We start from the raw sequence: 109,228 nt of genomic DNA, 5'->3' as shown, positions 1-109,228 counted from the left end.
TCAATGAATTGGAGAAGGCTTGTCTGGTCTCCTTGCCATATCAACATAATGTCGTCGATATATCTTACCCAAGTGACAATTTTGCTAGTGTAGGGTTCGTTGTCTTCTGAAAAGACGTGTTCCCTCTCCCACCATCCGAGGAACAGATTGGCGTAAGTGGGCGCACACGCCGCGCCCATTGCTGTCCCTCGGATTTGCAGGTAGTATTTATCGTTGAAAGTAAAACAGTTCCTCTCGAGGACAAATTGCAGTAATGTTAGTAGAAATTCACCAAAGTCATCAATACCTTCCATGGTGAGGAAGAATCTAATTGCTGTGAGTCCTAGGTTGTGAGCTATGCTGGTATATAAGGACTCAACGTCCAGGGTCACCAGCAGTTGGTCCTCCTCAAGGTAGATATCCATGAATTCTGGCCAGAATGTCCCTTGTGTCTTGTACATATGATGGTAAGGTTAAGACATGGTGTCTGAGATGTTTATCAAGAAATATACTGGCTTGTCTGATAAGCCATCTATCCCAGAGACTATTGGCCTTCCAGGTGGATTTGATAAATTCTTGTGCACTTTGGGTAACATGTAGAAAGTTGCAGTTTTGGGGTGCTCCACAGATAGAAAAGAGTGTTCACTTTGAGAATTGTGCCTTTTTTGTAGGCCTCATTAATCATACGGTCATACAGGATCTTATAATTGTTGGTAGGGTTAAACATCATCTGTTTATAGCAGTTGGTATCCAAAAGTTGTCGGTGGGCTTCTTGTATATAGAGGTCTTTAGGCCATAAGACAATATTGCCTCCTTTGTCTGAAGGTTTGACAATAACATCCTCCCACGATGATTATTTCCTTTAGAATATGTTGTTCTTCCGGAGTTACATTGGAGTTTTTATTCGGCCTTCTTTGTGTTGTCAGTTGATTCATATCCCTAGAGACAAGGTCAAGGAAGATTTTGATTCTTCAGGGCTAAGGTTGTCCTGGGGCATAAATGTTACTTTTCTTTTTGTAGATGGTTCGACTTGTTCTCCCTTCTTCATTTGTGGTTGGTTTTGTAAATCCTCCAGATTTCGATCATTTCTAGATCTTGTTGTGTAAGATCTTGTTCTGATGGTGTATTGGGGGGTCCATTGCTGTTTAAACTGGCTTGTTCTTTACTTGCAAAGTATTTTTTAAGCAGTAATTTCCGGCCATATAAACGTAGATCTTTTTCCCACATGAAGCGGTTCATTGATGTGTTGGGGAGAAAGATAAACCTTTACTGAGAATTTTGGTGTGTTGCGATGTGAGGCATCGATCTGTTAAGTTGATTACTGTTAATTTGCCTTCCCATGCTCACTGTACTTTCCTGATCCTCGGACTGACGTTCGGGTTGTTGAAAATCCCAAGTTCTCCAGTCCCTTCTTTTTCTTCTGCCCTCTCCGGATCTTCTCTTCCTTGGTTCCGTTGATGTCCTCTGCCCGATGGGCCTACCTCTAAAAAAGGAGCATTAGGTCTTTGAGATGTGGATGGTGGTTCGTCATTCTCTGAGAATTCTGTTTCAGATGAACTATAGTTGTAATTATAAGTGAATTTGCGGTTTTGGTTGCTATTGGTGTTTGTCCATTTAAAAATGTTTCCGTTGGAGAAGTCCTTTTTATCTCTCAAGAACTTGCCTTTCTTCCTTTCAATAATGTTGTCTTCATATTTTTTAAGGTCATCCTTTTGTTGCTCAAATTTCCTCTGGAAATTGAGATCTTTTTCAAAAGTCTCAAGTTTGGTTCCAAAATCTTGTATCGCTTTCTCACAGTCGCTTAGTGTGAGCATATTATGTTTAGTTAGTATTCCCATTAGTTCCATTGAACATTTTAGGAGACACGTTTCCATTCTGTTTTTAAAGCTTCCGTGGCTAGGTCGAAAGTGGGAAAGATCCGTGGTCTTAGTCCCCTTGGTACAATTTTCTGCTTGATATAGTTATTGAGGGTAGTGACTTCCCAGTTGATGCGTATTTGTTTTTGCATGGAGTTTTTTAGTAAACGTAGGTCATCCTCCCATGGGTTGCCTTCAGTGGATCCAGAGATATTTGTAGGGAAGATGTCATCCATGTTCTCGTTGATATTCCATTTGGATGCCAGCTCTTTCCTTAGGTTGAAGGCCATTTTTATGTAATTTTAGTTGCAGATTTGAGATCCCCAGGAGGTCTCTAATTATTGTTTGAGGGGAATTGAGGCACCAAGACTGTGAGCTATTATTTACGGTTACCGTGCTACTAGTATGAATAGACTGGGAAAACCCAGTGAGGTCAAGGTCTATTATAAAGGGAAAAGGGAAGGGGGATAGACCAGTGCACAAGTATGGTTGGTTTAGAGCAGTGAAGAAAATATGTATGGATCCACAATATGTTGAATATAAATACAAGTAAAAAGGACTTGTTTGTAATAATAGGTGTGGAGGTGCTCCCTAGAGAGTAATAATGGGTTATTTGGAAAAAAGAAGGAAAGACTCTCTTTTTGTCGGGGCACTCTTTGTCAAAATAGTATTTGTAAAACGTATGTCAAGTATAGATCAGATATATTAAGGGGGGACTTGATGGGTTTCTCAAATATGCATGATATGAACAATTGTAGTAAGACGTGTTAAGAAGAGTCAAGGGAATAATCCCTGATATGACAAATGATATCACTAAAATTAATCTTTATTATAATATTTTAAAATTAGTACTAGACATGGACACACAGAAAAACAGAAAACATATAAAGAAAGATACGTGTACCCAATAATAAACAGAGGCTACAGCCTGTACTGGTTTGTACCAAGAGGCTACAGTGTATACCATATGTATGAAACAAAACTAATTTCCTGTTTAGATAATTGTATCAAAAGTTGCAATTGGTCTCTCTATGAAAGGTATAGTTAAACTGTAAAGTATCCTTTAGGATAGTAGCATGCAGTAACAGGCTAGTAGCAGTCAAGAGTCACAAATCATCAGCAAAAGAGTATAGGTATAGGTAGTATCTTTCAGGTTAATAAATTATCACAGTGAATATCTCGTATGTAGCTTCAAGCGAAAATATAGGTAGTAGATATAGAAGTGGAGATTTAAACAACAAGGAAATTATGGTTTAATAAAAGGTCCCCTCCTTAAGTTTGCAGGAGTAAGAAAAAAGGGAAAGAAATGAGCGAAGAAAAGAAAAAAAAGAAAAAAAGAAAAAAGACCCCACAAGTTTCCCTGGTGTCAGTGCGCCAACTTTATATACCTATAGTGTGGCAATGAGTGCAGCTATTCACAGCCAGGTCTCCCTAGTCGTTACCAGCCACACTCCGCCACACCAGCTTCCACTAAGTGTAATTAGTGGGCTTTTACAGGTATTGTGGGACGTCGACCTTGATCCCTATTATCCTTGAGGTGGCTGCTGCCCAGCTCTGTATACCTATGACAAGGTTAGGGGTTCAAAGGTTTCCTTCAGTGGGGTCACCCCCTCTGTGTACTCAGGAGGCCCTGGTTTTGTCAGCTTCCGTCAGCATAAAGATATGCTGAGGGGCTTTTGTAGGTATTGCGGGTGAGCGGACCTCAAATCGCCTAGGATAAAATTGGAGATGGAAAGAGTGGTGGTTGCTGTCCAATATATTTATACCTATGACAGGGTTATGGGTGCCATTGGTTTCCTACCAGAGGGGTCACCCCCGCTGTGTACTAAGATGGCCCAAATTTATGTCGGCTTCCGTCAGTGTCTTCTAACACTGAGGGGCTTTAAAGGTATAATGGGCAAGCACACCCCCTAACTTGTGGGTATGAGGTCAGAATAGTTCATACACAAGGTTTGAAGGTAAGAGAGTAACAGTGTTCTAAATAAGAGTACTGACATATGCTTTAGGGCATATGGTGAGCAGAAACAAATTTAAGCTTATATATCAGTATGGAGCTCTGCTGTTATACCAAAAATAGGGGAGAGAGGCGACAAGAGGGAAGAGAGAGGGAGAGTCAGAAAAAAGTAAGAAAAAAGAGAAAAGAAGAAGGAGGAAAATAAGACAAAGGGAAGAAAATAGGGAAGAAGATGACAGGAGGGAGGAGACCGTGAATACCTCCTTGTTCACCCCGGGGGTCAGATCCAGGACCTCGCCCGAGTATGCGCCGCTGTCAGGCTGGAGGATCAGCGTCTGATGCGCTGGCCGTTTAGCAGGGGATTACACCGGCTGGGACCTGTTGTGCCTCCTGTATGTCTCTGCTCACGCTGGAGGGTAAGCAGATGATGCACCGGCCGCTCACGGAAGGTTGAGACGGCTGGGACCTATGGTGCCTCCGTGTGTCTCGAGCTTGATTGCCGCGTGTGCTACAGGAGCTGTCAGCCGGTAACCGCGAGCACTCTCTCCCGCCCGCTGTCTGATGCTGGAAGGGGAGGGGAGTGTGAGCCACGGGCTAGAGGTGTCCTGGCGTAGCGGCGCTGCTAAGCAGCGTAAGATGTAAAAGGTTTAGCAGCGTATATTGCTGTCTGCTTCCAGTGATGTCAGCGGTATGGGATCTGACCGGGGGATATCAAAGGGGACGTCCTTGGCAATCCAGGTGTCCCAGAGCGCTGCTGTCAGCGTATAGGGTGACCACAGGTGACCACATATCAAAGGGGACGTCCTTGGCAATCCAGGTGTCCCAGAGCGCTGCTGTCAGCGTATAGGGTGACCACAGGTGACCACAGACGATCGTTTCGCCGATAGGCTTTCTCAATGTGTGTGGAGGGTAGTTCTATAAGGTGCTCTTAAATAGCATGTGGTTTTGAACATCTAGTACTGATTGGTTGGTAGGTGAGGGGGGAGTGTAATACTCTCACCTCCACCTGAGTAATGGGAGAAAAAGATTGGGGCCAAAAAATCCCCAGGTGTGTGCGCTCTCAAAGGAGAAATCATAATAAATAGTCTCTAAATAGAGTGAAATAATTTACTGAAATTGTTAGGGAATACATGTAATGCCTAAGAAGTGATATATCATTTAATAAGAATAAACAAGAATACTATATATATGCTTTATTTGTATTGGGTCTACAGATAGGCAAGTATCTGCTATGTGACTGTTTCACCTAATTAATGAGAGAAAGAGATTGGGGCCAGAAATCCCCAGATGTGTACGCTCTCAAAGAGGAAATAATGGTAAATTGTCTCTAAATAGAGTGAAATAAATTACTGAGATTATTAGGGAATACATATAATGCATAGAAGTGATATATCATTTAATCAGAATAAATATGTGCTTTTATATGTATTTAGTCTACAGATAGGCAAATATCTGCTCTGCGACTGTTACACCTAATTAATGAGGGAAAAAGATTGGGGCCAAAAATCCCCAGATGTGTACGTTCTCAAAGAAAATTTATAGGTAAATTGTCTCTCAAGCAGAAAACTGAAACTAAGACTCCTAGAACATGTGGGCAATATTCGGAATGCCGAGTCAGATACACATAAAATGAAGAAACTGACATCGGTAGCCAGACACTTCCTGACCAATCATGGAGGGTCTCCTCAAGGATTGAAAATCTTCGGCTTGGAGAGTGTAAGACTCGGTATCAGAGGAGGGGACATCACTAAGGAACTCCTCAGGAAAGAATGTAGATGGATCTTTGAACTGAACACCACTAATCCTTGGGGACTAAATGAAAACAATACCTTTGGATGCTTCCTCTGATAACAAAACCCAATAAATCCTCACTAACTTCTTTGCTCACATACAACCTTCTATACAACCTCCTAAAATAATGACAATCCTATCAAAAATCCTCACCCATTATTGTACTAATAAAAGCCATTGCAGTATGGAGTTTCTACATACAGGCCATCTGAGCAAATCACTCAGGATTTAATACCTTATTATTATGTATATTTTACAATATATCTATCTTCTTTTCCCTCTACATATCAGAGGTTCCTCCGTCCATTTTCCTGCAAACAGTCGCAGAGCAGCTTTTTGCTTTTCTGAAGACTCAATACAAATATAAACACATACATATTGGGTAAACATATTTTTGTTTATTCAAAAAGATGATATATCACTTCTCATGTACTTAGTGTACTCCCTAACAATTTAAGTTATTTATTTTACTCGTTTGAGAGACAATTTACCTATAAATTTTCTTTGAGAACGTACACATCTGGGGATTTTTGGCCCCAATCTTTTTCCCTCATTAATTAGGTGTAACAGTCGCAGAGCAGATATTTGCCTATCTGTAGACTAAATACATATAAAAGCACATATTTATTCTGATTAAATGATATATCACTTCTATGCATTATATGTATTCCCTAATAATCTCAGTAATTTATTTCACTCTATTTAGAGACAATTTACCATTATTTCCTCTTTGAGAGCGTACACATCTGGGGATTTCTGGCCCCAATCTCTTTCTCTCATTAATTAGGTGAAACAGTCGCATAGCAGATACTTGCCTATCTGTAGACCCAATACAAATAAAGCATATATATAGTATTCTTGTTTATTCTTATTAAATGATATATCACTTCTTAGGCATTACATGTATTCCCTAACAATTTCAGTAAATTATTTCACTCTATTTAGAGACTATTTATTATGATTTCTCCTTTGAGAGCGCACACACCTGGGGATTTTTTGGCCCCAATCTTTTTCTCCCATTACTCAGGTGGAGGTGAGAGTATTACACTCCCCCCTCACCTACCAACCAATCAGTACTAGATGTTCAAAACCACATGCTATTTAAGAGCACCTTATAGAACTACCCTCCACACACATTGAGAAAGCCTATCGGCGAAACGATCGTCTGTGGTCACCTGTGGTCACCCTATACGCTGACAGCAGCGCTCTGGGACACCTGGATTGCCAAGGACGTCCCCTTTGATATGTGGTCACCTGTGGTCACCCTATACGCTGACAGCAGCGCTCTGGGACACCTGGATTGCCAAGGACGTCCCCTTTGATATCCCCCGGTCAGATCCCATACCGCTGACATCACTGGAAGCAGACAGCAATATACGCTGCTAAACCTTTTACATCTTACGCTGCTTAGCAGCGCCGCTACGCCAGGACACCTCTAGCCCGTGGCTCACACTCCCCTCCCCTTCCAGCATCAGACAGCGGGCGGGAGAGAGTGCTCGCGGTTACCGGCTGACAGCTCCTGTAGCACACGCGGCAATCAAGCTCGAGACACACGGAGGCACCATAGGTCCCAGCCGTCTCAACCTTCCGTGAGCGGCCGGTGCATCATCTGCTTACCCTCCAGCGTGAGCAGAGACATACAGGAGGCACAACAGGTCCCAGCCGGTGTAATCCCCTGCTAAACGGCCAGCGCATCAGACGCTGATCCTCCAGCCTGACAGCGGCGCATACTCGGGCGAGGTCCTGGATCTGACCCCCGGGGTGAACAAGGAGGTATTCACGGTCTCCTCCCTCCTGTCATCTTCTTCCCTATTTTCTTCCCTTTGTCTTATTTTCCTCCTTCTTCTTTTCTCTTTTTTCTTACTTTTTTCTGACTCTCCCTCTCTCTTCCCTCTTGTCGCCTCTCTCCCCTATTTTTGGTATAACAGCAGAGCTCCATACTGATATATAAGCTTAAATTTGTTTCTGCTCACCATATGCCCTAAAGCATATGTCAGTACTCTTATTTAGAACACTGTTACTCTCTTACCTTCAAACCTTGTGTATGAACTATTCTGACCTCATACCCACAAGTTAGGGGGTGTGCTTGCCCATTATACCTTTAAAGCCCCTCAGTGTTAGAAGACACTGACGGAAGCCGACATAAATTTGGGCCATCTTAGTACACAGCGGGGGTGACCCCTCTGGTAGGAAACCAATGGCACCCATAACCCTGTCATAGGTATAAATATATTGGACAGCAACCACCACTCTTTCCATCTCCAATTTTATCCTAGGCGATTTGAGGTCCGCTCACCCGCAATACCTACAAAAGCCCCTCAGCATATCTTTATGCTGACGGAAGCTGACAAAACCAGGGCCTCCTGAGTACACAGAGGGGGTGACCCCACTGAAGGAAACCTTTGAACCCCTAACCTTGTCATAGGTATACAGAGCTGGGCAGCAGCCACCTCAAGGATAATAGGGATCAAGGTCGACGTCCCACAATACCTGTAAAAGCCCACTAATTACACTTAGTGGAAGCTGGTGTGGCGGAGTGTGGCTGGTAACGACTAGGGAGACCTGGCTGTGAATAGCTGCACTCATTGCCACACTATAGGTATATAAAGTTGGCGCACTGACACCAGGGAAACTTGTGGGGTCTTTTTTCTTTTTTTCTTTTTTTTTTCTTTTCTTCGCTCATTTCTTTCCCTTTTTTCTTACTCCTGCAAACTTAAGGAGGGGACCTTTTATTAAACCATAATTTCCTTGTTGTTTAAATCTCCACTTCTATATCTACTACCTATATTTTCGCTTGAAGCTACATACGAGATATTCACTGTGATAATTTATTAACCTGAAAGATACTACCTATACCTATACTCTTTTGCTGATGATTTGTGACTCTTGACTGCTACTAGCCTGTTACTGCATGCTACTATCCTAAAGGATACTTTACAGTTTAACTATACCTTTCATAGAGAGACCAATTGCAACTTTTGATACAATTATCTAAACAGGAAATTAGTTTTGTTTCATACATATGGTATACACTGTAGCCTCTTGGTACAAACCAGTACAGGCTGTAGCCTCTGTTTATTATTGGGTACACGTATCTTTCTTTATATGTTTTCTGTTTTTCTGTGTGTCCATGTCTAGTACTAATTTTAAAATATTATAATAAAGATTAATTTTAGTGATATCATTTGTCATATCAGGGATTATTCCCTTGACTCTTCTTAACACGTCTTACTACAATTGTTCATATCATGCATATTTGAGAAACCCATCAAGTCCCCCCTTAATATATCTGATCTATACTTGACATACGTTTTACAAATACTATTTTGACAAAGAGTGCCCCGACAAAAAGAGAGTCTTTCCTTCTTTTTTCCAAATAACCCATTATTACTCTCTAGGGAGCACCTCCACACCTATTATTACAAACAAGTCCTTTTTACTTGTATTTATATTCAACATATTGTGGATCCATACATATTTTCTTCACTGCTCTAAACCAACCATACTTGTGCACTGGTCTATCCCCCTTCCCTTTTCCCTTTATAATAGACCTTGACCTCACTGGGTTTTCCCAGTCTATTCATACTAGTAGCACGGTAACCGTAAATAATAGCTCACAGTCTTGGTGCCTCAATTCCCCTCAAACAATAATTAGAGACCTCCTGGGGATCTCAAATCTGCAACTAAAATTACATAAAAATGGCCTTCAACCTAAGGAAAGAGCTGGCATCCAAATGGAATATCAACGAGAACATGGATGACATCTTCCCTACAAATATCTCTGGATCCACTGAAGGCAACCCATGGGAGGATGACCTACGTTTACTAAAAAACTCCATGCAAAAACAAATACGCATCAACTGGGAAGTCACTACCCTCAATAACTATATCAAGCAGAAAATTGTACCAAGGGGACTAAGACCACGGATCTTTCCCACTTTCGACCTAGCCACGGAAGCTTTAAAAACAGAATGGGAAACGTGTCTCCTAAAATGTTCAATGGAACTAATGGGAATACTAACTAAACATAATATGCTCACACTAAGCGACTGTGAGAAAGCGATACAAGATTTTGGAACCAAACTTGAGACTTTTGAAAAAGATCTCAATTTCCAGAGGAAATTTGAGCAACAAAAGGATGACCTTAAAAAATATGAAGACAACATTATTGAAAGGAAGAAAGGCAAGTTCTTGAGAGATAAAAAGGACTTCTCCAACGGAAACATTTTTAAATGGACAAACACCAATAGCAACCAAAACCGCAAATTCACTTATAATTACAACTATAGTTCATCTGAAACAGAATTCTCAGAGAATGACGAACCACCATCCACATCTCAAAGACCTAATGCTCCTTTTTTAGAGGTAGGCCCATCGGGCAGAGGACATCAACGGAACCAAGGAAGAGGAAGATCCGGAGAGGGCAGAAGAAAAAGAAGGGACTGGAGAACTTGGGATTTTCAACAACCCGAACGTCAGTCCCAGAGGATCAGGAAAGTACAGTGAGCATGGAAGGCAAATTAACAGTAATCAACTTAACAGATCGATGCCTCACATCGCAACACACCAAAATTCTCAGTAAAGGTTTATCTTTCTCCCCCAACACATCAATGAACCGCTTCATGTGGGAAAAAGATCTACGTTTATATGGCCGGAAATTACTGCTTAAAAAATACTTTGCAAGTAAAGAACAAGCCAGTTTAAACAGCAATGGACCCCCCAATACACCATCAGAACAAGATCTTACACAACAAGATCTAGAAATGATCGAAATTCTGGAGGATTTACAAAACCAACCCACAAATGAAGAAGGGAGAACAAGTCGAACCATCTACAAAAAGAAAAGTACATTTATGCCCCAGGACAACCTTAGCCCTGAGATCAAAATCTTCCTTGACCTTGTCTCTAGGGATATGAATCAACTGACAACACAAAGAAGGCCGAATAAAAACTCCAATGTAACTCCGGAAGAACAACATATTCTAAAGGAAATATCATCGTGGGAGGATGTTATTGTCAAACCTTCAGACAAAGGAGGCAATATTGTCTTATGGCCTAAAGACCTCTATATACAAGAAGCCCACCGACAACTTTTGGATACCAACTGCTATAAACAGATGATGTTTAACCCTACCAACAATTATAAGATCCTGTATGACCGTATGATTAATGAGGCCTACAAAAAAGGCACAATTCTCAAAAGTGAACACTCTTTTCTATCTGTGGAGCACCCCAAAACTGCAACTTTCTACATGTTACCCAAAGTGCACAAGAATTTATCAAATCCACCTGGAAGGCCAATAGTCTCTGGGATAGATGGCTTATCAGAACAAGCCAGTATATTTCTTGATAAACATCTCAGACACCATGTCTTAACCTTACCATCATATGTACAAGACACAAGGGACATTCTGGCCAGAATTCATGATATCTACCTTGAGGAGGACCAACTGCTGGTGACCCTGGACGTTGAGTCCTTATATACCAGCATAGCTCACAACCTAGGACTCACAGCAATTAGATTCTTCCTCACCATGGAAGGTATTGATGACTTTGGTGAATTTCTACTAACATTACTGCAATTTGTCCTCGAGAGGAACTGTTTTACTTTCAACGATAAATACTACCTGCAAATCCGAGGGACAGCAATGGGCGCGGCGTGTGCGCCCACTTACGCCAATCTGTTCCTCGGATGGTGGGAGAGGGAACACGTCTTTTCAGAAGACAACGAACCCTACACTAGCAAAATTGTCACTTGGGTAAGATATATCGACGACATTATGTTGATATGGCAAGGAGACCAGACAAGCCTTCTCCAATTCATTGACAGACTGAACAACAATACCCTCAACCTCAAACTCACCCACTGCATCAGTAGAAATCAGATTACTTACTTGGATCTCACCATTTACCGTTCGGATAACAATCAACTCCTGACAAAACTGTATAGAAAAGAAACAGCTACCAATAGCCTTCTTTTCAAAGACAGTGCCCATTTCCCACCGACAATCAAGAACATACCTAAGGGAGAATTTCTAAGGCTAAGGAGGAATTGTTCAACCAAGGAGATCTTTTTGGACCAAAGTATAGAACTGTCCAACAGATTGGTTGAACGAGGTTACAGCAAGAGATCGGTTAAATGGGCAAAACATCTGGCCTCCAAACAAGAAAGGGAAGGCCTTATTTTCCCAACAAACAAAAAAGAGGACAAGGAATCAGCAACCAGATTCATCACAAATTTCTGTGATGAATGGAAGGAGCTGCAAAATATTATCAAACAACACTGGCCTATCTTACAAATGGACCCAGACCTAGATACCATCACTATCAAAGGCCCTCAATTCAGTTGGAGGAGGGCAAAGAATTTGAGGGACAGACTTGTACAAAGCCATTTTCAAAGAACCCCGAAATTTAAACCCAAAGTAACTGGAACCTTCCCATGTGGCAAGTGTAAGGGATGTAGTTACATCACCAAGAAAAACACAGTAATCAATCGTTTTGGAAAAACCCTGAGGGTTGAGAGTTTCATGAGCTGTGAAACACTGGGGGTAGTGTATTGCCTGGTCTGTCCATGCGGAATGAAATATGTCGGCATGACAAGCAGAAAACTGAAACTAAGACTCCTAGAACATGTGGGCAATATTCGGAATGCCGAGTCAGATACACATAAAATGAAGAAACTGACATCGGTAGCCAGACACTTCCTGACCAATCATGGAGGGTCTCCTCAAGGATTGAAAATCTTCGGCTTGGAGAGTGTAAGACTCGGTATCAGAGGAGGGGACATCACTAAGGAACTCCTCAGGAAAGAATGTAGATGGATCTTTGAACTGAACACCACTAATCCTTGGGGACTAAATGAAAACAATACCTTTGGATGCTTCCTCTGATAACAAAACCCAATAAATCCTCACTAACTTCTTTGCTCACATACAACCTTCTATACAACCTCCTAAAATAATGACAATCCTATCAAAAATCCTCACCCATTATTGTACTAATAAAAGCCATTGCAGTTTGGAGTTTCTACATACAGGCCATCTGAGCAAATCACTCAGGATTTAATACCTTATTATTATGTATATTTTACAATATATCTATCTTCTTTTCCCTCTACATATCAGAGGTTCCTCCGTCCATTTTCCTGCAAACAGTCGCAGAGCAGCTTTTTGCTTTTCTGAAGACTCAATACAAATATAAACACATACATATTGGGTAAACATATTTTTGTTTATTCAAAAAGATGATATATCACTTCTCATGTACTTAGTGTACTCCCTAACAATTTAAGTTATTTATTTTACTCGTTTGAGAGACAATTTACCTATAAATTTTCTTTGAGAACGTACACATCTGGGGATTTTTGGCCCCAATCTTTTTCCCTCATTAATTAGGTGTAACAGTCGCAGAGCAGATATTTGCCTATCTGTAGACTAAATACATATAAAAGCACATATTTATTCTGATTAAATGATATATCACTTCTATGCATTATATGTATTCCCTAATAATCTCAGTAATTTATTTCACTCTATTTAGAGACAATTTACCATTATTTCCTCTTTGAGAGCGTACACATCTGGGGATTTCTGGCCCCAATCTCTTTCTCTCATTAATTAGGTGAAACAGTCGCATAGCAGATACTTGCCTATCTGTAGACCCAATACAAATAAAGCATATATATAGTATTCTTGTTTATTCTTATTAAATGATATATCACTTCTTAGGCATTACATGTATTCCCTAACAATTTCAGTAAATTATTTCACTCTATTTAGAGACTATTTATTATGATTTCTCCTTTGAGAGCGCACACACCTGGGGATTTTTTGGCCCCAATCTTTTTCTCCCATTACTCAGGTGGAGGTGAGAGTATTACACTCCCCCCTCACCTACCAACCAATCAGTACTAGATGTTCAAAACCACATGCTATTTAAGAGCACCTTATAGAACTACCCTCCACACACATTGAGAAAGCCTATCGGCGAAACGATCGTCTGTGGTCACCTGTGGTCACCCTATACGCTGACAGCAGCGCTCTGGGACACCTGGATTGCCAAGGACGTCCCCTTTGATATGTGGTCACCTGTGGTCACCCTATACGCTGACAGCAGCGCTCTGGGACACCTGGATTGCCAAGGACGTCCCCTTTGATATCCCCCGGTCAGATCCCATACCGCTGACATCACTGGAAGCAGACAGCAATATACGCTGCTAAACCTTTTACATCTTACGCTGCTTAGCAGCGCCGCTACGCCAGGACACCTCTAGCCCGTGGCTCACACTCCCCTCCCCTTCCAGCATCAGACAGCGGGCGGGAGAGAGTGCTCGCGGTTACCGGCTGACAGCTCCTGTAGCACACGCGGCAATCAAGCTCGAGACACACGGAGGCACCATAGGTCCCAGCCGTCTCAACCTTCCGTGAGCGGCCGGTGCATCATCTGCTTACCCTCCAGCGTGAGCAGAGACATACAGGAGGCACAACAGGTCCCAGCCGGTGTAATCCCCTGCTAAACGGCCAGCGCATCAGACGCTGATCCTCCAGCCTGACAGCGGCGCATACTCGGGCGAGGTCCTGGATCTGACCCCCGGGGTGAACAAGGAGGTATTCACGGTCTCCTCCCTCCTGTCATCTTCTTCCCTATTTTCTTCCCTTTGTCTTATTTTCCTCCTTCTTCTTTTCTCTTTTTTCTTACTTTTTTCTGACTCTCCCTCTCTCTTCCCTCTTGTCGCCTCTCTCCCCTATTTTTGGTATAACAGCAGAGCTCCATACTGATATATAAGCTTAAATTTGTTTCTGCTCACCATATGCCCTAAAGCATATGTCAGTACTCTTATTTAGAACACTGTTACTCTCTTACCTTCAAACCTTGTGTATGAACTATTCTGACCTCATACCCACAAGTTAGGGGGTGTGCTTGCCCATTATACCTTTAAAGCCCCTCAGTGTTAGAAGACACTGACGGAAGCCGACATAAATTTGGGCCATCTTAGTACACAGCGGGGGTGACCCCTCTGGTAGGAAACCAATGGCACCCATAACCCTGTCATAGGTATAAATATATTGGACAGCAACCACCACTCTTTCCATCTCCAATTTTATCCTAGGCGATTTGAGGTCCGCTCACCCGCAATACCTACAAAAGCCCCTCAGCATATCTTTATGCTGACGGAAGCTGACAAAACCAGGGCCTCCTGAGTACACAGAGGGGGTGACCCCACTGAAGGAAACCTTTGAACCCCTAACCTTGTCATAGGTATACAGAGCTGGGCAGCAGCCACCTCAAGGATAATAGGGATCAAGGTCGACGTCCCACAATACCTGTAAAAGCCCACTAATTACACTTAGTGGAAGCTGGTGTGGCGGAGTGTGGCTGGTAACGACTAGGGAGACCTGGCTGTGAATAGCTGCACTCATTGCCACACTATAGGTATATAAAGTTGGCGCACTGACACCAGGGAAACTTGTGGGGTCTTTTTTCTTTTTTTCTTTTTTTTTTCTTTTCTTCGCTCATTTCTTTCCCTTTTTTCTTACTCCTGCAAACTTAAGGAGGGGACCTTTTATTAAACCATAATTTCCTTGTTGTTTAAATCTCCACTTCTATATCTACTACCTATATTTTCGCTTGAAGCTACATACGAGATATTCACTGTGATAATTTATTAACCTGAAAGATACTACCTATACCTATACTCTTTTGCTGATGATTTGTGACTCTTGACTGCTACTAGCCTGTTACTGCATGCTACTATCCTAAAGGATACTTTACAGTTTAACTATACCTTTCATAGAGAGACCAATTGCAACTTTTGATACAATTATCTAAACAGGAAATTAGTTTTGTTTCATACATATGGTATACACTGTAGCCTCTTGGTACAAACCAGTACAGGCTGTAGCCTCTGTTTATTATTGGGTACACGTATCTTTCTTTATATGTTTTCTGTTTTTCTGTGTGTCCATGTCTAGTACTAATTTTAAAATATTATAATAAAGATTAATTTTAGTGATATCATTTGTCATATCAGGGATTATTCCCTTGACTCTTCTTAACACGTCTTACTACAATTGTTCATATCATGCATATTTGAGAAACCCATCAAGTCCCCCCTTAATATATCTGATCTATACTTGACATACGTTTTACAAATACTATTTTGACAAAGAGTGCCCCGACAAAAAGAGAGTCTTTCCTTCTTTTTTCCAAATGATATCACTGTTCCTCAGCCTGTAGGTGGTGGTCTATACCAGGGTGATATCACTGTTCCTCAGCCAGTAGGTGGTGGTCTATACCAGGGTGATATCACTGTTCCTCAGCCTGTAGGTGGTGGTCTATATCAGGGTGATATCACAGTATATCTGCCCCTGGGCCGGTGATTTATATCAGGGTAATATCACTGTTCCTCAGCCAGTAGGTGGTGGTCTATGCCAGGGTAGTATCACTGTATATCAGCCAGTAGGTGGCGGTCTATACCAGAGTAATATCACTGTTCAGACACTGGGGATTTGTTTGTCAGGAAAAAGAGACTGACAAAAAAAGGAAAGAAAAAACGCTTTTTGGGCGCACTCTTTTGTAAATGATTAAATTAGATAATTAATACATAACTTTTATTAGACTTAGTTTAAAATAAGGTGGCACAAAGAATTAATTTAAATTGGAGATATTAAAATGTAGTGTGATCCTTGTACTGGTTTAGTTCAAGGAATATTCGCAGATTGGTCACACCTTCAATATGTCATTTAAGCACTGTTTTTATCAGAGGTACAATTACCAGTGATAGTAGGCAGTGAAAATGATTCAGTTCTCCTCAAATGCACAACAATTAATGCTTAATAGCGTCAAGTAATGTACCTAAATTGGTAGTATGAGGAGAAAAAAAAAGTTACACAACCTCGGTATAGAATTATGTTTTTTTAATAAACACTCACTCTGGCAGTCATTGTTGCAGGTATTTATTTGATACAGCGGCTCTTACCCCTAGTTTTGATGCCACCCCCACTATCAACGCCAACCCGAAGCGTAGCAAGCGCAGCGAGCCTGCGAGGGGCTGCGGTACACATCCTCCGACCTTTTCATACCACCACTATCCACGTCGGCGTGGAGTTAATTTTATATAGTGTGGCGAGCGCACGCGTAATACATGTAAAGTATTACTCGTCCCCTCGCTGCGCTCGCCACGCTTCGGGTTGGCGTTGATAGTGGGGGTGGCGTGGAGGTGCATTTAACATTGTAAGCACCCATTAGGGTGCTTATACAATTAAAAATCTTATAGGGGGGCCAATTGACCTTGAAAGCACCCATTAGAGTACATCTAGTATATATATCAGTACTGTTACTGGCTACCTAGCTGGCTGTGCAATCACCATGTGGCGCCGCTGATTGGCTGACTGGGTGCTGCACAGCTCAGTAATTATATGGTCCCCATGTCTGTGCTCCTCATTAGAGTACATCTAGTTTATATATATATCAGTACTGTTACTGGCTGTGCAATCACCATGTGGCGCCGCTGATTGGCTGCCTGGGTGCTGCACAGCTCAGTAATGATATGTTCCCCATGTCTGTGACCCTCATTAGAGTACATCTAGTATATATATCAGTACTGTTACTGGCTACCTAGCTGGCTGTGCAATCACCATGTGGCGCCGCTGATTGGCTGACTGGGTGCTGCACAGCTCAGTAATTATATGGTCCCCATGTCTGTGCTCCTCATTAGAGTACATCTAGTTTATATATATCAGTACTGTTACTGGCTGTGCAATCACCATGTGGCACCGCTGAATGGCTGCCTGGGTACTGCACAGCTCGGTAAATATGTTCCCCATGTCCGTGTCCCTTATTAGAATGCATCTTGTGCATATCTGTATGTGTGATGTACATTTGTACTGCCATTGTTGCCTGTTCCTTGTACTGATAACCCTTTGTATTGCAGTATGTGCATTGTTATTTGTATTGTCTGTAAAGCGCCTTGAGTCCTGTTGGAGAAAGTGCGCTATATAAATAAAACTTACTTACTTACTTACTTACATTAGTGTGTTTATACAATTTAAAATCTCATCTCATCGTATGCCATTGTATGCCATATACAATGGTATACAATTTTAAATTGTATAAGATCCCATAAGATGGAAATCGTGGGACCCGGGATAATACACAAGTACCTAGGTGTGTTGCTGCTGGAATTTATATGGCAGTTGTCCCGGTGTTAAAATCTACATTAAGCCCTCCTGGTGTCAATGTCTTCAAATGGAAAATCCAGTAAAGTTCTCGTCTGTTTAGGGCAGGGGTGTCCAAACTTTTTGCGACGAGGTGAAGTGTAAATGTGTGGGGGCCGACCATTCAGCCTGACCTCCTTCAGAATGGTCCCCCAGCCTGCCCCCATTCCCTGGGCAGTATTCAATGAGGATAATTTGCCCTGTTTCATGGCGAATTTGTGCTATTTTCGCATTGGAAGGTGATTTTCTGGGTCAGAAAGTGGATCACCCTATTTAATGTGCACTTCTCGCCGTCTTTCTAAGTGATTTTCGCCATGTGTCGCCGTGTAGCAAATCGCCATCTTTTCATGGTGAAGTGGAAAGTGAACTTTAAAAAAAAATTGTTGTTGTTTTACATTTGGTGTCAAAAAATCAGGAATTTTATTCTGAGGAGGGGCATGCTATTTTTATTCATGTGCTTATAGCACATGAATATATATTTAATTTAAAAAAAATATATTTTTTTTTACACATAGCAGCCAGCAGGGGGCCGGGAGCCGAGAGCCGCTCATTAGATATTCATATATTCACTGCTCCCGATCATTACATATGCACGATCAGGTGCAGTGAATACCCGGTCCCCTGCTGGCTCTCCCGGGGGCAGCCTGTGCTGCCTGGCTCCCGGGGAGCCCACCTTCCCCCCACATACGTTCTGGGGCAGGCAGGGAGACTTCCATCTCCCTGCCTGCCGCCGTCCTCAGGCTCCCTGCGGCGTCTGCCGCAGGGGTTCACATTCGCGGTCAGGGGCAGCAAGCCCCTGCCTCATTGAATACTGTCAGCGAGGGCTGGCAGCGAGGGCTCCAGCCCTCCAGAACATGGCGAATGTGCAGCGAATCCTAAACAGGATTCGCTGCACATCGCGATTAGGGACATTGAATACTGCCCACTGTATTTCCCCCAGCCTGCCCCTTCACTGTATTTCCCCCAGCCTGCCCTCATTCACTGTATGTCCCCCAGCCTGCCCCTGCTCCCCCTTCTCTGAATGGCCATCACTGCATGTCCCCCACTCTGCCCCCTCCCTTCTCTGTATGTTTCCCAGCCCCTTGTGTGAGCCAGAGGAAGGAGAGGCAAAGCAGGCACTGCAAGGACAGGAGATGCTTGGGCCCCCGCTGCTGCCCTCCTCCACTCTGCATGTTACCGGAGCAAGCTTCCCCCTTGCTGCACCCCCTCCCCACACACTGCTGTCACTGTGATTGTGGAGTAGGGTGATATATACGATTGCAGCAGCAGGGGCAGGAAGCCAAATACATCTGACTGTGGCGGCCAGCACCTCCTCACTGCAGCAGCCAGCAAGGTAAAGGCGCGCTCGCCGGGGCCCCACCTTTAGTGTCCTGTGCTGTGCTTCCCACATCTGATGCTCTGCCCGCTTCCAGCTGGAGGCTGCAGGCCACTTGAAATGACAGCATGGGCCGCAATTGGCCCCCGGGCCTGACTTTGGGCATGCCTGGTTTAGGCAGTTGCCTATTCTGCAGGAGACTCCTTGAAATAGCAGCAACCTCCCTCTCTCCCTCATTAGTCTACCAATCTCCCTCATGTCACCTAGCCCACATTACACAGTTACATTTTTGGGGAAACAAGGAACAAGAGACAGATACATTTACATTGAATCATCAGCACCATTTCCCAGCACTTTACCAAGTACAGTATCTCTTACTTACTGCTTTGGGGCTCATCTACATTTGGATATAAGTCATATTAAAAGATTCCTTTCAGATGTAGCAGTACACACCCATGCTTCTAGGTGCCACATTCACAATCTCTTTTCACATTCTCACCATATATGGAACTAGACACGCCCTTTGTGTGGAGCATGACACCCCCCCTCAATGGGGCGCTGTGCAAAATTATTTTACCAACTATAATCTCCCTGAAACCAGTTTTCAAAAGTAGGCAAGTATGGGTTTAGGGTGTCAATGTGGTTGCCACCTCTCCAATTTTTATCTGGGGGCTCTATTGCCATAAAGACCAGACCTTTAGGGTCGGATCCATGTTTTTCTTTAAAATGAAGTGACACATTGGCCCTTATTCTGGTTGGTGCGGTAATATCCGCGTGCGTTCGTGCCGCCAATGTTTTGTGTCTGCGCATGTGCAGAGGTGTCTGCGCATGTGCGAGCGGGGCGTACGGCCAAATCCCGCATGAAATGTGAACACTCCGAACAGGGGGTGGAGAGGGGCGTGAAGGGCTATTTGGGCTCATTACCATATGCATACGCCCCGCGTTTCATGGGCGTTCCCATGCAAATGCTGGGCGTACGTATGGTAATGCGGCCGTGACGCACGTGTAGGGGGCGGACATATGACATCGCCGGATGTCAGCTGCCCGCCCAGATCCCTGCTTTTGCACGGAAAAATGTCCGTGTGGTCAGAGGTTGCGGGACCTGGTGGACCACTCTGTCCTGCATTCGATGGTCTGCGACCATCGAATGATGGGGGAGGTTCCCTGAGATGGAGGCGGCGTATTCCATGAAAAATACACGTGCGGTCCATTCGGCCAGCTTCTTACCGCGTACGGACGGAGTTGGCGATCCATATGGAAGGCGGGGTTTCGCACGCACGGTCCTGGCCGCATATTCGGATCCGGCCGCAGCGATCAGAATAAGGCCCATTATGTTGCTCATATCCTAGGGGATGCAGTGTAAATCCCGGCACGCACGGTCCTGGCCGCATATTCGGATCGGGCCGCACCGATCAGAATAAGGCCCATTATGTTGCTCATATCCTAGGGGATGCAGTGTAAATCCCGGCGGTCGGGATCCCGGCGTTCAGAATCCCGATCGCCGAAATCCCGACACTTTCTCCCTCCGGGGGTGTCCACGACACCCCCGGAGGGAGAATAAATTAGTGTGCCGAGCGTAGCGAGGCACCGGGCCCGCTGCATGATGAGCGCAGCGAGCCCGCAAGGGGGGGCGATCCACGTCCCCCCCCCCCCTGTCGGGATTTCGGCGGTCAGGATTCTGAACGCCGGGATTTAATACTGAATCCTATCCTAGACGAATGTTTCTAATGTGCCCGTAGATGCATGATTTTAGAGGTCGTGTGGTCCTACCGATGTACTCTTTGCCACACGGGCATCTTAGGATGTAAATGACCCCCTGGGTGTTGCAAGTCAGGGTTTGTTGTATACTGAAGGAGTCTCCAGTAGTGTTAGATGATACCTCCCTGGCTTATTCCTGTGAGTCAACCAGGACGAACATTTAATACATTTATATTTATTTTTATTATCACAATCTTAGTCATTTTACATTGCTAATTAAACTAATATTAACAGTTTCTTTCACATACTACTGCACTACTCATTTAAGGTGAGCGCTTGGTATTATACCTGAAACACATAATATCTCTGTATCTCAGCCAGTAGGTGCCGGCCTATACCAGGAGGATATCACTGTACCTCAGCCGGTAGGTGCCGGCCTATACCAGGAGGATATCACTGTACCTCAGCCGGTAGGTGCCGGCCTATACCAGGGTGATATCACTGTTCCTCAGCCAGTAGGTGGTGGTCTATAGCAAAAAAAATGGAAGATGAGGTTCAATGTAGATACTGTAAATGTAAGGTTATGCACCTTGGGAGACATAATCAGTGTGATAATTATAAACTAAATGGGGAGGAATTGGGTAATTCAGTGCTTGAAAAGAATCTAGGAGTCCAAATAGACAACACATTGAGCACTACACCCCAGTTTAATATAGCAACTAAAAAGGCCAACAAAATTCTGGCATGTATTAAAAAGGGGCATGGAAACTAGGGACTCAAAAGTAATTATGCCACTATACAAAGCATTGGTTAGACCTCACCTCGAATGCGCAGTGCAGTTCTGGGCCACACACTATAAAAAGGACATCATAGAATTAGAAAAAATCCAAAGAAGAGCAACAAAGCTTATTAGGGGAATGGAGAATTTAAGCTATGAGGAGAGCTTTAAGCAAGCTGGGACTATTTACACTAGAGAAGAGACGTTTAAGGGGGGACATGCTCAACATGTACAAATATATTAGGGGCCAATATAAGGAACTGTCAATCACCCTTTTTTCTGCTAGACAGGAATCTAGGACATGAGTTTAGATTAGAAGAAAAAAGATTTTGTTCAATAAGAAGGAAAAATTTCTTTACCGTCAGAGCAGTCAAACTGTGGAACTCTCTTCCTGGAGAAGTGGTGTCGGCAGACACTATAAATACGTTTAAAATAAGGCTGGATAAACATTTATTGGATAAAAACATCCACGGGTACAATTAAGAAACATAATCCTTCTCTAAAATACCAGAGCATTCTATACAACAAGGGACAAGCCATTATAAATCCAGGCTAGATGGAGGCAAGTCTTTATTCAGCCCTACCTACTATGTAACTATGTAATAGCAGGGTAATATCACTGTATATCAGCCAGTAGGTGGTGGTCTATACCAGGGTTATATCACTATATATCAGCCGTTAGGTGGTCTGTACCAGGCTAATATCACTGTTCCTCAACCAGTAGGTGGTGGTGTATAGCAGGGTAATATTCCTGTTCCTCAGCCAGTAGGTGGTGGTCTATGCCAGGGTGATATCACTGTATATCAGTCAGTAGGTGGTGGTCTATACCAGAGTAGTATCCCTACTCCTCAGTCAGTAGGTGGTATCTGTACCAGGCTAATATCACTGTTCCTCAGCCAGTAGGTGGTGGTCTATGCCAGGGTGATATCACTGTATATCAGCCAGTAGGTGGTGGTCTATACCAGAGTAGTATCCCTACTCCTCAGTCAGTAGGTGGTATCTGTACCAGGCTAATATCACTGTTCCTCAGCCATTAGGTGGTGGTCTACACCAGGCTAATTTCACTGTTCCTCAGCCAGTAGGTGGTGGTCTGTACCAGGGTGATATCACTGTTCCTTAGCCAGTAGGTGGCGGTCTATACCAGGGTGATATCACTGTTCCTAAGCCAGTAGGTGGCGGTCTATACCAGGGTGATATCACTGTTCCTTAGCCAGTAGGGGGCAGTCTATATCATGTAATGCCACTAGCTTCCACTCTCTGACCATATTTATCTTCTCTTCCAGGATCTAGGATGAAGCTGGAGACCAGTTCCAGGTTGGCCTGTTCATCCCCTGAGAAAGAAGGCTATCTGCTGAAGAAAGGCAGCCGCCATGCTTCCTACCATCGGCGCTGGTTCTTGTTGTGTGGAAACTTGCTTTTGTACTGGGAACGACAGGGAGACCCACAGCCACTTGGCCTCATTCTTCTAGAGGGGAGCACGGTCACATTGAGGACATCCAAACTGGAATATGCTTTCTCTCTGTGCTCTGTATCCCGTGTGTACAAAATGGCGGCTGAGAGCCAGCGGGAACTGGAGCTGTGGGTCAGGGCATTACTGAGCGCCAACCTTGGCTACACAAAGGCCCTTCTTGGGGAGTTACGCAGCCAATATCTGGGCCTCACACAAGGGCACGTTGCCATGTCTGCCAGGGATCCTCCAGAATGTGCTCCTCCAGAGAATCAGTGGGGGGCAGAATTTGGAGCCTTGCACCGTTGGCTTGGAGAGGAGATTGTTCCACTTCAGGACATGAAGCTCATAGACTTATTGTGAAGCAGGCATTATGTAAGACTCCTGAACACTATAAATAAACCAATGACTGGCACGTTGTCCTAGTGTACATACTACATGCCTAATGCACACACCCTTATCTGCTCGGAGACTTGTTATCTAGAGGGACACAAGTTACCTCTGTGGGGGCTTCTTACCTGTTCTCACACTGAAGAGACAAGCATGGAAGAGAAGGGTAATGGAGACTAGTAATATCCCCTAGTACACTGCAGAGGACCAGCACTGACATATCAGTACTACATGATAAAAGCGATATCCAGATCTGTATCTGTGTATACGTGATTGAGGCATCTCTATACCCAGGGCCGACCCTACCATTAGGCAGCTGCCTAGGGAGCCGGGATCTGGGGGGGGGGGGGAGGGCGCCACTGTCTGCCTATCAAAAAATCATGGCTGTATCTGGACAGTGGCAGACACGGTGGAGATGGTGGCTCAGACCTGGGCAGCTATCACTATAGTGGTTTAGACCTGGGCAGCTATCACTAAACTCTGCAGGAGGGTGCAGCCATAGTGGAGATGGTGGCTCAGACCAGGGCAGCTATCACTATACTCTCCAGGATGGTGCCGCCATTGTGGAGATGGTGGCTCAAAGCTGGGCAGCTATCACTATACTCTGCAGGACGATGCAGCCATGGTGAAGATGGTGGCTTAGAGCTTAGCAGCTGTCACTATTCTCTCCTGGACAGTGGCAGCCATGGAGAAGATGGTGGCTCAGACCTAGACAGCCATCACTATACTCTCCTGGACAGTGGCAGCCATGGTGGAGATGGTGGCTCAGACCTGGGCAGCTATCACTATACTCTGCAGGAGGGTGCAGCCATGGTGGAGATGGTGGCTCAGACCTGGGCAGCTATCACTATACTCTGCAGGAGGGTGCAGCCCTGGTGGAGATGGTGGCTCAGACCTGGGCAGCTATCACTATACTCTGCAGGAGGGTGCAGCCATGGTGGAGATGGTGGCTCAGAGCTTAGCAGCTGTCACTATTCTCTCCTGGACAGTGGCAGCCATGGAGGAGGTGGAGGCTCAGAGCTGGACAGCTACCACTATACTCTCCAGGATGGTGCAGCCATGGAGGAGATGGTTGCTCAGACCTAGACAGCCATCACTATACTCTCCTGGACAGTGGCAGCCATGGTGGCTCAGACCTGGGCAGCTATCATTATACACTCCAGGACGGTGCAGCCATGGAGGAGATGGTGGCTCAGAAATGGGCATCTGTCACTATACTCTCCAGGACAGTGCACCCATGGAGGAGATATTAGATCAGAGCTGGGTGGCTGTCACTTTTCTTTCCCGGACAGTGCCAGCCATGGAGGAGATGGTGGCTCAGAGCTGGGGAGCATAACTATACTCTCCAAGATGGTGCAGCCATAGTGAAGATGGTGGCTCAGACCTAGACAGCTGTCGCTATACTCTCCTGGACAGTGGCAGCCATGGTGGAGATGGTGGCTCAGACCTGGGCAGCTATCACTATACTCTCCAGGATGGTGCAGCCATGGAGGAGATGGTGGCTCAGAGTTGGGCATCGGTCACTATACTCTCCAGGACAGTGCACCCATGGAGGAGATTTTAGATCAGAACTGGGTGGCTGTCACTATACTCTCCTGGACAGTGGCAGCCATGGAGATGGTGGCTCAGAGCTGGGCAGCTGTAGTTGAGATAGTAGCTCAGAACTGGGCAGCTGTCACTATACTCTCCTGGAGGGTGCAGCCATGGAGATGGTAGCTCAGAGCTGGCCAGCTGTCGCTATACTCTTAAGGACAGGGCAGCCATGATGGAGATGGTGGCTCAGATGGGCAGCTATCACTATACTCTGCAGGATGGTGCAGCCATGGTGGAGATGGTAGCTCAGAACTGGGCAGCTATCACTATACTCTCCCGGTCAGTAGCAGTCATGGAGGAGATGGTGGCTCAGACCTGGGCAGCTATCACTTTACTCTCCAGGACGGTGCAGCCATGGTGGAGATGGTGTTTCAGAGCTGGGCAGCTGTCACTATACTCTCCCATTTGGTGACATCCATAGTTGAGATGGTAGCTCAGAACTGGGCAGCTGTCACTATACTCTCCTGGAGGGTGCAGCCATGGAGGAGATGGTAGCTCAGAGCTGGGCAGCTCTCACTACACTCTCCCGTTTGGTGGCATCCATAGTTGAGATGGTAGCTCAGAACTGGGCTGCTGTCACTATACTCTCCTGGAAGGTGCAGCCATGGTGGAGATGGTAGCTCAGAGCTGGCCAGCTGTCGCTATACTCTTAAGGACTGGGAAGCCATGGTGGAGATGGTAGCTCAGAACTGGGCAGCTATCACTATACTCTCCAGTTTGGTGGCATCCATAGTTGAGATGGTGGCTCAGAACTGGGCAGCTGTCACTATACTCTCCTGGAAGGTGCAGCCATGGTGGAGATGGTAGCTCAGAACTGGGCAGCTATCACTATACTCTCCCGGTCAGTAGCAGCCGTGAAGGAGATGGTGGCTCAGACCTGGGCAGCTATCACTATACTCTCCAGGACGGTGCAGCCATGGTGGAGATGGTGTTTCAGAGCTGGGCAGCTGTCACTATACTCTCCAGTTTGGTGGCATCCATAGTTGAGATGGTGGCTCAGAACTGGGCAGCTGTCACTATACTCTCCTGGAAGGTGCAGCCATGGAGGAGATGGTAGCTCAGAGCTGGCCAGCTGTCGCGGTACTCTTTACCTAGCACGGCGCCCACGATGTCCATCGCGGTCATCGGGTGTAAAAAATCGCGGGCATCGCATGCACTACAGTAACGGGTGCGACGCGACCGACGCGATGCCCGCGATTTGCCATAGGGATCAATGTTACATTTTTCAATGGACGCGATTTTTCAGTTCAATGCCTCAATGCCCGCGATTTTGCCATAGGAAACAATGTTAAATGGGTCACAGAGCCCAAATAGGCACCCTTAGCAGTGAAATGTCCCCCACAATTGTTAACGACACCCCACGATCCACGCGAACCCGAAGCGCTCGCCACGCTTCGGGTTCGCCTGGATCGTGGGGTGTCGTTAACAATTGTGGGGGACATTTCACTGCTAAGGGTGCCTATTTGGGCTCTGTGGCCCATTTAACATTGTTTCCTATGGCAAAATCGCGGGCATTGAACTGAAAAATCGGGTCCATTGAAAAATTTAACATTGATCCCTATGGGAAATCGCGGGCATCGCGTCGGTCGCGTCGCTATACTCTTAAGGACTGGGAAGCCATGGTGGAGATGGTGGCTCAGACCTGGGCAGCTGTCACTATACTCACCAGGACGGTGCAGCCATGGTGGAGATGGTAGCTCAGAGGTGGGCAGCTGTCACTATACTCTCCCGTTTGGTGGCATCCATAGTTGAGATGGTAGCTCAGAACTGGGCTGCTGTCACTATACTCTCCTGGAAGGTGCAGCCATGGTGGAGATGGTAGCTCAGAGCTGGCCAGCTGTCGCTATACTCTTAAAGACAGGGCAGCCATGGTGGAGATGGTAGCTCAGAGCCAGGCAGTTGCCTGATGAACGATTATTACATTTACACTTGTTTGGATCACATATGACACTCAGTTTAAGGGTACATTTATGTAATGCTGTAGTAGCGGATGAGAAGCAACAGTAGTACAGATCATTTAACCCAAATCCTCCCTTACAAATCTGTCATATTAAATATATTCCAATTCCAGTCTTCAGTGCAGGATAAGCTGCCAAACAGACATAATATAATTTATCATGCAGGTCACAGAACAATACAGGCAAAGGGCTGCTTGGAGGTCCATAACGGATCAATCTGTCTATGGGGTGGGGCAGAGCAGTATGAGGGGCAGGCAGTATGGGGAGATCAGTGTAAGGAGTGGGGCAGTGTGGGGAGATCAGTGTAAGGAGTGGGGCAGTGTGGGGAGATCAGGACAAGGGGTGTGACAGAGAGGAGCTCAGTATAAGGGGCAGGGCAGTGAGGGGAGGAAGGGGCGAGGAAGGGAAGGGAGATAAGCGTAAGGGTCGGAGCAGGGAGAGATCAGTGTAAGCGTTGGAGCAGGGGGAGATCAGTGTAAGGGGCAGGGATAGATCAGTGTAAGGGTCGGAGTAGGGGGAGATTAGTGTAAGAGGCAGGGATAGATCAGTGTAAGGGGCAGGAAAGTGTGGGGAGATCAGTGTATGGGGCAGGGAGATCTGTACAAGGGGCGGGGCAGTGCAGGGAGATCTGTACAAGGGGCGGGGCAGTGCAGGGAGATCTGTACAAGGGGCGAGGCAGTGAGGGGAAATCAGTGTAACGGGAGGGCATAGAGAGGAGCGCAGTGTAATGGGCGGGCAGTGAGGGGAGATTTGGGCGGGCAGTGAGGGGAGATTTGGGCGGGGCAGGGAGATCAGTGTAAGGGGCAGGGAGATCAGTGTAAGGGGCAGGCAGTGTGGGGAGATCAGTGTAAGGGACGGGGCAATGCGGGGAGATCAGTGTATGGAGCAGGGAGAGATCAGTGTAATCGGAGGGGCAGGGAGAGGAGACCAGCGAAACGGGCGGGGCAGGGAGAGGAGACCAGCGAAACGGGCGGGGCAGGGAGAGGAGGCCAGCGAAACGGGCGGGGCAGGGAGAGGAGGCCAGCGAAACGGGCGGGGCAGGGAGAGGAGGCCAGCGAAACGGGCGGGGCAGGGAGAGGAGGCCAGCGAAACGGGCGGGGCAGGGAGAGGAGGCCAGCGAAACGGGCGGGGCAGGGAGAGGAGGCCAGCGAAACGGGCGGGGCAGGGAGAGGAGGCCAGCGAAACGGGCGGGGCAGGGAGAGGAGGCCAGCGAAACGGGCGGGGCAGGGAGAGGAGGCCAGCGAAACGGGCGGGGCAGGGAGAGGAGGCCAGCGAAACGGGCGGGGCAGGGAGAGGAGGCCAGCGAATCGGGCGGGGCAGGGAGAGGAGGCCAGCGAAACGGGCGGGGCAGGGAGAGGAGGCCAGCGAAACGGGCGGGGCAGGGAGAGGAGACCAGCGAAACGGGCGGGGCAGGGAAGAGGAGACCAGCGAAACGGGCGGGGCAGGGAAGAGGAGACCAGCGAAACGGGCGGGGCAGGGAAGAGGAGACCAGCGAAACGGGCGGGGCAGGGAAGAGGAGACCAGCGAAACGGGCGGGGCAGGGAAGAGGAGACCAGCGAAACGGGCGGGGCAGGGAAGAGGAGACCAGCGAAACGGGCGGGGCAGGCAGAGGAGACCAGCGAAACGGGCGGGGCAGGGAAGAGGAGACCAGCGAAACGGGCGGGGCAGGGAAGAGGAGACCAGCGAAACGGGCGGGGCAGGGAGAGGAGACCAGCGAAACGGGCGGGGCAGGGAGAGGGGACCAGCGAAACGGGCGGGGCAGGGAGAGGGGATCAGCGAAACGGGTGGGGCAGGGAGAGATCAGTGAAACGGGCGGGGCAGGGAGAGGTTGATCAGTGAAACGGGCGGGGCAGGGAAGAGGAGATCAGTGAAACGGGCGCGGGGCAGGGAGAGATCAGTGAAACGGGCGGGACAGGGAGAGGAGATCAGTGAAACGGGCGGGGCACGGAAGAGGAGATCAGTGAAACGGGCGGGACACGGAAGAGGAGATCTGTGAAACGGGCGGGGCAGGGAGAGGAGATCAGTGAAACGGGCGGGACAGGGAGAGGAGATCAGTGAAACGGGCAGGGCAGGGAAGATCAGTGAAACGGGCAGGGCAGGGAAGATCAGTGAAACGGGCAGGGCAGGGAAGATCAGTGAAACGGACGGGACAGGGAAGAGGAGATCAGTGAAATGGGCGAGGCAGGGAGAGATCAGTGAAACGGGCGGGGCAGGGAGAGGAGATCAGTGAAAAGGATGTGGCAGGGAGAGGAGACCAGTGTAATGGGCGGGGCAGGGAGAGGAGATAATTTTAATGGGCGGGGCAGATCAGTGTAACGGGCGGGACAGGAGATCAATGTAACGGGCGGGGCAGGGAGAGGAGATCATTGTAATGGGCGGGGCAGGGAGAGATCATTGTAACGGGCGGGGCAGGGAGAGGAGATCAGTGTAACGGGCGTGGCAGGGAGAGGAGATCAGTGTAACGGGCGGGGCAGGGAGAGGAGATCAGTGTAACGGGCGGGGCAGGGAGAGGAGATCAGTGTAACGGGCGGGGCAGGGAGAGGAGATCATTGTAACGGGCGGGGAAGCTAGAGGAGACCAGTGAGGGGAGATCAGTGCAAGGGGTGGGGCACGGAGAGACCAGTGTAAAGGCCGGAGCAGGGATCACATCAGTGTAGGGGGTGAGGCAGATCAGTGCAAGAGGTGGGGCGGGCAGGCAGGGGAGGTCAGTGTAAGGGGTGGGGCAGTGAGGGTGATCAGTGCAAGGGTTGGGGCAGTGAAGGGATATCAGTGTAAGGGTTGGAGCAGTGAGAGAAGATCACTGTAAGGGTTGGAGCAGTGAGGGGAGATCAGTGTAAGGAGTGTGGCAGGGAGATCAGTGTAAGGAGTGTGGCAGGGAGGGGAGAGCAGTGTAAGGGGTGTGGCAGAAAGGGGAGAGCAGTGTAAGGGGTGGGGCAGGAAGGGGAGATCAGTGTAAAGGGTGTTGCAACTGTACACAAATGTGAAAGCAGTACAAGTTCAGTCTCTGGGCACACAGCACATATTTCTCCTCATAGACAGACATTTGTATGTACATATGTATATAAGTTCCTTAATTTCCTATGCCCCGCAGAGCACCCAACATGCCGATGCTCTGCAGTGTTCTGCAGTCATGCTGTTTCCAGGTAGTCACGTCTCTTATGAATACAGCACAATCACAGATTATTACTTAAAAACAGAAAGTGATGCGACCAAAATATATACAGATAAAATAGAATACCTGAAATGCATAGCGGGAACATGCGCAGAGGGGAACAGACGGCGCAGAGGGGAACAGACGGCGCAGAGCGAGGGGAACAGAAAATGCAGTGCAATGTGGGGATATGCGCAGTGAGGGGAACAGACAACGCAGTGCAATGTGGAATATGCGCTGAGCGAGGGGAACAGACAGCGCAGAACGAGGGGCACAGACAGCGCGGGGAACAGACAACAGTGCAATACAGAGATATGCACGGAGCGAGGGGAACAGACGGCGTAGTGCAATGCGGGTATATGTGCATATTGAGGGAACAGACAATGGAGTGCAATGTGGGGATATGCACGGAGCGAGGGGAACAGACGGCACAGTGCAATGAGGGTATATGTGCAGAGCGAGGGGGACAGACAATGCAGTGCAATGCGGAGATATGCGCAGAGCCAGCCAGGGGAACAGACAGCGCGGTGCAATGCGGGGACATGCGGAGAGCGAGGGGAACAGACAGTGCAATGCGGGCATATACTGCGAGCGAGGGGTACAGACGGCGCAGGGCAATGCAGGAATATGCGGCGAGCGAGGAGAACAGACAGCACAGGGCAATGCGGGGACATGCGGCGAGCGAGGGGAACAGTCGGCACAGGGAAATGCGGGGACATGCGGCGAGCGAGGGGAACAGACGGCGCAGGGCAATGCGAGGATATGCGCAGAGCCAGGGGAACAACCAGCGCAGCGCAATGCTTTTAGGGGATGTAAACAGTTTGTTCCCACGTGTAGTGCACGATGGGGGTCTTCACCGCCCACTGCACGTGTGTGACTGGCGAGGGAATGGATGAGTGTGATGTACGCCACAAGGGGGGCACATTCGGGGGAGGAAGCGCAATCAGCGACTGGGGAGGAACTGTCTGGGGAGATCCTGGGAGGGGGTAAAAGTGCATTGGAGTGAGGGGGCTTCCAGTTCTAGTTCTCGCTTCCTATGAGTCTATGGAGAGGTTGTTCTTACCGCTGGCACCTTAGGCATGGGAGAGCCCCTTGCAGGCCAGAATGTCAGAATATCCCAATGTAAGCACAACTGAGCAGGTCAGCGGTACAGCCGATACCCATGTGCCCCATGTGGGTTAACACTGATCCAGATTATAGACAGGTCCTTTCTGGCATAAGACTATACAGTGACTGTCCACCAGGGGATCCACTCTGCCCCCTCAGGAGGAGGTGTGGTGGGCTGCTGCCCCGGCATCGGTCTTCCGTGGAGGGTCTGCGGCAGGGGAAGACACGTCTTTACGCCTGAAGGAAAATTTCCTCTCTCTCTTCTGTTTGTCCTTCTGGGCTCGTTTCTCCTCCTTCTCTCTCTGCTTCTCTCGCTCTCTCTCCCGCTTCTGCTCACGTTCCCGCTCCTCTCTCTCCTCCTTCTCTCTCTTCTTCTCCCGCTCACGTTCCTCCTTCTCCCTCTTCTTCTCTTTCTCTCTTGGCTTCTCCTTCCCCTTCTTGGCTGCCTCCTGAGGTGGTCCCAGGGGGGCATTATTGGAGGTGGGGGAAGGCAGCGCAGGGTGCAGACCCTCAGAGACCACCACAGACTCTGGCTGGGCGGCAACAGTAGGCATGGGGGGCGGGGATGGGCGCCGGAGGCTGGATAGACTGAGCCGGCTGCCGCTTAGGGTGGGATTTAGGCGCAGTTTCTCTTCATAGATCTGGCGGGCTCCATGCAAGCGGCGCGAGGGGCGATACTGTAACTCCCCGCGGTTCTCTCGCCACTTGCGCAGTTGTGTGTTGCTTTCTCTCTCTATCAGAGTGTCAGTGACAGGAAGCGAGCTCACCTGCAGGGAACAGATACACAGGAGTGAGAAGAGAGACCAGAGTAAAGGATTCTGGGAATGGCAGGTCTGACACTCACCTCAGGTAGCAGAACCTCCTCCTGCATACAATGTACTGGAAGGCTACGCAACTTCTCCATGGTCTCGTACATCCCCTGACAGCTTCTCAACTTGTCCACCGAACCCAGAGTGTGTCGCAGTAACACCAAACCCACGCGGAAAATAATTTTCACCCCTACAACAAGAGATCAGTCAGTGACCATAGCCTACCCTGCTCTGGAGATCCAAGCATTCCCTGCACTGCATGTACACATCACTGCCACCAACTTTCCCTGCACTGCATACACTGGAAACCCCAGCCTCCCCTGCACTGTGTGTACACATCGCTGCCACCAACCTCCCCTGCACTGTGTGTACACATCACTGCCACCAACCTCCCCTGCACTGCATACACTGGAAACCCCAGCCTCCCCTGCACTGCGTGTACACATCACTGCCACCAACCTCCCCTGCACTGTGTGTACACATCACTGCCACCAACCTCCCCTGCACTGCATACACTAGAGATCCCAGCATTCCCTGCACTGCGTGTACACATCACTGCCACCAACCTCCCCTGCACTGTGTGTACACATCACTGCCACCAACCTCCCCTGCACTGCATACACTGGAAACCCCAGCCTCCCCTGCACTGCGTGTACACATCGCTGCCACCAACCTCCCCTGCACTGTGTGTACACATCACTGCCACCAACCTCCCCTGCACGGCATACACTGAAAACCCCAGCCTCCCCTGCACTGCGTGTACACATCGCTGCCACCAACCTCCCCTGCACTGCATACACTGGAAACCCCAGCCTCCCCTGCACTGCGTGTACACATCGCTGCCACCAACCTCCCCTGCACTGTGTGTACACATCACTGCCACCAACCTCCCCTGCACTGCATACACTGGAAACCCCAGCCTCCCCTGCACTGCGTGTACACATCGCTGCCACCAACCTCCCCTGTACTGTGTGTACACATCACTGCCACCAACCTCCCCTGCACTGCATACACTGGAGATCCCAGCATTCCCTGCACTGCGTGTACACATCACTGCCACCAACCTCCCCTGCACTGCATACACTGGAAACCCCAGCCTCCCCTGCACTGCGTGTACACATCGCTGCCACCAACCTCCCCTGCACTGTGTGTACATATCACTGCCACCAACCTCCCCTGCACTGCATACACTGGAGATCCCAGCATTCCCTGCACTGCGTGTACACATCACTGCCACCAACCCCCCCTGCACTGTGTGTACACATCACTGCCACCAACCTCCCCTGCACTGCATACACTGGAGATCCCAGCATTCCTTGCACTGCGTGTACACATCACTGCCACCAACCTCCCCTGCACTGCATACACTGGAAACCCCAGCCTCCCCTGCACTGCGTGTACACATCGCTGCCACCAACCTCCCCTGCACTGTGTGTACACATCACTGCCACCAACCTCCCCTGCACTGCATACACTAGAGATCCCAGTATTCCCTGCACTGCGTGTACACATCACTGCCACCAACCTCCCCTGCACTGCATACACTGGAGATCCCAGCATTCCCTGCACTGCATGTACACATTGCTGCCCCCAGCCTCCCCTCCCCTGCACGTACACATCATTGCCACCAACATCCCCTACATTGCATACACTGGAGAACTCAGCCTCCCGTGCACTGCGTGTACACATCACTGCCACCAACCTCCCCTGCACTGTGTGTACACATCACTGCCACCAACCTCCCCTGCACGGCATACACTGAAAACCCCAGCCTCCCCTGCACTGCGTGTACACATCGCTGCCACCAACCTCCCCTGCACTGTGTGTACACATCACTGCCACCAACCTCCCCTGCACTGCATACACTGGAGATTCCAGCATTCCCTGCACTGCGTGTACACATCACTGCCACCAACCTCCCCTGCACTGCATACACTGGAGATCCCAGCATTCCCTGCACTGCATGTACACATTGCTGCCCCCAGCCTCCCCTCCCCTGCACGTACACATCATTGCCACCAACTTCCCCTACATTGCATACACTGGAGAACTCAGCCTCCCGTGCACTGCATGTACACATCACTGCCACCAACCGCCCATGCACTGCATACACTGTACATCTAAGGAACACATACCCTCACAGAAGAACATGTCCCATACTCGCAGGACAGAAGCCCAGGGTAATGTGCGGGAGAAGACACACATGAACCATTCCGTCATATAAAGGATTGGATCAATCTTGAACTTCTTCAAATGCCTGTAAGCCATGGGGCAAACCCTGCGTAACAGGGCAAAGAAAATCTCTCCATCCAGTTGTATGGCTTCCTAAAAGGAGAAATGGTGGACACAGCAAGGTGTGAATGACAAGTCATCATGGGGAGGGGACGAGGGCATGACAAAGAGGAGGGTGGGAGGGACAGAGAACAGGACAAGAGAGAAGGGGCAGAAAACAGAATAGAGGTGGGGAGAGGGACAGAGGTGGGGGGAGAGGGACAGAGAACAGGACAGAGAGGGGAAGAGAGAGCAGGACAGAAAAGGGTTAAGCTAGGACAGAGGTGGGAGGGGTAGAGAGAAAGAGAACAGGACAGAGGTGGTGGGGGACTGGACACAGAACAGGACAGAGGTGGGGGGGGGGGATAGGGACAGAGAACAGGACAGAGGTGGGGGGGGGGTAGGGAGAGAGAACAGGACAGAGGTGGTGGGGGACTGGACACAGAACAGGACAGAGGTGGAGGGGGGGGGGGGGATAGGGACAGAGAACAGGACAGAGGTGGGGGGGGGGGTAGGGACAGAGAACAGGACAGAGGTGTGGGGGGGGGGATAGGGACAGAGAACAGGACAGAGGTGTGGGGGGGGGGATAGGGACAGAGAACAGGACAGAGGTGTGTGGGGGGGGGGGGAATAGGGACAGAGAACAGGACAGAGGTGGGGGGGGGGGATAGGGACAGAGAACAGGACAGAGGTGGGGGGGGGGGTAGGGACAGAGAACAGGACAGAGGTGTGGGGGGGGGATAGGGACAGAGAACAGGACAGAGGTGTGGGGGGGGGGATAGGGACAGAGAACAGGACAGAGGTGTGTGGGGGGGAATAGGGACAGAGAACAGGACAGAGGTGGGGGGGGGGGATAGGGACAGAGAACAGGACAGAGGTGGGGGGGGGGGGATAGGGACAGAGAACAGGACAGAGGTGGGGGGGGGGATAGGGACAGAGAACAGGACAGAGGTGGGAGGGGTAGAGAGAAAGAGAACAGGACAGAGGTGGGGGGGGGGGGATAGGGACAGAGAACAGGACAGAGGTGGGGGGGGGGGATAGGGACAGAGAACAGGACAGAGGTGGGGGGGGGATAGGGACAGAGAACAGGACAGAGGTGGGGGGGGGGTTTAGGGACAGAGAACAGGACAGAGGTGTGGGGGGGGGATAGGGACAGAGAACAGGACAGAGGTGGGGGGGGTTTAGGGACAGAGAACAGGACAGAGGTGGGGGTGGGGAGGGATAGGGACAGAGAACAGGACAGAGGTGGGGGGGATAGGGACAGAACAGGACAGAGGTGGGGGGAGAGGGACAGAGAACAGGACAGAGAGGGAAGAGAGAGCAGGACAGAAAAGGGTTAAGCTAGGACAGAGGTGGGAGGGGTAGAGAGAAAGAGAACAGGACAGAGGTGGTGGGGGGGGGATAGGGACAGAGAACAGGACAGAGGTGGGGGGGGGGGTTTAGGGACAGAGAACAGGACAGAGGTGTGGGGGGGGGGGGGATAGGGACAGAGAACAGGACAGAGGTGGGGGGGGGGTTTAGGGACAGAGAACAGGACAGAGGTGTGGGGGGGGATAGGGACAGAACAGGACAGAGGTGGGGGGAGAGGGACAGAGACAGAACAGGACAGAGGTGGGGGGAGAGGGACAGAGAACAGGACAGAGAGGGGAAGAGAGAGCAGGACAGAAAAGGGTTAAGCTAGGACAGAGGTGGGAGGGGTAGAGAGAAAGAGAACAGGACAGAGGTGGTGGGGGGGGGGGGATAGGGACAGAGAACAGGACAGAGGTGGGGGGAGAGGGACAGAGAACAGGATAGAAGTGGGGAGAGGGACAGAGAACAGGACAGAGGTGGGGGAGAGGGACAGAACAGGACAGAGGTGGGGGGATAGGGACAGAGAACAGGACAGAGGTGGGGGGATAGGGACAGAGAACAGGACAGAGGTGGGGGGATAGGGACAGAGAACAGGATAGAAGTGGGGAGAGGGACAGAGAAAAGGACAGAGGTGGGGGGAGAGGTACAGAGAACAGGACAGATGGAGGAGGGGGGAGAGGCACAGAGAACAGGACAGATGGAGGAGGGGGGAGAGGGACAGAGAACAGGACAGATGGAGGAGGGGGGAGAGGGACAGAGAACAGGATAGAGGCGGGGGGAGAGGGACAGAGAACAGAACAGAGGTGGGGAGAGGGACAGAGAACAGGACAGAGGTGGGCAGAGGGACAGAGAACAGGACAGAGGTGGGGGGAGAGGGACAGAGGTGGGGGGAGAGGGACAGAGGTGGGGGGAGAGGGACAGAGGTGGGGGAGGGACAGAGAACATGACAGAGGTGGGGAGAGGGACTGAGAAAAGGACAGAGGTGGGGAGAGGGACAGAGAAAAGGACAGAAGTGGGGGGGAGAGGGACAGAGAAAAGGACAGAGGTGGGGGAGAGGGGCAGAGAAAAGGACAGAGGTGGGGGGAGAGGGACAGAGAACAGGACAGAGGTGGTAGGAGAGGGACAATGAACAGGACAGAGGTGGGGGGAGAGGGACAGAGAACAGGACAGAGGTAGGGGGAGAGGGACAGAGAACAGGACAGAGGTGGGGGGAGAGGGACAGAGGTGGGGGGAGAGGGACAGAGGTGGGGGGAGAGGGAAAGAGGTGGGGGAGGGACAGAGAACATGACAGAGGTGGGGAGAGGGACAGAGAAAAGGACAGAGGTGGGGAGAGGGACAGAGAAAAGGACAGAAGTGGGGGGAGAGGGACAGAGAAAAGGACAGAGGTGGGGGGAGAGGGACAGAGAAAAGGACAGAGGTGGGGGAGAGGGACAGAGAAAAGGACAGAGGTGGAGGGAGAGGGACAGAGAACAGGGCAGAGGTGGGGGGATAGGGACAGAGAACAGGACAGAGGTGGTAGGAGAGGGACAATGAACAGGACAGAGGTGGGGGGAGAGGGACAGAGAACAGGAAAGAGGTAGGGGGAGAGGGACAGAGGTGGGGGGAGAGGGACAGAGATGGGGGGGATAGGGACAGAGAACAGGACAGAGGTGGTAGGAGAGGGACAGAGAACAGGACAGAGGTGGGGGGATAGGGACAGAGAACAGGACAGAGGTGGGGGGATAGGGACAGAGAACAGGACAGAGGTGGGGGGATAGGGACAGAGAACAGGACAGAGGTGGTAGGAGAGGGACAGAGAACAGGGCAGAAGTGGGAGGAGAGGGACAGAGAACAGGATAGAGGTGGGGAGAGGGACAGAGAACAGGATAGAGGGGGGGGGGAGAGGGACAGAGAACAGGACAGAGGTGGTAGGAGAGGGACAGAGAACAGGACAGAGGTGGTAGGAGAGGGACAGAGAACAGGACAGAGGTGGGGGGGGGTAGGGACAGAGAACAGGACAGAGGTGGTAGGAGAGGGACAGAGAACAGGACAGAGGTGGGGGGATAGGGACAGAGAACAGGACAGAGGTGGTAGGAGAGGGACAGAGAACAGGACAGAGGTGGGGGGAGAGGGACAGAGAACAGGACAGAGGTGGGGGGAGAGGGACAGAGAACAGGACAGAGGTGGGGGGAGAGGGACAGAGAACAGGACAGAGGTGGGGGGAGAGGGACAGAGAACAGGACAAAGGTAGGGGGAGAGGGACAGAGAACAGGACAGAGGTAGGGGGAGAGGGACAGAGAACAGGACAGAGGTGGTAGGAGAGGGACAGAGAACAGGACAGAGGTGGGGGGATAGGGACAGAGAACAGGACAGAGGTGGGGGGATAGGGACAGAGAACAGGACAGAGGTGGTAGGAGAGGGACAGAGAACAGGGCAGAGGTGAAAGGAGAGGGACAGAGAACAGGGCAGAGGTGAAAGGAGAGGGACAGAGAACAGGATAGAAGTGGGGAGAGGGACAGAGAACAGGATAGAGGTGGGGAGAGGGACAGAGAACAGGACAGGCTGCAGGCAGGTAGCTTACCAGGCCAGCGCTGTAATACCCCGGTAGATACTTGTCACAGATCTGGACCAGGCACCAGAAGGCTTGCTATTGGATTACACAGAAATATACATTTAGCAGTGATAAGGAAGTCTGACATCTAACCTATAGGGGACAGTCAGTGGGATCCAGGCTGGACACAGGACACACAAGGGGTGATTCAATACACCCCCGTACCTGACATAGCAATACAATTGTTCCTCTGTTCAGGTGCAATTATCATGAGCCCCAAATATTTCTGAATGGCCCAAAATCAGGTCCTAAATGTGAAATGCAACGGGTGTCTATTGCGGGAACATATCCTCATTGTAAGTGACGGCAGAGGTAGCGCTTAAGCCAGTGGTTCACTATTACACGCCTCCAGGTGTGATATACGTGTATAATACCCAATAGTCACTATTACACGCATCTAGGTGTGATATACGTGTACGATACCTAATAGTCACTATTACACGCATCCAGGTGTGATATACGTGTACGATACCCAATAGTCACTATTACACGCATCCAGGTGTGATATACGTGTACGATACCCAATAGTCACTATTACACGCATCTAGGTGTGACATATACGTGTATGATACCCAATAGTCACTATTACACGCATCCAGGTGTGATATACGTGTATGATACCCAATAGTCACTATTACACGCATCCAGGTGTTATATACGTGTATGATACCTAATAGTCACTATTACACGCATTCAGGTGTGATATACGTGTATGATACCCAATAGTCACTATTACACGCATCCAGGTGTGATATACGTGTATGATACCCAATAGTCACTAATACACGCATCTAGGTGTGATATACGTGTATGATACCCAATAGTCACTATTACACGCATCTAGGTGTGATATACGTGTATGATACCCAATAGTCACTAATACACGCATCCAGGTGTGATATACGTGTATGATACCCAATAGTCACTAATACACGCATCCAGGTGTGATATACGTGTATGATACCCAATAGTCACTATTACACGCATCCAGGTGTGATATACGTGTACGATACCCAATAGTCCCTATTACACGCATCCAGGTGTGATATACGTGTACGATACCCAATAGTCACTATTACACGCATCCAGGTGTGATATACGTGTACGATACCCAATAGTCACTAATACACGCATCTAGGTGTGATATACGTGTACGATACCCAATAGTCACTAATACACGCATCTAGGTGTGATATACGTGTACGATACCCATTAGTCACTATTACACGCATCTAGGTGTGATATACGTGTACGATACCCAATAGTCACTATTACACGCATCTAGGTGTGATATACGTGTACGATACCCAATAATTACTATTACACGCATCTAGGTGTGATATACGTGTACGATACCCAATAATTACTATTACACGCATCTAGGTGTGATATACGTGTACGATACCCAATAATCACTATTACACGCATCTAGGTGTGATATACGTGTACGATACCCAATAGTCACTATTACACGCATCTAGGTGTGATATACGTGTACGATACCCAATAGCCACTATTACACGCATCTAGGTGTGATATACGTGTACGATACCCAATAGTCACTATTACACGCATCTAGGTGTGATATACGTGTACGATACCCAATAGTTACTATTACACGCATCTAGGTGTGATATACGTGTACGATACCCAATAGTTACTATTACACGCATCTAGGTGTGATATACGTGTACGATACCCAATAGTTACTATTACACGCATCTAGGTGTGATATACGTGTATGATACCCAATAGTCACTAATACACGCATCCAGGTGTGATATACGTGTATGATACCCAATAGTCACTAATACACGCATCCAGGTGTGATATACGTGTATGATACCCAATAGTCACTATTACACGCATCCAGGTGTGATATACGTGTATGATACCCAATAGTCACTATTACACGCATCCAGGTGTGATATACGTGTATGATACCCAATAGATACTATTACACGCATCCAGGTGTGATATACGTGTATGATACCCAATAGTCACTATTACACGCATCCAGGTGTGATATACGTGTATGATACCCAATAGTCACTATTACACGCATCCAGGTGTGATATACGTGTATGATACCCAATAGTCACTATTACACGCATCCAGGTGTGATATACGTGTATGATACCCAATAGTCACTAATACACGCATCCAGGTGTGATATACGTGTATGATACCCAATAGTCACTATTACACGCATCCAGGTGTGATATACGTGTATGATACCGTATAGTCACTAATACACGCATCCAGGTGTGATATACGTGTATGATACCTAATAGTCACTATTACACGCATCCAGGTGTGATATACGTGTATGATACCTAATAGTCACTATTACACGCATCCAGGTGTGATATACGGGTATGATACCCAATAGTCACTATTACACGCATCCAGGTGTGATATACGTGTATGATACCCAATAGTCACTATTACACGCATCCAGGTGCGATATAAGTGTATGATACCCAATAGTCACTATTACACGCCTCCAGGTGTGATATACGTGTATGATACCCAATAGTCACTATCACACCTCCAGGTGTGATATACGTGTATGATACCTAATAGTCACTATTACACGCATCCAGGTGTGATATACGTGTACGATACCCAATAGTCACTATTACACGCATCCAGGTGTGATATACGTGTACGATACCCAATAGTCACTATTACACGCATCCAGGTGTGATATACGGGTACGATACCCAATAGTCACTATTACACGCATCCAGGTGTGATATACGTGTATGATACCCAATAGTCACTAATACACGCATCCAGGTGTGATATACGTGTATGATACCCAATAGTCACTATTATACGCATCCAGGTGTGATATACGTGTATGATACCCAATAGTCACTAATACACGCATCCAGGTGTGATATACGTGTATGATACCCAAGAGCCACTATTACACGCATCCAGGTGTGATATACGTGTATGATACCCAATAGTCACTATTACACGCATCTAGGTGTGATATACGTGTATGATACCCAATAGTCACTATTACACGCATCCAGGTGTGATATACGTGTATGATACCCAATAGTCACTAATACACGCATCTAGGTGTGATATACGTGTACGATACCTAATAGTCTCAGATAGGTTGAAGTCGATGGAGTAACATCTTTTTTAAGCCTTACTGTATTGTTACATATATAGTATGTTACTATGACACGCATGTAGGTATGATATATGTATGTTACTATGACACGCATGTAGGTATGATATATGTATGTTACTATGACACGCATGAAGGGGTGATATATGTATGTTACTATGACACGCATGTAGGTGTGATATATGTATGTTACTATGACACGCATGTAGGTATGATATATGTATGTTACTATGACACGCATGTAGGTATGATATATGTATGTTACTATGACACGCATGTAGGTATGATATATGTATGTTACTATGACACGCATGAAGGGGTGATATATGTATGTTACCATACCTCCCAACATGACCCTCTCCAGGAGGGACACAATGCTCTGCTCCTGGACTTTCTTCTTAATGTATGATTACCTTCATCTGTGTTAAACAGGTAAATTGCTAAGAAAAGTGTTCCACCACAGGTGCTGGCAATTATACAATAAGAGGGAAGTGCAGGAGCAGAGCAATGTGTCCCTCCTGGAAAGGGTCATGTTGGGAGGTATGTGTTACTATGACACGCATGTAGGTGTGATATATGTATGTTACTATGACACGCATGTAGGTGTGATATATGTATGTTACTATGACACGCATGTAGATATGATATATGTGTGTGCCAATAACGGACTACTAGAACTCTGAGCACTAAATCACTTACTAGTTTGGTAATAATACATGATCAAGCTCTTTGGGGGGGATGAACACTGCGCTAATAATTGAAAACAGATTGGTATTTTCCCAAATTAAACAATAATATATATATTAGGGCGGAGTGAAAAAACTGAAATTGAGAAATTCAAAATCGGCTAGTGTGGGAAAGTTGTGACTTGACCTGAATAAGAAACGTGCAAAAGCTTTTTGATCTGAGTCAACATCTTCTGTTCTGGCAAGAGGACTGAAGTTTCACTTTTTTGGTGAAAATGATGAAACCTACTGTATGAAGATGCTCCGATCTAGTTAAAATTATGTCAGGATGTCTCAGAGTGGTTCATTAATATACTTTAGCATAGTAAAAGAGAGTACGAGATTGTCCTAGTGCAAAGTGACTGACTTTGGTGGGAGAAAAAAATCCCTAATAATTGACCCATTTTCATGGTCACAATTGTGAATATTGTGTGTTTTCTCCTGAACGTGTTTATAATAGAAGAAGCACAAATACTCTAAATGGAATTTCAGTGACACTGGGGGAAATATAACACTGCATAATAGCCCTTAATCAGACCTGATCGCAGTACAAATTTGTTCTCAAAATGGGCAAAACAAATGCTGCATTGCAGGTGGGGCAGATGTAACGTGCTGAGAGAGTTAAATTTGGGTGGGGTGTGTTGAAACTGAAATCTAAATTACAGTGTAAAAATAATGCAGCCGGTATTAACTTGCACAGAAACAAAATAACTCCCACAAATCTAAAGGTGGCCATACATCTACAGATCGATTGTCAGATTGGGCCAGTTGGAACAAACAGCTGGTAATATCTGAATGACAGTTTTTCAGCATTTCAAAGCAAATGGTCAACTTGTCATTTGCTCTCATCTTTTACCAGGATTTTGTTCCAACCAGACAGATCGGACAATAAATCTGTAGATGTATGGCCACCTTAACTCTCTCTGCACATGTTACATCTGCCCCACCTGCAGTCCAGCATTTTTTTGCCCATTTTGAGAACAAATTTGTACTGCGATCAGGTCTGATTAAGGGCCATTATGCAGTGTTATATTTCACACAGTGGGGCAGAACTACATGAAATTGGATTTATGCTGCTCTCTTTGCAGTGCATATACAAAGATAGACAATCCTGTGTATATAAATAAGAAATAACTGTTGCAGTCTGTTATTGAAAAACAGTAACAGTTACAATAAGTGTTACAAGTTATACCCCTTTTACACCGCCGAAAAATCCGGGTCAGCGGCGGGTCAGACCCGGATCTTCGGCGGTGTAAATCCCTAACGCCGTGTCCCTTTACACGGGACTTCTACCCAGGTCCTGACCTGGGTAGAACACGGCTAGGACCTGGGTAAAGGGCGGTGTAAATGGGAACGCCGGGTCGGATGACCCGGCTCCCATTTACATGAATGGGGAACGTCCAACCTGCGGACCGCAGCGTCCGCAGGTTGGACGGGTTGTCAGCCTGACACTGACAGCCGGCGCTGCTGTCTGCTAAACCCTGCAGACAGCAGCGGCGGCGGGGGAGGGAGGTGAAGGGATGCCTGTGTGCGGCATCCATTCACCTCCTGTCCAATGGCGGGGGGGTGCACGTGGGGACTGGGGGCAGCCTAGCAGCTTACCTTAGTGCTGGGCTGCCCCCAGCAGCATTCCGGGTACAGCGGCGTTGATCGGCGCTTGAAGATGACATCGCGCTGTCATCTTCAAGCGCCGGGAAGGGGCGGGAGGGGGGGTGCGGGCGTTTAAGCTCGTCCGGTGTAAATGCCCCTAAACTCCGGGTCGCACCCGGCTTCAACCAGGGTCCAAAAAGCCGGGTGCCACCCGGCGTTTTGGTCTAAAAGGGGTATAACAAGTGACAGAAAAACAGTGTTGCATCCCCTATACTGGGAACATGATTGGGCTGCATTACAGCATATAATTATGCCAAAGATAAGCCAATATATTAACAGTTAAATATGTTGAAGTCTATTATGATGTAATAATTTGTAAGCTTGCAGCAGGGCCCTCTAACCTCCAAGTCTGTCTGTTGTTACCCGGTTTGTTTTATCACTGTCTACTATTGTAAAGCGCAACGGAATCTGCTGCGCTATATAAGACACTGTAACGGAATCTGCTGCGCTATATTAGTAACTGTAAATAAATAAATAAATAAACAAATACATCTAATGTTTAGAAGAAAAAAAACAAGAACATTGATTCAAAAAATAACAGGTTAATCATTCTATGAGTGGTGTCCAGCAGTACATATATGCCAATCACTGTGTTCATTTCTAGGCAGGATTGATCAGTAATACTTATTACAGCATAATGCACTTTAACGTATTTAACTATTAATATATTGGCTTATCTTTGACATAATTATATGCTGTAATGCAGCGGCATGTGGGGCAGATGTAACATGTGCAGAGAGAGTTAAGGTGGCCATACATCTACAGATTTATTGTCCGATCTGTCTGGTTGGAACAAAATCCTTTTTTCAATTTGCTTTGAAATGCTGGAATTCTGCCAAACTGTCATTCAGATATTACCAGGTTTTTGTTCCAACTGGCCCAATCTTACAATCGATCTGTAGATGTATGGCCACCTTTAGATTTGTGTGAGTTATTTTGTTTCTATGCAAGGTAAATACCGGCTGCATTATTTTTACACTGCAATTTAGATTTCAGTTTCAACACACCCCACCCAAACTTAACTCTCTCAGCACGTTACATCTGCCCCACCTGCAATGCAGCATTTGTCTTGCCCATTTTGAGAACAAATTTGTACTGGGATCAGGTCTGATTAAGGGCTATTATGCAGTGTTATATTTCCCCCAGTGTCACTGAAATTCCATTTAGAGTATTTGTGCTTCTTATATTATAAACACGTTCAGGAGAAAACACACAATATTCACAATTGTGACCATGAAAATGGGTCAATTATTAGGGATTTTTTTCTCCCACCAAAGTCATTCACTTTGCACTAGGACAATCTCGTACTCTCTTTTACTATGCTAAAGTATATTAATGAACCACTCTAAGACATCCTGACATAATTATAACTAGATCGGAGCATCTTCATAGGTTTCGTTATCTTTACCTAAAAAGTGAAACTTCAGGCCTCTTGCCAGAACAGAAGATGTTGACTCAGAGCAAAAGGCTTTTGCACGTTTCTTATTCAGGTCAAGTCACAACTTTTCCACACTAGCCGATTTTGAATTTCTCAATTTCAGTTTTTTCACTCCGCCCTAATATATATATATATAGTTTCATGTGAAGACCGCACTCGCACTTTAGAATTTAGATAACGCGGGGTGCCAGATAAAGGAGATGCGTATAGAACGAATATCCAATTATAGTCCGGGGTGTGTCCACACCTATGCAGGTGTCGAGTATCCGGCACTCTCCTATTTACAAGTCCAAACAAATTTTGTAAAATCCAAAAGTATGATTTTTAATTTTTCACACGTAGTCACATTGGATCAGTATACAGGTATATATAGAGAATATGCCCCGACGTTTCGATCTTTCGATCTTTCTCAAGAGGCTAAAGTTCCTGTGGTTCAACAAAATCAACGGTGGAGCAGCTGCTCCGGTCACCCAGGGCTTTCCTTTCTGCTCCACCGTTGATTTTGTTGAACCACAGGAACTTTAGCCTCTTGAGAAAGATCGAAACGTCGGGGCATATTCTCTATATATACCTGTATACTGATCCAATGTGACTACGTGTGAAAAATTAAAAATCATACTTTTGGATTTTACAAAATTTGTTTGGACTTGTAAATAGGAGAGTGCCGGATACTCGACACCTGCATAGGTGTGGACACACCCCGGACTATAATTGGATATTCGTTCTATACGCATCTCCTTTATCTGGCACCCCGCGTTATCTAAATTCTAAAGTGCGAGTGCGGTCTTCACATGAAACTATATATATATATATATATATATATATACGGATGGGGGGTGTCCAGAGTGCGCTCAAGTGATACCACTTATACCCCTTTTACACCGCCGAAAAATCCGGGTCAGCGGCGGGTCAGACCCGGATCCTCGGCGGTGTAAATGGGGGGTATCCGTGTCCATTTACACGGGTCCTCTACCCAGGTCCTGACCTGGGTAGAACACGGATGGGACCCGTGTAAATGGCGGTGTAAATGGTCCCGCTGCGGGTCCACAGCGTGCAGCGCTGGGGAAGCTGTCCCCAGGTGCTGCGGGAGGAGGGGGGTCCCTGCGGCTACTGAGTGGAGATGGGGTACCTGTCAGCGGCCAGCCTGACACGGCGCTGCCACTGCTGTATCTCCCCCGCTGCTGTATCTCTTGCGGCGGATGGCGGTGTCGGCGGTCCCTCGGCGGTCAGTGTCGGCGGTCCCTCGGCGGTCAGTGTCGGCGGTCCCTCGGCGGTCAGTGTCGGCGGTCCCTCTGGCGCAGGGGAAAAGACCCTATGATTGCCGGCGCTGCCGCTGCTGTATCTCCCCCCGGCGGCCGGTCCTTGCGGCGGATGAACAGTCAGTGTCGGCGGTCCCTCTGGCGCAGGGGAAATAGTACTATTTCCCCTGCGCCAGAGGAACCGCCGACACTGACTGTCCATCCGCCGCAAGGACCGGCCGCCGGGGGGAGATACAGCAGCGCCGGCAATCATAGGGTCTTTTCCCCTGCGCCAGAGGGACCGCCGACACTGACCGCCGACACTGACCGCCGAGGGACCGCCGCAAGAGATACAGCAGCGGGGGGGATACAGCAGTGGCAGCGCCGTGTCAGGCTGGCCGCTGACAGGTACCCCATCTCCACTCAGTAGCCGCAGGGACCCCCCTCCTCCCGCAGCACCCGGGGACAGCTTCCCCCCTCTACCCCCACAGCACCCGGGGACAGCTTCCCCCCTCTACCCCCACAGCACCCGGGGACAGCTTCCCCCCTCTACCCCCTCCAAGCTATATAGATAGATCTATATAGATATATAGATATATATATATCTATATAGATATGTATATCTATATAGATATATATATATATATATATCTATATATCTAGATATCTATAGATATCTATATATATCTATATCTATATATATATATATATATATCTATATCTATATATATCTATATATATCTATATATATCTATATATATATATATATATATATAATATATATATATATATATATATATCAACAAGGAAAGGCAGGGCTGACCCAGGTTCAGTGTAAATGGTGCAGACCCAGGTCCGACCCAGGTCGAAGTGCTGTGTAAATGCAGTATAAAGCAGGGTCAGACCCTTGAAACTCCAGCGTTCAAAGACCAGGGTCGGACCAGGGTTTTTGGTGTAAAAGGGGTATTTGCCACAAACTAAAAGTCCCAAATAGATGTGATCCTGGAGTCACTTTTAATCAGACGGAGTATTCGTAAACTTCAGAAATGAAACCGAAGACCTCGAATGTAAAAAGCAATTCTTTATTGGAAGCCCAACGCGTTTCGTCTACACGACTTCATCAGGGGCATGGCATGGCCTGGCCTAATATGGGCCAGAAATCCAGAAAACAATGGCAGTAATGGACAATTTTCCTTTACACGTACAGTCAGTTAAAATCAGAGTGGGTAGGGACGAAGAATAAAGCCAAGGATAAAAATCCAAGGTTAGATATCCAGAGACAATTCCTTCAAAGGTGGACAAGAAGGTGTATATAGCCCAGGGGATGAGATCCAAAAATGTGGATATAACCTACAGGCTTGGAGGTAGGGACTTCCTTTCTCACACTCAGTAAAAAATAGTAGTAAAATCCTGGTATATACTGGGTCACCTAAGTGTCCATCTCTGTGCTTTGCTCCGCCCCTCTGGAACCCCCTTCTGAAAATTCTGCGTTTGCCCCTGTGAGATTAGTGTAGGAAATTTGCTTTACATTACAGGTGAAATGTAAATAAAACAAACAGATACTACACTTAGTACACTCAAACCATAAATAGTCTTTTTTTTTTTTTCCAAAATGAGTCGAGGACCCGTCTAGAGATCCGGATCTTTTCACGGATTGATCACACGGTCCCAGCTCTTTTCATTGACCCGTTTTGCCCATCTCCACTTCCCGCCAGTGCCCGAATATCTGCAGTGCATGCCCTCCTGAAGATTTTTGGAGTTGAGCCACCACGCCAGGGAGGCGCGAGCTTCTGGGGAGAGGGAAACTCGCTGGTGTAGAAAAAGATGTGACAAAATGGCCGTATTGTACTGACTTGAATGTGGACACCATCCTACTAGGAAAGTAGGCGTGTGATAAGAAGAACCGACACCCTTCGGTGTTGCAGCACCACCCGAACGGACACCTGTAGGGACTGTATCGAGGGTCATTCCCAGAAATAACAACCTCTGAGAGGGTGTGAGCTGAGATTTCGGGAGATTGAGCATCCACCCATGGGACACTAGTGTTTCCTGAGTCCAGTGGATGTTGTGTAGGAGAACCTCTCTGGACGATGCCTTTAACAATAAGGAATAATAGTTACCCTCTGCGCTCTCAGGATTTCCATCATGGCTGCCATGACTTTGGTAAAGACTCGGGCGCCGATGAAAGGCCAAAAGGTAAGGCCCAGAATTGAAGATGCCAATGCCTTATTGCAAACCTCAGGTAGGACTGATGGGGAGGCCAAATGGGTATGTGCAGGTAGGCATCTTTTATATCGATGGATACCAGAAACTTCCCTGACTGATTGCAACGATTCCATTTTGAATCGGGAGAACCTCAGGTATGGAATGAGGTGTGTGAGGTTTAGTATTGGCCTGACTGAGCCATCTGGCTTGGGGACAAGGAAGAGGCTGGAATAGAATCCTTTCATTCTCTCTGCCTTGGGGACTGGTATCACTACCCCCATGTCCTGGAGTCTGGTGATGGCCATCCGCAAGGACCTGCTTTTTTCTAGAGAAGCTGGCAAACCTGTAGGAAAGAACCTTACAGGGGGTGGCAACAGAAAATCCATCTTGTACCCAAAAGCAATCAAGTCCCTTACCCAAGAGTCTCGACAGGATATGGACCAAATCTGTTGGAAAAGCAACAAGCCCACCCTGACGTCCCCTGAGTTGGGTTTGAAGGAGTCATGCAGAAGGCTTGGAAGAAGCTGTTGCATCGAGGAGGGCTGCAGAGGAAGTACCTCTACCCCCTTCCCCGAAATCCAGAGAGCTGACTGCAACTCCTCGGGATTTGTCTCTAAACTTTGTAGTTGGGCGACAGGATCGAAAGGACTGGCCACCCGCCCCGCTTCAAAATCTCCTGCGTGGAGGAGGAGGAGCTGCTGTGGGAAGGAAGGGATTTACCTCCGGAGGCTTGTGATATTATTTTGTCCAATTCTGGACCAAGTAGGGTGTCTCCTGAGAAGGGTAACGCTTCCACCGACCGCTTAGAGTCTGCATGCCACTGCGGTAACCGGAGCATGCGGCAAGCTCAAACAGAAAGAGCAGATATGCGAGCAGCTAGAAGACAGACATCTGAAGAGGCTTCTACCAGGTAACGTGCGGCCTCTCGAATCTGTTCTAATAGTAACAGCTCACCAGTGGCAGGGTCATTCCCTAGGATAGAGGACACTTGACCCACCCCGAACTCCATGGCTCTATTGACCCAACACCCCACTTGAGACCTGCAGAAGTATATATATTTTTAACGGTGCTTTCCAAGCACCTGTCTGAGACATCCTTAAGGGATGAAGCCTCCAGTATAGGAAGGACTGTCTTCTTTGACAAACTAGACACAGAGGAGTCTACAGAAGGGGGCAATTCACATCATTTTCTGCTATCAGCAGGAAATGGATAGGCAGAGAAAAACCTTTCGGAGGCCTGAAACTTTTGGTCAGGGTGTAACCACGCCTTTTTCAAATGGTCATCCATCTCAGTTGAAGATGGAAAGACCGCCGATTGTTTTAGCAAAAACAGAAGGTTGAATAACCGGTTGTTCCTCCTCTGTAATATTCCAAGTTAAACAAAACAGCCTCAATTAAATCCTCTAGGCCCTGAGAAGCCACCTCTGGCTGATCCAGAAGAGACTGTGCATCAGGCTCATCAAACGCACCCTCATCTAGATCTGGCATATCCTCATCAGTGTCATCCAACTGAGGAAAAATCAGCTTTGCATGAGCCAGGGTAGGAGGAGGGGGTGCGGGGGTCCCTGGGGTTAATGCTCCAGATAACCCCTCCAACGCAGCGTCTCTGTCCTGTCTAGAAGCTGAGATATGACTGTGGATAATTGAGAAGCCCACCCTGGTATGTCCTGAGACGGGGCCAGAACCAGGGGGGGGGGGGGGGGGGGGCTGCTGTACAAGGGTCTCACAGCAGTGCCCACAGACTCTGGGGTGAACTTAGAGCCGCATTTTTTGCTGGCAATCTTTTTGGAGGTACAGTACCCCTAGCCATATCATACAACCACAGCACACATAGTATAAAAGAAAGGAAATACTGGACAGGAGAGGAGTATAGAAACAGATGGTCAGAATACAAAACAAAGTATTTATGCAACAAGCAGAAATAATAGTCGGCACTCCTCAGGTTTTTTTTGGTGATTGACTGTGTTAGAATAATATATATATATATCTATCTATCTATCTATCTATCTATCTATCTATGGCTAACACCTTAGGACACAGTCCTATGCTCTCCTGTCCCGACTGTGAGACTCACAGTTCTGGATGAGCGGCCACAGCACGTCCAGGAGGGAGATCCGCATCGCTGTCTGTATAATGGCCCCCGCCTGGTGACTCCTCAGCCTCAGAGAGGAGGAACTAGGCTGAAGCACACTGACAGGCGGCCGTCACCAATGTCACGCTAAGCTCCGCCCATAACAAAAGGCGCACTTTTTAACGGTGCCGGTATAGCCGCCCTAGGGGGCCAGGGTATACTTACCCCTGCCTTTTTGTTGGTGGCGGCGAGGCTGAAGCGGTCCATGAGGAGCGCTGCGTGCAGCGGTGACCGCACCTCAGGGACAGTGGTCCCAGCAGCCTGGTAATCGGAGGCAAGCTGTATGCAGCTGCGACCGAACCCTCCAACAGGGTGCTACCTGCCTGTCCTCCTGCTGATTGCAAAATCCCAAGAGTGAGCAGGGCACAAACTAAAGGTGCCCACACACTAGAAAGATCTGCGATCGTAAGATGTGCGCATAAATTAGCCTTGAAATCTTTTTTCCATCCTGGACAAAAGATTTCAGGCAAGCGCACATCTTTCCCGTGTGCGTTCCTATGGATCTTTTGTTAAATGTTTTGATCTTTTGTGCAGCACGTAAGATCAGAAGATTCAGCAAAAGATCCACGGGAGCGCGCATCGGACCATTATCGGCCGATTATCGGTAAACATTGGATGATATATCGGCCGATTTATCGGAAAAAAATCGTTCTAGTGTGTGGGCACCTTAAGACTGCCTAGGAAAAGAAGTAGAGGGGGAGGAGTTAGTCACTAGCAATTTCTATTAAAGTGCCCAAGCTCCCTGTGGTTGTGCTTCTATTCCCCACTGTAACTCTCCAGTGCCACCTAGTGGAGGACAGAGAAATACAAGTGAGACCATATGGTTTACAGTATATATTTATTATGTAGACTGGTAAATATAGGTATTTGTGCTGCGCTCCGCTCCTCTTTGTATATGTGAGTGATGAATGACAGAGGCTGGATATTGTTGCAAAAGAATGAATCACTTTACTGTGGGTAAAACGACATGAATACTTAATAATACTTAATAACATCTGTTATCCATATATTATTGTCATACATAAATGGCACGATGGTTCAATTACATGGATGCATCAAATAAACATAAATTTAAAGTGATTCATTCTTTTGCCACAATACCCAGCCTCTGTCATTCATCACACACATATACAAAGAGGAGCGGAGCACAGCACAAATACCTATATTTACCAGTCTACAGTGCACGGGTAAATCCCAATTCCCCGATATTTATTATGTATTAGGGATACAACCGCATGTTATATACATACATATATTTTTATTGTTTAACTTAGAAAAAGTAGATTTTTGTAAGACCTTGCCGTTGAACCCCTTTCTCTGAGTCCAGTCCGGTGAGACAGCTACGATGGGATGTAGGAGGGTCCTCCAGGAGCCAGGCACCTATGCTTCAAGTCTTTGGGAGCAGGCTCCTCCCTTCTGCATCCCACAATGCATCAGTTCAACTTCAAGAGTAAACTAGGATACAAAACTCAGTACAATGCCTGAACATCATATATGCAAACTCACATAACCATAACATGACCACACGTGAACGGTACAACTTACTGAGCATAAGGGAGGGATCGCTGTGTCACCGGACTGGACTCAAAGAAAGGGGTTCGAACGGTAAGTTCTTACAAAAATCCCCTTTTCTCCTTCGTCCAGTCCGGTGACACAGCTAACCACCTTGGGACGTTCACAAGCCGGTCCTTTGGGAGGGTACGCTCAGACTGCCAGTTCTCATCACTGCCCATCCAAATGAAGCGTCCTCCGACGCAAACTCATGAAACCTGTAGAATTTGGTAAAGGTGTGAACAGAGGACCAAGTGGCAGCCCTGCACAACTGCTCTGCTGTAGCCCCATGGCGCAGTCCACGAGGAAGCAACTGACCTGGTGGTATGTGCATTTATCCGTGACGGAACAGGCCTACCTGCTTTACAGTAGGCAAAGGCAATAGTTGATCTCAACCAATGAGCGATGGTCTGCTTTGAAGCAGGTCACCCAATCTTATGCACATCATACAACACCAAAAGCAATGTCCTTTACCCTATCCACGTAAATTCGCAAGGCGCGAATCACGTCCAATTTCATTAATTTGTCCCTATTTCGTACCCCTTCAGGGGGAGAAAACACCGGAAGAACAATGTCCTGGTTTAAATGAAAAGAAGACACTACCTTAGGTAGGAATTTGGGTAGCCTTATCATCATGAAAAATCAAAAATGGTGACTTGCAGGACACGGCACCCAACTCCGACACACACCTAGCTGAGGCGATGGCCGACAAAAACGTCAGTTTCCAAGAAACATATTTAAGTTTAGCTGACCTTAAAGGTTCAAAAGGAGGGTTTTGCAAAACTGACAGAACCAAAGACAAATCCCAAGGCGCTACCGGCTGCCTGTAAGAAGGTTTAAGTCTAGTTACACCCTGTAAGAAGGTCTGAACCTCTGGTAACAAGGCCACCCGTTTTTGAAAGAAAAATCGACAATGCAGATATTTGAACTTTCAAAGACTGCAGACTGAGCCCTGTAGAGAAACCATCCTGCAGGAAATCTAAAAGTCTCCATTGAACCTAGAGGTGTAAACTTTTTGGCGTTCACACCACCTAATATATTACTTCCAGAACCGATGATAATTGGCTGCAGACACGGGCTTACGAGCCCTAAGCATGGTCTGTATAACAGCATCAGAAAACCCCTTCTTCTTCTTCAATAAGGAGGTTTCATAAGCCACGCCGTCAAATTGAGACGAGCTGGGTCCGTGTGAAGAAACGGTCCTTGCTTTAGCAAATCCTGTCGAAGAGGGAGCCGCCAAGAATCCGTCGACAATCTCAGTATGTCGGAGTACCACGACCTCCTGGGCCAATCCGGGGCAATTAGAATAGTTTGCACGCCCTGACCCTTCACAATACCCACGGGAGCATGGGAAACGGAGGGAATATGTAAACCATGTGAAAATTCCAAGGAACTGTCATGGCATCCACTGCCCAAGCTGTTGGATCCCTTGCTCGAGAACAAAATCTCGGTACCTGAAAGTTGCTCCTTGTCACCATCAGGTCTATGTCTGGTAGACCCCAGCGATCTACAATCTCCTGAAACACTTCCCGATGAAGGGACCATTCCCCCTCCAGCAGAGTCACCCTGCTGAGGAAGTCCGCTTCCACATTCCTGATCCCTGGAATGAAGACAGCTGACAACACAGGAACGTTAATCTCTGCCCAAGTAAAAATCCATGAGACTTCCTTCATTGCCATCATGCTGCGGGTCCCGCCCTGATGGCTCAGATAAGCCACTGTTGTGGCATTGTCGGACTGTACCCTCAATGGTGATCCTTTCAGGAACTCCTCCGCCTGTAGAAACGCATTCCAGACAGCCCGAAGTTCCACAATATTGATGGTAAGACTGGATTCGTCCTTTGACAAGAGGCACTGTAGCCGTAGATGAGGAACTACCGCCCCCCCCCAACCCCTGAGACTGGCATCAGTCGTGATGACCAGCCAATCCCAGGAGCGGAGGGAACGTCCCAGCTGTAAAATCTCCACTTCTGTCCACCAGATCAGGGATTCTCTCGATTCCTGAGACAGAAACAACCTTTCCTGTTTCATGGTCTTTGCGTTTCCCGACCAACAAGCCAGGATGTTCCATTGGAAAATCCTTGAATGGAACCTGTCAAACTGAAGAGTTTGGAACATTGCCACCATTTTCCCAAGCAACCGTACTCCTTGCCACACCGTAGGTGCAGGTGCTTGCAAAAAATGCTAAAACCATCTGCCGAATTTCCACTGCCTTGGGTTCTGGTAGAAAAACCCTGTGCAGGTGCGTATCTAGGATCACCCCCAGAAAACGCAGACTCTGTGTGGGTGTCAAATGAGACTTGGGTAGATTTAGTACCCATCCCATGTCTAGTAAGAATTGGGTCGCGATGCTCAGATGTTCCTGAAGCTTCTCCGCTGACTCCGCCTTGAATAGAAGGTCGTCCAGATAAGGAATAATTATTATTCCCTTCTGTCTGAGGGCTGCAGCCATGACTGCCATCACTTTTGTGAATACCCTTGGGGCCGTCGCCAGACCAAACGGCAGAGCCTGAAACTGTCAATGGTTCTCTCCAATGGCAAACCAGAGCAGGGACTGATGTTCCTTGTGGATAGGCACATGGAGGTACGCATCCTGAATATCTACTGATGCCAGAAACTCTCCCGGTTCTATGCTTAAAAGCACCGAGCGCAGAGACTCCATGCAAAATTGATGCACCCAAAAATGCAGATTTAAAGATTTCACATTTAGAATGGGTCTGAAAGATCCGTCCGGTTTGGGTACTAAGAACAGGATAGAATAAAATCCCTTCTTTCTCTCCTCCTGAGGTATCGGGATCACCACCCCCTTCTCCTTGAGGGACAAGGCTGCTCCCAGGAGTGCGGACCTCAGCGATGCGGTCCACGGCAAGGGAGTAGGGAGAAATCTGCGAGGGGGAGGACCCCTGAGATTTATCTGGTGTTAGGCGCCGTACCTGGCGTCGCCGCCGTCCAACTCCCCCGGCAGCGTCTGCGCTGCTAGGACGGCGGCCATCTTCCGGCACACGTCACCGGGAAGCTTCGGGGACGTTGCTAGGCAACGCCCCGAACTTCCGCTGCGGCCGTCTCTGCAGGGGGAAGACTCTGCAGGACGGACCGGAAGTGATGTCGCCACAGGGGGCGGCTAATTCAAATATAAGCCGGCGTCTCTCTCAGACAGACGCCGGTTATAGCGTCCTTTCAGCCTGATGCTGAGATCGTGTTCCTGGTCCTGGAGCCTGTTGGAGGATCCTTTTTTCCTTGCCTGGTTTGCCTTGCCTGGTCTCTTCCTGCCGTTATTCTGGTGCCTGAGGATCGCCGTGCAGTGAGGGTTCGCCATCCTAGGAGGTCTGAAGGGGCTTATCTGTGGTTCCATCTCCTTCCAGATAAGTCAGGGGTCACCCTGTGTTCCCTCCTGCTATACGGCGTATTTCTTTATATTACATCTCTTTAAGCATTGTTGCCATTTATATATCATCTCCTGTGGCATTGTTGCTATTTCTTTATATTACATCTCTTTAAGCATTGTTGCCATTTTATATATCATCTTCTGTAGCATTGTTGCTATTTCTGTATATAACATCTCTTGGGCATTGTTGCCATTTATTCTTTGTTTCATCGTTACGCATTGTTGCGTCCCATAAGGGTTACCGCCTAGTATCGTCACCCCTCGGGGAATCCAGGGACCCCTATCCTAGAGTCGGGTTAGTTAGTTGTCCCCTTGCTCTCCTCTGGCCTTGGTGGGCGTGTTGTCACTCTCAAGACCAGGTGGCATCGGGGTTGGAGCTGGACTAACCAGCTCCTTCGGACGCGGCTATTATTGGCGAAGCCTAGTTCCGCACGCGTCCGCCAACTCCAGCTCGAGGCAACGGAGGTAGGGCAGGGTAGGTGGTCCCCATTCCCTTACATCCGGTAACCTTCGGAAACAATGGATTAAACCCAGAGATCCCCGGTGGTCTCTTTCCACCTGTCCTGAAACACACACACACACACACACACACACACACACACACACACACCCCCCCCCCCCCCGTAGCCTGCTTTATAATGTCCTCTAATTCAGACCCAAAGAGTAACTCCCCCTTGAAGGGCAGGGTTTCCAGGGAAACTCTGCACCACCTTGCACTGGTAAGGCCGTGGCTTTAGATAATCTGGCCACAGATGCATCAACCAATGGAATCTTTTCCCATATCTTAACATGATCCTCCGGCATGGGGTAAATATTTGCATATTTTTTGATCATTAACAATCTCTTTTCTGGGGATTTTCCAGCTTCCCCCCAGCAAAGAAACCATCCCTTCATCTGAAGGAAAAGACACAGGGTCCTTGCGACTTTTCTTAAACACAAAGTGTGCAGGGTTTTTCCTGCTTAACAGCCAGTATTAAATCTTCAATGGCCGAAACTGAAGTATCAGTTTCCTCACTCTTGGTCCAACCCAAATAGCCTGCAGCAAAATGGGGTCCCCCTGCGCTGGGGTAAGAGACCCCCCCAGAAGCCTGAGATGAAAGACCATGTCCAGGAGACCCTAACAAGGAATCCTTTTGCCTGTTCAAAGCCTCTGTTAAGGCATTCATGGACCTTCCTAAAGCCATAGGCCAAGCTGGCTCAGTTCCCTAAGAGTCCGTGACCCACAGGGAACAGCATCACAGGAAGGGCACAATTCCCCATGGTCCCCTTGTTCACATGTGAATTTTGCATTACATTTGTTGCAATAATAAAACACGCCACTCGCTCCCTCCTCCCCAGCAACAGAAGCGCACTCGTCAGCCATGTTCAGAAAACAATGCACAGAGTAATGCACCAGTGTACTTATCTGTGAATGTTCTGTTGCCAGCGATCAGCGGGGGAAGCGATTTCCAGGAGAGACCTCTGTGTAGAAGATTTGCCCAGTTTCAGCTCTGCAGTCTGGAGAGAAATGGCGCCAGTGCATAGAGCAGGAAGAGACCAAGTCTCTGCTTCAGTGGGGAGGGTAGCCTTTTGGTGCCTTTCCCCCTTCAGCTGCTCCCATTAGTGCCTCTCCTCACCTCCAGTAACTCCCCTCACAAAGGGACCACTTGGAGTTGTCCAGCAGCGCTGGACTCCTGCGTAAGACGTCAACTCCCCTAGGGGATTTCAGTCTTTAAGCTCAGTCCAAGATGGCTGGCGCCATCGCGGGGGGTCCGTCCCCAAGAACCCCTTCTAAACAAGCAGCTGGTTAGAACTCCCCGGAGCCCAGGAAACCTCTTGTTAGCCAGAGGTAAGCGCTGTGCAGAGGGAGCAGCCGCTTCCCTCCGCACACAGAGAGCTGACAGGACGCGCTTCTGTCAGCCACTCCTGTGGGCACCTAAAACAAACTGAGGCATTGTGGGATGCAGAAGAGAGGAGCCTGCTCCCAAAGACTTGAAGCATAGGCGCCTGGCTCCTGCGGACCCTCCTACATCCCATCGTAGCTGTGTCACCGGACTTGACTCAGATAAATATTAAGTACAAGTCTAAAGGTGCCCATACACAGTACAATTGCCAGGTGTGAGGAGATGCGCGCTCCCATCGCACAGCAAAAAAGGTATCTCTTTGCAAAACCTATGCGATGCGATCTAGTCCAAATTGCATACAATAATTGTACCATGTGTGGGCACCTTAAGTGTGGATTCTTCCAGTCAAACCAACCTGTTTTCATTAATCAGCGCAGCGTTCATCCCCAAAAACGCTGTAAGTGGTTACACCAGTGGTTCCCAAACTGTGTGCCGCGGCACCCTGGGGTGCCTTGGGGAACTTGCAGGGGTGCCCTGGGTTGATGGTCCAGGGCCAATTCAAGTTATTTATATCTAATATAATAGTCAAATTATGGACAAACAGAAGTACATTTTGTCCATTACCACATAACTGATCCTAAAGATGAGATATAAACACAATTTATTTAATTTAATATTTGTTTCTGACTTTATCAATGAGAAACCTTTAGCCTAGGGGTGCCGCGAAAAAAATTCTGATGCTTTGGGGTGCTGTGAGTCAAAAAAGTTTGGGAACCCCTGGGTTACACACATGTTCTAGGAGTAATTAGTCTCCGGCCACAAGAACATTGAAAACTGCATATATTCATAGAAATCTTGCCAGAATACTAAAATAAGTATCGTAGCAATAATACATGATAAGCAACAGAATGATGATACTCCTGTGGGGACATATGTAAGGACTAGAGCAGCGCTCCTCAAACTGTTTTGCCCTGGGACCCCATCAGACAATAAAATTCTTTACAGGACCCAGCAAGTTACTACAGAAGGACATCACACGTGTAGTCAGCAGACAGCACATACATGGCAGCATTGTGGGGGCACAGAGTGATGGGAGGGGTCTGATATACCATAACCCATCACACGTGTAGTCAGCAGACAGCACATACATGGCAGCATTGTGGAGGCACAGAGTGATGGGAGGAGTCTAATATACCATAACCCATCACATGACACGTGTAGTTAGCAGACAGCACATACATGGCAGCATTGTGGGGGTACAGAGGGATGGGAGGAGTCTAATATACCATAACCCATCACATCACACGTGTAGTCAGCAGACAGCACATACATGGCAGCATTGTGGAGGCACAGAGTGATGGGAGGAGTCTGATATACCATAACCCATCACATCCCATGTGTAGTCAGCAGGCAGCACATACATGGCAGCACTGTGGAGGCACAGAGTGATGGGAGGAGTCTGATATACCATAACCCATCACATCACACGTGTAGTCAGCAGACAGCACATACATGGCAGCATTGTTGAGGCACAGAGCGATGGGAGGAGTCTAATATACCATAACCCATCACATGTGTAGTCAGCAGACAGCACATACATGGCAGCATTGTGGAGGCACAGAGTGATGGGAGGAGTCTGATATACCATAACCCATCACATCACACGTGTAGTCAGCAGACAGCACATACATGGCAGCATTGTGGGGGCACAGAGTGATGGGAGGAGTCTGATATACCATAACCCATCACATCACACGTGTAGTCAGCAGACAGCACATACATGGCAGCATTGTGGAGGCACAGAGTGATGGGAGGAGTCTGATATACCATAACCCATCACATCACACGTGTAGTCAGCAGACAGCACATACATGGCAGCATTGTGGGGGCACAGAGTGATGGGAGGAGTCTGATATACCATAACCCATCCCATCACACGTGTAGTCAGCAGACAGCACATATATGGCAGCATTGTGGAGGCACAGAGTGATGGGAGGAGTCTGATATACCATAACCCATCACATCACACGTGTAGTCAGCAGACAGCACATACATGGCAGCATTGTGGAGGCACAGAGTGATGGGAGGAGTCTGATATACCATAACCCATCACATCACACGTGTAGTCAGCAGACAGCACATACATGGCAGCATTGTGGAGGCACAGAGTGATGGGAGGAGTCTGATATACCATAACCCATCACATCACACGTGTAGTCAGCAGACAGCACATACATGGCAGCATTGTTGAGGCACAGAGCGATGGGAGGAGTCTGATATACCATAACCCATCACATCACACGTGTAGTCAGCAGACATCACATACATGGCAGCATTGTGGAGGCACAGAGTGATGGGAGGAGTCTGATATACCATAACCCATCACATCACACGTGTAGTCAGCAGACAGCACATACATGGCAGCATTGTTGAGGCAGAGCGATGGGAGGAGTCTGATATACCATAACCCATCACATCACACGTGTAGTCAGCAGACATCACATACATGGCAGCATTGTGGAGGCACAGAGTGATGGGAGGAGTCTGATATACCATAACCCATCACATCACACGTGTAGTCAGCAGACAGCACATACATGGCAGCATTGTGGGGGCACAGAGTGATGGGAGGAGTCTGATATACCATAACCCATCACATCACACGTGTAGTCAGCAGACAGCACATACATGGCAGCATTGTGGAGGCACAGAGTGATGGGAGGAGTCTGATATACCATAACCCATCACATCACACGTGTAGTCAGCAGACAGCACATACATGGCAGCATTGTGGGGGCACAGAGTGATGGGAGGAGTCTGATATACCATAACCCATCCCATCACACGTGTAGTCAGCAGACAGCACATACATGGCAGCATTGTGGAGGCACAGAGTGATGGGAGGAGTCTGATATACCATAACCCATCACATCACACGTGTAGTCAGCAGACAGCACATACATGGCAGCATTGTGGAGGCACAGAGTGATGGGAGGAGTCTGATATACCATAACCCATCCCATCACACGTGTAGTCAGCAGACAGCACATACATGGCAGCATTGTGGAGGCACAGAGTGATGGGAGGAGTCTGATATACCATAACCCATCACATCACACGTGTAGTCAGCAGACAGCACATACATGGCAGCATTGTGGGGGCACAGAGTGATGGGAGGAGTCTGATATACCATAACCCATCACATCACACGTGTAGTCAGCAGACAGCACATACATGGCAGCATTGTGGAGGCACAGAGTGATGGGAGGAGTCTGATATACCATAACCCATCACATCACACGTGTAGTCAGCAGACAGCACATACATGGCAGCATTGTGGGGGCACAGAGTGATGGGAGGAGTCTGATATACCATAACCCATCCCATCACACGTGTAGTCAGCAGACAGCATATACATGGCAGCATTGTGGGGGCACAGAGTGATGGGAGGAGTCTGATATACCATAACCCATCACATCACACGTGTAGTCAGCAGAGAGCACATACATGGCAGCATTGTGGAGGCACAGAGTGATGGAAGGAGTCTAATATACCATAACCCATCACATCACATGTGTAGTCAGCAGACAGCACATACATGGCAGCATTGTGGGGGCACAGAGTGATGGAAGGAGTCTAATATACCATAACCCATCACATCACATGTGTAGTCAGCAGACAGCACATACATGGCAGCATTGTGGAGGCACAGAGTGATGGGAGGAGTCTAATATACCATAACCCATCACATCACACGTGTAGTCAGCAGACAGCACAGACATGGCAGCATTGTGGTGGCACAGAGTGATGGGAGGAGTCTGATATACCATAACCCATCACATCACACGTGTAGTCAGCAGAGAGCACATACATGGCAGCATTGTGGAGGCACAGAGTGATGGAAGGAGTCTAATATACCATAACCCATCACATCACACGTGTAGTCAGCAGACAGCACATACATGGCAGCATTGTGGAGGCACAGAGTGATGGGAGGAGTCTGATATACCATAACCCATCACATAATACATGTGTAGTCAGCAGACAGCACATACATGGCAGCATTGTGGAGGCACAGAGTGATGGGAGGAGTCTGATATACCATAACCCATCACATCACACGTGTAGTCAGCAGACAGCACATACATGGCAGCATTGTGGGGGCACAGAGTGATGGGAGGAGTCTGATATACCATAACCCATCACATCACACGTGTAGTCAGCAGACAGCACATACATGGCAGCATTGTGGGGGCACAGAGTGATGGGAGGAGTCTGATATACCATAACCCATCACATCACACGTGTAGTCAGCAGACAGCACATACATGGCAGCATTGTGGGGGCACAGAGTGATGGGAGGAGTCTGATATACCATAACCCATCACATCACACGTGTAGTCAGCAGACAGCACATACATGGCAGCATTGTGGGGGCACAGAGTGATGGGAGGAGTCTGATATACCATAACCCATCACATCACACGTGTAGTCAGCAGACAGCACATACATGGCAGCATTGTGGAGGCACAGAGTGATGGGAGGAGTCTGATATACCATAACCCATCACATCACACGTGTAGTCAGCGGACAGCACATACATGGCAGCATTGTGGAGGCACAGAGTGATGGGAGGAGTCTGATATACAATAACCCATCACACGTGTAGTCAGCAGACAGCACATACATGGCAGCATTGTGGAGGCACAGAGTGATGGGAGGAGTCTGACATACCATAACCCATCACATCACACATGTAGTCAGCAGACAGCACATACATGGCAGCATTGTGGAGGCACAGAGTGATGGGAGGAGTCTGACATACCATAACCCATCACATCACACGTGTAGTCAGCAGACAGCACATACATGGCAGCATTGTGGAGGGACAGAGTGATGGGAGGAGTCTGATATACCATAACCCATCACATCACACATGTAGTTAGCAGACAGCACATACATGGCAGCATTGTGGGGGCACAGAGTGATGGGAGGAGTCTGATATACCATAACCCATCACATGTGTAGTCAGCAGACAGCACATACATGGCAGCATTGTGGAGGCACAGAGTGATGGGAGAAGTCTAATATACCACAACCCATCACATCACACGTGTAGTCAGCAGACAGCACATACATGGCAGCATTGTGGGGGCACAGAGTGATGGGAGGAGTCTGATATACCATAACCCATCACATCACATGTGTAGTCAGCAGACAGCACATACATGGCAGCATTGTGGAGGCACAGAGTGATGGGAGGAGTCTGATATACCATAACCCATCACATCACATGTGTAGTCAGCAGACAGCACATACATGGCAGCATTGTGGAGGCACAGAGTGATGGGAGGAGTCTGATATACCATAAGCCATCACATCACACGTGTAGTCAGCAGACAGCACATACACGGCAGCATTGTGGGGGCACAGAGTGATGGGAGGAGTCTGATATACCATAACCCATCACATCACACGTGTAGTCAGCAGACAGCACATACATGGCAGCATTGTGGAGGCACAGAGTGATGGGAGGAGTCTGATATACCATAACCCATCACATCACACGTGTAGTCAGCAGACAGCACATACATGGCAGCATTGTGGAGGCACAGAGTGATGGGAGGAGTCTAATATAACACATAACCCATTACATGTGCAGTCAGCACATACATGGCAGCATTGTGGGGGCAGAGTGATGGGAGGAGTCTAATATACCGTAACCCCTCACATCACACGTGTAATCAGCAGGCAGCACATACATGGCAGCATTGTGGAGGCACAGAGTGATGGGAGGAGTCTAATATACCATAACCCATCACATCACACGTGTAGTCAGCAGACAGCACATACATGGCAGCATTGTGGAGGCAGAGAGTGATGGGAGGAGTCTAATATACCATACACATCACATCACACGTGTAGTCAGCAGACAGCACATACATGGCAGCATTGTGGAGGCACAGAGTGATGGGAGGAGTCTAATATACCATAACCCATCACATCACACGTGTAGTCAGCAGGCAGCACATACATGGCAGCATTGTGGGGGCACAGAGTGATGGGAGGAGTCTGATATACCATAACCCATCACATCACACGTGTAGTCAGCAGACAGCACATACATGGCAGCATTGTGGAGGCACAGAGTGATGGGAGGAGTCTGATATACCATAACCCATCACATCACATGTGTAGTCAGCAGACAGCACATACATGGCAGCATTGTTGAGGCACAGAGTGATGGGAGGAGTCTGATATACCATAACCCATCACATCACTTGTGTAGTCAGCAGACAGCACATACATGGCAGCATTGTGGAGGCACAGAGTGATGGGAGGAGTCTGATATACCATAACCCATCACATCACTTGTGTAGTCAGCAGACAGCACATACATGGCAGCATTGTGGGGGCACAGAGTGATGGGAGGAGTCTGATATACCATAACCCATCACATCTCACGTGTAGTCAGCAGGCAGCACATACATGGCAGCATTGTGGAGGCACAGAGTGATGGGAGGAGTCTGATATACCATAACACATCACATCACACGTGTAGTCAGCAGACAGCACATACATGGCAGCATTGTGGAGGCACAGAGTGATGGGAGGAGTCTAATATACCATAACACATCACACGTGTAGTCAGCAGACAACACATACATGGCAGCATTGTGGAGGCACAGAGTGATGGGAGGAGTCTAATATACCATAACCCAGCACATCACACGTGTAGTCAGCAGACAGCACATACATGGCAGCATTGTGGAGGCACAGAGTGATGGGAGGAGTCTAATATACCATAACCCATCACATCACAGGTGTAGTCAGCAGACAGCACATACATGGCAGCATTGTGGGGGCACAGAGTGATGGGAGGAGTCTAATATACGATAGCCCATCACATCACACGTGTAGTCAGCAGACAGCACATACATGGCAGCATTGTGGAGGCACAGAGTGATGGGAGGAGTCTGATATACCATAACACATCACATCACACGTGTAGTCAGCAGACAGCACATACATGGCAGCATTGTGGAGGCACAGAGTGATGGGAGGAGTCTAATATACCATAACACATCACACGTGTAGTCAGCAGACAACACATACATGGCAGCATTGTGGAGGCACAGAGTGATGGGAGGAGTCTGATATACCATAACCCAGCACATCACACGTGTAGTCAGCAGACAGCACATACACGGCAGCATTGTGGAGGCACAGAGTGATGGGAGGAGTCTGATATACCAAAACCTATCACATCACATGTGTAGTCAGCAGACAGCACGTACATGGCAGCATTGTGGCGGCACAGAGTGATGGGAGGAGTCTGATATACCATAACCCATCACATCACACAAGTAGTCAGCAGACAGCACATACATGGCAGCATTGTGGAGGCACAGAGTGATGGGAGGAGTCTGATATACCATAACCCATCACATCACATGTGTAGTCAGCAGACAGCACATACATGGCAGCATTGTGGAGGCACAGAGTGATGGGAGGAGTCTGATATACCATAACCCATCACATCACACGTGTAGTCAGCAGACAGCACATACATGGCAGCATTGTGGAGGCACAGAGTGATGGGAGGAGTCTGATATACCATACACATCACATCACATGTGTAGTCAGCAGACAGCACATACATGGCAGCATTGTGGAGGCACAAAGTGATGGGAGGAGTCTGATATACCATAACCCATCACATCACATGACACGTGTAGTCAGCAGACAGCACATACATGGCAGCATTGTGGGGGCACAGAGTGATGGGAGGAGTCTGATATACCATAACCCATCACATTACACGTGTAGTCAGCAGACAGCACATACATGGCAGCATTGTGCGGGCACAGAGTGATGGGAGGAGTCTGATATACCATAACCCATCACATCACACGTGTAGTCAGCAGACAGCACATACATGGCTGCATTGTGGAGGCACAGAGTGATGGGAGGAGTCTAATATACCATAACTCATCACATCACACGTGTAGTCAGCAGACAGCACATACATGGCAGCATTGTGGAGGCACAGAGTGATGGGAGGAGTCTAATATACCATAACCAATCACATCACAGGTGTAGTCAGCAGACAGCACATACATGGCAGCATTGTGGGGGCACAGAGTGATGGGAGGAGTCTAATATACCATAACCAATCACATCACATGTGTAGTCAGCAGACAGCACGTACATGGCAGCATTGTGGCGGCACAGAGTGATGGGAGGAGTCTGATATACCATAACCAATCACATCACAGGTGTAGTCAGCAGACAGCACATACATGGCAGCATTGTGGAGGCACAGAGTGATGGGAGGAGTCTGATATACCATAACACATCACACGTGTAGTCAGCAGACAACACATACATGGCAGCATTGTGGAGGCACAGAGTGATGGGAGGAGTCTGATATACCATAACCCAGCACATCACACGTGTAGTCAGCAGACAGCACATACACGGCAGCATTGTGGAGGCACAGAGTGATGGGAGGAGTCTGATATACCAAAACCTATCACATCACATGTGTAGTCAGCAGACAGCACGTACATGGCAGCATTGTGGCGGCACAGAGTGATGGGAGGAGTCTGATATACCATAACCCATCACATCACACGTGTAGTCAGCAGACAGCACATACATGGCAGCATTGTGGAGGCACAGAGTGATGGGAGGAGTCTGATATACCATAACCCATCACATCACATGTGTAGTCAGCAGACAGCACATACACGGCAGCATTGTGGAGGCACAGAGTGATGGGAGGAGTCTGATATACCATAACCCATCACATCATATGTATAGTCAGCAGACAGCACATACATGGCAGCATTGTGGAGGCACAGAGTGATGGGAGGAGTCTGATATACCATAACCCATCACATCACATGTGTAGTCAGCAGACAGCACATACATGGCAGCATTGTGGAGGCACAGAGTGATGGGAGGAGTCTGATATACCATAACCCATCACATCACACGTGTAGTCAGCAGACAGCACATACATGGCAGCATTGTGGAGGCACAGAGTGATGGGAGGAGTCTGATATACCATACACATCACATCACATGTGTAGTCAGCAGACAGCGCATACATGGCAGCATTGTGGGGGCACAGAGTGATGGGAGGAGTCTGATATACCATAACCCATCACATCACACGTGTAGTCAGCAGACGGCACATACATGGCAGCATTGTGGAGGCACAGAGTGATGGGAGGAGTCTGATATACCATAACCCATCACATCACAGGTGTAGTCAGCAGACAGCACATACATGGCAGCATTGTGGGGGCACACAGTGATGGGAGGATTCTAAAATAACAGACAATTCAACAGATTTTTCAGCCTCCTTGAATCACTGACTGAGATTACAAAAGTCATCAGCCTGATGGGTCAGCAACACGGAATTGCGACCCCATGCTGAGAAGGTCGGGACGCACAGTTGGAGAACAGCTGGACTAGAGAATATTCCGTGCTGCGGAAGAATTACACAACACGTGATATACTATCTGTATATTACATTTCTATATATAACAATGATGTGCATATATCTGAGACCTAATAACACAGAAGAGTAGAGCTGGATGAACACTGCCATATCTGAGCTAGTCCCTCAGTGCAGCAGTACCAGGTACAAGGAGAGCAGTTATTACCTCAGCAGGCATATGCATGAGAAGTACCGCAGCTACCGGAGCCTGCGCCTGGCAGTATCCCTCCTCTGGCCGGTACACAGTGTACGCTTTCAGGATACGGTACAAGTCCTGCTGCCTGCATGTAAAGGAGAGTAATACCGGCATTATACACCCATCTCCAGTGTACCCCAATACTCCCCCCGGCCATGCTGAGCTGCGTTCTACACCCACATATAATCCAATGTACCCCAATACTCCCCCCGGCCATGCTGAGCTGTGTTCTACACCCACATATACTCCAGTGTACCCCAATACTCCCCCCGGCCATGATGAGCTGCGTTCTACACCCACATATAATCCAGTGTACCCCAATACTCCCCCCCGGCCATGCTGAGCTGCGTTCTACACCCACCCACACTTCAGTGTACCCCAATACTCCCCCCGGCCATGATGAGCTGCGTTCTACACCCACATATAATCCAGTGTACCCCAATACTCCCTCCGGCCATGATGAGCTGCGTTCTACACCCACATATACTCCAGTATACCCCAATACTCCCCCCCCCCTGCCATGCTGAGCTGTGTTCTACACCCACATATACTCAAGTGTACCCCAATACTCCCCCCCCCTGCCATGCTGAGCTGTGTTCTACACCCACATATACTCCAATGTACCCCAATACTCCCCCCGGCCATGCTGAGCTGTGCTCTACACCCACATATACTCCAGTGTACCCCCAATACTCCCCCCGGCCATGCTGAGCTGTGTTCTACACCCATATATACTCCAGTGTACCCCAATACTTCCCCCCTACCATGCTGAGCTGTGCTCTACACTCATATATACTCCAGTGTACCCCAATACTCCCCCCTACCATGCTGAGCTGTGCTCTACACTCATATATACTCCAGTGTACCCCAATACTCCCCCCAGCCATGATGAGCTGCGTTCTACACCCACATATACTCCAGTATACCCCAATACTCCCCCCCCCCTGCCATGCTGAGCTGTGTTCTACACCCACATATCCTCAAATGTACCCCAATACTCCCCCCGCCCATGCTGAGCTGTGTTCTACACCCACATATACTCCAGTATACCCCCAATACTCCCCCCGGCCATGCTGAGCTGTGCTCTACACCCACATATACTCCAGTGTACCCCCAATACTCCCCCCGGCCATGCTGAGCTGTGTTCTACACCCATATATACTCCCAGTGTACCCCCAATACTCCCCCCCTGCCATGCTGAGCTGTGTTCTACACCCACATATACCCCATTGTACCCCAATACTCCCCCTTCCTGCTATGCTGAGCTGTGTTCCACACCCATATATACTCAAGTGTACCCCAATACTCCCCCCCCCCCCGGCATGCTGAGCTGTGCTCTACACCCATATTTACTCCAGTGTACCCCAATACCCCCCTACCATGCTGAGCTGTGTTCTACACCCATATATACTCCCAGTGTACCCCCAATACTCCCCCCCCCTGCCATGCTGAGCTTCGTTCTACACCCACATATACCCCATTGTACCCCCAATACTCCCCCCTGAGCTGCGTTCTACACCCATATATACTCCAGTGTACCCCAATACTCCCCCTTCCTGCCATGCTGGGCTGTGTTCCACACCCATATATACTCAAGTATACCCCAATACTGCCATGCTGAGCTGTGTTCTACACCCATATATACACAGTTCTTCCACATCTCCCCCGCTTGCTGGTACACACACACACAGTTCTCCCACATCTCACCCGTGTCCCCCACGTGCAGCAAACATCTCATGGAAAGGAAACTGTCGGTGTAGATCTTTCTCTATTACGTCCAACCACTTGGGATCTCCTGGCTGCCTCTCCATCTCCTGAGAACAGGGACATATAGTATGTTATACCCCAGGCTGTTGTGCTCAGCCCCGGGAGCACCGCACCGCCGGGAGGCCTAGACCCTGGAGCATCGCACCGCTCATACCCTGGAGCACCCCGCCGCTGGGAGGCCAAGACCCGGGAGTGCTGCTAGGAGGCCCAGACCCCGGAGCGCCCCGCCGCCGGGAGGCCCAGACCCCGGAGCGCCCCGCCGCCGGGAGGCCCAGACCCCGGAGCGCCCCGCCGCCGGGAGGCCCAGACCCCGGGAGGCCCAGACCCCGGAGCGCCCCGCCGCCGGGAGGCCCAGACCACGGAGCGCCCCGCCGTCGGGAGGCCCAGACCCCGGAGCGGCACTAGGAGGCCCAGACCCTGGAGCGCCCCGCCGCTGGGAGGCCCAGACCCTGAAGCGGCATTAGAAGGCCCAGACCCTGGAGCGCCCGCCGCTGGGAGGCCCAGACCCTGGAGCGCCCCGCCGCTGGGAGGCCCAGTCCCTGAAGTGGCAATAGGAGGCCCAGACCCTGAAGCAGCACTAGGTGGCCCAGACCCTGAAGCGGCACTAGGTGGCCCAGACCCTGAAGCTTTCAATGTACTGTACGTATCTGCACTGGCATATCAAAGACAGTTTTCTTCTCACCTCAAATTTGCCCATATTGTTTCTCAGAAGTTCATCACTGCTGGAGAGATACTGCCAGGCTCTGGCTCGCAGAGATGATGGGATCCCTTTCCTGCATCGCAGCTTTACCTGCAGGATGAGAAGAGGGGAGGCACAGTGATAAGGAGATTTATGTTCTTACCTGTTAAATCCTTTTCTTCGAGATCCATAGGAGACACAGGGCTTACGCTGGCCTCCGGGAACTGGGCTCCTCCCCTCCTATACCCCGCCCCCGCCTCAGGCCACCAGTTTTTTTAAAGTAAACAAGCCCAAGGCAGGAGCAAAGAGAGAAGGAAGAAAACATGCAACATACAAGGCCACACACAAAAACAGGCCTAACCTAACCGCAAAAATTTATAAAATGCAGTGAAAAGTATAAAAGCAGGCGCGTCAGGGAGGGATCCCTGTGTCTCCTATGGATCTCGAAGAAAAGGATTTAACAGGTAAGAACATAAAAGAGGAATTTGGTACCTACCGGTAATTCCGTTTCTCTGAATCCGCAGGGGACACTGGCGTTCACGCTGGGTAATAGAGGTGGATGGCTGGGAACTGGCACACTGTAACTTTAAACAGCTGGCTCCTCCCCTCTAGTACCCACAATCCCCAGTTAGGAAAATTGGAACGAGAGGAAGGACACCAGGCTTACCATTAAACTATTCACGACATATATACAATACATATATACAATACATATATACATATATACAGACCACAAGAACTGTACACACCAGAGAACATGACCAGCAGGCGACCAGAGTAGGGAGGGAGGCCAGTGTCCCCTGCGGATTCAGAGAAACGGAATTACCGGTAGGTACCAAATTCCTCTTTTCTCTATCATCCGGCAGGGGACACTGGCGTTCACGCTGGGGAGGTTCCAAAGATTCCCCCTTGGGCGGGAGAACTCGGAGGAGCCTGCAAGACCAACCGACCAAAATCCGCCGCTGAAGAGGCGAACGTGTCGAACTTATAAAACTTAATGAAGGTGTGAGAGGACGACCATGTAGCCGCTCTACATAGTTGAGCTGAAGATGCGCCTCGACGCGCCGCCCACGAAGTACCCACCGAACGGGTGGAATGAGCTGTGATAGAGGGAGGCGGAGCCCTCCCCTCAGCCAAATAGGCCTGCCTAATAGTGAGCTTGATCCATCGAGCTATGGTCTGCTTAGAGGCCGGCCAACCCCGTTTAAGGGCGTCGTACAAGACAAACAGGCCGTCTGATTTCCTCAATGACGCTGTTCTAGACACATAAAGTCGCAAGGCTCGGACCACATCAAGGGAAACCGACTGCGGGTCGGAATCCGTAAAGGCAGGGATGACAATCGGTTGATTCACATGAAACGTAGTAACCACCTTAGGCAGAAAAGATGCTCTTGTACGAAGCTCCGCCCTGTCTGAATGAAAAACAAGAAAAGGTGCCCGACAAGACAGGGCACCCAACTCTGAGACCCTCCTTGCCGAAGCCAGAGCCAATAACATAACAGTTTTCCAGGTCAAGAATTTTAAGTCTACCTGCTCCAAGGGCTCAAAAGCATCGGACTGTAGGAAACGCAGAACTAAAGGTAGATCCCACGGTGGTGTAGGAGGGACAAAGGGAGGCTGGACTCTGGCCACCCCTTGTAAAAACGTCTTGATTTCTGACAATGAGGCCAGCTTCTTCTGGAACAGGATGGACAGCGAGGAAACCTGCACCTTCAGGGAGGCTAGACGAAGCCCTGAATCTAACCCCGACTGCAGGAACCGAAGTAACCTAGGCAGATGGAAACTCCTGAACGGGTAACCCCGAGCGGAACACCAAGTGGAATATGCCCGCCATATCCGGTGATAATGCTTAGCAGACACCGGCTTACGGGCCGCCATCATCGTAGGAATTACCGACGCCGGTATCCCCTTCTTCCTTAAGATGTCTTCTTCAATAGCCACGCCGTCAAACGGAGAGGCTTCAGCGCTGGGTGCAGGAAAGGCCCCTGCAGAAGGAGATCCGGCCTGTCCGGGAGTGTCCAAGGCTGGTCTATGAGTAGCGACTGAATCTCGGCGAACCAAGTGCGTCTGGGCCAGAAGGGGGCAATCAACACGGCTCGGACCCCTTCCCTTCTTATCTTTTTGAGGATCCTTCCTAGAAGTGGAATCGGAGGAAACAGGTAGACGAAGTTGAAGGGCCACCGAACCTCCAGAGCGTCCACTGCCCAAGCTCCCTCGTCCCTTGTTCGTGAGACATAACGAGGAAGTTGATGGTTGTGCCTGGAGGCCATGAGGTCTATCTGAGGTAGACCCCATCTCCTGACTAGCTCCTGAAACACGTCGGGATGCAGAGACCACTCTCCCGGATGGAACTTCTGTCTGCTCAGAAAGTCGGCCTCCCAATTGTCGACTCCTGGAAGGTATACTGCCGACAGAATCACCTCGTGTCTCTCCGCCCAGACTAGGATCCTTGCGGCCTCCTTCATGGCGCCCCTGCTCTTGGTGCCTCCTTGTCTGTTTAGGTACGCGACAGCCGTCGCGTTGTCCGACTGGACCTTGACCGTCTTGCCCTGAACAATGTCTGGAACAGCCAGTAGAGCATTGTGAATCGCTCTGAGCTCCAGGACGTTTATGGGCAGACTTGTCTCCCACTGATTCCAGAGACCTTGCAGTCGACGATCCAGGATGACTGCGCCCCAGCCTGTGAGGCTTGCGTCTGTTGTCAGAACTACCCAGTCCCATATGGCGAACCGCCGGCCCTGAGTCAAATTCTGTCTGTGTAGCCACCACAGCAGTGATGACCTTGCTCGACTGGATAGTTGTACCCTCCGATGTATGAACAGGTGAGAACCTGACCATTGACGAAGCAAGTCCAACTGAAGGGTTCGAGAGTGGAATCTCCCGAACTGAAGCGCCGGAAAGGCTGCCACCATCTTCCCTATCAGCCGAATGCAAAGTAGGATCTGAACTCTCTTGTGGAGTAGAATCTGACGCACCAACAACCGGATGGAAGCAATCTTGTCCTCTGGTAGGAATATTCTCTGTGCTCTGGTATCCAGCAACAGACCCAGGAATTGTAGGCGTTGGGACGGCACTAACGATGACTTTGGATAGTTCATTATCCACCCATGCTGCGTCAGGAACAGAATTGTCTTGTGAGCATGCTCCTGCAGAAGAGACGGAGATGTTGCCTTTATCAGAAGGTCGTCCAGGTACGGCACAATATTGATGCCCTGAAGCCTCAGACAGGCTAGCAGGACTGACAATAGTTTCGTAAAAACTCGAGGGGCTGAGGACAGCCCGAACGGAAGGGCGCGGAACTGAAAATGCTCCAGACCAACAGCGAACCTGAGAAAAGATTGATGATGCCTCCATATAGGGACGTGGAGGTACGCATCCTTTATGTCCAAGGAAAGTAAGAACTCCTGAGGCTCCAGAGAGGCTATGACAGAGTGTACAGACTCCATCTTGAATGGATGGTACTGGACGTACAAATTGAGTGCCTTGAGGTTTAAGATGGGTCTCGCGGATCCATCTGGCTTGGGAACCGTGAATAGATTCGAGTAAAAACCTCTTTCCCTCTCCTCGAACGGCACCGGCATAATCACTCTGGATTTCAGGAGCTTCTCCATAGCCCCCTGCAACTGTATTCTTTTCTCCTGCTCGCGAGGCAGAGCAGTTGTGAAAAATCTTGAAGGTGGGGGACCCGCAAACTGAATCCTGTAGCCGTCCGAAATGAGCAGACGGACCCAAGGATCCGACGTGGTGGCAAGCCACTGTTGTCGAAATCCCAAAAGACGGGCCCCAACCTGGGAATCCCCCAGCATGGCTGGAGGATAGTCACGCTGCAGGCTTCTCCTGGGGCTTGGGCAACTGGGCCCTGGCTGCAGGCTGACCTCTTGTCTTTCCACGGGACCCACGAAAGGAAGAGGACGAACCTCTTCCCCTTCCGCGAAAGGACTGCTGTGGACGAAAGGAATTGAACGAGGGCCCCGTGTACTGACGTCTCGCCGGAGGAGGGGCAGATGGCAGAAAGGCCGACTTACCTCCCGTGGCCTGGGAGATCCATTTGTCCAACTCAGGGCCGAACAACATGTCCCCAGTAAAAGGCAAGGCTTCTACCGCCTTCTTAGATTCCATATCCGCTTGCCAGGACCGCAACCACAAGGCTCTTCTGGCGGCGATAGAGTTGGCCGAAACCCTGGTAGCAACCGTAGTGATGTCCTTGGATGCGTCTGTGAGAAAATCTGCCGACTCGCGGATATGTTCCGCCAGTACCTTCAGCTCCTGGCGAGGAACTCCCGCATCCAGACCCTGGACTAGCTGGTCAGCCCATTTAGAAATGGCCTTACTTACCCAGGCTGACACCACCGCTGGACGCAACTGGGTTCCTGCTGCCACATAGATGGCCTTCAGCGTGTTCTCCAGCTTCCTATCTGCAGGGTCCTTTAAGGACGTGGCCCCCGGAACCGGCAGGGTAGTCTTCTTGGACAACCTCGAAAAGGAGGCATCCACAGGAGGAGGTGTCACCCACTGCGCGAGCGCAGACGGTTGAAACGGGTATAAGGAAAGAAATTTCTTCGGAACCTGGAAACGTTTATCCGGGTTTTGCCATGGTGAATTAAGTTGTTCCTGTTTAGGAAAAGGAAAAACCACCAGCTGCTTAGGACGTACCTCAAAGAGCTCTAAATCCTGGGACACGGGTTCCGGCTCCTCCGGGAAGTTAAGGACCCGCTTAACAGCAACTATAAGCGCCTCCACCCCTGCCGGGGCCTGTTCTGGCTCAGCTGCAGGCTGGACCTGATCATCATCCTGGTCCGGATCCATGTCGTCTGCTAGAAACTCCTGTTCCTCCGCGGAATCATCCGAGTCCTGCAGAAGCAACGGCCGTTTTGGCCGCCTCTGCTGTAGAGAAGGAACAGACATAGATGACACAAAAGAATCCATGGATCTAGTTAAAGAAGAAACCCAGGCTGGCTGAGCCACTCTGGATTCAGCCAGTTCAGAGGAAAGCTGAGACATGGCCCCCACTAATGTGGAAGCCCATGCAGGAGGAGCAACAGAGACCTCAGAAGGACCCTGTGATAAACCCCTGCAAGTTTCACAAGTAGTAGCTTTCCCCTCAGCAGAGGACTGTGAAAACTTTACACCACAAACGATGCATATGAAGGCTTTCTGCGCAGCCTTAGTGGATGCCTTGCCAGTCATGTTTTCAAAGCACTTACACACACCTCACACACACAAAAGACAGGATGGGTGTAAGGACCCAGGGACTGTAGGCACCAGAGGGAAGACTAAGCCCCCCTTGATAGCAACCCAAACCTTCCCCCCTACACAAAGCTATAAAGCCACCAGAGGGGATACAAGGGTTAACGTCCCACTGTCTTGTACACCTAAGCAGGAGAGAGGTGACAAGCAGAACAATGCCTCAGAATATAGCTAAACACAGCGATATTCCCACATTTGAAAACTAAGCACTGCCAAGTCCCCCTCACCGCGGCATTACATTTAAAATGGCGCCCGCCGCGTGCGGTACCGCGTCTGAGCAGTCTCCCACAGCGGTATACCGCTATCCCCCCGCTACGCTGAGCCTCCCAGCCAGCAAGGTTTTAACCCCTCTGCACCTGCTGGGAGACGCGACAGCGGGTTAACACGCGGCGCGCTGTGCGAAACACAAACAGCCCGCCCCGCTGAAAGGGTACTCACTGTTGGTGACTCTGTCCTTGGGGCTCCCGGCGTCACAGGCAGGCAGAAACGGTGTCTGACGGTCCCTTTGGTGGGGGACCGCAGGAACACAGGATAGGCTGGCAGGCGTCTTTTAGTAGAGACCCTGACAGACAGTGCTGGTTAAACCAGCGCGCCAAGCTCCCTTACAGGGAACAAACACTCAGAACTGAGATAACTTCCCTAGCAGGGAATGTCAGAAAAAAATGCCCAAAAGAGATGCAAATACAGGAGAGATCTCCTGCGTGGCCAGCTCCCGAGCACAATTTTTCTAACTGGGGATTGTGGGTACTAGAGGGGAGGAGCCAGCTGTTTAAAGTTACAGTGTGCCAGTTCCCAGCCATCCACCTCTATTACCCAGCGTGAACGCCAGTGTCCCCTGCCGGATGATAGAGAAATCTCCTTTTCTGTCTCGAGTCCATAGGAGACACAGGAAGCAAGAGTCAAACGCGTAAAAGCGCAAAAAGGTACTGGGGGACGACCAAGTAGCCGCCCTACACAGCTGCTCCGCAGTAGCCCCACCGCGGACAGCCCAAGAAGCACTAACCGACCTCGTGGAGTGAGCCCGAATCCCATCAGGGACCGGAAGGTCAGAGTCCCTATAGGCCTGGCGGATGGTGGATCTGATCCACCGAGCCAACGTCTGTTTAGACGCCGGCCAACCTCGCTTGTGAGCAGCGTAAAGGACAAAGAGAGCATCTGATTTACGAACTGACTTCGTACGCTTTACATAGATGCGAAGTGCGCGAACCACATCCAAAGAAGATTCTGAGGCCGATTGCTCAGAAGACCTGAAGGCAGGGACCACAATCTCCTGGTTGATGTGGAACCTCGAGACAACCTTAGGCAAATGAGAGGGGCGAGTTCGAAGAACTGCCCTGTCTGGATGGAAGACAAGATAAGGGGAACGCCACGACAGGGCCGACAAGTCGGACACTCGTCGAGCCGAAGCAATAGCTAGCAGGAAAATAGTTTTCCAAGTGAGCCATGGAAGATCAATCGAACGCAACGGTTCGAATGGAGGAGACTGTAGAGCCTGGAGAACCAGGGAGAGGTCCCACGGGGCCACCGGAGGGACAAACGGAGGCTGTATTCGGATAACCCCCTGCAGGAAGGTACGAACATCCGGTAGTAGCGCCAGTCTTCTCTGAAACAGGACAGACAACGCAGAGATCTGCACTTTTAGAGAAGAAAGACGTAAACCAGCTTCCAAGCCCGTCTGCAGGAAAGATAATATTCTAGATAGCCTAAAACGGCTGGAATCCAGCCCCCTTGTCGCACACCAAGCAAAGAAGGCTCTCCAGATCCTATAATAAGCACCTGCTGAAGACGGCTTACGTGCTTGAAGCATAGTCCGGATTACTCCTGAGGAAAAACCCTTTGCCCGCAAGAGGGACGTTTCAAGAGCCACCCCGTCAAACGGAGGCGGGGCAGATCCGGGTGCAGGCAAGGACCCTGACTGATGAGATCTGGTCGTAGAGGAAGATGGAATGGTAGGTCCATTGCCATCCCCAGGAGATCCGCGTACCAGGGCCTCCTGGGCCAATCTGGAGCGACGAGGATCAAGCTTCCTCCTTCGGCCTTGAATTTGCGAAGGACCCTGGGAAGGAGAGATATCGGGGGGAACACATACATTAGATGAAATGGCCAAGGTGCCGATAGAGCGTCTGTGAGACAGGCGCCTGGATCTCTGGTGCGAGACCCGTACCTCTGGACCTTGCGGTTGTGACGAGTGGCCATCAAGTCCACTTCCGGAGCTCCCCATCTGTCCACGAGCAGGTCGAACACGTCTTGATGAAGAGACCACTCCCCGGAGTGGAGGGTCTGGCGGCTCAGAAAGTCCGCCTCCCAATTCAGTACCCCCGGTATGAATACTGCCGATATGGCCGGGATGTGTTTCTCCGCCCACTGGAAGATGCACCTGGTCTCTGCCATGGCCCCCCGGCTGCGAGTTCCTCCCTGGTGATTGATGTATGCTACAGCCGTAGCATTGTCCGACTGGACCTGAACAGGGTGACCCCGCAGCAACGGGAGGGCTAGACATAGGGCTCGGTATACCGCCCTTAGTTCCAGGCAGTTGATGGAGAGCTGGCTCTCCCTTGCCGTCCACAACCCCTGGAAGGATCTCTGACAGGTGACTGCCCCCCATCCACTCAGACTGGCGTCTGTCGTAAGAAGTACCCAGTCCTGGATCCAAAAGGGGCGTCCCCTCTGTAGGTTTCGGGAGAGGAGCCACCACGTGAGGGACAGACGTAGCTCCTGGGAGAGGACAATCCTCTGCGCCCTGATGAGATGGTGTGACCCGTTCCACTGGGTCAGAAGCTCCCACTGCAGCGGGCGGGAGTGGAATTGGGCATATTCCACCATCTCGAAGGTGAAAACCATCGAGCCCAAGACCCGCATGCAGGCATGAATGGAAACCGACCGGTGTCTGAGAAGATCTCGAATCCTGGACTGGAGTGTCTGAAGCCTGTCCTCTGGTAGGAAAACCCTCTGAAGTCTGGAATCCAGGAGGGCTCCTAGATGGACCATCCGTTGAGATGGAAGGATAGCAGATTTTGACCAACTGATAATCCAACCGTGACTTTGTAGAAGGGTCACTGTCCTGTGGATGTGAACCTGGAGTTCCTCCGGAGACTGAGCCAGCAGCAGAAGGTCGTCTAAATAAGGGAGAATTCTGACCCCCTGACGTCTGAGATGTCCTGCCATGACTGCCATGATTTTCGTGAATACACGAGGGGCAGTTGAGAGACCAAAGGGCAGCGCACAAAACTGAAAGTGCTCGCCCAGTAGAGCAAAGCGCAGGTACCGCTGGTGATTTTGGCGAATGGGGACATGAAGGTAGGCATCCTGGATATCCAGGGATGCCAGAAAATCTCCCGGTTCCAAGGCCAGTATGATGGAGCGTAAGGATTCCATCCGGAACTTCGGAACCCGGAGGAACCGATTGAGAGATTTCAGGTTCAGTATTGGTCGATAGGCCCCGCTGGGCTTCCGAACCAAGAACAGGCTGGCATAGAATCCTAGACCCCGTTGCGATGGGGGAACCTGTACAATGACCCCAGTTCGAAGAAGGGACTGAACGGAGTCCCTGAGGGCACTTGCCTTGATGGGATCCCTTGGTAGACTGATGGAAAAGAATTGAGAGGGAGGGCGATGGCGAAACGTGAGAGCATAACCTCGCGTGACGACATCGCAGACCCAACCGTCTGTTGTTGTGTCCAGCCATGCGGTGGAAAATCTCAGCAGACGACCTCCCACCCTGGGGTCCCCCAGGTGGAGGTCCGCCCCGTCAGGCAGACGGCTTGTCTGGCTGCTTGGGCTCGGGGCGACGGGTAGACCAGGCCTGACGTCCTCGCTGTTTAGGCGGTCTGGAAGTATGAGACTGTGATCTTGGAAATGGCTGACCCCGTGCCCTGCCCTGAGGTCGAAAGGCCCGAAAGGAAGTAGCACGAGGTCGCGGAGCCGCTGTAGATGGCAGGAAGGCAGTCTTTGAAGCCGCTACTGTAGCCACTATTTTGTCCAGTTCTGGGCCAAAGAGGATAGTCCCAGTGAACGGCAAAGCCTCCAAAGCCCTTTTGGAGTCAGCATCCGCCCGCCAGGAACGGAGCCATAAAGCCCGTCTTGCTGCAATGGCGGAAGCCGAGACCTTGGAAGCGAGAACTCCCGCATCTAGGGCAGCTTCTCCTAAATAAGCTGCAGCCTGTTGGACCCTGCCTGCTAAAGGTAAGAGTTCCTCCCGGGGTGTACCCTCAGATAGGCCCCTGACGAGGGAGTCTGCCCATTCTGAAAGCGCCCTAGCGACCCATGCTGAGGACAAGGCCGGTCTAGCGACAGCCCCTGCATGTGAATAAATGACCTTTAGGAAATTTTCTAGCTTCCTGTCGGTGGGGTCCTTCAAAGAAGCGGTGTTAGGAATGGGCAAAGTAGAAGCTCTTACCAAGCGTGCCACATGGGCATCCACTGGAGGCGGACTTTCCCATTTAACTCTGTCCCCCGGGGGGAGGGGATAAAGAGTGGGAAATCTTTTGGGGAGCTGAAATTTACGATTAGGGGTAGTCCATGCTTCCTCCAAGATATCCTCCAGTTGATCGGATCTAGGGAAGAAGGAGGAAACCTTCTTTTTACGTTTAAAGACCGGGCCCTTAGACACCGGGACTTCATCCTCTGCCAAGTCAAAAGTTTCTCTGACAGCCTTAACAAGGGCCTCCACATCTATGTCAGGAGGAGGGGGGTCCTGGGGGTCCTGGGGATCTGTAGCAGGGTCAGCGTCGGGAGGGTTATAACCCGTATCCCCCTGATCAGAGTCTGTGTCAGTGTCCCCTAAAAGCTGAGGAGGGTCGTCCCTGAGCAATGCTGGGCGCTTAGCCGGTTGTTTGGACAACATTTGTTGTAACCCCTGAACCGAGGCCGTTAGGGAGCTAACCCAGGGAGGCTCCAACATGGGGGGTAAAGCACTCTGGGCTGAAGCGAAAGGAGCCGCCTGCGGAGCAGGCTGCGCAGGAGGAGCAGACGTAAGGCGGTCCACCAGCTGCGACATGACCTGGGTGAGGGACGAAGCCCAAGCCGGCTCAGTAATAGATGAGGCGGCTGAAGGCTGCTGCTGAAGCCTATGACAGCATGCGCAAAGGCCATCAAACACTTCGTCATGTGTTGACAAGCCTGCAGCACAGGAAGTGCAAGTGCGCAGCAAAGGAGCTCCCCCCTCCTTAGGTGCCTTTCTGGACATGTTAACCTGAGGCACACTACAATCTCCACAACCCTATAAGGTGTGAGAAGTGGCTGAAGTGGGCGCTGCAGCACAGGGGGTGTAAGGTTACAGCACTTACACACAGCACTTATACACAGCAGAGCATACAATGCACAGAAAAATAATAAATGCAGCACCTCTCACTGACCAAAGCCCCAAGGCTGGCAGGAGGAAGCTTGTATAGCCTGACCTGTGGAGGAGAGGTATACAGGGGATAGCCCAGCGTCTCCGGAGGTGCAGCAGGCAGCGCGGCTGAGGCAAAGATGGCTGCTCCGCGTCCTGTGCAGGGAGGGAGAGGGCGGAGGAAAGCCTGCGGCGGGAACTCTGCAGAGAAGGCGCCAGCAGACCCGGGGGAGGGGCTAACGGAGTGAGTCTGCCTCCCCCTGCTGATACTGAAGCCCCCAGGGAAAATGGCCGCCCGCAGCATCAGGCAAATAGCGGGGATCCATCTAGGGATTGACCGCTGCCTGTGCTGCGCTCCGTTGCCTGATACCCTGGTGGTCTAGCGGGGGAACGAGCGACCCGGTCCCCGCCCGATCAGCACAGTCCAGCGGTCCCCAGCCGCCGGAGCTGTAAGCCGCGATAGGCGCCTAGCGCCTCTTACCTGCTCCCAGCTTCCGGCTTGCGGCTGTGGGTCCCGCTGCGGAGGATCCCGGCCGAGGTCACTCACACAGTCGTGGTGCTGCGGCCGCCAGCGCTGGGAGTCGTTGGGGCGGCAGCGCGGGCGTCTCACAAGACGCCCAGCGCTGCCTGCCCTAGTTAAAATAAAAAATAAAAACGGGCTGCCAAAGGCAGCCCCCCGTTTCAACGGTGCTGCTCCTGCCGCACCAAACGAAAAACTGGTGGCCTGAGGCGGGGGCGGGGTATAGGAGGGGAGGAGCCCAGTTCCCGGAGGCCAGCGTAAGCCCTGTGTCTCCTATGGACTCGAGACAGAAAAAAGGAAATGCAACACAGTGGAGGCACAGGGGAGACAGAGCAGGGGGAGGCACAGAGGAGACAGAGCAGGGGGAGGCAGAGCAGGGGGAGGCACAGGGGAGACAGAGCAGGGGGATGCAAAGCAGTGGGAGGCACAGGGGAGACAGAGCAGGGGGAGACAGAGCAGGGGAAGACAGAGCAGGGGGAGACAGAGCAGGGGGAGACAGAGCAGGGGAAGACAGAGCAGGGGGAGACAGAGCAGGGGGAGACAGAGCAGGGGGAGACAGAGCAGGGGGAGACAGAGCAGGGGGAGACAGAGCAGGGGGAGACAGAGCAGGGGGAGACAGAGCAGGGGGAGACAGAGCAGGGGGAGACAGAGCAGGGGGAGACAGAGCAGGGGGAGACAGAGCAGGGGGAGACAGAGCAGGGGAAGACAGAGCAGGGGGAGACAGAGCAGGGGGAGACAGAGCAGGGGGAGACAGAGCAGGGGAAGACAGAGCAGGGGAAGACAGAGCAGGGGAAGACAGAGCAGGGGGAGACAGAGCAGGGGAAGACAGAGCAGGGGGAGACAGAGCAGGGGAAGACAGAGCAGGGGGAGGCACAGGGGAGACAGAGCAGGGGGAGGCACAGGGGAGACAGAGCAGGGGGAGGCACAGGGGAGACAGAGCAGGGGGAGGCACAGGGGAGACAGAGCAGGGGGAGGCACAGGGGAGACAGAGCAGGGGGAGGCACAGGGGAGACAGAGCAGGGGGAGGCACAGGGGAGACAGAGCAGGGGGAGGCACAGGGGAGACAGAGCAGGGGGAGGCACAGGGGAGACAGAGCAGGGGGAGGCACAGGGGAGACAGAGCAGGGGGAGGCACAGGGGAGACAGAGCAGGGGGAGGCACAGGGGAGACAGAGCAGGGGAGGCAGAGCAGGGGGATGCATAGGGGAGACAGAGCAGGGGGAGGCACAAGGGAGACAGAGCAGGGGGAGGCACAGGGGAGACAGAGCAGGGGGAGGCAGAGCAGGGGGAGGCAGAGCAGGGGGAGGCAGAGCAGGGGGAGGCAGAGCAGGGGGAGGCACTGGGGAGACAGAGCAGGGGAAGGCACAGGGGAGACAGAGCAGGGGGAGGCACAGGGGAGACAGAGCAGTGGGAGGCACAGGGGAGACAGAGCAGTGGGAGGCACAGGGGAGACAGAGCAGGGGAGACAGAGCAGGGGGATGCATAGGGGAGACAGAGCAGGGGGAGGCACAAGGGAGACAGAGCAGGGGGAGGCACAGGGGAGACAGAGCAGGGGAGGCAGAGCAGGGGGATGCATAGGGGATACAGAGCAGGGGGAGGCACAAGGGAGACAGAGCAGGGGGAGGCACAGGGGAGACAGAGCAGGGGGAGACAGAGCAGGGGGAGACAGAGCAGGGGGAGGCACAGGGGGAGACAGAGCAGGGGGAGACAGAGCAGGGGGAGGCACAGGGGAGACGGGGGAGACAGAGCAGGGGGAGGCACAGGGGAGACAGAGCAGGGGGAGGCACAGGGGAGACCGAGCACGGGGAAGCACAGCAGGGGGAGGCACAGGGGAGACAGAGCAGGGGGAGGCACAGCAGGGGGAGGCACAGGGGAGACAGAGCAGGGGGAGGCACAGGGGAGACAGAGCAGGGGGAGGCACAGGGGGAGGCACAGGGGGGGCACAGGGGAGACAGAGCAGGGGGAGGCACTGGGGAGACCGAGCAGGGGGAGGCACAGGGGAGACCGAGCACGGGGAAGCACAGCAGGGGGAGGCACAGGGGAGACCGAGCACGGGGAAGCACAGCAGGGGGAGGCACAGGGGAGACAGAGCAGGGGGAGGCACAGCAGGGGGAGGCACAGGGGAGACAGAGCAGGGGGAGGCACCCCCCTGTGAACCTTCTCCAAGCACGCCCCCAATACTGATGCTGCGCTCACCTTCTGAAATCGCCGAGTCAGCCACTTATCCCAATGGCTGAACATATCCAACCACTTCAGCTCTCTCTGACGGGCAATTTCCAGAGGGATTGTGCCCTCACTGCAGGAAACAATGATAAAATAGGACAGTCCAGTTACCATGAGCCCCTCAGCGTCAGCCCCCATGTCAGGTACGGTCCCTCAGAGTTAGCCCCTGCCTCAGCATCAGTCCCCGATTCTGGTACGGTCCCCCAGTGTCAGCCGCGCGCGTACATTCCCTCAGCATCAGAGTCCAGTACAGGCCCCAGCGTCAGCCATCCCCTGTGTCGGGTACAGTCCCTCAGCATCAGCCCCCCCAGCGCGTCAGATACAGTCCCTCATCTACAGCACTCTTCTTCATTTCTACCCCCCCCCCCCCACTTCGGGTACGGTCCCTCAGGGTCAGCCCCCGCATTGGGTACGGTCCTTCAGCATCGCCCCCCCCCCCCCCCCCCCGTGTCAGGTGCGGTCCCTCAGAGTTAGCCCTCTTAGCATCAGCTCACGCATCAAATACGGTCCCTCAGTGTCAGCCCCCCCGGGTACAGTCCATCAGCATCAGCCCCTCCCTACATCAGCTACAGTCCCTCAGCATCAGGTACGGTCCCTCAGCATCAGCCCCTGCATCAGGTACGGCCCATCTGCATCAGGTACGGTCCGTCTGCTTCGGTCCCTCTGCGTCAGGTACGGTCCCTCTGCGTCAGTCCCCAGTGTCAGATACGGTCCCTCTGCGTTAGTCCCCTGTATCAGGCATGGTCCCTCTGGGTCAGGTATGTTCCCTCAGTATCAGCCCCTGCAAAAGGTACGGTCCCTCAGCGTCAGCCCCCCCACATCAGGTAAGGTCCATCAGCGTCAGTGTCAGGTACGGTCCCTCAGCATCAGCCCCCCCGCGCGCGTTAGGTACAGTCCCTCAGCATCAGCCCCCCCCCCCCCCCCCCCGCGCGCGTTAGGTACAGTCCCTCAGCATCAGCCCCCCCCGCGCGCGTTAGGTACAGTCCCTCAGCATCAGCCCCCCCGCGCGTGTCAGGTACGGTCCCTCAGCGTCAGCCCCCCCCCCCCCACGAAGTACGGTCCCTCAGCGCCAGCCCCCCCACGCGCGTCAGGTACAGAGCATCAGCCCCTGCGTCAGGTACGGTCCCTCAGTGTCAGCCCCCCCACATCAGGTAAGGTCCCTCAGCGTCAGCCCCCCCCTACATCAGGTAAGGTCCCTCAGCATCAGCCCCCCCCACATCAGGTAAGGTCCCTCAGCGTCAGCCCCCCCACATCAGGTAAGGTCCCTCAGCGTCAGCCCCCCCCACATCAGGTAAGGTCCCTCAGCATCAGCCCCCCCCACATCAGGTAAGGTCCCTCAGCGTCAGCCCCCCCCCTACATCAGGTAAGGTCCATCAGCGTCAGCCCCCCCCACATCAGGTAAGGTCCCTCAGCGTCAGCCCCCCACATCAGGTAAGGTCCCTCAGCGTCAGCGCCCCCACATCAGGTAAGGTCCCTCAGCGTCAGCGCCCCCACATCAGGTAAGGTCCCTCAGCGTCAGCCCCCCCACATCAGGTAAGGTCCCTCAGCATCAGCCCCCCCCACATCAGGTAAGGTCCCTCAGCGTCAGCCCCCCCCTACATCAGGTAAGGTCCATCAGCGTCAGCCCCCCCCCCACATCCGGTAAGGTCCCTCAGCGTCAGACCCTGAGTCATATACAGTCCTTCAGTGTCACCCAGTTCCTCAGACTCCAACATGTATCAGAACACAAGACGACAATGTAAATGCTGCCAAATTGTAGTCACTGACCCGTTGCCACTAAACTGATTTCCTCCCAGGAATCCATATTTGTCAGTCTTCCTATATGGGATGCCATTAATCTCAGAGTCAGAGCCGAGGGAGCTGGCATCATCCAGCATGGTGAGAGACTCCAGCGTACCAGACATCAGACTGACAGAGTCCAGGTAGCTGAGTGTGTCTGGAGCTGGAACCTTGGACCTGTAGCTGGACAGAGAGGCTGTTTCATGGCTAAGGGAGGTCTCCTGCTCACGAGGAGGAGGTGGAGGGCCAGGGTACAGGATAGATCTGGGTGGAATAGGGAGTGGGGGTTTCGAGGACATGTTCCTCTGGGGACTAAAAGAGTCATGAGCACGATTTGGTGAAAGCGACACCTCTCCATGAGGTGATTGTGTGGGATGGTTGGATGTATGAGATGTAGAATGCAGCTCGTTCTGTGGAACATTACGTGTGCTGGACTTATCCACTTCCTGCGTGTGCTGGGGGAGGTCACCTGGCTGGAGACCTGGAACATGCTGCATAACAATGTCTGGGGGAAATGTTTTACTGTTCTGCGAAATTCCTTCAGATGGGAGAGTGGTAGCGCTCTGCACGATTCCTTCAGATGGGAGAGTGGTAGCGCACTGCACGATGCCCTCAGATGGGAGAGTGGTAGCGCTCTGCACGATTCCTTCAGATGGGAGAGTGGTAGCGCTCTGCACGATTCCTTCAGATGGGAGAGTGGTAGCGCTCTGCACGATTCCTTCAGATGGGAGAGTGGTAGCGATCTTCACGATTCCTTCAGATGGGAGAGTGGTAGCGCTCTTCGTGATTCCCTCAGATGGGAGAGTGGTAGCGCTCTTCGCGATTCCTTCAGATGGGAGAGTGGTAGCGCTCTTCGTGATTCCCTCAGATGGGAGAGTGGTAGCGCTCTGCGTGATTCCCTCAGATGGGAGAGTGGTAGCGCTCTGCGTGATTCCCTCAGATGGGAGAGTGGTAGCGCTCTGCGTGATTCCCTCAGATGGGAGAGTGGTAGCGCTCTGCGTGATTCCCTCAGATGGGAGAGGGGTAGCGCTCTGCGTGATTCCCTCAGATGGGAGAGTGGTAGCGCTCTGCGTGATTCCCTCAGATGGGAGAGTGGTAGCACTCTGCGTGATTCCCTCAGATGGGAGTGTGGTAGCGCTCTTCACGATTCCTTCAGATGGGAGTGTGGTAGCGCTCTGCACGATTCCTTCAGATGGGAGTGTGGTAGTGCTCTGCACGTTCCCCTCTGGTGGAAGTGTGGTAGTGCTCTGCACGTTCCCCTCTGGTGGAAGTGTGGTAGTGCTCTGCACGTTCCCCTCTGGTGGGAGTGTGGTAGCGCTCTGTACGTTCCCCTCTGGTGGGAGTGTGGTAGCGCTCTGCATGTTACCCTCTGGTGGGAGTGTGGTAGCGCTCTGTACGTTCCCCTCTGGTGGGAGTGTGGTAGCACTCTGCACGTTCCCCTCTGGTGGGAGTGTGGTAGCGCTCTGTACGTTCCCCTCTGGTGGGAGTGTGGTAGCGCTCTGCACCTTCCCCTCTGGTGGGAGTGTGGTAGCGCTCTGTACGTTCCCCTCTGGTGGGAGTGTGGTAGCGATCTGCACGTTCCCCTCTGGTGGGAGTGTGGTAGCGCTCTGCACGTTCCCCTCTGGTGGGAGTGTGGTAGTGCTCTGCACGTTCCCCTCTGGTGGGAGTGTGGTAGTGCTCTGCACGTTCCCCTCTGGTGGGAGTGTGGTAGTGCTCTGCACGTTCCCCTCTGGTGGGAGTGTGGTAGTGCTCTGCACGTTCCCCTCTGTAAGAGATGAATCTGGCACATATACAGAGGCAGTGCTATGTGTAGATAGAATATATTGTGGAGCAGAGCTTTGTTGTGTTTCTGCAGATGCTGAGCCTTGTTGTGACAGTTGGATGTGTGCGGTGGAGTCCTGTATAGTTTGCCAACGTACCACTGTATCTTCCAGTGACATTACTGAAGACTGTCTTACAGATGTCTGAGGTGATGTGATCCTTAGGCTATGTATCATGGCTTCCTGTGGTAATATACTGTGGGATTGCAGCAGTGATTCCTGGGTCGATGACTCTGCTATTACAGTATGTATGTCAGACGGCCCCTGGCCTGGTATTGAGGCAACGCCTGCGAGTGAAGTCTCTGGGTTTTGGATTGAGGAGACCCCTGTGGGTGGCTCTCCCAGGTCTGCTATTATGGTGTTCTGTGATGGTGCAGTCCCCCCACTTGGTACTGAAGCGATGTGTGATGGTATCTCACCTCGGCTAAGCATTGTGACGCTGTGTAACGGTGCCTCACTTTGGCTGGGCACAGAGGCGCTGTGGGATGGTGCCTTCCCTCGACCAGGCACTGAAGCGCTGTGGGATGGTGCCTCCCCCCGGCTGGGCACTGAGGCATTGTGTGATGGTATTTCACCTCGGCTAAGCATTGTGACGCTGTGTAACGGTGCCTCACTTTGGCTGGGCACAGAGGCGCTGTGGGATGGTGCCTTCCCTCGACCAGGCACTGAAGCGCTGTGGGATGGTGCCTCCCTCCGGCTGGGCACCGAGGCATTATTGTTTGATGGTGCCTCCCCCCGGCTGGGCACTGAGGCATTGTGTGATGGTTCCTCCCCCTGGGTGGGCACTGAGGCGCTGTATGATGGTGCCTCCCCCCGGCTGCGTTCTGAGGTGCTGTGTGACGGTGACTCCCTAATGCTGGGCACAGGGGTGCTATGTGATGCCTCCCTCCGGCTGGGCACAGGGGCATTGTGTGACGGTGCCTCCTCCTGGCCGGGCACTGAGGCAGTGTGTGACGGTGCCTCCCTCCTGTTGGTTACTAAGCCAGTGGGTGATGGTGCCTCCCCCCTGCTAGCTACTGAGGCGGTGTGTGATGGTGCCTCCCCCCTGCTAGCTACTGAGGCACTCTGAGACGCTGCCTGGCCAGGCACTGAGGTGCTCTCTCGGCTCTGTAGGACTATGAGCACCCTCTGGGTGACCGTGCTCCGCTCGGGGGTCCCGGGTTTCCCATCCCAGGGAACTCTCCTGACAGGACTCAGAGGCCGGCGGTCTTCGGAGCCCCTGCGGGGTGGAGGCACGGGCCTGGGCCCCGGGGGGGAGGAGCAGGGTCCGGGTGGCGGCTCCATGTCGGGGCGTTGGTGTAATGAACGGGCCGGCGGCTGAGGGGCGCACCGGCCCGGACTGACAGGGGACAGAACCGACCAATGAGAGACAGGATTACTGAGAGTAGGAAAAGGGCGTAGTCTTAATCTGAGCCAATCACAGGACACAACGCTCCAGCGGCCAGCGTCTGAGATGAGACGCGGCCAGCGATTGATGAATCCCAGCTGCAGCCGTCCAATCAGACGCCAGGAACGTACCGTGCGTAGTAGGGAGGGGCCGGAACAGGGAACAGGAAGTAAGATGCACCAAAGGGTGGAGCCTCAGCCAATCAAGTACTGGAGCCTGATCGACACTGGCCAATCAAGGGTAGGGGGCGGAACATAACGGCAAATGTCAAGAGAATTTTAACAATATCTTTATTTACAGGAAAAAAAGTGAACAAATGAGCAATCAAACATGGCGGCTGCGCCTGATATATATGTGCAGGCCAGGGTCCCTCACGCCAGTACTCTAGTAGTGGTTCTGTACCCCTCACTGACTACTCTGCCTCAATATCTCCCCTGTGTCCCCTATTCCCCTCGTCGTTTCCTGTAGTGTACCCCAATATCTCCTCTGTACCTCCTATTCCCCTTACTGGCACCTGTACCCCAATATCTCCCCTGTAACGCCGGTTCGCCTCACTAACTCCTGAACCCAAATATCTCCCTTTAACCCCTATTCATATCACTGACTCTTGTGCCTCAATGTCTCCTGTACCCCAATATCTCCCCTGCACCCCCTTTTTACTGACTACCTGTACCCCAATATCTCCCCTGTAACTCCTATTCCCCTCACTAACTCCTGTACCCCAAAATCTCCCCGGTACCTTCTATTACTATCATGGTGTCATGTACCCCAATACCTCCCATTCAAGCCCTATTTCCCTCACTGTACCCCAATATCTCTCCTGTACCCCCTAATCCTCTCACTGTTTTCTGTACCCCATATTCCCCTCACTGTCTCCTGTACCCCAGTATCTCCCCTATTCCTCTCACTGTTGTGTACCCCATGTTCCCCTCACTATCTCCTGTACCCCAATATCTCCCCTATTCCCCTCACTGACTCCTGTACGCCAATATCTCTCCTGTAACCCCTATTCATCCCACTTTCTCCTGTACCACAATATCTACCCTGTACCCCCCCCCCAGTCCCTATACTGTCTCATGTACTCCATTATTTCCCTGTACCCAATATTTCCCTCACTATCTCCTGTACCCCAATATCTCATTTGTACCCCCTATTTCCCTCACTGTCTGCTTAACCCCAGTATCTCCCCTGTACCCCATATTCTCACTGTCTCCTGTACCACAATATCTTCCCTGTACCCCCTATTTCCCTCACTGTCATCCCCCCACACCCCTCTATGTGCCTTATCCCCCTCACTGTCTCCTGTACCCCCAAAATCTCCCCTGTACCCCTTTTCACCTCACTGTCTCTTGTACCCCAATATCTCCCCTGCATTCCATATTACCCTCACTGTCTCCTGTAGACCAATTTCTACCCTGCACCCCCTATTTTCCTCGCTGTGGTCCCTCCACACCCCTCTATGTGCCTCATGCCGGTCACTGTCTCCCATGCTCCAATATCTCGGCTGCACCCCATTTTCCCTCCCTGTCACCCCCCTCTATGTGCCTCCTTCCCCTCTCAGAGTCATGTACTGTACCTAGGCCAAATTAACAATGGGGCGGATGGAGCAGCAGCTCCAGGCCCCCACATAACAATAGGGCCCATCAGCATGATGATCATCAGGCCGACAGCAGCGGTAAGTATTACAATGACATTCCTGTATTACACACTGATGCATTGTTTGTACTGTTATATAATTAGGGAGACATTGGGGCGTATACTGTATGGGGTCTCACCTTCCCCACTTCTCATACTATTCCCGGCTCCAGGTCCACGAGTCCCTTAATCAGCGCTGTGCAGGGGGGGGGGGGGGGGCTGTGTGCGGCGCAGCGTGGAGTTATACTGAGGAATGGCCTGGGATCAGCTGTACAGATGGTGAGGGGACATTGGACACCATGAAGACAGCTGAGGAGACTTGTTCCGAGTCCTGTGGAATGTAGATGTGTAAGGGGGGGGGGGGGTTGGTGACATCATAGTCCATCCCATGTTACCCAGGCACACACTGACTTCTGATTACCATCACAATGATGTCGTGTGCACTGAGGGGCTGATATCACTAGATACTGCTATAATGCTCCCACAGATAGGGCGCAGTACAGAGGGGCTGGTAATGCTCCAGCATTCTTCCTCCTCCCACAGCCACAATTCTGCCCTGCAGAGCTACAACTATAACCAGAGATGCGTGGTGCGGTGGTGGGGTTATGTGCGCCCGGCACTCACCGACACAACGACTTATGAAGTTTGCTGGTATAATATTTCTCTATGAAAGGTCTGAATGCGACATTACATCACTCTGACCACACTATACCTGTGCTCCGGCCCTGGGAGGGAACAGTAAACGCCAGGCACAGCAGCACACACACTGTCAGACCAACATTACATCACTCTGACCGCCTACAAGCACAATATCCATGCTCTGGCCCTGGGAGGGAACAGGAAACGCCAGACACAGCAGCGCACACACTGTCAGACCGACATTACATCACTCTGACCACCTACAAGCACAATATCTGCGCTCCGGCCCTGGGAGGGAACAGGAAACGCCAGACACAGCAGCGCGCACACTGTCAGACCAACATAACATCACTCTGACCACCTACAAGCACAATATCTGTGCTCCGGCCCTGGGAGGGAACAGGAAACACCAGACACAGCAGCGCGCACACTGTCAGACCAACATAACATCACTCTGACCACCTACAAGCACAATATCTGCTCTCCGGCCCTGGGAGGGAACAGGAAACGCCAGGCACAGCAGCGCACACACTGTCAGACCGACATTACATCACTCTGACCACCTACAAGCACAATATCTGTGCTCCGGCCCTGGGAGGGAACAGGAAACGCCAGGCACAGCAGCGCACACACTGTCAGACCGACATTACATCACTCTGACCGCCTACAAGCACAATATCTGCGCTCCGGCCCTGGGAGGGAACAGGAAACGCCAGGCACAGCAGCGCACACACTGTCAGACCGACATTACATCACTCTGACCACCTACAAGCACAATATCTGCGCTCCGGCCCTGGGAGGGAACAGGAAACGCCAGGCACAGCAGCGCACACACTGTCAGACCGACATTACATCACTCTGACCACCTACAAGCACAATATCTGTGCTCCGGCCCTGGGAGGGAACAGGAAACGCCAGGCACAGCAGCGCACACACTGTCAGACCGACATTGCATCACTCTGACCGCCTACAAGCACAATATCTGCGCTCCGGCCCTGGGAGGGAACAGGAAACGCCAGACACAGCAGCGCGCACACTGTCAGACCGACATTACATCACTCTGACCACCTACAAGCACAATATCTGAGCTCCGGATCTGGGAGGTAACAGGAAACGCCAGGCACAGCAGCACACACACTGTCAGACCGACATTACATCACTCTGACCACCTACAAGCACAATATCTGTGCTCCGGCCCTGGGAGGGAACAGAAAACGCCAGACGCAGCAGCGCATACACTGTCAGACCGACATAACATCACTCTGACCGCCTACAAGCACAATATCTGCGCTCCGGCCCTGGGAGGGAACAGGAAACGCCAGACACAGCGGCGCGCGCACTGTCAGACCGACATTACATCACTCTGACCACCTACAAGCACAATATCTGCGCTCCGGCCCTGGGAGGGAACAGGAAACGCCAGACACAGCAGCACACACACTGTCAGACCGACATTACATCACTCTGACCACCTACAAGCACAATATCTGCTCTCCGGCCCTGGGAGGGAACAGGAAACGCCAGGCACAGCAGCGCACACACTATCAGACCGACATTACATCACTCTGACCACCTACAATCACAATATCTGTGCTCCGGCCCTGGGAGGGAACAGGAAACGCCAGGCACAGCAGCGCACACACTATCAGACCGACATTACATCACTCTGACCACCTACAAGCACAATATCTGTGCTCCGGCCCTGGGAGGGAACATGAAACGCCAGGCACAGCAGCACACACACTGTCAGACCGACATTACATCACTCTGACCACCTACAAGCACAATATCTGCTCTCCGGCCCTGGGAGGGAACAGGAAACGCCAGGCACAGCAGCGCACACACTATCAGACCGACATTACATCACTCTGACCACCTACAAGCACAATATCTGTGCTCCGGCCCTGGGAGGGAACAGGAAACGCCAGACACAGCAGCACACACACTGTCAGACCGATTACATCACTCTGACCACCTACAAGCACAATATCTGTGCTCCGGCCCTGGGAGGGAACAGGAAACGCCAGGCACAGCAGCACACACACTGTCAGACCAACATAACATCACTCTGACCACCTACAAGCAAAATATCTGCGCTCCGGCCCTGGGAGGGAACAGGAAACGCCAGACACAGCAGCACACACACTGTCAGACCGACATTACATCACTCTGACCACCTACAAGCACAATATCTGTGCTCCGGCCCTGGGAGGGAACAGGAAACACCAGACACAGCAGCGCACACACTGTCAGACCGACATTACATCACTCTGACCGCCTACAAGCACAATATCTGTGCTCTGGCCCTGGGAGGGAACAGGAAACACCAGACACAGCAGCGCGCACACTGTCAGACCGACATTACATCACTCTGACCACCTACAATCACAATATCTGTGCTCCGGCCCTGGGAGGGAACCGGAAACGCCAGACACAGCAGCACACACATTGTCAGACCGACATTACATCACTCTGACCACCTACAAGCACAATATCTGTGCTCCGGCCCTGGGAGGGAACAGGAAACACCAGACACAGCAGCGCACACACTGTCAGACCGACATTACATCACTCTGACCACCTACAAGCACAATATCTGCTCTCCGGCCCTGGGAGGGAACAGGAAACGCCAGACACAGCAGCACACACACTGTCAGACCAACATAACATCACTCTGACCACCTACAAGCACAATATCTGTGCTCCGCCCCTGGGAGGGAACAGGAAACGCCAGGCACAGCAGCGCACACACTGTCAGACCAACATAATATCACTCTGACCACCTACAAGCACAATATCTGCGCTCCGGCCCTGGGAGGGAACAGGAAACGCCAGGCACAGCAGCGCATACACTGTCAGACCGACATTACATCACTCTGACTGCCTACAAGCACAATATCTGTGCTCCGGCCCTGGGAGGGAACAGGAAACGCCAGACACAGCAGCGCATACACTGTCAGACCAACATAACATCACTCTGACCGCCTACAAGCACAATATCTGCTCTCCGGCCCTGGGAGGGAACAGGAAACACCAGACACAGCAGCGCACACACTGTCAGACCAACATAACATCACTCTTACCACCTACAAGCACAATATCTGCGCTCCGGCCCTGGGAGGGAACAGAAAACGCCAGACACAGCGGTGCGCACACTGTCAGACCGACATTACATCACTCTGACCACCTACAAGCACAATATCTGTGCTCCGGCCCTGGGAGGGAACAGGAAACGCCAGGCACAGCAGCACACACACTGTCAGACCGACATAACATCACTCTGACCACCTACAAGCAAAATATCTGCGCTCCGGCCCTGGGAGGGAACAGGAAACGCCAGACACAGCAGCACACACACTGTCAGACCGACATTACATCACTCTGACCACCTACAAGCACAATATCTGTGCTCCGGCCCTGGGAGGGAACAGGAAACACCAGACACAGCAGCGCACACACTGTCAGACCGACATTACATCACTCTGACCACCTACAAGCACAATATCTGCTCTCCGGCCCTGGGAGGGAACAGGAAACGCCAGACACAGCAGCGCACACTGTCAGACCAACATAACATCACTCTGATCGCCTACAAGCACAATATCTGCGCTCCGGCCCTGGGAGGGAACAGGAAACACCAGACACAGCAGCACACACACTGTCAGACCAACATAACATCACTCTGACCACCTACAAGCACAATATCTGTGCTCCGGCCCTGGGAGGGAACAGGAAACGCCAGGAACAGCAGCGCACACACTGTCAGACCGACATAACATCACTCTGACCGCCTACAAGCACAATATCTGCGCTCCGGCCCTGGGAGGGAACAGGAAACGCCAGGCACAGCAGCACACACACTGTCAGACCGACATTACATCACTCTGACCGCCTACAAGCACAATATCTGCGCTCCGGCCCTGGGAGGGAACAGGAAACACCAGGCACAGCAGCACACACACTGTCAGACCAACATAACATCACTCTGACCGCCTACAAGCACAATATCTGCGCTCCTGCCCTGGGAGGGAACAGGAAACACCAGACACAGCAGCGCACACACTGTCAGACCGACATAACATCACTCTGACCGCCTACAAGCACAATATCTGCGCTCCGGCCCTGGGAGGGAACAGGAAACGCCAGGCACAGCAGCACACACACTGTCAGACCAACATAACATCACTCTGACCGCCTACAAGCACAATATCTGCGCTCCTGCCCTGGGAGGGAACAGGAAACACCAGACACAGCAGCGCACACACTGTCAGACCGACATAACATCACTCTGACCGCCTACAAGCACAATATCTGCGCTCCGGCCCTGGGAGGGAACAGGAAACACCAGACACAGCAGCGCACACACTGTCAGACCGACATTACATCACTCTGACCACCTACAAGCACAATATCTGCGCTCCGGCCCTGGGAGGGAACAGGAAACGCCAGGCACAGCAGCACACACACTGTCAGACCGACATTACATCACTCTGACCACCTACAAGCACAATACCTGTGCTCCGGCCCTGGGAGGGAACAGGAAACGCCAGGCACAGCAGCACACACACTGTCAGACCGACATTACATCACTCTGACCACCTACAAGCACAATATCTGTGCTCCGGCCCTGGGAGGGAACAGGAAACACCAGACACAGCAGCGCGCACACTGTCAGACCGACATTACATCACTCTGACCACCTACAAGCACAATATCTGTGCTCCGGCCCTGGGAGGGAACAGGAAACACCAGACGCAGCAGCGGGCACACTGTCAGACCGACATTACATCACTCTGACCACCTACAAGCACAATATCTGTGCTCCGGCCCTGGGAGGGAACAGGAAACACCAGACACAGCAGCGCGCACACTGTCAGACCGACATTACATCACTCTGACCACCTACAATCACAATATCTGTGCTCCGGCCCTGGGAGGGAACAGGAAACGCCAGGCACAGCAGCGCACACACTGTCAGACCGACATTACATCACTCTGACCGCCTACAAGCACAATATCTGCGCTCCGGCCCTGGGAGGGAACAGGAAACGCCAGGCACAGCTGCGCACACACTGTCAGACCAACATAACATCACTCTGACCACCTACAAGCACAATATCTGCGCTCCGGCCCTGGAAGGGAACAGGAAACGCCAGGCACAGCAGCGCATACACTGTCAGACCGACATTACATCACTCTGATCGCCTACAAGCACAATATCTGTGCTCCGGATCTGGGAGGTAACAGGAAACGCCAGGCACAGCAGCACACACACTGTCAGACCGACATTACATCACTCTGACCACCTACAAGCACAATATCTGTGCTCCGGCCCTGGGAGGGAACAGGAAACGCCAGACACAGCAGCGCGCACACTGTCAGACCGACATTACATCACTCTGACCACCTACAAGCACAATATCTGCGCTCCGGCCCTGGGAGGGAACAGGAAACACCAGACACAGCAGCGCACACATTGTCAGACCAACATAACATCACTCTGACCACCTACAAGCACAATATCTGCTCTCCGGCCCTGGGAGGGAACAGGAAACGCCAGGCACAGCAGCGCACACACTGTCAGACCGACATTACATCACTCTGACCACCTACAAGCACAATATCTGTGCTCCGGCCCTGGGAGGGAACAGGAAACGCCAGGCACAGCAGCGCACACACTGTCAGACCGACATTACATCACTCTGACCGCCTACAAGCACAATATCTGTGCTCCGGCCCTGGGAGGGAACAGGAAACGCCAGGCACAGCAGCACATACACTGTCAGACCAACATAACATCACTCTGACCACCTACAAGCACAATATCTGTGCTCCGGCCCTGGGAGGGAACAGGAAACGCCAGACACAGCAGCGCGCACACTGTCAGACCGACATTACATCACTCTGACCACCTACAAGCACAATATCTGCGCTCTGGCCCTGGGAGTGAACAGGAAGCGCCAGACACAGCAGCACACACACTGTCAGACCGACATTACATCACTCTGACCACCTACAAGCACAATATCTGCGCTCCGGCTCTGGGAGGGAACAGGAAACGCCAGGCACAGCAGCGCACACACTGTCAGACCGACATTACATCACTCTGACCACCTACAAGCACAATATCTGCTCTCCGGCCCTGGGAGGGAACAGGAAACGCCAGACACAGCAGCGCGCACACTGTCAGACCGACATTACATCACTCTGACCACCTACAAGCACAATATCTGCTCTCCGGCCCTGGGAGGGAACAGGAAACGCCAGACACAGCAGCGCATACACTGTCAGACCGACATTACATCACTCTGATCGCCTACAAGCACAATATCTGTGCTCCGGCCCTGGGAGTGAACAGGAAGCGCCAGACACAGCAGCGCGCACACTGTCAGACCAACATAACATCACTCTGACCGCCTACAAGCACAATATCTGTGCTCCGGCCCTGGGAGGGAACAGGAAACGCCAGACACAGCAGCGCACACACTGTCAGACCGACATTACATCACTCTGACCGCCTACAAGCACAATATCTGCGCTCCGGCCCTGGGAGGGAACAGGAAACGCCAGGCACAGCAGCACACACATTGTCAGACCGACATTACATCACTCTGACTGCCTACAAGCACAATATCTGTGCTCCGGCCCTGGTAGGGAACAGGAAACGCCAGGCACAGCAGCGCGCACACTGTCAGACCAACATAACATCACTCTGACCGCCTACAAGCACAATATCTGCGCTCCGGGCCTGGGAGGGAACAGGAAACGCTAGACACAGCAGCGCACACACTGTCAGACCGACATTACATCACTCTGACCACCTACAAGCACAATATCTGTGCTCCGGCCCTGGGAGGGAACAGGAAACGCCAGGCACAGCAGCGCATACACTGTCAGACCAACATAACATCACTCTGACCACCTACAAGCACAATATCTGCGCTCCGGCCCTGGGAGGGAACAGGAAACGCCAGACACAGCAGCGCACACACTGTCAGACCGACATTACATCACTCTGACCGCCTACAAGCACAATATCTGCGCTCCGGCCCTGGGAGGGAACAGAAAACGCCAGACGCAGCAGCGCGCACACTGTCAGACCGACATTACATCACTCTGACCACCTACAAGCAAAATATCTGCGCTCCGGCCCTGGGAGGGAACAGGAAACGCCAGGCACAGCAGCGCACACTGTCAGACCGACATTACATCACTCTGACCACCTACAAGCACAATATCTGCGCTCCGGCCCTGGGAGGGAACAGGAAACGCCAGGCACAGCAGCGCGCACACTGTCAGACCGACATTACATCACTCTGACCGCCTACAAGCACAATATCTGCGCTCCGGCCCTGGGAGGGAACAGGAAACGCCAGACACAGCAGCGCACACTGTCAGACCGACATTACATCACTCTGACCACACTATACCTGTGCTCCGGCCCTGGGAGGGAACAGTAAACGCCAGGCACAGCAGCACACACACTGTCAGACCAACATTACATCACTCTGACCGCCTACAAGCACAATATCCATGCTCTGGCCCTGGGAGGGAACAGGAAACGCCAGACACAGCAGCGCACACACTGTCAGACCGACATTACATCACTCTGACCGCCTACAAGCACAATATCCATGCTCTGGCCCTGGGAGGGAACAGGAAACGCCAGACACAGCAGCGCGCACACTGTCAGACCAACATAACATCACTCTGACCGCCTACAAGCACAATATCTGCGCTCCGGCCCTGGGAGGGAACAGGAAACGCCAGACACAGCAGCGCACACACTGTCAGACCAACATTACATCACTCTGACCGCCTACAAGCACAATATCTGTGCTCCGGCCCTGGGAGGGAACAGGAAACACCAGACACAGCAGCGCACACATTGTCAGACCGACATTACATCACTCTGACCACCTACAAGCACAATATCTGTGCTCCGGCCCTGGGAGGGAACAGGAAACACCAGACACAGCAGCGCGCACACTGTCAGACCAACATAACATTACTCTGACCACCTACAAGCACAATATCTGTGCTCCGGCCCTGGGAGGGAACAGGAAACACCAGACACAGCAGCACACTGTCAGACCAACATAACATCACTCTGACCACCTACAAGCACAATATCTGCGCTCCGGCCCTGGGAGGGAACAGGAAACGCCAGGCACAGCAGCGCACACACTGTCAGACCGACATTACATCACTGTGACCGCCTACAAGCACAATATCTGCGCTCCGGCCCTGGGAGGGAACAGGAAACGCCAGACACAGCAGCGCGCACACTGTCAGACCGACATTACATCACTCTGACCACCTACAAGCACAATATCTGCACTCCGGCCATGGGAGGGAACAGGAAACGCCAGGCACAGCAGCACACACACACACTGTCAGACCAACATAACATAACTCTGACCGCCTACAAGCACAATATCTGCGCTCCGGCCCTGGTAGGGAACAGGAAACGCCAGACACAGCAGCGCGCACACTGTCAGACCGACATTACATCACTCTGACCACCTACAAGCACAATATCTGTGCTCCGGCCCTGGGAGGGAACAGGAAACGCCAGACACAGCAGCACACACTGTCAGACCGACATTACATCACTCTGACTGCCTACAAGCACAATATCTGTGCTCCGGCCCTGGTAGGGAACAGGAAACGCCAGGCACAGCAGCGCATACACTGTCAGACCAACATAACATCACTCTGACCACCTACAAGCACAATATCTGCGCTCCGGCCCTGGGAGGGAACAGGAAACGCCAGACACAGCAGCGCACACACTGTCAGACCGACATTACATCACTCTGACCGCCTACAAGCACAATATCTGCGCTCCGGCCCTGGGAGGGAACAGAAAACGCCAGACGCAGCAGCGCGCACACTGTCAGACCGACATTACATCACTCTGACCACCTACAAGCAAAATATCTGCGCTCCGGCCCTGGGAGGGAACAGGAAACGCCAGGCACAGCAGCGCACACTGTCAGACCGACATTACATCACTCTGACCACCTACAAGCACAATATCTGCGCTCCGGCCCTGGGAGGGAACAGGAAACGCCAGGCACAGCAGCGCGCACACTGTCAGACCGACATTACATCACTCTGACCGCCTACAAGCACAATATCTGCGCTCCGGCCCTGGGAGGGAACAGGAAACGCCAGACACAGCAGCGCACACTGTCAGACCGACATTACATCACTCTGACCACACTATACCTGTGCTCCGGCCCTGGGAGGGAACAGTAAACGCCAGACACAGCAGCGCACACACTGTCAGACCGACATTACATCACTCTGACCGCCTAAAAGCACAATATCTGCGCTCCGGCCCTGGGAGGGAACAGGAAACGCCAGGCACAGCAGCGCATACACTGTCAGACCAACATAACATCACTCTGACCACCTACAAGCACAATATCTGTGCTCCGGCCCTGGGAGGGAACAGGAAACGCCAGGCACAGCAGCGCACACACTGTCAGACCGACATTACATCACTCTGACCGCCTACAAGCACAATATCTGCGCTCCGGCCCTGGGAGGGAACAGGAAACGCCAGACACAGCAGCGCACACTGTCAGACCAACATAACATCACTCTGACCACCTACAAGCACAATATCTGCGCTCCGGCCCTGGGAGGGAACAGGAAACACCAGACACAGCAGCGCACACTGTCAGACCAACATAACATCACTCTGACCGCCTACAAGCACAATATCTGCGCTCCTGCCCTGGGAGGGAACAGGAAACACCAGACACAGCAGCGCGCACACTGTCAGACCAACATAACATAACTCTGACCGCCTACAAGCACAATATCTGCGCTCCGGCCCTGGTAGGGAACAGGAAACGCCAGACACAGCAGCGCACACTGTCAGACCGACATTACATCACTCTGACCACCTACAAGCACAAAATCTGCGCTCCGGCCCTGGGTGGGAACAGGAAACACCAGACACAGCAGCGCGCACACTGTCAGACCGACAGTACATCACTCTGACCACCTACAAGCACAATATCTGAGCTCCGGATCTGGGAGGTAACAGGAAACGCCAGGCACAGCAGCACACACACTGTCAGACCGACATTACATCACTCTGACCACCTACAAGCACAATATCTGCTCTCCGGCCCTGGGAGGGAACAGGAAACGCCAGACACAGCAGCGCGCACACTGTCAGACCGACATTACATCACTCTGACCACCTACAAGCACAATATCTGCGCTCCGGCCCTGGGAGGGAACAGGAAACGCCAGGCACAGCAGCGCGCACACTGTCAGACCAACATAACATCACTCTGACCGCCTACAAGCACAATATCTGCGCTCCGGCCCTGGGAGGGAACAGGAAACAGCAGCGCGCACACTGTCAGACCAACATAACATTACTCTGACCACCTACAAGCACAATATCTGTGCTCCGGCCCTGGGAGGGAACAGGAAACACCAGACACAGCAGCGCGCACACTGTCAGACCAACATAACATTACTCTGACCACCTACAAGCACAATATCTGTGCTCCGGCCCTGGGAGGGAACAGGAAACACCAGACACAGCAGCACACTGTCAGACCAACATTACATCACTCTGACCACCTACAAGCACAATATCTGCGCTCCGGCCCTGGGAGGGAACAGGAAACGCCAGACACAGCAGCGCACACACTGTCAGACCAACATAACATCACTCTGACCGCCTACAAGCACAATATCTGCGCTCCGGCCCTGGGAGGGAACAGGAAACGCCAGACACAGCAGCGCACACACTGTCAGACCGACATTACATCACTGTGACCGCCTACAAACACAATATCTGCGCTCCGGCCCTGGGAGGGAACAGGAAACGCCAGACACAGCAGCGCGCACACTGTCAGACCGACATTACATCACTCTGACCACCTACAAGCACAATATCTGCGCTCCGGCCCTGGGAGGGAACAGGAAACGCCAGGCACAGCAGCACACACACACACACTGTCAGACCAACATAACATCACTCTGACCGCCTACAAGCACAATATCTGTGCTCCGGCCCTGGGAGGGAACAGGAAACGCCAGACACAGCAGCGCGCACACTGTCAGACCGACATTACATCACTCTGACCACCTACAAGCACAATATCTGTGCTCCGGCCCTGGGAGGGAACAGGAAACACCAGACACAGCAGCACACTGTCAGACCAACATTACATCACTCTGACCACCTACAAGCACAATATCTGCGCTCCGGCCCTGGGAGGGAACAGGAAACGCCAGACACAGCAGCGCACACACTGTCAGACCAACATAACATCACTCTGACCGCCTACAAGCACAATATCTGCGCTCCGGCCCTGGGAGGGAACAGGAAACGCCAGACACAGCAGCGCACACACTGTCAGACCGACATTACATCACTGTGACCGCCTACAAGCACAATATCTGCGCTCCGGCCCTGGGAGGGAACAGGAAACGCCAGACACAGCAGCGCGCACACTGTCAGACCGACATTACATCACTCTGACCACCTACAAGCACAATATCTGTGCTCCGGATCTGGGAGGGAACAGGAAACGCCAGACACAGCAGCGCACACACTGTCAGACCGACATAACATCACTCTGACCACCTACAAGCACAATATCTGTGCTCCGGCCCTGGGAGGGAACAGGAAACACCAGACACAGCAGCGCACACACTGTCAGACCGACATTACATCACTGTGACCACCTACAAGCACAATATCTGCGCTCCGGCCCTGGGAGGGAACAGGAAACGCCAGACACAGCAGCGCACACACTGTCAGACCGACATAACATCACTCTGACCACCTACAAGCACAATATCTGCGCTCCGGCCCTGGGAGGGAACAGGAAACGCCAGGCACAGCAGCGCACACACTGTCAGACCGACATTACATCACTCTGACCACCTACAAGCACAATATCTGTGCTCCGGCCCTGGGAGGGAACAGGAAACGCCAGACACAGCAGCGCACACTGTCAGACCGACATTACATCACTCTGACCACCTACAAGCACAATATCTGCTCTCCGGCCCTGGGAGGGAACAGGAAACGCCAGACACAGCAGCACACACACTATCAGACCAACATAACATCACTCTGACCGCCTACAAGCACAATATCTGCGCTCCGGCCCTGGGAGGGAACAGGAAACGCCAGGCACAGCAGCACACACACTGTCAGACCGACATTACATCACTCTGACCACCTACAAGCACAATATCTGTGCTCCGGCCCTGGGAGGGAACAGGAAACAGCAGACACAGCAGCGCACACTGTCAGACCGACATTACATCACTCTGACCACCTACAAGCACAATATCTGCGCTCCGGCCCTGGGAGGGAACAGGAAACGCCAGACACAGCAACACACACACTGTCAGACCGACATTACATCACTCTGACCACCTACAAGCACAATATCTGCGCTCCGGCCCTGGGAGGGAACAGGAAACGCCAGGCACAGCAGCACACACACTGTCAGACCGACATTACATCACTCTGACCGCCTACAAGCACAATATCTGCTCTACGGCCCTGGGAGGGAACAGGAAACGCCAGGCACAGCAGCGCATACACTGTCAGACCGACATTACATCACTCTGACCACCTACAAGCACAATATCTGTGCTCCGGCCCTGGGAGGGAACAGGAAACGCCAGACACAGCAGCGCACACTGTCAGACCGACATTACATCACTCTGACCACCTACAAGCACAATATCTGTGCTCCGGCCCTGGGAGGGAACAGGAAACGCCAGACACAGCAGCGCACACTGTCAGACCGACATTACATCACTCTGACCGCCTACAAGCACAATATCTGAGCTCCGGCCCTGGGAGGGAACAGGAAACGCCAGACACAGCAGCGCACACTGTCAGACCGACATTACATCACTCTGACCACCTACAAGCACAATATCTGCGCTCCGGCCCTGGGTGGGAACAGGAAACACCAGACACAGCAGCGCACACACTGTCAGACCGACATTACATCACTCTGACCGCCTACAAGCACAATATCTGAGCTCCGGCCCTGGGAGGGAACAGGAAACGCCAGACACAGCAGCGCACACTGTCAGACCGACATTACATCACTCTGACCACCTACAAGCACAATATCTGCGCTCCGGCCCTGGGTGGGAACAGGAAACACCAGACACAGCAGCGCACACACTGTCAGACCGACATTACATCACTCTGACCACCTACAAGCACAATATCTGCGCTCCGGCCCTGGGAGGGAACAGGAAACGCCAGGCACAGCAGCGCACACACTGTCAGACCGACATAACATCACTCTGACCGCCTACAAGCACAATATCTGCTCTCCGGCCCTGGGAGGGAACAGGAAACGCCAGGCACAGCAGCACACACACACACTGTCAGACCGACATTACATCACTGTGACCGCCAGGCACAGCAGCACACACACTGTCAGACCGACATTACATCACTCTGACCACCTACAAGCACAATATCTGCTCTCCGGCCCTGGGAGGGAACAGGAAACGCCAGACACAGCAGCGCACACACTGTCAGACCAACATAACATCACTCTGACCACCTACAAGCACAATATCTGCGCTCCGGCCCTGGGAGGGAACAGGAAACGCCAGGCACAGCAGCACACACACACACTGTCAGACCGACATTACATCACTCTGATCGCCTACAAGCACAATATCTGCGCTCCGGCCCTGGGAGGGAACAGGAAACGCCAGACACAGCAGCGCATACACTGTCAGACCGACATTACATCACTCTGACCGCCTACAAGCACAATCTGCGCTCCGGCCCTGGGAGGGAACAGGAAACGCCAGGCACAGCAGCGCGCACACTGTCAGACCGACATTACATCACTCTGACCGCCTACAAGCACAATATCTGCGCTCCGGCCCTGGGAGGGAACAGGAAACGCCAGGCACAGCAGCGCGCACACTGTCAGACCAACATAACATTACTCTGACCACCTACAAGCACAATATCTGTGCTCCGGCTCTGGGAGGGAACAGGAAACGCCAGGCACAGCAGCGCACACACTGTCAGACCAACATAACATCACTCTGACCACCTACAAGCACAATATCTGTGCTCCGGCCCTGGGAGGGAACAGGAAACACCAGACACAGCAGCGCACACACTGTCAGACCAACATAACATCACTCTGACCACCTACAAGCACAATATCTGCGCTCCGGCCCTGGGAGGGAACAGAAAACGCCAGACGCAGCAGCGCGCACACTGTCAGACCGACATTACATCACTCTGACCACCTACAAGCACAATTTCTGCGCTCCGGCCCTGGGAGGGAACAGGAAACGCCAGGCACAGCAGCACACACACACACTGTCAGACCAACATAACATCACTCTGACCACCTACAAGCACAATATCTGCGCTCCGGCTCTGGGAGGGAACAGGAAACGCCAGACACAGCAGCGCACACTGTCAGACCGACATTACATCACTCTGACCACACTATACCTGTGCTCCGGCCCTGGGAGGGAACAGGAAACGCCAGGCACAGCAGCACACACACTGTCAGACCAACATAACATCACTCTGACCGCCTACAAGCACAATATCTGTGCTCCGGCCCTGGGAGGGAACAGGAAACGCCAGGCACAGCCGCACACACACTGTCAGACCAACATAACATCACTCTGACCACCTACAAGCACAATATCTGCGCTCCGGCCCTGGGAGGGAACAGAATACACCAGACACAGCAGCGCACACACTGTCAGACCGACATTACATCACTCTGACCGCCTACAAGCACAATATCCATGCTCTGGCCCTGGGAGGGAACAGGAAACGCCAGACACAGCAGCGCGCACACTGTCAGACCAACTTAACATCACTCTGACCGCCTACAAGCACAATATCTGCGCTCCGGCCCTGGGAGGGAACAGGAAACGCTGACACAGCAGCGCGCACACTGTCAGACCAACTTAACATCACTCTGACCGCCTACAAGCACAATATCTGCGCTCCGGCCCTGGGAGGGAACAGGAAATGCCAGACACAGCAGCGCGCACACTGTCAGACCAACATAACATCACTCTGACCACCTACAAGCACAATATCTGCGCTCTGGCCCTGGGAGGGAACAGGAAACACCAGACACAGCAGCACACACTGTCAGACCAACATTACATCACTCTGACCGCCTACAAGCACAATATCTGTGCTCCGGCCCTGGGAGGGAACAGGAAACACCAGACACAGCAGCGCACACATTGTCAGACCGACATTACATCACTCTGACCACCTACAAGCACAATATCTGCGCTCCGGCCCTCTGGGAGGGAACAGGAAACGCCAGGCACAGCAGCGCATACACTGTCAGACCGACATTACATCACTCTGACCACCTACAAGCACAATATCTGTGCTCCGGCCCTGGGAGGGAACAGAAAACACCAGACACAGCAGCGCACACACTGTCAGACCGACATTACATCACTCTGACCACCTACAAGCACAATATCTGTGCTCCGGCCCTGGGAGGGAACAGGAAACGCCAGGCACAGCAGCACACTGTCAGACCAACATAACATCACTCTTACCACCTACAAGCACAATATCTGCGCTCCGGCCCTGGGAGGGAACAGGAAACGCCAGGCACAGCAGCGCACACACTGTCAGACCGACATTACATCACTCTGACCACCTACAAGCACAATATCTGCCTTCTGGCCCTGGGAGGGAACAGGAATCGCCAGGCACAGCAGCGCATACACTGTCAGACCAACATTACATCACTTTGACCACCTACAAGCACAATATCTGTGCTCCGGCCCTGGGAGGGAACAGGAAACGCCAGGCACAGCAGCACACTGTCAGACCAACATAACATCACTCTTACCACCTACAAGCACAATATCTGCGCTCCGGCCCTGGGAGGGAACAGGAAACGCCAGGCACAGCAGCGCGCACACTGTCAGACCGACATTACATCACTCTGACCACCTACAAGCACAATATCTGCGCTCTGGCCCTGGGAGGGAACATGAAACGCCAGGCACAGCAGCACACACACTGTCAGACCGACATTACATCACTCTGATCGCCTACAAGCACAATATCTGCGCTCCGGCCCTGGGAGGGAACAGGAAACACCAGACACAGCAGCACACACACTGTCAGACCAACATAACATCACTCTGACCACCTACAAGCACAATATCTGTGCTCCGGCCCTGGGAGGGAACAGGAAACGCCAGGAACAGCAGCGCACACACTGTCAGACCGACATTACATCACTCTGACCACCTACAAGCACAATATCTGCGCTCTGGCCCTGGGAGGGAACATGAAACGCCAGGCACAGCAGCACACACACTGTCAGACCGACATTACATCACTCTGATCGCCTACAAGCACAATATCTGCGCTCCGGCCCTGGGAGGGAACAGGAAACACCAGACACAGCAGCACACACTGTCAGACCAACATAACATAACTCTGACCGCCTACAAGCACAATATCTGCGCTCCGGCCCTGGGAGGGAACAGGAAACGCCAGGCACAGCAGCGCGCACACTGTCAGACCGACATTACATCACTCTGACCACCTACAAGCACAATATCTGCGCTCCGGCCCTGGGAGGGAACAGGAAACGCCAGGCACAGCAGCGCATACACTGTCCTCTGGAAGCCCCGTGTGACTTTTCTGTGACTGGATATCCCCAGAGACATCTCCCCATCCCCTAAGGCGTAATGAGTTTTGTAGTGTGGCATCGCAGCCATACCACCATGTTGAAAGATATCCTTACAAAGTACAGAACATATTTCTCCTGTATATAAGTGATAGTATACCGGGCTATACACTGTACAGTTGCTACATATGATGCAGCTTTGCCCTTGCAGACATTACCCGTTATCTGTATGGGACACAAGCACAAGGTGGTGGGGGGGCGACATCCGGTGACAGCTGAGGGGCAGTCGGGCAGCTGAGACCATTCCTCTAGGGACAGAAATACCACACAACTCCGGACATTAATAGTACACCCAGGCGTGGGGCGGATCATTGCCACCCACAACACAGGCCCGCGTCACTGACAGATCAATGTATTTGACCAACACCATTCACATACATGTATATTTCAGGTCATATGTGCAGTCTGAGACCATACATGTACCTTATTAAGCACAATAGAAGGTGGCTACAATACACATTAGCAGGGAATATATGACATGTATGTAACATCTGACAAGAGAAGTGTCCAGATACATTGGGCCTTATTCTAGTTCACTCTGACTTCTTAGATGGACAAAACCATGTGCACTGCAGGGGGGCAGATGTAACATGTGCAGAGAGAATTAGATTTGGGTGAGTTATTTTGTTTCTGTGCAGGTTAAATACTGACTGCTTTATTTTTACACTGCAATATAGATGTCACTGTGAAGTAAAATGGTTTTGTCCATCTAAGAAGGATTTTGTCAGAAAGAGTGAACTAGAATAAGGCCCATTTTGACTTTACTTCCAGGCTGGCATAGGACTAACGACTTTCACTAATCACCATTAACTAATAATGTGTCAGAATAAATGACTCGTACTTCCTGTCCTGGAAGCCGCAGGAGACTCCCCACTTATCAGGTACTCACCCGCATTCCTGCAGAAGCAGGCGAATTTACCACATCCCACCCGCTTTCTACTGAAGTAAGCAGGAAAGGGATATATGAAGGGGCTAAGTGTTGTGAATCACACTATTTAGCACCGTCCCTCCACATCACATGGAATAGAATTTGCTGCATATTGTCATGATGGGGTGGGGCCATGTAAAGGCCAGCCCTACCCTCAAAGCAGTCAGCCGTATCTCTTCTCTGGGCTTCTTCCACAGACGAGATCAATAAAGAAAGTATGATGATACAATACTGCCAGTCATGTATGTGATGGGTAATCTGGTATTTGACATTGTATGGCAAATTATGGACCATGCACAGAACATTTATAAAAATCATCTGGTCATCTGTCTTGTCTTCCTACAGATGTGTCCTCACGGTCACCGTTCCCTTCCCCGGTGATATCATGTCTTCCTACAGATGTGTCCTCGCAGTCACCGTCCCCTTCCCCGGTGATATCATGTCTTCCTACAGATGTGTCCTCGCGGTCACCAGACCCTACCCCGGTGATATCATGTCTTCCTACAGATGTGTCCTCGCGGTCACCAGACCCTTCCCCGGTGATATCATGTCTTCCTACAGATGTGTCCTCGCGGTCACCAGACCCTTCCCCGGTGATATCATGTCTTCCTACAGATGTGTCCTCGCGGTCACCAGACCCTTCCCTGGTGATATCATGTCTTCCTACAGATGTGTCCTCGCGATCACCAGACCCTTCCCCGGTGATATCATGTCTTCCTACAGATGTGTCCACGCGGTCACCAGACCCTTCCCCGGTGATATCATGTCTTCCTACAGATGTGTCCACGCGGTCACCAGACCCTTCCCCGGTGATATCATGTCTTCCTACAGATGTGTCCTCGCAGTCACCAGACCCTTCCCCGGTGATATCATGTCTTCCTACAGATGTGTCCTCGCGGTCACCAGACCCTTCCCCGGTGATATCATGTCTTCCTACAGATGTGTCCTCGCGGTCACCAGACCCTTCCCCGGTGATATCATGTCTTCCTACAGATGTGTCCTCGCAGTCACCAGACCCTTCCCCGGTGATATCATGTCTTCCTACAGATGTGTCCTCGCAGTCACCGTCCCCTTCCCAGGTGATATCTTGTCTTCCTACAGATGTGTCCTCACGGTCACCGTTCCCTTCCCCGGTGATATCATGTCTTCCTACAGATGTGTCCTCGCAGTCACCGTCCCCTTCCCCGGTGATATCATGTCTTCCTACAGATGTGTCCTCGCGGTCACCAGACCCTACCCCGGTGATATCATGTCTTCCTACAGATGTGTCCTCGC

At 51.1% G+C, this 109,228-nt stretch overlaps 1 protein-coding gene across 2 annotated transcripts; it reads right to left on the bottom strand.

Annotated features, from left to right (window-relative positions):
* Positions 1-26,971: 26,971 nt before the first annotated feature.
* LOC146019716 (uncharacterized) lies at positions 26,972-88,005 on the bottom strand. 2 transcript variants are annotated; one of them, XM_083152213.1, is made up of 10 exons: positions 87,677-88,005; positions 84,785-87,637; positions 82,991-83,090; positions 69,704-69,811; positions 68,962-69,068; positions 67,225-67,339; positions 38,223-38,288; positions 34,177-34,366; positions 32,077-32,231; positions 26,972-31,999 (listed from the first exon to the last, which is right to left on the bottom strand). In XM_083152213.1, the coding sequence occupies exons 1-10, from the start codon at positions 87,898-87,900 to the stop codon at positions 31,388-31,390; spliced, it is 4,530 nt and encodes a 1,509-aa protein (XP_083008339.1). In that variant the 5' UTR covers positions 87,901-88,005; the 3' UTR covers positions 26,972-31,387. The 2 variants fall into 2 exon arrangements, with proteins under 2 accessions (XP_083008339.1, XP_083008338.1); XM_083152212.1 differs by having other exon boundaries at positions 84,785-88,005.
* Positions 88,006-109,228: the final 21,223 nt, after the last annotated feature.

The sequence above is a fragment of the Crinia signifera genome, chromosome 7, assembly GCF_055691185.1.
Source record: "Crinia signifera chromosome 7, ASM5569118v1, whole genome shotgun sequence".
NCBI classification, from domain to species: Eukaryota; Metazoa; Chordata; class Amphibia; order Anura; family Myobatrachidae; genus Crinia; species Crinia signifera.
This window is presented reverse-complemented; position numbering and strand designations above follow the sequence as displayed.

Coding starts and splice junctions, on each gene's coding strand:
- LOC146019716 (XM_083152212.1), bottom strand. CDS start 87,900: ATGGAGCCGCCACCCGGACCCTGCTCCTCCCCCCCGGGGCCCAGGCCC. Junction 69,069..69,703: donor ACAATATGGGCAAATTTGAG/GTGAGAAGAAAA, acceptor CCCTGTTCTCAG/GAGATGGAGAGGCAGCCAGG. Junction 38,289..67,224: donor TCATGCATATGCCTGCTGAG/GTAATAACTGCT, acceptor GTAATCCAATAG/CAAGCCTTCTGGTGCCTGGT.